Genomic DNA, 133,905 nt, shown 5'->3' with positions numbered 1-133,905 from the left:
AGAGATCCTCCGTTGCCCAGCACCTCTTCTTGGAAGAGCTTTTCATTGATGGCAATGCATCTTCCATGGTCACTCCACCAAATGGACTGAAACTGGTCGCTTTCCACCATTTTCCAAAGCTTCTCTGGAAAGCGAAGGGATGACAATTCATCGGCTTCACCCGCCCACTTGCTGGAAACAGGGGGCACTTGTTTGGTCTCGTGTCCATCGCTGGTGGGTTGGACATCCCGCTCCCCCTGTCTCGCCAGCCCAGCAGTGTCACAGGCTGCTCCTTCCCCCTGTCCTGGAGAGCCAGGAGAAGTCATCTCTGCCGACAGCCCCGGCCCATCCAGAGCAGAACGGGATGGTGTTTCTCCGGCAGACGGCTCCCATTCCATTTCTCTTGTTCCACCTGGACCGAAGTTTCCTTCACTGGCCACTGTCCTGGACAGCCAAGCCTTGTCCTGCCAGTCGGCAAGTGAAGGCCAACTGGTGCCGCCTGGCTGTGGGTACCAGTGGGACATTGTGACGTGTCACTGTGATGCCTGTGCCATAGAGCGGTGACATCATGGTGTGACATCATGGTGGTGTTTGAGAACAGTACCCTGGCAGCAGGGAGCAGCTAGAGGAGAACTTGCTGGAGAGCACTTGTTGCTTTTCACTCCCATGGCCACCGGTGGTGGGACCCCAGAGCCCAGAGGTCATTAAAGCCGTGTTGAAGGGCTGTAGGCAATGGGAGGACCATGCTGTGCCTGGTTGCATCCAGGAGTGGGTCCCCAGGGAGGAGCAGGGATGGATGTGGCTTTGGGCATCCCAGTGCCCAGTTTGGGAAGTTTTCCAGCTGGGCACCTCTGGTGCCAGCAGAAATGTCCTTATGCTCTTTGCTGAGCTGGTGGTTCTTGAGCTCTTGATTCACAGCCCTTGGCAGAGAGTGGGGAGTGTGCTGGTTTGAGTGGAATAGAGTTAATTTTCTTCATGCTGTTAGAAACTCTTCTTTTTCATAGCTAGCATGGTCGTCGTTTGGATTTAGTGTGTGAATAATAAGATAGCACCCTGGGAGAGAATTAGTGTTTTCTTCAAGCAGCTTTCCAGTGGTTTTTGAAGTGGTATGAAGAGAACGGAAGAATTTACTGGTATCTTAGCTGTTGTCTGAGAGCCCAAGGTCTTTCTGGGCTTTTTATCCGCAGGTGCAAGGCACCTGGGAAGGGGGCACAGGTTGGGCAGACCTTTGCTGACATCCAGGCTGATCAATGAGAATATTCCATACCATTAGTGTCGTACTTCATATGTAATGGGAGTCGGGTTTTCCGGCTTGTTTGACCCTTTCGGTTCAGCTCTGTTCTGGATGAACCCCGTTTGAGAATCTGTTAGTTCAGTCGGTTCCCTTAGTTTGGCCTTTGCCATTTTGCAGTTGGTTTATGGGCCTTTTTGCCTTTTGCTTTCTCCCTGGGACTGGCTGTTCGGGACCAGGGTGCTCAACATGGATGGATTTGTGAGGAATTGCATTGAGTATCACTTATTTTATATATTTAATATAGATTATTACTACAATATTAGTATTATTTTGTTATTTTATTAAACGCGTTCTGTCTCAATCCGTGAGTTTCTCACTTCCCTGTCAACTCTGTCCCCTCCTTGAGGGGCAGGGGGGCAGTGAGTGGCTGTCGTGGTCGTGGTTGCAGGCTGGGGTTAAAGCACGGCAGGGCGCCGCAGGGCTGGGGCTGCAGCTGCTGCGCACTGCTGTGTTTGCGGGCTCCCTCCCCATCCAGCCGCTGCTTCTCCTTCCCCACGTGTCACCCTGATCAGGTCCCCTGATCCCCCCTTTATTTCCCTCCGGGGAGCCCAGCGATGTGGGAAGTCTGTTTCATGAGCTGAAAGAAAGCAAGAAAATAGAAATCTCTTCCTGTTTGCTGCGGGTTTGTCCTGCAGCCAGGGCAGGGCTGTGTGGTTGCAGAGCACTGCTGCTGCCAGGGCAGGCACGGCGAGCTGCCATACCCCGTCCTGGCGGGAAAAAGGATACATGTGGCGGGAAAAAAGGATACATGCGGAGGGGAAAAGGAGAGACCATGTGCTGCAGGCTGTGGTGTCACAAGGAATCACACGAGGCACAGCCATAGTAACGTGTTTAATACATAGACTGGGCGGGGAAACTAACGAATATGTAACAGGTACCGGGGTGTCCGTAGTGGTATGTATGAAAGATTGTACCCTCTGAGTACCTCAGCCAATGGGGAAAAAGAGGAGAGATCTTGCAGCTGGGGAATAGGATAAATTGGGGGGAGGGGGCATGCCCCCCCCCATGTTTGGGGACCCCACAGGGACACTCCCTTTGTTCAAATAAAGTTTTCTTTTTTGTGTTGTACTCCTCTGTCTCATCTTTGAAAATTTACCTCTAGCAAAGCTAATTTCTGCACAACTAGGGGCTCATCCAGGATTTCTCAACCTCCTGGGGATAGCGGGCGGTACACAGAACTGATGGCACACCCCACCGAAAGTTTTTGGTAAACAGTTCCTTTCTACAGCTGCTGGCACCCTGGATGATTGACTGGTTTCCCGAGACTGTTTAGGAGACAGACAGGTGGGGGTTGGTGAGGAAATAAAGGGGGGTTAAGTTAAATAAAGCAATTGAAGTATAAAAGGTGGTGATTCTCACAAGTACACCCAGGAGCGGTGAAACAAACCAAAGAGCAGACCGTAGGAGTGGGGAAGGACTACAGGTCACCCACACGTCTAGCAAAGGGAGGGAAGATCTTGGTTAAAAGGAAAGACTGAAAATTGAAAGATCCCTTGGCTATAAAAAAAGGTTTTTACCAAAAGGTAAAGGGAAAAGGTAATAGAGTTATATGGGATTCTAATAACATAAGAGGGGATTCTAATACTGACTCAGAAGAATCCTCTCTTAGAGAAGATCTTGGTTAATCATAAAAAGATTGGTACCTTCTAGGAGAACAGCAGGTAAGAAGAATCTATGGTCACAAAGAAGATTGGTGAATCCCCTAGAAAATTGCCTGCCAGGGAGAATCTGCAGTAACCGGTAACAATTGAAGCATGACAGTAAAAGGGTAATGGTAACTTGGTACTTCTGTATATTTGCGTGTGTATGAGGGACTTGTAATACTGTTTCGGAATAAATCCCGCCTCTGTGTGTGTGAATTTTGCAAAGCCTTAGTGCCTGAGCTGCTCCAAGAGAAAGCGCTCTCAGCACTGTGACAAAGAGAGATCCCCGGTGCTTGATGGCTTTTATAACAAGGTTTTGATACTGTATCTCCCTAAAGAAATGTCGATTGACATTGAGCACAATTGGGCATCACTCAGAGGCTAAGCCCAGCTGCACCTAGCCCCCAGTAATGTACTGAGGTCAAGCTAGAATGCAAGGGGGTTTAGCTTCTGCCAAATTGTTCTTTTAATACTACAGTGCACATAACAAGTGAAAAGAGGGAAGGGAAACTGCTCCACAGGGACTTGTTTCTCCCCGCCTGGGGCAAGTGGCTCCTGGCTCCTCCCCGGGCCACTGCAGCGCAGCAGCATTAGGTGTGCAGGAGGAGACCTTGTACAGGTGACACACATGCTTCAGTTTTGGCAGCAAAGCCCTTTTACCATGGAAACATTTCCAAACATCCATTTTCAAAACACACACTCCAGGGCACAAATGTCTTTCAAAAAGCAGTTGCTGACACCCATGACCTTGCTAGAATAACTTGGGCTCATGAGTAACCCCAGCACTCTATGGACCCCGATGATAACTGGCGCTTGATTTCTGCCAGAGTTATTACAGCTGACGTGCTCATTTCTTTTCACTACATTGAATAAGGATATGAGAAGGTACTAATGGAAACATGATTAGATCTTCAGAGTCCCCAGTCACAGCTTTCAGAAACATGTACTGGGCTACTGCCAAACTCTGCCATGCTGGTGGCCCCTGAAAAAATAAGTCCTAATCGGATTTTGGCACGGAATGAATTGTTTAATCTAATTTTTATAAAGATATCTTGGTAAATGTTTGATGTAAATGTTGTAAACAATATTATCTTAGTATTTTTTGTATGTGGAACGTGATTTAAGTTAGAGAGTGCTCAAACATGCGTCTCCCAAGCTACAGAGAATCTGATATTTGCCACCTATTAAATGCTGAAATTGAAAGCAAAGTTCACCTTGCTATTCACACAAAGCAAGGGACTATGAATTTCAACTCCTCTTTATGCCTGGAAGGTATCACAGCTGCGCACGTGGAGCTTTTAGTCATTTAATATTCTTCAAGTGTCCATCTTCTGAATACCTGGCACATGGTTAGAGGCTGGTTTGAGGCTTCTGCTGGGCACAGAAGTTTATGTTTTCTAAATCCAGTAACTGAACTGAGCATGGAAATGGCCATCGGGAAAGAGATGCTTCCCCTGGAGTTGCAGAAGGGTCCAACGCTGTCAGAGGCTGCGTAAGCACCGCAGGAAACCTCGCCCTCGGGTGCTGGCTTGCAGCCTGTCCTAAATAAAAGCGAGGTGGGAAACCTGAACCAGTCCTGGTTTTTATTGTTGAAATTATACAAGCTTGGGCATGAACATAGTTTGTAACCTTCAAATACGAGTTTTAAATGTGTAAGAGGGTTTGTTTTATCCATCCTACTTACGGTAGCTATTCTGTCTTCATCTCTTACAGTGGATCTAAAGACCAAGACGCTGGATTTCAGGTGATTTAGCTTGTTTTACTCCAGACCCCAAGGAACAGAGACTAGAAAGACATGACACATTGTGCCAGCAGACAACTTAGGAGCATTGAGCATCTGCTGGGTTGTTTGGTTTGGTTGGGGGGGCTTGAAAACCCACACTACACTTTGTAAATGTGAAGTGCTCTGCAAGTCCATCTGTGTGGCCAGAGCAAGCCCAGGCTGGGCAGGACCTACTGGAGAGGAGCCAAAGCAGGAGGTGACAGCAGCCACCCCACAGCAGCCACCCCACAGCAGCCACCCTGTGCCCAGAGTTCACTCGTCCACGCAAAATTAATTTCTAGGCTTCTTTCACATGCTGCCGCAAGAAATAAGTGCAGTTTGTCACTTAAAACTGCCCTTATGTTGCCTAGCTTTTCATTTCAAGAACTCGGTATTTTTTGTCTAGGTAGTTTGAGCCACATGTTATCTCCAAATAATTTCTCAAAAGTAGTTACTGTGGTTAACTATCCCAGAGGAAATTGGGCTGCTGCTTGCTCTGAAATTACAAAGATCATTTTACAATTTAAAATGAAGATTATAATAGTGAGAAGCCTTTAAATGCTTCAATATGACTAGGACATAAAGTACTTTAACCGAAGGACAAGGTGTAGATTAAGGCTTGCATAAAACAGATGGAAGAAAGCCCTCCCAAAGAATCCACAGGCTTTTCAGGTACAAGTTGGAATTATAAGCCTGTTAATTAGCTAATAAGAAAAGTTCTCATCTGCCTTGTTCCCTGACAAAAAATGTCACAAATCAGTAAAAACAGAGAAACTTCCCACATTGCTAAAAGTCGGTTTATTCAGACACTAAAATACCATTTTCAATCTTGTCTTTGCGTTAGTAGCCCATGCCCATGGTTATATGGCCAAGAGGGTGGCCGTATTTTGAGACCTAAGGAGTTGTTTTAGGTCCCCATTAGTTATCATTTGCCATAAAGCTTTGGACAGAAGCCCTAAAACCCAAATCAGGAGAAGGGGAGGCAGGTTCTTGCAGACGGCTTCTGCTGCAGCTGCCTGCTGAGCTTCTCCTACCACCTTTGCACTCTGTGTACAGGGCAAAGCAATTCTGGAAGAAATAAATCTTTCCCAAAAGCAGGTCACAGAAACTGTATGGCTTGAAATTAAATAGATGGCATGTAGGTTCTACAAAATTTTATTCCTTTTATTCCATTGCAGTGGAGGCTTGTGGCACTTCAGTGTGATCACTAAGAGCTCAGATTGCTTCGTATGTGTGCAAGAAGTACTGACTTCAGCACAAGATTACCTGGCTCCCGGTTACCTAAAATGAAAGTGGCTATTCCTTATAGTCCCTTTGTATTTGGGTTTTGTGTTTACAACCCACGCACTTCTTACCTTTTCTCTTGCTCAGGTGTTTCTAGAAAAGATCTGAAAATATCTAAAAAAATATATAAACAAGATCTAAAATGGTCTTCAGGGGCCACAGACTCTGCTGTTGCCCTGGATTTGATGTACCTTGTTTCAGAGCACTAACAGGGATATCGGACGTCATTCCTCTGATTCACCAGATCGCAATTTCAGAAGTTACTTGGGGGGGCGGGAAGTAAACCCTGAAGCAGCGTTGGCAGGCTCTCAGCAAGCGTTCACGCATCCAGCACAAACAGCAGACCCTGCTTCAGGTTATAGAAACAAAAATGCCTCTGCATTTGGAAGCTTGTTCTACTTCGCTCCATAATGTTTTAAATCTCTCCGCCATGGGGCTGGGCACTAGAGCAGGACCGTCACCGCAAACACGCGGGTGCAGGAGCAGCTCCTTCCTTGCGAGTGTTTCCAGGCAGTGCTGGTAGGCGGGTTGCAAGGGCTTCCACATTTTCTGTTGGGGAAATGCGTGGTTTGTGCTTTTCACTGCAGTCAGAACCATCAGAGGCAGAACACCCCTGCTATTTGCAGCATCTTGGCTGCTCTGCTTTGGCAGTAACTCATCCCCTAGATATTTTGCACCCTGGGCTTTTAAAAACAGGCTAATCAGTGTTCTGTGCTGGCATTAGTGATTCAGCAGGAGTGTTATCAACAGCCGGAGTAAGGCCTTGTGAACTGACGCCAGTGAAGCTGTTTTCTTGTTCTATATAAAACACCTTGCAAACTAATTTTCCTCCACTGACATGTTAAGCATAAAACCACACAGTGCTCAAAACACTGCTCTGATCTGCTGATGCAGACTTAAAGCAAGCACTGAATATTATAGCAAAACAGTTTACATGAACATTGCATTTGAATGCAAGTGCATTTGAATGTAACTCTTCTCAGGAGGAAAAAATCTGATTTGACAGGCTACTGGTCATAATTTCCAATTGAGACATAAATAGCTGTAATCCTCTGTGCTGTTGGGAAGAGTTCAGGATTAGATTTGGCAAAAATAAGCCAAACTGGAATTGAATTGTGAGGGAAAAAAGCACCTTTGGGACATGTCCTGGTTTCAGCTAGGATAGAGTTAACTTTCTTCCAAGTAGCAGGTCAAGTGCCCTGTTTTGAATTCACTATGAGAAGAATGTTGATAACACACTGATGTTTCAGTTGTTGCTGAGGAGGCAAGGACTTTTCAGTTTCCCCTGCTGGGCTGCCAAGGAGCAGGTGGGGAGCACATAAAAGGTTGTGACGGGACACAGCTGGGACAGCTGACTCAGACTGGCTGAAGGGACATTCCATACCATATAACATCATGCTCAGTATATAAAGCTGAAGGAAGAAGGAAGAAAGTGAGGATGTTTGGAGTGATGGCATTTGTCTTCTCAAGTAACTGTCATGCGTGATGGAGCCCTGTGTTCCTGGGGATGGCTGAACACACGCCCGCCGATGGGAAGTGGTGAATTAATCCCTGGTTTTGCTTTGCTTGTGTGTGTTGCTTTCGCTTTGCCTATGAAACTGCCTTTATCTCAATGCAGGAGTTTTCTCACTTTTACTTTCCCAGGTCTCTTCTCTGTCCCACCAGGAGGAATGAGCGAGCAGCTGTGTGGGGCTTAGTTACCAGCTGGAGTTAAACCATGGCAAGACTGTACCTGTCCTCAATGCAAAGCATACATTCTTTAGCATCTTATTTGTTTTAATAAATACCAACTGATACTTGCACACAGCAGATACCAGCTGAGATAACAGGGAGTTCAATAGTTAAGGCCCAGCTTTTCTCAACGTGACAACAAATCTGTAGAGTAAGAGGACACAGATAGCTTGCAGCATCAAACATAGCAGGTTGTTGGAAGGCTGACTTTTGCCAGAATATATTAAATGCAGTCACAGTGCATGATGCACAACTACAGTGGCTATCTGAACATAAATATCCTAAATACTCAGGGAGTGTGTGTTGTGCAAAGCATCAGCAGAATATACACAGTGCGAGAGGTGCATTTTCTTCTTTGTCTTCAAGGCAGCTGGGAAAAGGGGGGGTCTGCATTTAATCTTAGTCTCCTTTTATAAAAGTAGTGAAGGTGATGACCTTTGAATATGGTCATCTGAAACCAACCTGCTCTCCCTGACTGCATAAACCAGCTCTTGGGGCACGAGCAACTCTTTACATTCACTGGCCTAGAACAGAAAAGCCTCCCTAAAACGAGCTACCCCTTCCCCCTCATTTCTGCTGCCCTATCAAATTAGTTAGATGGAGCAGATTTTCCTGTCAAAAATCTGTGCTGCATTTAATCCCATTGAAAAAATACCTATTCTGCTTTTTATTTCATGTACTAACACTTGTTCACTTTGCTTTGACAATCCGCTTATAGAATATTGAATCAGTAGTTACATTCAAATTGAATGAATTCATTTGAAAAGCTGCATTTCCCTGTCAATGTATAAAACCCGGTGAGCTCAAGAAGAACTACCACCAAAATCTGCCAGCAGCTTCAAGATATTGGTCAGAAGAGTCATGAAACCTTTTCTTCTTCAGTCATGGCTACAAGGCATATTATGCGTGCTAGTTATCTGTTAGCTATCGAAGTAAGCCTTACCTTTGTTTTGTAAGAAACTCTTTCTACATATGCATGTTTATATAGAAATACCTACCGATAACACAGAATAGAGGGATCTCATCTTCAGGATGCCTCAGTCTGGGTTCTTGGTAGATAAATCAATGTAAGAGTTAAAATAACAAGGCAGTTAATTGATGAATAATTCCCAAGTGCAAGAAAAGGACTATACACCAGAGTATTCATTTCTATCATGGACTGAGCATGTAATTTATTTCTACTACGCGGACACTAGTGGAAAGAAGTGCAACACCACTGCAAGCAGTTTGCCAAAAATGTGTTTAATATGATGTTTATATAGCCTCACGTGCTGCCTGTTGTGAAGGGAGGCTGTGAGGAAAGATTTTTTAATTATTTTTTTTATTTCTCGGTCAAAGGTTATGGAAAATCTCAGTTGTCTGGGATCGAGAAGCAGCACTTGACTACAGCTGCCCGTGCAGAGAACAAGCAGCACAAGAATAGCCCGACAAGCACTCCAGCAATGCACGTAACAAGATTCCCCCCTTGCAAAGAGCCTGAGAAAGGCCAGGCAAGCTCTTTGGTCTGACTGGACTTGAGATGAGAATTCCCGCTCACCAAGATAAGGCTTCCCAAACAGCTGAAGTCTCCAGTCCTGGGGTACCTTAACATGTTCCTATGCTTCCGGACGAGTCCACCTCATTTTTTTTAGGATCTTATAATCTGGGCGGGTAAAATAGCTCAGAGAAAGGAGAAATTAAGTCGTGTTGCCTGGCTCAACCAAATGCAACAGTCCTGCACTTGCACAGTTCCCAATAGATTTAACGAAGGACCCAACAGCTTAAACTTCCCAATGAGGGAAGTTCCTCCCAGCTGAGGAACTCAACCACAGCTCAGGTAAAATAGTTACAAAAATCTCATTGATTTCCACTTCTCTAAGTTATTGTCATCCAGGGATAAAAATTATTGGCTCACACTAAAACAAGAGATAATTAAGCTGTAAAAATGACAGTGAATGGCATCAGCATCCCCAGACAGTTGAGGCTTGTCACAGCAAAGTTGTTCTGACATGCCTGATCAGATGCTTTCCCTTGCCAAGCTGTATTTTTGTGGTCTTTCCTATAGTCTTGCTGTAGAAACACACACTGGGCAGTCAAACTTGGAAGACACAAAAGCACAGGCTGAAACATTTCCCAAGATATGTAACTGTGGAAATGTTTCCAATATAACTTTTTTTGAGGAGGGCACAGGACGATGTCAAACACTTTCTGAAGGGACGACCCTTCTGGCTCAGTCTGCCTGAGCACAAGCTGGGACCCAATATCCCAGGCAGAAACTTTGTGAGTACTTACCTTGAACTCTTCTCTCCTGCTGAGCCCTCCTACATGCAAATACATTATCAGATAATTTTTTTTCTGTGAATCTGTTCCTAGTTGCGCTTGCCTAATTAATTACACCTCCCTAGCTTGGACAAAAACCCAACCACTCGATCAATGGTTGGCTGCACAGATCTTGAGTGAAAAACAACATTTTTAGCAATTCTTGCTATTAATACTGGTACTGGTCTATCAGCAAATTAATGTGTTTTGCTTTTAAGAACACTTAAGTCTTCTGCAAACTTAGTATCCTGCAGCACAGCTTTTCTGGGAGCAGAGCAGGCAGCACAATGCCAAACCGCCTGGGACAAGAAGGGACAAGCCCAGTTGCAAGCAGACAACAGGAGCATCGTGGGAGCTGAGGGCAAAGGTTTGTCTTCCCACCTTGAAGAAAAGCTGTGGAGGTTAAACGTGGCGAAGCGGAAGACAAAAATCATGAAAAGAAAACACAAGAGTTGTGTTTGATCTGCAGTGAGGCTTCATCCATCAGCCCATGCTGGATTACAGGCTGCCCCCGCAACTAGAACTCAGGACCTTTTCCTCTCCCAAAAGGGGAATAAAAATTTCTGGCTGTTACTGAGCTACTTCTTAGCAGTTCGGTGGAGAGGGGCATCACTTTGAATCCTTTTACCAACATGAAGCAGTTAGGAATCCTTGCAGCTCTGTGTTTATATTGGTTTTTCTTCATCTTTAAGGCCAAGGACTGGAGGGTGACCTGCTGCAGTGCCCAGCCCCCCCAGCTCCATTTCTGGCCCTGCCTCTCTAACTGCTGCTCAAGCTGCTTCATGCCAGCTCCAAAATCCTCCTGATCTAAACCTTTTTGTTTTTTAATGTTAAGGAAACACAAGGATAGGTTTTCACTAAGTGCAGAAACTGTGACAGGTGGACATAATAGACAACTTCCTTCTCCATGGGGCCAAATATTCGGACTGCAGCACCTCAAGAACCTGTTCAGCTCTCCAGGGGATGCACAAGGAGCTGGATCTTACTTTGACGGTTCCACAAAAGAAGAAAAGGTCATTCCTCAACTTTATGGCAACCATTAAAGTTTTTTCTCCCCTACTTACCTGCTTTTCCTAAAAAATCAGATTTCCAGAGTTTGTTTTTTTTCATGGTTACTGCTTTATTTTGATACCGCCTAGGACTGGAGCAGGGTTGGGGGTTCAGTTGCTCAGCCGCAAGAGACTCAACCCTCGCTGAGTCACCATACACACACTTCAAGGAAGCGATACCAAGCACCATTCTGACCTCAGCCGCCGAGTTTCCTCAGTACAGGAGGCATCATCATCTGGAGATAAGTGTGCAATGCTCCATGTTTACAAAAAAGAAAAACCAACAAAACACCACCTTTCTTTCATGTGGTTTAAGAAAAATTGCATGTGAATTTCAACAAAAAAATTTTAAAAAAATCTTAATTCGGTTGCCTGTATCAACCATTTTCATCTTATGGGGAAATTATTCTGGTTTTTATCTACTAAGCCCTTATAAACTGATGCTCTCTTAAGTTTCCTACATTTTCTTTTTGGCCTCTCTTTCACTAGTAGTGGTGTTTCCCCTCCCAAACTTGTTTGCCTATCCCCACAGGCCAAATGCTCTGAAGAACAGATAACAGCTCTCTCCTGAGCACAATGCTGCCTCTCCAGCTCCTCACCCCAGTACAGGACATGCTTATAGGATGATAACGTAACTCCAAAGCTTTTATGCCTACCCATTTATTTCCTACCTACCTCAAATGGACAACCTAGTAAAAATACAAAGCAGTTCATCAGTCCCTTCTTGAACAAGGTAACATACACACTTAAATATCAACATGAAGACAGTACAAAGAGCTGGAGTATTGTTGTCACCAACCCTGAGCTGCCAAATTGTTTTCAAGGACATCAGCGGGGTGTGGTGCTGCCCGGACCCCGTCGGTCTGTGCTGGGGCCACCTGTGGCTCCTATCTGTCCGCTCCCTGCAGCAGCCGCACAGCTGCTCCTGTGTTTGGCTCAGTGCTTCTTGCTGATAAACACCCTTTTCTTGGGAGATTGTTGATCCCTGTCTTCTACCAGGTTGGTTGCGTTGATGTTTGGGTCTGCAAAACGGCAACAGTTGTCCCATTTCCCTGTAAAATTATTTGAGTTGTTTATTTGGCTTATTTTAACTCTTAAGCAGAAAGAACAGCTAAAGCGCCAGGAGCGAGCTGGCAGCGGCGGCACCGGGGGCAGGGCCCGCACGCTTCCCCCGGCGCTGGTGCCCGCGCTGCCCCGCGAGGGGGCCGAGCCGAGGGGCGCCCGTTCCGCACGGCCCCTGCCCGGGGCCGGGGCCGGGGCCGGGGCCGGGGCCGGGGCCGGCCGGGAGGGGGCGGCGCTGCCCGGCGGGGCGGGAGCTGCCCGGGGCCGGTCTCCGCCGCTCCGCTCCGCTCCGCCCCGCGCGGGGCGCGCACACCCGCGGGCAGCTCCGCGGGGCTCCGCGGCCAGGACCCGCCGCCTCCGCCGCGCCGAGCGGCTGCCGGCGGGCTCCCCGCGGCCGCGCAGCGCCGGGCCGGGCCGTCGTCTGCCGGAGCCGAGGGGCCGCCGCAGATGTGGGGCCGCCGCCGCCGCCGCGGCTGCCCGCAGGGCCGGCACTGCCGAGGTAGGAGCCCCGGCCGCCGGGGCCTCCCGCGGCCTCCCCGCCCGGAGCGGGGCTGCTCGGTTGGGGCTGCGCGCCCACCGCGGCCGTTCTTCCCTTCCCCCCGCTTGGCAGCCGGGGGTGCCCACGGGGCAGCCCCTGACCCCAGAGTTCTCACGCGTGTCGGGTGCGTCGGGGCAAGGCTGGAGGGGAAATGTCGTGGTTTTGGGGACACCCTGCTCTGTGTTTTTCCTCCTGGCGCTACCGAGGAGTGCGGGTGACTGGCATCCCAAAGCTGGGGAGCTGGGAGCAGCATCATGCAGAGGATGGTTTGGGAGATACGGTGTGGAAAGAGGGAATCAGAGTGTGCCAGCGGCTGTTTGCCTTCTGAGTTATTTTTGGAAATCGCTGCGAGGGACTTCTTTGGGTTTTTAACTGTCTGTGGGAAGGTGTATTTATGTTGTGCTTCTCCGATCATTGATGTTTTCCTTTGGCCAAGGAACGCTGTAAAAACAGCATTCTGGCAAATGCTGATCCAACCAGTTAGTTGTTTTTTCCTATTTCTAATGGCAACACCATAAAAACCACGTAATCTGTGTCTTTATCTTGCCTCGTGAGGTTTGGCTGCTGGCTGGTTGGAGCCGTTCCTCTGAAAGGGCTTGCTCTCCCTGAGGACTGGGGGGCCTGGCGTGTTCCTTGGGCACTTTGTGTAATGCAGGATGACAGCTCTGACGCAAGGGCACCAAAACTTTTAAAGACAGACTCAGTCTTGGTTACGTTTGAGTGTTTTTCTCCCTTTCGAGGAAAACTGCATTACACAGGCTGGGAGATAAAGCTGGCACGTTCCTGGGCTGTTGCACAGCAGGGTGAAGCAGAGATGGAGGCAGAAGCAGCGTGGTGCTGTATGCAGGCCTGTTAACGGGACCAGGGAGCCGTGGCCTGACACTTGGGGCTGCCTGGTGCTGTAGAAAATCAGGTGTCACTGGGTGCAAAGTGGCTGTGGCTCCAGCCCTGTGACTCAGAGGATTGCTCTTGTTTACAGCTATGGCTTTGCTTCTGCCGGCATTATAGTAGGGGCAGCTGCCTATTTTGTCTGTGCTCAACTTTGACCCAAGGCTTGGAAATGGATTTAAGTAAGTTTGACGGTTTACAAACCATCCGGACTAAGGGGGGGACCTTGATTCAGCTGTTGAAATGCAGTGATGTGCCACCACGTACCCGTGGCTGAGCTAAAACCCTTCATTGTTCCTGGCCTTATTCGTGTGATGCTTGTGCCGGCGCCTTCGATCAGCAGTGGTTTGCTGGCGGTGCCAGGGAGCTGCTGAGATGGACACTGCTCGCCCTCCGCCTTCCCAACACCTCCTGGCCTGGCTCCGTGTTGACTCGGTAGCAGGTCCCATTGTGTTTGTGTGGCTCTTCAGACTGTGGAGAGGGGAAGAAAAATGTTGAAGAGACTTTAAGATTTTTAGATCTTTAAAAACAATAATTCTGAATTAAACATATTGCTGAGTGTCAAAGAGAGGCTAGTTAACATGAGGCAAAACCACACTAAACCAAGTCCACCTCAGAGCGATCCGTGTAGGGGTGATTGATTTTGTAGTGCTCTGCGCAGAGCTGTAGATGGGACTGAATAAATACCAGTAGTGGGATTCCTGGTGCTTGTCCAATATGTTGCGGAGCAGTTTGCGAAGTTTCCAGTAAGTTTGCTTAATATGCGGCCTTACTCAGTTGCAAGGCACTCCCATAATTATGGCTGCAATTAAAAGCAATAACATCCATTTACAGAAGGTGCCAGTTCTTTTAAACCGTCGCATCATCTAATGAGAGCATTCGTGTAGGGATAGTTATGCAGGACAAGGGCCCAAAGCTGAGAACTTGTTTCAGAACTTTTTTGAGGTCATTTCAAGGAAGGATCTGCTTTGAAGTAGGACATTTTGTTAGCAGAAAGTACTAAGTTATAAATACAAGTCTTAGTAGGGTGTTCTTGAATTAATGGCTTTTAGCACTTTTTTTAAAAAAAATGTGTCATACATCTAATTTAAAAGCAAAAATTAAGTTTGGTTGCACCACTATTTTTCTCCATTTGATTGCGTCAATGTTCCTTCTGCTTTTATGAGTAAGAGATTTGGTAAATCCAGTTTGTGGATGATATCTAATTGCGGATGAAACACTACAGATGTGTACTAAATTGCTCACTGAAGTTGCATGTTGTCCTTGGGGCTTAACCTCTGCGTGTAATGTCCACAGATTTTTCTTTTAGATAAACATCAGACTTCAAATGCTAGAAAACATTGTGCATTTGGGGAATGTTTCAGCTTTCTTCTGAAGGAAGTGACCTGGTGGAGTACTCGCAGCTTCTCACTCTGTTTTTATTTGTTTTAATTTACCAAGTACAGTGCAAGCCTGTCCCCCCCCACGCTGGGTGGGGCAGGTCCTTGGGAAAGGTTCACAAGGTGAATGTAGTAGAAAGGGTGAAAATTCTCAAAATCCAACTGAGGAAGCACCAGCCAGGGGCTGAGAAGTGCTGGGCTCCTTAGATCAGCTCTGGGTTTCTCCAGAAGCCTTTTTACCCTATTTTAACTCAAATAATTAATCCATTAGCCTTTAGTCACAGACGTAGCACTTGACTTGTGGTCTCTGAGAGTGTAAGAGGTTAAATAGTGGAATTGTATAACGGAGTAAAAAAGAATATGAACTCCAAACTGACTAGTCTGTCTAGCGGGGCTCTCCCAACAGCTAAAATAAGCAACTTAAGTTGATTCCTGGTTTTACTCAGTTTTTACCGGGCACTCAAAGCAGGGATATGGGACAGAGTCCCACGCTGCTTCACACCGTTGGTTGTTTTCAGAGGTGGTGGGTTTATTTTGGGTGCTGTTTGGTTGTGCATAGGGGTTTGGGGGGAGCGCTGGCCTGGCTGACTCCGACAAGATACCATGCGGGGCCAGACTGGCTAATAACCAGGCTTGTTCTTGGGCGCCTGCCAAAACCTGGCCCTAAATATTGTAATCACATGCTAATTGTGAATGCTAATCTCCAGATGTACTTAACGTGTTACCAGGTGAAGTACTGAGCTTGTAGCAGCGGGGAGGTGCTGTGTGCAGTGTGGCTGTTTTACATAAAATCACTGTAATGTGGTGGGCCTGGGGATTTGTGGCCATGCAAAGAGAAGAAATACTTTTATTTTTACATAATATGTGTAAGTGCCTTCATGGTTGTGTTTTGATTATGTCAAACAAACTCACCTCTCATTTGAGGAGCTGGTGAATGGGTGTCTGTTGTCATCTGCAACATTTAAGGATCCAAAGCAATGCACTGGAATTAATCCTGAAGTCTTTAAGCGTATAGCTGCCGTGATAGGTCCCGAATGCAAATGATGAGCCTCCTAATTGCAACTGACTTTTATCCATGTGATAGATAAAAAGGGTATTTTGTAATGTTTTATTGATAAAATGGGATGGATTTGTCATGAGTGCCATTGGGGAGATAATGTGCCTGTTACAGCTTTCAATTTGCATGTGTTGGTATAATGTGAGCACAACTTGGATATCTGAAATGACTGTGTGGCATTAGTTTTCAGATGATTCAGTACGTTGCTATCTTGTTTACAGGCCCTGCACAAATAGGAAGAGGTAGGAAAGGGTAAATCAGGATGCGTTTTAAGTTATTACTCTTTTTCACTCTGAAGTTGAACACTTGACCTGTTCCTCCATAATTATTTTTCTGAATGTGAATTTTGTTTTCCTTCTGCATCGTGTCCAGCCCGTGCCATGGGTTGGGGGCTGGCTTCACGTGTGTTGTGCCGTGGCACGGGGGACGGCGGGGCTGTGGGCAGAGCTGTGCGCTCCAGGCTCCGGGGCAGCTGGTCTCTTCTCAGCTGGAGTTACATCAACCACTGATGAGCTGTGGGGTTGATCTGTAGCTGTTTAGCAATACCTAGAAGTGACTTAGATGAGCTGTTTCTGCCTTGCTTGGAAAAGCTACTTGTGGTGTTGCATCTTTTGAAGTGGATTCACATGTGAATGGTTTCTCCATCCACGGACAGCAATGGATTTTGTTGGGTTAGTCTGTGCTGAAGCTGCAGAGGCTTGACTTGATCCTGTCTATGTTTTAGGTCCATAGACAGGAAGGTTTCCTTAAGCAGTAAGAAATCCTCATGACTGGATTATATACAGTTTGCCAGTGGGTAGTTTAAATCAAAGGATGCAAGGGACAGTATATTTGTGGTGATTTGTTTATAGCTAAAAGCTTCCATGTGACTGCACACACCCCTTTTGACATAAACTCATCAAGGAGCACAGCAAACATGAGTTGTCTTAATGCATCTGAAACTGCTGCTGACAATTATCGCTGCCACAACAATATTTGGATTTAAGGTTAGCTTTTTCTTCTTTTTTTTTTTTTTTTTTTAATGATCATACGTCCCTAGAAATCTAATTAGTGTTGTCAGTTAATAATAAGAAACATTTATTGTTTGTGGGAACCCTATGGATATTCTTAAGCATGGAGTTCTGCAATATTTACCTTCTGCATTAAGGAGGGAAAAAAATAGGAAGAGCTTTGTAGTTTTTCTACTATCAATGTGAAACTGGTTTCCCCAAAACAATGGGGAGATTTCTGGGGTTCATGACCTCTTGCAATTAAAACATTTCAGCTGGCTTGTGAGAGACAGGCTGGTGGGGCGAAGGAGGAGGGGAAAGAAGCAGCAAGGCAGCCCATGCGTGGAGAACACGAGTGCTCCTGTGCAGCTGGACTCATGGCTCGTTGTTTGCAGGAGGCTGATCTAGCTGCTTTTCTTTCTTATTCTCGGAAATGCTTCGTTTGGGGATTAGAATACAGGAACTTATAATTCAAGCAGTTCTGGAAGAGATGTCTCCCATGGATTTAGGCCTTGGGGTTGCAATTGCTTTTTCTTCCCCAGGTTGGGTAGTCCAAGGACTGGGGCTCACCTGGTGTCCAAGTCGTGTCTGACGGGACATGTCAAAGCCCTTTGTGTGGTGGGAGCACTGGCAAGGCAGCTCTTCTCTCTTGGTAACTATTTTTCAGTAGTTTTTGAGACTCTGTCGTGCGTCAAACAGGGTTCAAATCAGTCAGTGACTTCAAGTGTCCTCGGTGATGGGCAAGACCCGAGGAGGACACAGACTGAGCCACCAAGCCTGGACAACTGGTGTTTCACTGGCGGTGGTCAGTGTATGAGGGCTGGTGTGCTTATTTGCTTCTGATTATTTTCAGTTTTCCATCTTTATATCCTGTATATATTTTTCTTTCAATTTATATTTAAACGTTTGAATGTGTATTTACACATTCTGGTGCCAAAGGCTCTCATGTGCTGTATGTTGTGGAGTATGGCCTTCTGTACACCTCAATCAACTTTAGCAATTTATTCTCTCTAGGAAACTTGTGCTGAAACACAATTATTTTAAGGAATATAAAGAGAATTCAGTAGTGTTGTGTTTTGTTTTTTTAATATAGAAGGTTTCCTTGATAATATTGTGCTGGCGACTCTCACTTGGTAAATATTACCGCTTGCAAGAGTTTTTATTTGTAGCATTTGTGTTATTTATCCTGTCTGCACTCCATAAATTAGATTATTTTGGCTGTTGTAATTTTATTATCCTTATTAAGCTTCCTCATCTACGTATTGATCCTGTTAGGAAGCTGATAAGCCATCTACCTCTACTTGCAAAATACACAGAAAATGAGAAATCTGCCCTGGGGCTATGAAGACTGAGATTCACCAGTGATTTGGATCTCTGTGTGTCTGGCCTCCCCCCCCCCCCCCCCCCCCATTTCACTGCTGGGTTTTAGACTACATGACAGCATTGCAGTTTGCCAAATTAAGATTAATTTTGCTGTTATTATAAATTCTGTAATCAATAGCTTCTGAGAAGCTTAGCTCTAGTTTGCTCGCATTTTTGTTTGGATGAATATGTTTCTTTTTCAAAAAGCTTAAGAGTATTTGCAGAGGCAGCTGGCATCACATATGCTGTGAGGTTTTTTCCTCCTTGTGTCAGTTTTCAGTGCTGGCTTTCCAGACGGATTTATTCTTTACTTTCAAAAACCTGCTTTCTTGCCTTCATTGCCTACGGGACGTGCATGAAACCAATATAACTGTAGGTGTGCACAGGGAGCTGTGGGGCCAGTAACTGCCCCATTAACTCGTTTGCTCTCGCTTTTGTTGCTGTGGGCTTTTTCCTTAATGACCTACTTATCCTATATAGTAGTATATGCTGGAGTGCTATACTCTGCCATACCTTTAACTTCTGTACTCAATTTTGTTTGTTCCAGCTCTCAGCCAAGTCTAGTCTCCCTTACATGAGGTTGTACAAACTCAGCCTCTCCTGCGCTTTGTCTGTTTTGGGTGCTTCTGTCTATTTACATGTTATTTATGTCACTGAAACGTTGGAAGATGCCTGTTTTCTTCTTGTTCTCCATGACCTCTCTGCCTCTAACATCTTGCTATTCTTTCGTTCATGATTATCTTCCCCCCATCCCCATCTGGTGTTTCCTACTCCTCCCACAATTTGACCTTGTCTTGCTTTTGTCTCCCCGTGCCGTATTTCAGGCGTTCACATGGCTTCAACTTCTATTATGTGCCGATGACTCAGAGATGCACTCTGCGCCCCTGATGGTTTGTCACCGGCCCAGCAGCAGCCGTCTTCCTCCTCGCCTTTTTCTCTTATGTTTCTCCATCAGGAGACATTCAGACCCCAAACCCTGGATGGTGCTTCCTAAGTTCTCTCTATCTCTGTCTTGTAAAATGCTGCCCGCCTGATGGGTAGCTTCATCCCAAAGCCGTCATGATTGTTTTTTAATTAATTTGGTTTACTTCATGCATTTGGATCACATGCAAATTCTACGTGCTCTTTATTGTTAGTATATTTCTCCTTTTCTAGCTCATCAGATGACTTTTCAAAGAGTGTAATAAGGTTTTTACAGATGTTTTTCTTTGAAGTGTCTGTCCTGAAAAACTCTACTTCTGAAGTCAGTTGACGGTGCATGATTTTAAAGCTAGCGTTCAGTGTTTTAGTTCCACTCCAAAAAGGCATCTGCCCTTGTTTTGCTTTTTTTTTTTTTTACATTTAGCAACCCAGATCTAGCTGTTAATAAACAAGTGGGACTCATGGCATCCTAGCTCAGTGAAAGGACAAAGGATACGTATACATCATAAATGTCAAAATATCTGATATAAAAATAGCTGCAAGTGAGCATAATTCAAAAGCCTTTCAGCCTGGAGAAGAGTTGACTGGTTTATTTAAAGTTGCTTGTGCTCCCTTTAACTGTGCTCTTACTCATGACAGTAAACTTGAACTCGGGATTGGGAAGGTCTTCCTAATACATTGGTGTGACTGGAAAGGAAGAGAGAGTTTTAAGGTGATAGAAACGCTTTCAGACTGCTTAGCAGAGATGGCTCTTTTGCAAGTTTGAAAGGCACAAACTTCCTGCTGGGTGCAAGTATGTTTTTGCTTTTCCTTCTCTTTCAAATGTATCACACCTTGTTTTTCCTGGGTATCGCTGCTGCATCACCGTGCCAAGGAAGAGGAGAGCGTGTGGGCTGTACCCGCCGCCTGTCCGGAGGGTAAGCAGGGCTGTACGTGCTGTCGCTGTAGTAACAACGTTTTGTACAACCATAACAGTGTGTAGGAGCGTCTGTCCTCGGTGGACTCACCATCTCAGAAACTCAGTAGGTTCGGTTACCCTCTAGACCCATGAATGTAAATAGGCAATTTGTGCAGACGCTGTGTTTTTAATGGCCTCTTTCTACACTTCTTGGAAGCATGTACCCTGTCACCTGAGGAGTTTGAAGTCCCTGGTATACAGTGAGCTACAAAGGGTTATTTAACACTGAGTTACGCTCAGAAAACATGAATAATGGATGCCATATTTCCTTTATGTTGCATCATAACAGGAAGATTTAAAATGTTGCTTAATGTTATGAGTATGGCAATAGTTTTAAGCAATACCTGAAAGCACTGCTTGAGAATCTGGCCTGTTTTTCAAGGAAATAATTTCAGTGTTTTCTTGGAGGTGGTGGAAGGTGCCTGCTTGGACCAGAGGTATAATGGATTTGTGACTTACCTGTCAAATTTAAAGAATACAGTTAATACAGACCAGGCTTAAATCTGTGCCTTGTGTTAGATTTAACACAGGGAACTTCCTTGCGTGACAACAATGGCATCTCATTGATAGGGTTTATGTCCAGACATTAGTTTAAAATAAAGCAATATTAAAATAAAGCAATTATTTCTTCTGAAATGGAGTAAACATCTAAACTAACACATTTATATATTTAGTAATAATAAAAGCACTCTGGCCACGCTTTCAAGAATGTTTCACATGATGAACAGTGACAGTGTAGCAAGGTGTGGTTTTTTTATGTAGTTGATAATACTGTGGATGTGAATCTCGGTGTGTTCTCTGGGATTCTCATGCAATCCGCATGTTGGTGAGATGACGTTCTGCTGATAACCTGTGTCTCCCCAGGTAATCTGAGATTGTCTGATAGGTTTTATATGCGTACAATACAATGTGCGGGTTCTGTAGAAAGTGATCCAAGGTTTTATTGGTACAATTCTTACAATAAAACCCCTCGTATAGCCAGTGTTTGCTTCCTGATCGTTAGGTCGTCATGGTTTTGATAACGCATTACTGTGCTGGAAGCAAGCTGCACGTAAACACTGGCTGTAAGGGACACATCATTGTTTTGCATGCACAATGAATAACTATCAAGATGTTTCAGTAGATGATGAAGAAAATACAATGAATGCTAATTAGTGTGAGAATTAGCCTTCTCTCCAGCCAAAGAAGCATGGTACAATGCTCCTGAGTGTGCGAATGCTGTCAGATCTTCCCTTGTATCAGATGTGTTGATGACTGTTAGAAGAGATGGGAGCTTGTTTTCTCACTGATGTACTTTATACCAGCACCTTCTGTTTGGGTGAATTATTTTCCTTATCTATGCTAAGGAATAGGATTTTGTTTCAGCTTAAGGAATCTCTGTAGTATCTCTATTTATACATCTTTATGGAGTCTTGAATGTTATTTAAATCTATTCCCTAAATAGCACTGAAAAGATTTCTTGTTCTTAGTAGCAGATTGTTTTTGTATTAAGTATGATTATGTATGTGGGGTTTTTTTTAATCTCTTAGATAGATTGATCTGTAGCCAGGAAGTCTAATAGTAAAATGAACTCTTATAAAATAACTTCTAAAAGTGCGTATTGCTGAGGGGAGATTATTTTTTAGTTTTGAATCCTTAATGGCTTTGCTTGTCTTTGAGGTAGCAGTCCACTTGAAGACAACTGGCATTTTTTCCCCTTAGGTGTGATAGGAAATACGATGCGGAGTGGATGGTGCCAGTAATAAACTTATTTGTTGCTCAGAAGACATAGAGTGAATGCTAGGGCCATGTATCACAAGTGCTGGTCCTTGTGACTTCAGCTGGTTTGGAATCAGGTCCTAAATGGAAGGACCTGTGGAGATGGTGTGGGGAACCTGCGGAACTTGTCATGTGGGATGCTTTAAATCTTTGGGGACTTAGTGGGCTATTTGTCACTTTTGGTGGGTTGATTCCTGGGATATTGGACTGTGGGAAAACAAAAAGGCTGGTACTTTTGGTTGAGGAGAAGACCATAGGCAATCCTGAGGAGATGAGAAGTCTTCATTTAAAAAGCTGATGTAACAAAAGTTCCTGGGAAACTGAACTGAGAAGGTATGAATCAATATATGTCATTTTGCTAATACAGTATTACGTCTCTCTTCCCTGATTGCTCATTGTGCTTACTAAGCTCTTCATGGGAAGGAACTAATTCTATTATCTATGGGAAGCTGTGTGAGAAGTTTTTAACTCCATGAAACATCTCTTCTGCAGGATGACTGTTCCCAACCAAGGCTTTGTCTTTGTCCAGGAACCCAGGAACAGCTTGGGGGGAAGAGCCACCTTTTTGGTTGCTAGTGCAGCTTCCTTTACCTCTAGGTTTCCTTGGCAGTTGAAGAACAAAGTTGAGTTAAGACTTGCCTTACAAAGGTGACAGCATACCTGGCAGACAGGCATTGTGTTTCAGGTTGCTTGCTGAAGATTCCTCTTCCACAGGGAGGAAAAACCTGCCAGGCTTGATCTGTACTTCAGGAATATGGGAATTACCTGGGGGAGGGAGCAGCCTGTCCCCTGCTGAGGTGCTGATGTTGTAAGAGATGTGATTGAATAGGCCAAGTGTCTCATCTGCTTTGCTGTAGTTTTGGTCACCATAGTGGAAACTCAGTGCAGTTACAAGTTTGGATGCTGTCATTACCCGTAAGCATAATCTTTTCACTGTGTAAGAGCACTGCACCGAATACTTGGTCAAAATAAAAAAAATCACTGCAGCCAAAATCCAGTGTTGAGATTTTGGAGTGTTGTTAGGGTGAAGCATAGTTGTGTGTTTGGTCACCATCTCTTCTCATTGGCTCGCAGTGTTGTAACTGCCGTGTATATTAGATAGCTGTCGCTGGCTGTCCTCGGGTGATGCTCCCAGCTGCACTGGTTTGGGCCAATGACGGACTGCCACAAGCCTGCTGAAGGTACACTTAATATCACTTTTTTCATTAAAAGAGAAAATCAATTATAAGTTAGATAGGAATTATCCCGTATGCTTTATACAGATATGATGGTACAGCATAGCACATTGCTGTAATAGCTGGTCAGAGCCATGTGGAAATGGGAAATGTTGTTTGGATGTTGAAGCTGGATACGCAAAATGTGTATGGATGAAGAGTGTACTGGTGCGTGTCTGTATTTCTTGAATAGTGTTCATACATAATGATCTTTTCAAATTCTGTATTCCTCTGTGCCTTCTTAAACCCTACGGAAACCAAGCTGGTGATGTGCTATGTAGCTCAAGTCTTGGAGTTGTTGTAGGCTGGGGGATGCAGCCCTAGGTACCTTCTTAAAGGGGAATGAGGACTTTGATCTTTCCTCTCACCACATAGAAAAATGTAGATACCTGTTTTAAGATGGCATCATTTAAACTTATCCTGCTTGTTACTTCAGAGCAGTAATCTGCCAGTCGCAGTACAGAACATCTGGATTGAGATTTTTGCCAGTTGTGTGTGCAGATCAGGTGCTATTGTTCTTTTTCAAAGTGGTAAAAAACTGATACTGCAGGGATAAAAAAAATTGCCTCATGGGTGTTGTGGAAAGAGAGTTGCTTTAGAGAAATTGAAGTATTAGGTCAATGATGGAATGACTTGGTGTTTAATATCTAGGAAGAAATAGAGATATTTAGTTTTGAGTGTGGACTTCCCCCTAACATTTTCTTTTTAATTTAGTTGAGAAAATAACTGGGGATGAATAGACAGACTTTGCTTCCATGTAGCTTTCTGTAACCTCTGACACTACCTTGGGTGCTTAGAAGCCGAGAGTTGGTGTATTTTAACACTAGCATTCTGCGAACACCGTGCCTCCTGGCAGTGTTTACAGCGCAACCCAGCCGTGTGTTTCTGCAGTACAGAAGTGAATTAATTACTTCATTTTTCCAGCGGCGCGGTCTGGGTACAGCCCGTCTGCTGCTGCAGCTCCGCCTGCGCAACCGCGCTTCCACCAGCCGCCCTCCCCGGGGCCCCGCGGGGACACGCTCCGGGGTGTCGTGTCCCCCCTCCCCGACTCCGGAGTGTCGTGTCCCCCCTCCCCGACTCCGGAGTGTCGTGTCCCCCCTTCCCGCTCCGGTGTCCCCCCGCAGCTGGGGCGGCGCGGGGCGCTGTGCCGAGGGCGGGTGCCTGCAGCCAGCCGCCAGGGGGCGCTTGCGGAGGGGCCCGGGCGGTGGCAGAGCGCCGCCTGGCGGGCGGGGGCCGGTAGCCTCGGTGTGCCGCTACCGGGCGGGTTTCCGCGCTCCCCGGGAGTAACCGCCGTAGCGCCGAGTGTCTATAGGGTTCATCCAAGCTGTGCACGCAAGGTGACAGCTCAGGACGCTTCCAAGCGTTGATCGTTCGCGGCACTCCCTTCGTTGGAAAGCACCGCTAACATCACAGATGGCTCTTTTTAAACATCAGCAATAAGAAGGGGAAAATGGGAAGATTGTCTTTTAGCAGCTTTTTATCTTGGAAGTTTTGCTTTGTATTTCAGGAACTTCCCAGAAAAAGCTACTTTGTGTTGTAGGAAACAATTACCTTGCAAATATAATAGGTCCAGGCAGCATATCAAAGCATATTTTAATAACAATTTTGCAAGATCGAGTGTTCTACCTAAAGGTAGGCACACGTAATCGGGCAAAAAGCCCTTGCTTATATCCCCTCAGATCCCGGCCACAATTTCCCTCCTCTGTTTCCCCCTGGCTGGGTACATGAGGGTTTACAGACTACCTGACACCTGCCTCAGTTTACATAGTCGTCTAATTCTAACAACCCTTTTACCCTTATCAGTCTTTTTAGAATATGAATTCCCAGCTCTTTGGCTAATCTTCCCCCTAGATGGAATTTTTTAAAATACAGATATCAGTTTGCATTCTGGGAGTAGTCCAAAGGGACTTTGTTTTTATATTAAGGATTCGTAGTCTGATGTCTCTCGGTCCTTCTCCTCTTTACAGTGTTTGTGACAAGAGGAGGGCCAGGACGCTGCTGTAGTCTGGTCAGGGTGTGTGGCATTGAAGCACCTCATGTGCGTGACCTCAGGCCCTGGCACAGTGTGGGGACTCCTTTGCAGCCATCCTGCGTACGTAAACCACACGTTGTGACCTCCGGCTGCCTGTGTATCCTTTAGTCATTTTACAAATCTCTTGAGTCTCTATGATGCAGAAGGGTTTGTGAGCTGCTGTTTTTTCTCATGAGCTGTGTCCGCTGAGCTTAGGTGGCGAGGGTGTGGGCACCTGGAGCTCTGAAAGCTGAGCTGGAGTGAGGGCGGATAGACAGGAGGCAGAAATATTGGATGGTTTATGGATGGTTTATACGCTGTCAGACTATGAAGTGATATCTTTACTAGGGAAATGAGATACCTGCCAGTCACTTTCATGTATTGTGGAACTTATACTATGTCATTACCATATGATACAGCTTATTTATGGATACAAAGTCAGATTTCTGTATGATCAAGCAGAAGCCTTGGTTCAATCTCTTCTTGTTTTTCCATGTCTCAGAAATAATTACCACTTGCTGTCTGTGTTAAACCATAAAAGTTTCTGCTCTTGTCAGCCAGTGATTTGAAAAGATTAAGTAGAACTCTGTTACTTGGATCAAGCTTGTTCTGTTTCTGTGCAGCAGTTAATTTTCCAAGACTGTCTTTGCCCTGGATGTTTTGCCTTTTCCAGGTTAGCTCTCAGCTGAGCGTGGCCCTGAGAGCAGAAGATTTGCATAAAAGCCTTCCAAGGACTAAAGGCTTATTTGTGGTTTCCCTATAGCAAACAAAGCAGAGTCCCCATCCCTTCACCTGCAGGAACCAGCTCTACTTCTCACGCTTTTGTATCAGGACAGTGGGTGATGACAACTTGATTGTCCAGAAGCTGATCTCTATCATATATTAGGAATCTAATGAGCAATGTTTATTTGTTCTGTCTTTTTCTAAGAATTGAATGCAGCACCCTTGAAAACCATGTTTGGAAACAAGGCCTCAGGAGTGGCACAAAATTTATGTATTCTTTCTCTGTGTCCTCAGTCAAATAGCTCATTACTGCACTGAGGTTATTAAAAACAAATCAAAACCAAAAATCAATAAAGAAGCAAACCACACACCAAAAAACCCCAAACAAAAAACCAAACCCACCAAACAAAAATGCAAACAAAAGCAAATAAATTTGTTATTATGCTGTTGATCAAACTTAAATAAGTTTACTATCAGTCAGGCTGAAATCCTTACCTCACAAAAATAAAGACTAGGAGATGTCCATCCACGCCTCTAATGCCATTACAAACACCTGGACAAACCCTTCTTTAAGTTTTGTGCAGGTACCACTGTTTTCAATCTGCCTGAACAAGAAGGGAATTTGCTGATGGTGTGCTTGCTGCTTGGGGGATAAGTCTTGGGAATGCAGTAATTCACCCTTGCAGACCTCTGAAAAATGTTCTCGTGTGAATGGCATGAGGTCAGTGTTTTTAACTGTGAGGTGGGGGTGTGAGCGGAGTTCTTGTGCATGTGTGGATTTGCAGAAAGGAGGAATGAACTTTTAGAGACTTTTTCTGATTTATATATATAAAACAAGCCTGAGAGGTGTCTTTTCGAAAGTTGATGTTCCTGTTGTTCTCTTGCTTCTGTTAATGTTACATCTCTTGTGAGCTGGAGGCACTGCAAAGACAGCTGGAGCATCCTGGTGTGGTCAGAGGGTGAGGTGGGTACCTCCCGATGCTGGACTCTGCCCTGGAGGCAGCTGTTGCAATGTTGTGTGCACAGGAGACGGGCTTCTGGGAATAACCAGGAACACAGATTAGACTCTTCCTGCTCACAACTCTCTTGGCAGCTGTTGGAAGTAAATACATACTTAGTAGGAGAAACCAAGAAGCTTTTAGGTGTTTAAAAACTCCCTCTCCCTGCTCCTAGTTTCTGACCCTTGTAATGTGACTCCTCTGACCTCTCAGCACCTCCCTGCCTTGGTATCAACTCAAAAGGAGGAAGAAAATGCTGGTGTAAAAATATAGTGCAGGCGCCTACAGTTGAAAACTGTAATCAGTCTTGAAGAGGAGGAAATCAGCTTTGAGGAGAGGGAAGGGAAGGGCCAGCAAACATGGTTTTGGAAAAATAGCGTTAACTCTCCCAGGGGTGTCTCACTAAATGACTCTGAGAAGTGATTTTTCTGTTGTTTAAAAACTTTTATTGTAGCTTGTAGTGGAATAGAAAAAACTAAAACCAATTCTTAGATGTTCAGTCTGGCTAGCATTAAAAAAAGAGTAGTACTGACCTTCATGTGTATTTAGGCCAGTGTCATAATGTCTGAGTGCCTGACAATGAATAATAATAAAAATATGTATTGCACTTCATTGCTATATTTTCAAGGTGTTGCATTTACCTTCTGTAAAACATATAGATGTATGTACTAGTGAAATATTCAGCTTTTTAATGACTCTGCTCAGCCCTCTTGGTGGACTTTTGGTTAAAAAGCCAGTGCGGGTGCAGTGGATGCAGCAGCTGGATGGTGCAGTGGATGCAGCAGCTGGATGGTGCAGTGGATGCAGCAGCTGGATGGTGCAGTGGATGCAGCAGCTGGATGGTGCATTCAGCTGCGCCACTGCTCCTGCTGCATAGGCTCTTCTCAGGGTACTTTGTCAATAGTGTTTCTTGGTAGCTAAATAAGACGTTAGAAATCTATTGTTTATGTATGGTTTCCTGAATTGGTATTAATTTAGCCTTCAGGCCACTACAGAGTTTAATTGGAAAAATACATCATTCAGTGCATGACTGCTTAAAACACATTGAATGTTCCCTGGACAGGCTATTTTTAGGGTTTTAAAGTGTGATGTTCTCTGCAGCTTCAGAAAATGGAATCACCGGCTTGTCAGTGCACAAACGGGCTGCCCCCCGGCCCTTCCTCCCGCTGCCCGCCCCGCTGCGGGCTGTGGGAAGGGAAGCGGGTGACGGCCCCCAGGCCGCTGCCCCTCAGGGCCCGGGGACCGGGGGCTGCGCGAAGCCGCTCCGGTGAGGGAGCAGCGGCACCGCCCGCCTCGGTCCTCCCGCCGCCAGGCAGACACCGAGGCAGCGAGTCCCGGGAAGCGCAGCTCCGGCCCGAGGGCCTCGACTGCCCGGGGCAGCCGCCGCAGCGCGGTCGTTCCCGCCGGGGGGCCGCGGGGCTGCCGCTTCCCGCGCCCGGCCTCGCCCCCGCCGGGCCGAGAGGCGGTGCCGCCCCGCCCGCCGCCCTTGCAGTGGGAGCCGGGAGGCGGGTGAGGATGGCGGCGGTGGCGTCGCCGGCGCGGGAGCTCACGCAGAACCCGCTGCAGAAGACGTGGGAGCCCTACGACAACGGGCTGCCGGCGGGGCACAGCGCCCAGCGCGGCGGTGAGCGGGGCGGCGGCGGGGGGAGCGGGCCGTGCCCGGGCCGCGCTGGGGGAGCCCCGGCGGGCGGCAGCTGTCAGCGGGACCCCCGCGCGGCCGCTCCTCCCTCGGCTCGGCGGGGCCGCGGCGGGTGAGCCGGGCTCCGCGGAGCCCCTCCCGGGGCGATGCGGCCTCGGCGGGGTCGGGTTGTGAGGGGACGGAACCGGGAGGGCCCCAGGCGCCGAGCCGTTTGCCGGGGCTGGAACGAGCCTGTGGTGCGAAGGGCTCGTTCAGTGGCTCGGCCGGCCCGGGGCCGGAGGGGCTGAGGGTGAGGCGGTCAGGATCGCCTGAAGCGCCGGGGAAGGCAGGAGATCCCGGAGCGGCTGGGGCTGCGCCCAACGGGTGGCGACCAAGCTTGACTGGGATGCTCTTCTAGTTGCTTTTGTTGGTGTGTTTCTTCTTTTTTTCTGACGTGCTGGTTCTAAGGAGCGTTTATATTCGGTATATTCTTCCTGAAGAAAGGCCTAAGAACGTCACTGTATTTTTTTTTCTTTTAAGGTCGGTGCTGTATCAGGCCATCTGTTGTATGAGTTAATGGCTTTCCTTATTTTGAGGTGCAGCCAACCGAGTCATCAGCCCCTAAAGACTTTGGCATTTGTAAACCAGAGTTTATTAACAAACTTTTCCTCACGAATTTGTGTTTTGTTTTGTTTTGTTTTTTCTCCCCCTTTTTTCCCCACTTACTTAAATAACTGAGATTCGGTACACGGCAGTTCTGCAGACAAAAGGGGCTTTGTCGTGTGGGATTGTTTTTATTTGTCATGCAAAGAGGCTGACAGAGCTGAGGGCTCTGCTGCGGTGGCAGCCGTCCATGGGCTGCTGCCCTGGGCTCTGCTCTTGCCTTGGTCCAACCCTTGATAAACAAAAAAACCCCAAACTTTCTTGGTTTCTGCTAGGTGCTAGGCAAGCAGGCATGTGCTTCCCTGTGAGCTCCAGCATCTGAAAAATAGTAGGTGTTGAAAGATGAATGCTGAAATAGAAGTGTCAGAAAGAGTGTATAATTGCTTTTGTACATACGCTGACGAAAATGCTTCATTTTGGCCTTAATGCAGCATCTCTTTTCCAAATAAAATTAGTTATAGCTTTGACACAGACACTGTTTTACAAAAAAAACCTCACAAGAACAAAATTGTATATAATCTGGTGAACATACATAGTCTTCTTGGCAGAATTATGTAACCTCTCTTGACTACAGCCTTAAAAAAGTTATTTTACTTTTTTTTCCCTTTTTGATAGAATTCTGTAATTTGTGATGCCCAAGACCCCAAGCAAACATTTTGCTAAAAAAAACAACCAAACAACAGATTTGGAATTTTTGTGGGTTTTTTTTAAATCCTTTTGCTTTTGCATGCACTTACTCTTGAATTGTGGCATAAGATGTCTGCAGTTATTTGTGACATATAAGAATTACAGGCACCCTTGAGAGGAGCAGAACTTACTCTTCCTTGCTAAAACCATCTCTCTTGTTTCAGCAAACAAAGAGCACGCTGTAACTTTTCCCATGCAAGAAGGTTGTAGAAACCTTTATCCTGTGATTTCCATGTATCCAGGTTGTCCCAGCTCTGATGAGCCATCCTGTGGCAGCTCAGGATGGGCTGCCCGGGTTGGGTCGTTTGGGGCAGTGCTGACTTGACCAGTTCCAGTGCTCTGGTTTTACAGGTAACTGTTGAATGTTAATGCTGAAAAAAATACTCAGATTGGAAGTGTGTTTCTTGTCTTCAAGATTAGCTTTCCAGTGAGAGCAGTGAACCTAGTCGCTCTGATGTTTCCTGAATATCTAGGCTAAGCAAGATGAGCTCTTTCAGCCTCCTTTGGTTTTATTTTATTTCCTTGTCCATGTTAATGACCTTTATCTTTGCTACATTTAGTCTGTCTTCATCTTTCTAGAAGGTGGGTGAGCAGAATTGTGCGTATTTCCAGTTGGGGACTCCGCAGATCCATCTTTAAAGGAACTTATCGCTGTTAGGGATTTTCTAAAAGTTGTAGCAACTGGATGTGGGGAAGAAGAAATCTGGTGAGCTGTGCCAGGGTTTGGCTGTCATGGGGCTTTGAAGAGCGAGTTCTTTTAGCCTGTGCCTCTTCAAGGAGTTCTGGCCGTGTGCAGCTTACTGAGCAGACTGAGCTTTTTACAGCTGGTGAGACTGGTAAAATTAACTGTTCTAAATGTCCTTTCAAACTAAGACTTACAGGCAGAAGAAATGCACATTTTTATTAATAGCTTGCACTTACCTTTTGTGAAAGATTTTTGTCTGTGTACAGGTTATAGCAAAGCTACTCTTGCCATTGGATGTCACATTGCTTCAAGCTCTGTGAATCAGGCAACCATGGACATAATAGCAAAGTTGTAATAGTGAAAGTTGTTTTGAAAGCCTAGCAGAGGTTGTTTATAGAGTGAAATAAATAGTGAACTTCCTGCAGTTAAACATTATTTTTCCCCCTACGACAGTTAACAGCTTTGTTTCCCTAAAGCTGCTGGAATTTGGTCATTCTAATAATTTTTATTTGCTGTTCGTACAGCGATATGAATGTATACCAGGTCCAAAAAAAAAGAAAAGTATCAAATGAAGATTATCTTTGCTCTAAAGAACTCTGCCTTCTGAGCTCACGCTGCTTATGTGTATTTGTACCCCCAACCTCAGAAACTGAAGATGGAGAAGGCGAGTGGGTAAGGACAATACCCGGCTGTAGCCTGAGCATGAGGATGTATGATGGGGCTGTCGCTGTCGGCATCAAAGCTGTGGGAAGCAAAGGGTAACCCTGTGAAAGTTGGATGGCAGAGCTGCCAGGAGCAGCAGATGTGAATTGTGAATCCCTTGTACCAAGGTGATGTTAGAAACTGGTGATTTGGACAAAAGGAGGAGAGGCAAATTGGAAGATAATGACTTCTTTAGTTATAGGAGCAGTATGGGGAGCTTGTCCTGCAGGAGATGCAGGAGGGTCACAGATTGTCACCGTTGATCAACAGGAAAAAATAGATTAACGATAGTGAAATTGGATAAGTGATGGGGGAAAGCGCGTAGGGCGAACCTTCTTTGGCAGGGTGGTTGTGTTGGCTTACATTATAGTTAAAGATATTTCTTTATGAGCCTGTAAATAGTACAGTGATTTTTGACAACAGGCCTTGAGTTGGAGGGCATAAAAGCAGCAAGAATCCTTCGTAAGCTTCAGCTGTCTGACCATAGCAACGTGATAAAGAAAGCATCTGACCTTAAAAAAAACTGACTTAAAAATTTAACACAGATCAGGAATAAGCAAAATCTCATTTTGGGTGAAAGGAAGGGACAGCTAATAATATATTAAATAGTAGATGAACTTGAAAAATACCAACTTTTGTGTCTGATTTCATATGATCATGTGAGTTTTGTGGGCTGATGAAATGCTGCACAGCTGATCCATGTTGTTCAGTGTCCCACTTTGGTTTCACAACCTTCTTCTCCATCTTGCTTTATTTCACAATAGAGTTTAAGAGGCAAGAAATGAGCATGCAGTTTCTTCTTTCTGTGACTGTTAGAGCTTAAACTTTAGAAGGGTAGGCAGTCATAATTTTACTCTGAGCTGCAACTTGCTGTGTTGTTCAGTAGTGGATAAGAAGTTTTTAACTAGGATAACTGCTGAAATTGCAGTACTTGATTTTAATGCGCTTCATCACGTGGCGATTTTCTTTCACTGATTGGTATTTTGGGCATGTTTTCTTGTGTGTTCCCACTAAGTGAGGGGATGCAACATTTATCTTTGATACTGCTGTTTATGAACATGCTATTTTACATGTGTATGTTATGAACATCTATTTTAAAGAAAAAAAAATCGTAAAGTCATACATAGAGCATCTTTAGAAGATGATGGCATATGGCCCTATTAGTTTTGTTTTTCTGTTCTGAATGTGTGTGGTCCTCTAGCCAAGTGTTGGTAGCACATCCACAGGTCAGACTATCTGAAATCCTTAGGAGTTACCTGTGTGAAGCAATGTTAAAAATTGAGTTTGTCTGCTCAAGACTAGATTGTGTTGAGAGTTTTCCGGAGGTAAACCAGACAATCCAGCTGTGATACAGCCGAGATACAGCTGTGCTAAGGAGTCTGCCTAGGCTCTGCAACTCGCACCCATATAACTACTTCTGTGTTGCAATTTTTTTCATATAAAATGAATGATGAGGTGCTGTGAAAAGGAGAATTGAGCATCATGTCACTGGGAAAATATTAAACTAAAGAGACTTTTTTATTCCAGGAGTTAACTTGTGGTATGTTTGGGTTTTTTATCAGTCCACTTCCTCATGTCAGAATTGCTCGCATTTCTGCAAAGGAAGCTGTAAGTCTTGAGATACTGACATTTTGAATACTGTCATTGGAATGCATGTTCCTGCCCACTTGCAGTGAGTGTTGGCAACGTTTTATTGAGAAAGCTGTGGTTCAGTCACATAAAGGGAAATATAATTAAATTGTTTTAAACTTTTGGGTATTTGATACATCCTCAGAATTTTGCATTTTGTTCTGGTCTTGGCTTCTTTACTGAGCTAATGAGCAAAACTAAGCCTTGTTAGTTACACAGGATCGTAAAGAAGAAACCAAAAACCTGTGTCTGCTGTTCTGAGTCTTATGTGTGTTGTTGAGAATGCTACACTGAGGTACCAAAGAAATAAAATAGTGGCTTTGTGTGTTTTTATTTTCAGCCCTGTCATTTAGCCGTTGCCATCTGCTATTTTGACGAGTGCCTTTGACTTCTACCTGGGAACACCCAGGCGTGCTTGTCACCGAGTGCCACCTGTGTCAGTGGTGTGAGACCACAGCCATCACTGGCCATCAAACCAGAACACCACACATGGTTTAGTGCCCCAAATTTTAGCTTGTGAGCTGGCACTCTCCTGTTGCAGCCCGTGGTGCTCTCAGACCAGCTCGGCACTGGTGGGTGGTGTTTGCCATCTCACTGTGTACTGGGTGCGACTGGGAGGTTCCCAGGACTGTGGTGTTGTGCAAAAGCAGAGCATTTGAGATCACTGGAATCGACGGGGTTCCTCCTCTGGCGTGCAGGGCATCTGTCTCACTGGTATCTCCCTTTATAGAGGAGAAGCACTCTTGGTCAGCTGGGCACCTAATCACAACAGGATTCCAACTTGTTTGATTTGGTTCAGCAGATAATTCCCCTGGTTTCTGCTGTGTGGTCGCACACTAAATAGTGGTGTGGAGAGTGGAATGCAAGTTAGGCCTGCATGTTAAACTATATATGCATAGCAGGGCTCTAATAAAAACAATTGTGCTAGGTTTTATACTCTCTTTGAGGAAATCTGCACAAAAATGCAAGTGATGCTAGACTTGCACACTGACTGCTTGGCAGTGGGAGGAAACGTCCCTCTGACATGTTGCTGTAGCGCTGCTGATCCATTTGCTGCTCAGTGAGAAGATCTGTTCTAAACCAATGACCAATGTCGATAGTAGGACTGAGCTTAGAGAGGGCACTTCTTGGTGTAATCTGTGAAGCAACCGTTGGAGCAGGCTGCTGATTTCTTCACAGTACCTTCCTATCCCTTAGTTTTGCAAAATGAAGTTTTGCTCCAGTATAGATTTGTTGTTACATTACCAAAAGACAAATGTTCTGTGAGAAGGCTAAATTTGTGTGGCTCACCCCAGGGAAAACAAACAAATAAACAAAACCAGAACCAAAAAAACCCCACAAATTAGATATAATGTTAGTTGATAAATTCTGTCCAGAATGGGTAGAGAAGCCTGTCGGCGCAGTTACTCATGGAGCGGGTGGACCTGAGGCAGTGTGCAAAGCCTTTCCATACAGATCATGCTTTATCTTTTAGAAGTCTTATTTCACTGCTTGCACCAGAAAATTAAAACTCAAGCTATATGTTTCAGGTGAAGAACCTTTCAAACTAGCTTTGAAGAACAACAGCTTCTCTCGATGTTTCTAGGGGCTCAGTGATTTCTCTCATCTCAATCTTTTATTGTACTTAAAACTAGAAGCAAAGCTGTTAAGCTTAGTGAGCACTGTACTCTTTGCACTTTGTAGGTTTTGCTTCCCCAAAGCCTTCCTTGCTCCTGGTGTTCACTGGCCTGAACTTGGGAAAAAGAGGAAAAGAGACACAAAAACCTTATTGCTCTTGTTTATAGGCTTCTGCTTAGAGGTGCTTACGCTGAGGACTGTTACCAGTGTCCCTCTGGAGACATGGACGTGTTTGGATGGATCTGTTTTGTTTGCATTCACTTCCCTGAAACTTGAATTGCATGGAGCAGTAGACTCTGTCTCATGGGTTCTGAGGTTAGGTGCAGCTTTTGCCTGCTCTAGCGTTAAAAGTTATGTGTTTTTAATGGGTTGGGGGTTTGGTTATTTCTTTTGGTTGGTTGTGTTTTGTTTTGTTTTGTTTTCCAAAGTGTGTTTTGAGAAAGCGCATCTCTCTTTGCTAATCTATTTGTTCTTTTTTGATGGGTTTACTGTGTGGAGTAGCTGTGCCAGATTTGTGCAAGCGACTTAGTGGGATGGGACTACTGTCAGTCTGAGATTTGGGAGTCTTGGGCAGTCACAGCACTTTGTGCAGCTGTTCAGTCGTGCTTTACAGTCTAACACTGAGGTTTAGTCTTTTGGAGTGGATTTACGACTCCTCTCTCAAGACACTGAGAAAATTGATGCACATGTGGATCATATGGAAATTAATTGCCTTTGAAATGAAGCAGGGAGGGAGCTGGTGATATCTTTGTGCCACTTTAATATCTTCTTTCTTTCTAGGCAGTTCCTTGTAGCTGTGATAGATTCATGTAAGGTATCCGTAGTTTCATGCCATTAAAATGTTCAAAAAACTTGTTATTTGAAAGGAATGCCTCAAGGTTTTCAGATTATACACGTAACTCCTCTAACTTCATACAGTGTTTTTTTTAATTAAACACACTGCCTTTGATTTAAGAGTATTTTTGCACATATATCTGTATATCCGATTATTGTACTTGATTGCATAGAATCCTTGTGCTTAATTCTAGTAACCATAGAAGAACAGTCAAAATAAGCTCTGTTTCAAGGGATTTTTGTGTTAATAATATTTAAAGGAGAAATAATAAATAGTGATTAACTCTGAGCTTGTTTCGCTCAAAAGCAAAAAAAGGTTGAGCACTGTTAAGATCTAAAAATTATCTAGATACTTTGTACACCTTGCAGTTTCCTTTCAATGCAAGCTCTGAACTGAGGTACATGGGGGATATAAGATGTCAGTGTCCTTTTTTTTTATGTCCTAAAATACGTATGCAAATCCATAGCCTTCTTTGTCTTCTGCCGGTGTACAATTCACGTGTCCAGCATTGCACTGCCACTGATGTGCCCTTCCAAAATTCAGCACAGCAATGAGAAGCTCGGTTAGGTCCCCCGTAGTCCTAAAGAACCCCCCTGAAGTAGTGAGACACGGTGCATGAGCTGCTTGAACGGTCACTTCCGCAGAGAGCACACGGATTGTCATTTTCCACCGCAACATAAGCCTTTGCTTTGTGGGAGTGTTCATGGTAAATCCTGATTTTCTGTTTTTCTGTTTCAGTATGTATGACTAATTGCCCCACTCTGATTGTCATGGTGGGGCTCCCAGCAAGAGGAAAAACCTACATCTCGAAGAAGCTGACGCGCTATTTAAATTGGATTGGAGTGCCTACAAAAGGTGATGGATTTACTTTTGTTGACATCAGAAGGACAGGGCAGATGTTAGGTGTTTTATAAACATAATTCTCTGTAATTTTTTTGCCAAGTTTGTCTACTTAAAATCCTTCTGCTCTATTAACTTATTTTTAAGCAATAGCATACACAAGCTTTCTGTTCCATTTAGATGTTCATTAATCAAATCTGGTGACTGTTCATTTACCTCCTTGCTCTGGCAGGTGCCTAAATCAACTTTTTACTCTGGTCCCTTAACACTTTGGTTCTTCAACTGTCCTTTTTTTTTTTTCCTCTTTATGTGGGTGAAAGGGAATCTTGTTTACAAGTGGAGGAGCAGTCAGCACTTCTGGGTTAAAGTTCTGACTTCTCCATCTTATTTTGTTTGTGAACTTTGTGCAACCTGTAATTCTATGTGTAATTCTCCGTTTAACTGCATTCGTGGAATGAGTTACAGCTCTTTGTCTGAATATTAAGAGCCCAAGGAACTGAAACAGCTGATGATTGTCACTCTTTTAAGGACTTGACTTGTGTGTTTTGAGTAGAAAGGATGGCTCAGATTGGCCGTGCCAAGGACCTGCCTGTCCTGCTTCATTTTGGAGCTCCTGGAGTGTCTTGTGGGCCCAGATTGACAAGTAAACAACACCTAAGTCCACTGAGCAGCCATCTCCCCAGCTTTTTTTTGCTCTCTGGAAGAAAAACACTGTTTTAGTGTTCTGTGGCTCTGCGTCTGGTGCAGTAATGGTAGCTTTATAGTTATGACTAGTTAATCATTTAAATAACATTCAACATATTAGATCATACTAAATTGTAGACTTTTGGCTGGTTATTCAGACATGTTACCTAGTAGCTCTAAATGAACATGAAGAGTTCTGGCCTATATTTAAACTGCCTTTTAGGGTATAGCTTTTTGAGTTGTTTTCTTAAGCTCTTAGAAACCTGTTGAATACACTTTATTTAGATAAGATGTTACGGAGGATACATTGTATTGAGTATGAAAGTTTACAGGATTTAAAGTTTTGACTGTTTTCACACAGGATCACCCCTCTGAGGAGCAGTATCTGATACTTAGGGACTTCAGTGTTATCCATTAGGCTGAGATGGAATAACAATCTAAGTAGGATAGCTGGTATTCAAGCTGATAAAATGTGTGTGATATAACTGCTGTTGTGTTAGATACATATCTAGCATACATGTGTGTAGATATGTACATATGTCATTGTTTTGAGTGTTTTACTATCTGAACTTCAAAAAGAGTAATCCACTATTAGGCAATAAACGAGATACTGTCCACATCTGGCTTATGCTTGGTTGAATATATCACAAATACGTTAAAATAGTTATAGGAAAAGTTCCATGGGCTGTTGAGAGCAGCACATCAGAAAATACATGTGCTTGTGCTTAATAAAAAATACTTAGAGCATTTCTGCCTAATTTTACAAAAATATACGACCTAGAGTTGCCATATGAGCTTCTGTTCTAGGTTGTTGGTTATGGTTTGTCTTTGCTAGAAAGGATGACTTGGGATTTTCCTGTAAAACTACAGACTCTTTCTGTTGTTCATATCATCAGTGATGATGCAAGTTCAGCACGTTTATTGAAGCCAAAGTCCATCTAAAATATCTCAAATAGATGACACATTGCCTAATGTGTCCAGTTGATTTGGACTGAATTTATATATGTTAAGTATCAAGTAACCCTGACATCTCTTACCCTTTGGCTCTTAATGTCTTAAAATTAGAGTGTGCTTAATGTAGTAAGTGTTCTTATTCTCTGAAACAGATGGTGGAATTTATGAAGTTATTTAGATAGAGGAAAGATAAATGCCATCTTATCACATACATGAAGCAAGCTGGAGAGTTCATGAACAGAAGGTGGATGTAAATAGCCCAGGGCTGATGGTAGTCGGATCATTTCAGCCATCAGTTCCGTGTTTTCCTTTGTTCCTTCCAAAATCCTCTGTCAACTGGAATGTGAAATGGTTAAAAATACAAAGGACTTTTGTCTGGGTTTTTTGAAGGAAATCAGGTCAGTTAGATGCCTGAATAGAATAGTGTTGCAATGTGATTTTTAGATACTAAACTTTGGGAAGCATTTTTGAATAGTGCTGGTTGTGTGGTGGTTGTGATATCAGTTAGCTTTGTGAAACTTTTCCACAGGGGTGGATGCTAACAATCAGGGCTAAAGATTGTCCCACTAGATAGTGCTTTTTCCATTGCTGTACATGACCCTCCTGCAGTAAGTATTCTTTCTTAATGGAGTCCATTATTTTTGATTTTTAAAGGGCTGTTTCCTGACAGCACTGGCCATCTGAACTTCTTGCATCATCTGGCCAGTGCTCATTAAACTGGATTGTGCTATAATCCGTGTCATACAGTTGACCACAAAAAAGTTACATCAACATTGTTGAATACAAACAAAACTTGACTTTGGGGGGTATAAACAATATTGATTTCTTTATCCTCTGCCCTTTCCCAACCCCCCCTCATTCCCAACGGCAATCTGTGTACAGCAGCTGATGGTTGAGCTCTTTTATCATAGGTCTTTTTTTCTGAATTACAACACAGCAATTGTGTCTATTACTTCTTTTCATCTTTCCATAGATGAAGTCTGACAAGTAGCTATACCTTGACAGCTTCTCAAACAGAATACTTCAGTTTGATCGAACGTTTAAAAAAAAGCTTTGCAGCTCAGCAGAGAAAATCTATAGGTCAGAAACAAGTTAAACATTAATTGCACTTTGGAGGCCTACTTCCAGCTGTCGAATGAAGTTAATTAGGGTACAGTGTCATTGTCTGCCACGTGGCAAAACAGAACTGCCTTGCCCTAATCCCATGTCCAATACTGTGACACGTATATGACCATAGACCTTATAGACCTTTGCTCGGATAAGGAATCGTTTTCTTTGAACACTGTTAAGAGATCGCAGTAAGATTACATTCAGTACTGATGCTGTGGGACGGTGTATGGGTAGTGTTGGTTTTGTTTTTTTGGTTTTTTTTTCAACATAAGCATTTTAAAATAAATGGAACAGAGGTTGTGAAATCGTATGTACTGATCCTTAAGGTGTATTAGAGCAGAGTTTGGAAAAAATGTTTCCACAACTTGAATTTCAAGTTTCATTTGTCAAAAGCAAGATTGGCTCTTCCTTGCTTAAATACGAGCTGGAAGTTTTGGGAGGTGCTGCCAGAATATTATTTCACTGCATGTATACCCAGAAGAAAAAGCTACATTATTAGTAGTGCTTTATAGACTATTGAAATAGACTTCTAGACACCTCTGCAGAAGAGGAAAAGAGTTTCTTTTTTCCAAGCAAACCTGCAGACAGAGGCCCAGCAATACAGTCAAGAGGCTCGCTTAAAGCTGCCTACAGCCATTTCCATGATTGTTGTTGTCTTTGTATTTAAAAACAAACCCACCCCCCAAAACACAAGAAGAAGTATGATATGTTGACTTAATACATGATAAATTATTTTGTCCTTGCAGGTAGTTTGGTTTCAAAGTTGTCATAACATTTGTCCTTTTTACATGAATACTGTTAGCTCCCACTAATACTGGTTTCTTCTTGGCAGAGTTTAATGTTGGTCAGTATCGTCGAGATTTGGTGAAGAAGTATAAATCTTTTGAATTCTTCCTGCCTGACAACGAAGAAGGCTTGAAAATCAGGAAGTAAGTTTGAAAGTGTTTGGCTGTGTAATGCTAATTGTATTAAAATGGTACCCTCTGTAATTTGCTCTTAGAGACTGCCTTAATTTGCATTTTTGTGTGCTCAAGACCCTTACAAGACAGCAGTATAAAATGACAAGGAGAAGAAATTCGAGAGGAGGTGAAAATTGGTTTGTTTAGATTGCTTAGAGTTTGCCGTATTTTTTTCTTAATTGCTTTATTTCAAGCATCAAAAATGCAGAGAAGGTAAATACTTGATTCCTTTTCACCTTTGAGTCGACTGTGAGTATTGTTACGGCTGCAGATATTTCAGGATATTTTTCACTCAGAGCAAAGCAGTTTTAAAAAATAGTTATTATTTTTCTTAACTTTTTGTAAGGTATCAGCTAATAGATGCGACTCTGCTCTCTGATTTCTAAAATGCCTTTTTAGAACTCCTGCATGAATAATAAAGAAGAAAAAACCCACATAACTCCTCGTCTTTTTGGTTTGCATACTGGAATTTTTCTCCTGGAGGGCTTTGGATGTATTTCTTGTTACCCATTCAAATGAGTGGGAATAAAACTCTATCATTTTCTCCCTGAAATTCTGTTTTTGGCCGCCATGCGGGTGTTTCACACAGTCAGTCAGTGCACTGCCTCGAAAATTGCCATGTTTTGCTAATGCTGTGCAAGGCAAGGTGAGCACCAGTGTGAACATCTGTGCCCAGATGGAGCACTGGAGACTCCCCTCTCGCCTGGAGGGAGGTTGTGCTTTCACGTGGAGGGAAGAACTTCAGAACAAAGAGAAGGTCAGAGCAAGAGGGAGCTGCCTGTCTTTCTTACAGATCAAACAGGAAGGTCTTCTGTCTTGACTATTCATTGTGTTTTTTTGTATGTTCAGGAGAATGCTTAAGGGACTGCAGTATGAAATGAGAAGAAACGAATTTTAGAGGAATGGAAATGCAATTTGTTGGGCTATTTAAAATACAGAGTGTTTTTTTGTTAATTGCTTCAGCTCAAGAATAAAGAATGTCTGGACTTTTCTACTGTCTGGACTGACTGTAGTGGCTCCCGCTGCTTGTCCTCTTTGTTCCCTTCCCCCTTCAGCAGCAGTTGGGTATTGTTAATGTCAGGGAAGAACAACTTGCTGAAGAACCTCCTAATCCTTTGTGACTGAAGCAGACACGAGGACATGAGGTGCATTAGCTTTGCAAGCCCCTACCATTTGCTTGGAGGTAGAGCCAAACCTTTAACACATTTCTGTGTCACCTGTTAGACTAAATGATGGGGAATACAACATGAAATGCGCTGTGTGAGCTAATCTGCCTATTTAGCAATGAGTAAAGAGGGTTTATATTTATTTAGTGAAGAGTTGACTGATGAATCTCAGTTCCTGACATCCATTAACTTGCTAATGTGGAAATACTGTCAGGAAAGCCTTCATTTTTCTTTTCAGATAAAGCTGTGCATGCAGAACATGGTAAATGTAAGAGAAGAGTTACACATTTTGGTCTGCAAGTCAAAATAGAGGAGTAATGTATAGAGAAGCTGTTGAAATGAACAGGGTTTTATGCCAGTACTGCAAAAAGGCTGTACTCACTGGAAATAAATGGGCCTCTGTTCTACTAATGAGTAAATCGTGCACAATGTTAATGTGCGATTTTTACACAATAGTTCAAAAGAGAAGAACATTACTGAAAAATAGTTGTCTGTCCACTTCAACTTAGGGCCACAAGATAAAAGCCTGAAGTTGATTGACTTTTTTCCCTCTTTGAGAATCAAATTAAGAAGCAAATATCTATGAATAGGTAATTGGGAAAAAGGTTGCAGGTATGATTCGGTGATGTTTATCCTGGTCAGCTGAGCTGATGGGGTGTTCTGGGGTGATGTGTGGTTGTATCAGTTGCACAGAGGATCACTGGGCTGGCCTGGCCTGTTTTGAGGCAGGTGGCCATGGCTCTGTTTCCTTTGTGTAGCTCAATTGACCTCTCAGGGTTTTTCCCATCTTTTGCGGGACGGGGGGAGCTGATTAAAAAATGCGTGTTTTTGAGAGAGATTGTCTAACAAGTGCACTAACAAAATGACTTGAACTGGCATTTGAGTTTTGTTCTCTTTCATTTTTAAGACAGTGTGCCTTAGCAGCGCTGAATGATGTCCGGCAGTACCTCAGTGAAGAAAACGGGCACGTGGCTGTAAGTTTCTTGTTGAAGATGTTTCCCTACAAAACAGTGTGTTACTGCTGGATAATACACAGCCCGAGTCATTCCAGTATCTCTTCAGTGAATCAGGTGTTTTTTTCTTTTGGAGTTGTTGTTAGGTCTGCCTGTTGCTGCACTGAAGCTCAGGGTGGTGATGCTATATTGAGCAACCACCTTTGTGGTTTGAGAGATTAGCTGAGGAGAGGGTAGCACTAAGAAAAATGCCCCCCTTCTCTCCACATTATATAATGTACTGTTAAACACTATTGATATTGTGTATTCACATTAGTAATACTTTGTGATAGCATTGCTTTTCTGGAGACTACTGACATGACTCTGGTATTTTAATTAACTGATTGGGGAGAACCATCAACTGTAAGTTCTGCTGGGGGCATGAGGTAAACTTTATACGTTGGCAACTTCATAATGGGTAAAACACTGGTGTATACAGAGCTAAATGTAAGTTTTTAGAAAAATGGCTGCATATATCTTGCAATTCATGGGCAGGATTTACAAGTCTTGCAAATCTTCCCTTTAGAAGTTTTACACTCACATTTTGAATAGCATATTTATTGCAACATCTTTTTTGTGTAGTATAAATGCACTAAAGAACTGTGCATTAGTATTTAATGCTGATATGGGCCAGGAGGAAGGTTCTGTCCTGTGTTACATGTTAGGCTCAAATTCTTGTTGCTTCTTCCAAATACAGTATTCTGTTAGTAGTGCTTTCAAAATATTACTCTATTTTAATATTTGGAAAATTGAGTGTAAAGTAGGAATATCTTTTGTTTTCCTGTTGGGCATGTTGGGGTAGCAGTTTAGAGGGAAGGGGAAGTGTTTTCATTGCTTTCCTTCACATTGAGGGACTTTGAACCCGTATTTTTGTTGTTACTAACACAGTGCTTCTCATGGCTATGATGCTTTTTAAATTCCTCTCTCTCTCATCTTCTCCTGTGATTATTCCTAGGTCTTTGATGCTACAAACACAACTCGAGAGCGTAGAGAAACTATTTACAAATTTGGTGAAGAAAATGGATATAAGGTAAATCAAAGGCAAAGGAGTTCTGAGTTAATACCTGGACAAGTAAGGCAGTGATAGTTTTGCCTGTATCTGAGTTAAGTGCAGTAGCATATGCCACATCCTTCCTAGATGTTCTTGGTACAGTTCATATTTTTGCTACAGAAACGCAGAGGGAATTCTGTGTTAGTTTTGTACCAACCAAAAACTTTCTGTGGCTTTCTGCCTTCTGTCCAGGACAATTTTGCAGTAGCTGTTCTCCAGTAATCTTTCATTTCCTCTAAACTTGTGTCTCCATAAACCTTTGATACAGCAAAACACAAACCTCTTTTTAAGTGAGGCTGCCCCATTAGCTGAAAGGCTTCTAAATTATTGTTTCAGAAGCATTAGTTGCTGTTTGTGTGGCTGAACTTGCATCCTCTCCATCCTCAGTTTTTATCACTGCAATTTTTTCTTACTTATAAGCATTGTTGGGGAAAAGAGTACAGAGCGTGATGCTTCAGGGAACAGTAAGCCAATGATTTGTGATGAGACTTTCTGCAGAAACCTGAGTAAATGAAGGGAAGTTAACTCGTGGCCCTGTTAAAATAGGGATTGGCATGGAAGTGGGCAACATAGTGCTGGTGTGTATTGGTTTCCAGAGGCTTTATAATGCATCTTCCTTCTTCCCTCCTTCGGTACCCGTGGCTTCCCGTTCGGACTGAAGACTTTTTTTGTTGAGTCTGTGTGCGTTGATCCAGAGGTGATTGCTGCAAACATTGTAGTGAGTATAGAAAAGTTTGCTTTAACTGTTTTTAGTCAAGAGGTTTAAAGGAGCTCAGTATTCCTCCTTACAGGAAATTCCAGAAGAAAAAACCATTAGCTCCCATTAATGGAACGCTTTTCACTTCTTTTCCTGTCCATGTGTATACGAACTCAGAAGTTTAATTATATAAAGAATAGCTCTTTTTGCTTTACATGTATTTTAATTAAGTTCCAGAAGTAAGGTTTTGTGTTCTGTTGTGCGCCTTCTTATTTTATTTAAATTCCATTAAAAATGGAAAGGAACTTATGTACTACTGCTGTTTTTATTTTAAACAGCAAGTGAAGCTGGGTAGTCCTGACTATGTTGATTGTAGTAATGATGAAGCGACAGAAGACTTCATGAAAAGAATAGAGTGCTACAAGAACTCATATGAGACGTTAGATGAAACTCTTGACAAGTAAGTGATGAAATAATACTGTGATCACAATTGTGATATTTTAAGATGTTTCCTTAGAGGATGGAGCATCCCTTGTTGAGGATCAGGGCTTTCTAGTCATGTTTGTTTAATGGCTTGAGCTCTCTCTCCTCTTGCAAATTAGACAGAGTTGAGTTTGGAGGTGTAGCTGGAAACTTGCCTGCTTGAGGAAAGTTGGCTATTGAGTCTACTCTGGAACAGTGTTCTTTTTGATTTACCCACTTGGAGAATGGTGTGGTTCTTCTGGAACAGCAGTTATTCCAGACTTGCTGTAGTGGTTGGTTGTTACTAGTTTTGGTTGGGTATTTTTTAGTATGTAGTGATTTGTAAGTATGAGTGATTTATAAGCGTAACTTCATTTGCTGATATGGCTAAGATGAATTTCTAACACATTGGTCTTTAAAATGTGACTTCTAAATTTATTTATTTGTACTTGCAAAGTATCCTGCAGACGGAGGGCTGTGAGAAGCTTTCATAGCTAGGTTATTTTCCCTCATGCCAAAGAACTTACCTGTTTCTCATTCACTTTCAACACTTGAAAGTAAAGTAGGGATGAACCATGCGAGGAGGAGCCCTGTTCTCTTGCTGCAGTCCAGGATTTCAGTGTGGGTTTTGGAGCTGTGCTCATACCAGCTGCTCCTGGTTTGTTTTGGGACCAGTGCTATAGAGAAGGCTGAGCTGCATTTTAATGTAATTGAGCGTAAGTGTGAAGCTGGTTCAGTCAGATCAGCTCATGCATGTAATTTCTGTCACAGGCCTAATGGTCGTGCTTGGATGCGATAGTAATGATTAACTCCAAAGAGATGGGGTGATGATGCTTGGTTTTTATTATAAGTTTGCTTCATTTATAGTGGTGTAATGTCTCAAACGCATTGCTGGGAACCAATAGTGCTTACTTTCAGCTCAACAGATTTTCTTCCTCCTTTAAGTTAGAGGCTACTTTGAAATTATAGCTCAGATGATAAAGGATAAGCAGTGAAAATTGAAACAATAACCTTTCTGATGCTAAGAGAAGGTAGTGATGGGGTAAATGATAGTGCTGTTAATAAATAGTTGTTGATAGAGTAGTTGAGAGAACGTCTTGCTCCAGGCTAGTCCTTGGTCCTTCTGATCTGCAGTTTTTCTGGAAGGGTTACCTGAGATGGGTAAATAGTGACCTGTGCCTTTTGGCTCCTGGTGTAATCAGACAAATACTTGCTGTGGGGAAAGTGTTTGTAACCCGGAGAAAAATACCTGGTGGCGTGAAGTACCTGGATATCTTATTGCAGCTGCCACAGTTGAATGACTCCACTGAACTTTCCTGTCAGTGGGAGGGCTGTATTTTTCCAAGAGTAGGATCCAGATTTGAGAGACAAAGTGCAAGTAAAGGGAACAGATTAAAAAGAGATGTGAGCAGCTTACATGTGAAAGGAATAGAGTTCATCCTGTACCTTTGGAGTATTGCATTATTTCTTAGGACTCATGCATATTCCACGGGAAACTGAGGATTTGTTTCTTACTTTTGCTTGTTGCCCCTTTGTTTTATAATGAGAGAGAGGGTGGGAAGGTTGTGGTATATGCTAATAGAAACTATGTGAAATCTTATAAATCTTTTTTGTTTGCTCGTGAAAGGGATCTTTCTTATATTAAAATTATGGATGTCGGAAGGAGTTACCTTGTGAACAGAGTAATGGATCACATCCAGAGCCGGATCGTCTACTACCTCATGAATATCCATGTGACTCCTCGGTCAATCTACCTCTGTCGGCATGGAGAAAGCGAACTCAACCTGAAAGGGAGAATAGGAGGAGATCCCGGACTGTCTGTCAGGGGGAAAGAAGTACGTGCCTTCTGAGCAAGTGTGACTGGGTTTTGTCTATGTCTGTGCATGTGTCATTACAGCTTCCTTCCTCTGCACCTTTTTCCTCTTAACATGTTTCAGAAGGATTTTTTTCCTAGTTGCGTATGTGGGTAGTGGAAACTGGATGTACTCACTTTGTGTGTTGTGATTTGGTACGCGCTCCTTACATCTCATTTCTATGGGCTGAAATTCCTTTTCATTGTACAGCACAAGGCAGTTGTCAGGCGAGCTTTATTTTTTAACTGTATTTTTGTAAGATCCTGGCTTGTTGGATAATTGGAAAGGTTCGTAAGTGAAAGCTGAAGGGAAAATTCCTGGAGGTAAAGATGGGAGCTGCAGAGAACTTGTGTCTTCCTTGTACTCCTTCCCTCCCCTCCCCTGTCCCTCTTGGCTTAACAGAGTGTGTTGTATTTTTAGCAAAAACTTCAACGGAGTCTTTTGGAGAAGTTCTAATGAGTTTACAGAGGCTAGAGCCTTTGTGTTCTAAACTGAACACAGTGTGTTGGCTCTGAGCCCTCATCCGGTGTCTAATGTTTTTTCTTGCAGTTTGCCAAAAGCTTGGCACAGTTTATTAATGAGCAAAATATCAAAGATCTGAAAGTTTGGACCAGCCAGATGAAAAGGACAATTCAGACTGCTGAAGCCTTGGGAGTGCCTTATGAGCAGTGGAAGGTTTTGAATGAGATAGATGCAGTAAGTTCTTTTCTAAACATCTGATAAATTGCTTTGTTTGCTAGAGAATGAAGTACTTAATTTTGTAATTATATGCCTTTTATGGGGTAGAAAGTAATTTAAGCTGGTTCTGGAGGCTGGAATGACTCTCATTAATTCCTGTTAACAAGGCTAAATGTTTTATTAACATTTGCTGTAATTAATTTGGGCTTGGTTTGTCTTTCCCAGTAAAACTTTCCCCTGTAGAAGCCTTGATGCTAATAAGTTTTTGGTAGGTGGGGGTTGTAAAGAAAAAAGCTTTGCTAGCTGGCACTTTCCAACTGCACTCGTAAGATATGTAAGCAGGGACAACAGATCAAATGTGGCCTTGGTCATTGCTTGCCCATGGATGTAACTTCACTTGTATAGGGATTTAAGGATTCCTTCTAACCACATCTGAGTCCAGCTGAGTGTCCTGCTCATCACTTGTGAGAATTTTAAGTGTCAGAATAACACAATACATTGTTAAAAGTTGGTTATATATGATTTTATTTAAGAGTGATATCTGCTTTTTGCACAGCTGGAAATCCATGTTTTAAAGTTATTTTTATTACCTATAGGGAGTGTGTGAAGAAATGACATATGAAGAAATACAGGAAAATTATCCACTTGAATTTGCACTGAGAGACCAAGACAAATACAGATACAGATACCCTAAAGGAGAGGTATGCTGATTTTTTCTCTCTTAAGGTGCAGGGCTTCCTTGTCGTCTTTAATAAATGCATGCTGTCTTTAGGAAGAAAAAAAAAAGAAAAGTAATAAAAAGGTTGTTCACTCTCCAGGGGGAGCACATAGGAGCTTGCAAGGATTCAACTCAGACCATTTAATTTAATTCAGGACTTGAAAAACGAAACAATGGATTTAGAAAGACGGTTGAGAGCTTTTATCTTTTGGGCTTGGGCATCGTTTCTGTGCTGGTCCTGCAGTGATAAAGCAGGAAGAGTGATTGCAAGGCTTCAAACTATTGCATATGCCAAGCACACTGCCAGGATTGCCTTTTTCTGTCTATCCGTGCTGGAGCGAAGGGCTGTTTTGCATGCGGCTCTGGCTGAAATGCTGCGGGAATCTGTAGCCACGTTGGTCTTTCACTTTAATAAACTCCTTGCCTCTGGGAAAATAACTTGCAGCAGCTTTTCCAAAGCAAAGCCATTGCAGCACAGCAATGACCAGATGATCACAGGCCCCTGTGGGTGCTGCAGGCTGGGAGTGGGGCAGCAGGGCTGGGGGGACATTGGACCAGCTGCTCGGTTTGTGTCCTGGGGAGCTGTTTGTGTCCTGAGAAGTGGAGCTCTGAGGCCTTTCCTCAGCAGTCAGGAGTAATCACTCTGCTAAGGGCGGCCTGTGATAAGAGCTGGGGTGTTGTGGCTGTGACCCTTGTCTTACTAACGAGGCAGTTACTAAGCTGCAAAGTTCTCCTAATCCATGTGAACAAGGAGTGTTTGTTTTTCGAACTGATGCCATCCTCCAGGATGGTGACAAACATTCCAAGCCACCCTTTGGGGTGACCAGTTGACCTCAGTGGTTTGTCCAAGGCAGTTTCTGTGTCACAGTAGCTGTCGCAGGGTTTGCAGAGCCAGGCTGGAGCGCACTGGGTCCCTCTTGCCAAGGTCTGGATCAGTTGTGCTCTCCCCAGCTGGGCAGCGCCCACGCCTGCACTGGCACCAGGTGAGGCCTTTCTGCTCTGGTCCTGCCTGCCCCGCTGCGTGACGGGCTGTGTGACCCTGTGTGCCAGGCAGGACACGTTCTGCAAGTCTTGTCTTTGCTGTGCATGTGAAAATTACCTTTAGCACACACACGTGGAAGTCTTGCTGGTGACCCACAGCAGCAGAGTCGCTGTGCATGCTGCATGGGCCAGGCTGCAGGAGGAATCGGGCTGCCTGGCATGGTGAAACTGGGTGGGATGGTGGCTGCCATCACCAGGCCAGCTCATCAGGCTGTTAGCTGGCTTTCAAAGGGCAGCCTGAACAAGTCAGGCTTTGTGAACGGTTTGCTTGCTGACTGTAGGCTGGGCTTCCTAGATTTTTGCTTGGGAGAGAGATGCTTTTGAAGATGAGGTATGGAAAATAATGTGCAAGACTTAACCTGTATGTTTGCAGGTGCTGTGAATTAAATTCTAGGGATTTTATGAAAATTCTTTATCATAGTGACTAATTTAATACAGCTTTTCCGTGAGGGAGCTGTGTTTTGTTAAATGGATGCTCTTTGGTAGTCTGGAAGACCTGGACTGTGTTCCTAATGTAAGGAAAATTATCACTACAGTATTTGTGCACTAATGTAACATGTAGAAGATGAGTAATATGGAAGTATGATCAACTTTATGTATGATTCAAAGAGTTTTCCCTTTTTAATGTGCTGTGTATTTCTGTTCCCCTCCCAGTCCTATGAAGATCTTGTTCAAAGACTGGAACCAGTAATTATGGAACTTGAAAGGCAGGAAAATGTGCTTGTCATATGTCACCAAGCTGTCATGCGCTGTTTGCTCGCATATTTTCTAGACAAGCCCGCAGGTGGGTCTTCCTTGATACATTCCAAATGATCTAATTTTTGACTAGTTGACTAGAGTTCCAAACAGTGAATTCTAATAATTTCTTTTATCATCAGAGGGTGGTTGTGCTTGCAAGTATGCAAATGTAATATTTTCCTATTTGACCTCCACACATAGATGGTTTTTATTGAGCTGTTTCTCACCTGTTAGGCTGTAATGTTTGTTTTTCTGCAGCTGTTTGAATAGCAGTGCTAGGGAAGAAAGCAGATACTCTGTCAGATAAAAAGAGACTTTTAAGTGGTTGACCTGTAACATAATAGAAGAGTTAGTGCTCTTGTAATCCGTATTTCATATGCAATTTGTTGTTCAATTTCTCAGAACAACTGCCTTACCTGAAGTGCCCGCTGCATACGGTCTTAAAGCTGACGCCGGTGGCTTATGGTGAGTGGTGTTAAGTGTTTATAATGTATAAGTAACTATACTGTTACTTATGTGTGTGTTACCAGTAGACTTTGTGAGGCATTTCAGTTAAAACACATTTTTAATTTATTTTGCTGTAAAAGAGAATTGAACTCTTAGTTTTGACATTCATGTATGTCTGTGCAGCTTTGTTAGAATCAGTGAATCCTTTGGTTTCCGTTTGCTTTGCGTTATGCCAGAAAAGAGGTGTGTATTAGTGAAGGCCTGAGACTCCCAGTGGCTGTAACTGTTAGTGGACAGTTTTCTTTTGTACTCAGTTCATACTGTCTCACCAATTCCTCTGGCAAGCCTGTGCCATTTACACATCTGGTACAGTAAGATCTCAGGTTTTATTATGTGTTGGAGGGTGTTGCTTTTTAGAAGACAGGCAAATTTAAGTTTCTGTAGGTTTAACATCTTACAAAGGGAGCTCCCTTTACCCTTAAATAAATTTGTTCTCTTTCCTGAAGATTTTGTTTGTGAACGTTCACACAACCACATGAATTTCCCCTGTTGGCAGCAGCTGTTACCAGGCCTGGCTCAGGGGCCTTAACTGAGATTTGCCTCCAGCTCATAGAGTGTGTGGTGTGGGTTGTAACGGGTTTTAGGCTGATAGCTAATTACGTTTTGCCCGTGTTTCAACCTCAGTGTAACGTGTGCCTGCCGGTAATGTTCTTTAAATGATGGCTTGATTATGTCTTCCTATATCTTATTACACTTTAGAAGATTATTTATAGACAGAATTATCTGCACAGCTTACCAGGAAGTGGATTGCCAAAAAATGCTAGTTGAGTTGTTCATCAGAAATGCAAGGTTGTCTTTGATTATCAACTTTGAAAAATAGTAGTCTAGACATGTTTTTTGTTAAGTTTCTAGTGAAGTTGTGCCCAAGTAAAAGCTGTTACACTGCAAAATCTGTCTGAAGGGATTTTTGTTGTTTAATTGCAGTGACGTCCTACAGTGAGTAATAACTGTCTGTGCTTTGGTGACCTCTGGTGTTCCCAGCCTTGCATGACAAGCTGGAGTTTTGAAAATAGAACACCTAAAACTTGGGTTTACACTTGTTTGTTTGTTTGTTTGTTTGTTTGTGTTTGGTTGGTTTTGGGTTGCTTGTTGTTGTTTTGTGTGTTTTGTTTTGGTTTTCTGGGGTTGTTTTGTTTGTTTAAAGTGGGAAGTTGGGTGACTGTTCATAAATCTGAAGGGGACCTGGATGTTTGCAGTATTTACTGACCCACTAAACGAGAAAGGAGAAGTGGTATGAAATACAGTCCTTGTCCTTTTGACTCCAGTGAAAGAAGCGCCATGGTTATTTTTTGAAGCATTTGATATGTCTGTCTGATGAGCACATTTCAGACGACCTGCTCTTTGGGACTTGGCCATCTGAAAACACAAGGACTATGTGAACCATTTATACGCTAGTATTGTGCAGCATTATTTCAAGCCGTGTCCCTTGGCCACAGTGAGCGTGTGGGGTCAAACACGGTGTGTTAATACATCCAGCTGATCCTGTTTTGGGGTGACACCTCCCCAGAGGACTCTTCCTGGCGCTGGAAGCGGGTGTCACTCCCACCCTGCACATCTGAGCTTTAGTAGGGGAGCATCTGTTCCAGCCTGAGAATTGGATTAGGATAAGCGGGACTCTGACCCCAGAATCCAGTGTAGCAGTGTCTGTGTGGGAACACAGGAAAGAGAAACTGCATCTTGCTCTGGTAGGAACTTGCACCTTGGTGATGAAAAACGAGTTGGGAATATGCACGTTGCAATTAACTGTGGAGTAACTCATGACCCTTTAGTTTATATTTAAAGCTTTCCATATGGTATTTTTTCCTGTGTTAAGCTCAGCCGACGGTAAGGACTGCGAGATCTGCTGTGTAACCCATCCTTAGGAGTGACCACCAGCCAAGGCCCAGAGCTTCTGCTCGCTGTGGGGTCACAGTGTATCTGTCAGCAGGATGACCAGGGACTCTTCGTGCTTTTGCCCCTTAAAATCTGTTTTCCTGTTGACTGTTTTGCGGAGTCCTGGCCCTCCTGCAGTGGTAGCTCACAGTGGTTGTGACAAATGGGGTTTCTCAGAATAGGTTTTCTTAAGGAAAGCCAAATATTTGCCTTATTAATTTATATTAGTTTGTTTGAAAGTGCAGTGTTTTTCTAAAGAAGGGCTAAAATTACCTTTTCCTGGAGTAATTTCCTGAAGTGGCATGCAGTAATTCTGGGGAGCGTGTTGCGACTTTAGAAAATAAGTGGGCAGAAAACTATGGACAAACATTGGTGATGGAAGACAGACCCTGTGGTATGTCAGAGGAGTTTGACCATTAATGAGGGCTGTGCAGGGTAATGCAACTCTGGAAAAGTTGTGTTCGTGTGAAGTAAGACAGAGTTTGGCAATTTGATGTTGCTTAAAATGATGTGGTATCAGTGTATTGAGTAACTAATTCTCCTAAGTGGGTCAGCTTATGCTGCCTACATAATAGTTGTCTCTTCTGTCTTTAATTTTTCTCACTTCTCTGGAGTTCTCCTGATTTTGGGTGGAGAGAAGTTCCTTTCCAGAAATCAACTTTAAACTTCTGTTTAGTTGGGGGTTAAAACTCTGTTTTGCACTCAGAGGAATGGGGTTGCTAATAACACACACTGTACCTTCTCATAATCATTTTCATGTTTTAAAAAATGAAAGCAGCATTTATCTTGTGCATTACAATGAAATTCTAAGAAGTTAAGGATGTTTAAAAACCAAAAAGCTACAAGTAAGAACTTTCTGGCTGAATGTTGTCCATGTACGTTTAACCATGGAATTTGTTTCAAAGACAATAGTGATAAGGCTAAGGTGAGAATAGGAGATGGATTATCTCATTTGGAATACGTTAATTGTGGTGGAATAGATTTGTTCTAACAGCTTTTAACTATTCAGAATTTGGGAGACTCTAGTATAAATCAGAAGGGGGAAATGATTAACTTTTACTAGCTCAAAACTGGGTTGCATCTTTACTATAAACACACTTTTAAAGCCAACCAATTCTAAAAATGTGTTTTCTATCAACAGGATGTAAAGTCGAATCTATATTCCTGAATGTCGAAGCTGTGAACACACACAGAGATAAACCCGAGGTAAGAATGGCTTTCAGATCAGGTAACTTCACATAATGTACTGTCTGAGCTGATTTCCATTGTCTTGTGGTTAGAAATGGCTTGATAACTCAGCTGAGTGTATTTAATTTTACAAATCAAGCTTTACTACTGCTGGTTTGCTGTTTGGGGGCTGGGGAGGAAATCCCGTTGATTAAGCAAATTTATATGTTACATATGAGCTCTGGCCAGTAAAACGGGTCATCGTCAAAAAATTCTGCTTCCCTCGCAGATCCTTGTGCTACCGCTGCGGGGTCTGGAGCTGCTTCCCCGCGGGGGCTGAGCCGTGTGCCCGCTGCTCAATTAAAAGTCAGTTTGATAACCTGAGAAAGAAGGGCTGTTTGTGCTGGTTTTCAGAACAGTGGTTTATGGTGAAAAGGAATAGAGCGATAAATGTGTTTTTATGTGTATTCGGTAAGGCACGCAACAGAAAATGTGTTCCGTATGTGAGGGTGCACGTTTGTGGCAGTTGTGCAGATTTCGTGCTGGAGGGTTCTGCAGGGAAGTTTTGTTTTCATGGCTTTGGGTGTTTGAGTTCTGCACACGCTGACTTTTGGTTGTTCATAGCCAAGATGTTTTCTGGTAGATAGTAATTTTGTGTATTTCCTGTCTTCTTCCCCTTTTTCCTTCTGCTTTACCACTTTTGTGTCTTAGTTCGGTATAGGAAATCCATTCTGTTTCCCCAGTGCCCAAAACGCGCTGGAGAAGCATGGTGAAAATAGAGAGCGTGTCTCAGAGCAGGTGGCAGGTTATCCGTGTGAAGTTATAGATCAACTGAACATCTTAATTTGGCTTATAAAATATTAGTGCTGAATTTACAGCTTGCTGAAGTATCTTGGGAATTGCTGTTGGAAATGCCACTTTTCTAACTGAAGATATTTATTTGGGGGTGGGGAAACTCCGCCTGAATTGCGAAGTGACTCCAGTTAACACGTTTAGTGACTGATGGAGCTGCACTGATGTTGGGTTTGAGTGGTTGTATTTCAGGTGCATGTAGAGGGTCATGCAGGAGTTGTAGTGGACACAAAGCTGTTTATTTAGAACAGAAATAAATCGTGTTGATGAATTTTGAAAAAGACAAAAAAGGAGCATTTTTACCAAAAGACCCCGAACACTGTTCTCCCTCCGTCCCCAGAGAAACCTGGAGCAGTGCTGTGGGGCAGTGTTAGCTTTCCATGCAGTGGGCTGAACAAAGGACTGAGTTGGTCCTGTTCTGTTTAAACGCTGCTCAAAAGGCTGTGAAAATTTCAGAGTCTTTCAGTGAGATCCCCTATGAAAATGTTAATTACTTCTGTACAATTTTCCAATAGTCTGTTGAAATCAAAGCATTTAATTAAATACAGTGTCACAGATACCAACATTGTCAGACAATGAAGCTGTGTGACGAAGTGTACTGTTCCGTGCCCCCACAAGTGGTTTGCAGCCGTGTTCCAGAGCAGCGCTCCCGGCTGCAGCTGAAAGCCTCTGTTTTCACATCGCAGGAATGCAGGGAAAGCACCAGACTTGTTATGGTATGTGTAGACTTCATTGTACCGTCAAGATTTGTCTGAAGTGGATTGAAGCCTCATGTTTGTCAGCATTGTAGTGACTTAAGTTCCTGACCTTTTCAAATGAAGGAGTCTGTAGTCCTTTAATTGAAAATAATTCTGGGGAGTTACTTTAGCTGTTGCTTGGGTTCCCTCTTTGGGCCGGAAGGCAAGCACTGGGGTGGGATGTGTGCTTTACATCTCTGTCTGAGTGAATGACGGGGAGATGGCTTGTCGCAAGAACTATAGATCTCCTTTTTGCTTTTGTGGATGGAAGGGGAGAGGGAGATGTTAGTGAAGCTGAGTTTGCTTACCAGGATGCAAAGCAAGTACCACTCACGAAACCAATCGGCATGAGCTTTCAGGAATTGGCAAGATAGAGATTGAGATCTTGGAATGAACTTCCCAACAGTTTATCAGTCTGCTTTCCTGGTTGAAGGGGAGTACTGGCTGCACATCTGTGGTACGGTGGCAGGTGTGGCTCCCGCGCCGGGTTCTGTGCGGCTGCGCTCACGGTTGTGCGTCCTAACGCGAGGGTTTGGCTGCGTTGCTGTTCTGCTTTTGCTTGGGTTTGAATAATTTGCTGCAATGGATGTAATTTTTTCTTCTACAGCCTCTGCAAAATGAGGTGAGGTCTGGTTGGTGTGATCAGTCTCGCACGGTCAGGGTGTCCGGGAAGAGCTTGTTCTGGTTTGTCAGGTGTAGTCCATTGCTTGTAATACAGGCAAACGTTGAGATCTCCCCTTGGGGAGGAAGCGTGTGGCACAGTTAACACAGCACTGGCAGTCGCTCGGTGGGTAGTGGTGTGCGTGCCGAATGACGTGTTTCAGTGATTCCTGCTTGGGCCTGTGCAGCGTTTCCTCCTGAGCTTTTGGCAGTACTGTCAGTGCGGGATCAGCGATTGCTGTCCCTGTTGTCCTGCTCTCTGGTTCTGGAACACCGACCAGCTGTCAGTCTGTTGCGTTCTCGGGGCATGGGGGGGCTAAAAGAAAATCTCTGCTTTGAAATAAACGCAGCTGTGTACTTGTAAAGGAATCTGATTGGTGTTTTTGTTGCTCTTACTGCTGCATGATAAATATTCTCCTCTGTATTTTTATTATTACACAGAATGTAGACATTTCCAGACCTCCTGAGGATGCTCTTGTAACAGTCCCTGCTCATCACTGAATCCCGTGTGCTGCTCAACTATCGAACTTGGGGTGCTGTTTTCATCCTACTACTTCAAAATAAACAGAAAAACTAATCATTCCAATCACTTTGAAATAAAAAGGCCCCAACCAAACCCAGCAACTCAAAACCCAAACCAAACGTTTGTACAGCGCATGACTTGAAAAAAAAATACCAAATCACAATAAAACTCTATTGCACTGGTTTATTTATTGTGGATGTTATCAAACACTGATCGGCTGTCACTGAATGCTGTTTGGGGAAATTGCTGTAAGTTAAGAATCCTGCAGCATTAAGTTTTATTGTAACAGCCAGCAATCCTCTACTGTTAGTTGCAGTGTGTTTATTTACAAAAGCCATGAAATACAACATCCTCTGTGAGATAAGAACAAGCTGAATTTTGATTTCTAGGCACCAGTATTATCTATTTCAGTGCCCTTGGGAGTGATTGGACTGCTACGTAGCATAAAATAACAACCCATAGTTACCGTAAAAGCTTAATCCTGCTGATGCGTAGCTCTCGTGCTCTAGATGTACTAATTACTGACGTGCTCTTTGAAGAGAGTAGCAAGGTTTCCGTTAGTTCCACAATCATTATTCGAGGTGGAGGAGTGTTTATAAATACTTCTAATATATGACTTTTCTTAACAGCTGTTCTGCATTAAGGAGGCTTTAGGGTTTCTGGGCTGGTGCAAGTGATTTAAATTTCCTCTTTTCCTGCTTCTTGTTCGGATGTGGGTGATGGAACATTTACAGCTCTGCTCCATGTATTTTATACCCAGATAGAACCAAATAACCTGTTGGCCACAGGACCTCCTGGCTGTGCCACGTGGTGTTTAGTTAAACCAGTGTCCAGGGTGGGCTGGGACTGGGGGGAACATGAATTATTTTATTCTCTCTGTCATGACTGTGACATGGGAGTGTTTGTCACTTTTCAGTGTTTAATTGCTCCAACCTCTTGGCATGAGCTTTGCCACAGGAGAGGAGATCTGAGCCTGCCCTACCTGCTCGTGCGTTAATTAGTGAGTCCAGTTGCTTTTACCTGATGGTTCAGGTGACATCCCTGGGAGGTCGCGGGGACACTGGTCATAATCAGGTGCTGCAAAACACACTGAGACAGGTCAAAATACTGTCACCTCCACGGGCCATGACTGAGGAAATACTGTGCAAATCTAAACTACACGCACTATGTTTTTGATAGAGCCAAATTCTGCGCAGGCATCGCTGTGGAAAAACTGGGTTTTGCTGCTTGAGAAGGGGGGATGTCTTGGGCTGTGGAGGGGACGGAGGGGGAAGATGAAAGGGCCAGAGCGTGACTGGGGAGGAACACTGGGCTCACTTACCTGCAGCTGGCAGAGGTGCAGGGAGGGACAGCGGCGGCTGGGACCCTCTGTCCCCCCTGGCTGCTGCCAGCCCCATGTCCTGGGGCTGTGCCTGTTCTCTTCACTGAGCATAACGCTCACTGTGCTGATGGGTGCAATGGAGTGAAGTGCATATTTAAAAGCAGTTTTGCGCTCTAAGGGGTCTCCTGTTACATTAGAGTTGCATAATAGTCCTATCTGGCTGATTTTCATAGTAAAATCAAGGCCTGATGTGAGCGGGAAGCAGCAGTGACTGTTGGTGGCACAGCTTACCAAGGGAGAGCAGCTGATAAGTACCAGCTTGTTGATACTGTGCTGTCTCTTTCTCCCTTTACGCCGGTGCAGGTTGTTCAGCTCTGCAGGCCCTTATTAACCGCATCTGCTCCGCTGTCTGCCCTTCAGAGCCCCCTTCCCAAGAGGAGCCTCCATGCAAAATCTCCCCATTTTGGTGTGAAGATCATATCAAAATAAAACTGAACTGGCAGATTCTGTTCTATTTGGAAACCCAAAGCTCGCTCTTTCTTTGGGAGGCTCTGTTCTGTAGGAAAAAAAAAAATGTATGAAGCAGGGAGGAGTATAACGAGGAGAGGAGGGACAGTGGTATAGAACTGTACCTGGTTAGTGCGTGTGTTTTGAGTGTTTGCAGAGAGGACTGGGTGCGATGGACCCTTGTGCCAGGCACGGACAGACTGGTCTGCTCCTGCCCCAGTGAGCCCTGAGCCCGGGGCTGCCCGCGTGCCTTGCTAGAAAGTGTGTTTAAAAAAGGTGCGTGTTGGTTTTATTCCCGCTCTGCATTCCCTGGGCTCTCCAGACCGTGTTGTGGCTGCTGCTCCCAGGGTTTTGTCCAGCGGTGCTGGGGCCCTGCCCAGCAGCTGCAGGGACCCCTTTTGGTCCCAGAGTCAGGCCACAGCCTCGGCTGTGTTTCTCAGCAGCAGCTCTGTTCTCGTCACACAACTGTTCCCTCTTGATGCTCGTGGCTGTTCTGGAAGCAGGTGCTATCCCAGCTGCCATAATCTGATGTGAATCCTGAAGTAGGAATCCATGTGCCATTAGTGAGGATATTAGTGCCTTTATAGGCCCCAGTTCACCTGGTTTTGCAGTTAGGTGTTCTGTTTGTCTAATTATGGTTTTTGCTATGCAGACTTTTCTTTGTGACGGTTCAGTGTTCACTTCTACAGCCTTTTCTCCTTCACATTTACTCAAATTGAAGCACTTTTTAGCTTTCAACTCTCTTGACTGCGTATTGATATTCCCTCTTGGGTCTGTTGCTAAGATGGTGCTTTCATCTGATGCCTCTCAATGATGTAAATAAACCGTATCTTCTGCCTTGTCCTGACCACCTTGTTTCCTTTCAGTTTCATGTTGGAGCTGTCTGGTTCTTGCTGCTTGTGGACTGATTCCCAGCACCTCTGGATTCCTGCGTATTGATGCTCTATTTCATGCTCCATTTAATTTTCTTTAAATCAACAGCAGATGCTCCACTTAAAACATTTTAGCCAATAATGCTGGAGTGCCTGTGGAGACACCTCCACGGTCCTAAGGACTTTCTGGCTATGTTGCTAAGACAAATACAAACAAAGGAAACAAATGCCAGCATGGTTTTTTTCCTCCATTATACTCAGGCCGTGTGTGACCTGTTTTGCTCAGCACTCATGTTTTTAGGCAGTTGCAGACACTGTGTCCTTTGCTGCAGAAGAGGTACCTGTAGGAGCTTCTTTGTGAAACAGGGCGGTTGTTTTCCATCAAAGAGAGGTCAGCGCGGGCCGGGCGGTGTGTGCTGGTGGCTGCACAGGTCTCCAGGACTTGGGCAACTCATTCCGGCAGCATCTGTGTGTGTGTGTGTGTGTGTGTGTGTGTGTGTGTGTTCTCGGAACCTTGGTGTAGTGTTGATAGTGGAAAACAGGGTGATTCACCCAGGGGCTTGAAGGCTGGTGAGAAAGGAACAGGCTGACACAAACACAGGAGAACTGGTGAGCGCAAAGTGGTGCAGGTGCACTTAACCCCCAAATCAAAGCTAGCGCTGCTTGTTTGTCTCTTGTTTTCCTAAGAAATGGCTGAGAATCCCAGAAGGTGGGGTTGGGCAGGGGAATGACTTGCTTTCCAGGTTTATTCGTTTTGGGTGTGCTGTGTCCACCCGGCAGGGTGCTGGTGGGGCTCTCCCTTCGGCTGCACTGAACAGATTTGTTCTGAAAGAAAACTTGGATAAATGGGGCTGTAAAACCATTGAAACATTATCTGGTATCAGTGTGACATCTGCCAGCATGCCCATGGATCCTCAAGTGCATTTAAACTTGAATGTTACCAGCTCTTTAGGGAGTTACCGAGAACCATTGCAGTGACTTGTCTGCTCACAGAAGGGATCAGAATTCTCTTTATAGTTGCTGGTGTTAAGGATTTATTCCCTGCAGTGCACTGGAAACAGGAGAGATGGGCTTTCCTCCCCTCCGGCTTTTATCAGCTCTTGTGTGGTTCACGACCTTTGCTGTGTGGGTTTGTTCTTTCTTAACACTCTATGCATAAAGACTAGGAGAGTGAGCGAATTAGAAAATTTGTTTGAAAACAGTGGTTAAGGGAAAAAAAAGTCTTAAAAACAGTAACATTGTGACCTGCGTATGGTGTACAGGGACTGGTTGTCCCAGCAGACCTGGTGTAACACGTCCTTGCGATGCTTTTCCCCTGGCAGCACAGACCCCTGTTCAGGTGTCTAAGGACTCGGGCTCTGCAAAGCGCGTTGCGGCTGGGCCGAGGTCTAAGCCCGGCTCTGACTTCTGCTCATGGGCCGGGGCCTTTCTTTGTGGCTTACAAGCCATTTTGAGGAAAGAAGCGTTAAAACTTGCTCATCTTTTGCCTTGTGTGATAGCCATGTGTTAAGCAAACTACGGCTGATCGTGAGGCTTGCTTTAAAGTCTTTTTTGTCTTTTAATTTGCAGAATGTAGGCGTGGATCGCTCACGAGAAGAAGCTTTGCGGACAGTCCCCAATCACCTATAGCTCCGGGTCGCAGCCCTTCCCAAGCGCCAGAGCGTCCAGGAGCAGCTCAGGTCCCGCAGAACGGAGCCAGCGTCACGTCAGACGTTTTGAATGTGATTTCAGCTTCTTTGGAGAAAACCCGCAGTTGTGGAACACTCCCAGTGCCGAAAGGTATCAGTAAAAAGATTTACTGGACACAGAGTAGAGTTGGTTTTAGATTTTTTTATATGTAAATTTGTGCAGTTTCAGTGATTTTTGTTGTTCATCTGTGGATACTGCAAGATGGTTAATCGCCCGTGTCAGTTTTACTGCCAGATTTTAACTAGACTTTACTTCCTTTTTTAAGTGTTTCTCTAAGTTCCTCCTACTTTTACTGTGAATGATTGCCCAGAGTTACATGGAGATGTTTTTTCCTGGCATATTTACCATATGTGAAATTCTACATTTTGAGCATTGGAGGCTTCATGTTGCAAAACTACTTTAGACAGGAAAGCCTGTCAGCTCTGATAGCGCCTGCGTTTTAAATTGAACTTCGGTTTGCCAATCACAACTTTGAATTTCTCTGAACTGAGGGAGACTTTGCCCTTGGAAAGTAGAACCATTAGAACTAGATCGGCTACCTGAAATATTCTGCTGTTTTAGCAGGGTTTTGGCATTTTGCAGGGGCCAGCTGTATTTTGGAGGCCACAGCAGTGAGCTGTGAGTGTAGCTTGAGCAGGTCATGCCTCCTGCAGTTACAGGAGGGGATGAGCAGCTTTTCTGAGACTGGAAGGGAGCGGAAAAGGATTTAGATTGTGAAGAGCTGGAGGAGCTGCTTGTCTTTAGTGCTGTGATTTATTTTTTAGGCAATTTTTGGAATGAATTTCAACATAAAGTATATGTTGTTTCTCTTTTATAGCCACATTTAAATACGTACATCAGGAAACAGTACAGAAAGGTTAGGTGGAGTTTAACCCTTCTAACAGCTCATGCCAGAAAAACACCAGGTAAATTCTGAAATTATTTTTAACATGGCACACGTGCCTTGGGGATTTTTTGTGTTGTTTTTTAAGCATCTTCCAACATCCCAGTTCTTCGCTGTTCTTTTATACCTTGTGAAACTCCAGTGCTAAAAATGGAATTTTCTATGACATAGGCCACGACCTTTTGACTGTACTAGATGGGTGCGTATTTTGTATCGGTGTTAGCGGATGGCAGAAGCGAGCGGCCAGTGCTGCTGCCGGCTTCGAGCTCTGAAATGAGACTGTTCTTTGGTAGCTGGACTGTGTGTTTCCTAAGGACTTCTGCTCTACTCATTGAGCTTCTATTACATATGTTGGTGGTTTTTCTGTTTGTTTGTTTTGTTGGGGTTTTTTGTTTTGTTTCTAATTCCTGTGTGAAATACTGGGCCCTTGTAATGTAGTTTTGCAGGCCAAGGCTAAATTGTCTTTTGTTTGTGCAGGGTTTATTAAATAACGTGCTGCTGTTGTGGTTTGTTTTAATAAGCTAATTTCAGCAATAGACTCAGCTCTGGAGGTAAGCCATACCGTATCGCTGGCTCCGATTCCAAGGAGGAACGCGTAGGGTACGGAAGGACCAGAACCCCCTCTCTTCAAGCGCTGCTGTCTAAAGCCTTGTGCGTGCGGTCCCCATGTTCGGTAACGCCCGTTTCAGATCTTTATTAACTCGGTCATGTCTGTAGTCATTGTGTGAGGAGAGACCACACAGTGCTGCTCAGAGAAGTTAATTAATTGATGTGTAGTTAACACGGCCACCTTTGTGGCAGAAATGTAGAAGTGATTTCCCGTCCGATTCGCCGTGTGCTCGGCGACCAGAGCCGGGCTGAGCTCCAGCAGCGCTCACTCCCCAGCCTTCCCCATCCAGCCGTGAGCAGCAGCAGTCAAACAGCTTTTAAATTAAGAAAGTCAGAGTTTATCTGTAGTTAGAGAGGGCAAACCCCGGGAGACTGTATTAGAAAAGCAGAGTTTTACCAGCATACTGTGGTACTTGTAGAGCTTGGACCCGGTTGGAGGAACGTGGCAGGGAAGGTTTCCGTACCGAGAGCTGAGCCCCAGGGCTGCTGCTCCTCACGGGGTGAGGCATCTCCCGCTCCTCCTTTCTTCCTTTTACCTCTCCCAACTTCCAGAGGTGCTGTACAATTCCTTGAGGCTCAATGTTTTATGTATAGTAGGTATTTTTATAGCCTGCTTTTGAATATACTGTGATAAGTGTTTTACCAAGTTGAGTGTTTAGTAAAAAGAATTGTATACAAGTGTAAATAAACTGTTATGCTGATACTTGAAGAGAAAAAAGAAGTTGTCTGTTCTGCTTTAGGAAGGTACTGAATCACTGATGGCATCGGCCCTTTCTAGCTGGCAAGAGCAAGTGCAGACAAGTGTAGATTTGAAGCGAGTGATGGGTTCTCCCTGGGGTGTAACCACCTTTCTGGAAAGAGACTGTCAAGAATTGCAGATTTTTGTCACTGTCCAAAAGCTGTATGTGTCCCCTACCCCCCCATGGAACCGTCACTGACAGGGGAGGTGACACCCTTGTCCTGACCTTGTATATTTGTACCCGTGTTTATTTTACTGCCTTCTGACTGTTAATACACTTGCTAGCTCGGATGCAGTCTATCAAATGGGATTAAACTGTCTTTTCTTAACATCGTTGGCCTTCGTCGTAATCTTTCAGACAAATGTAATCATTTGACCTTTAATCCAAGTAATAAAGATCAAATGTTGCTACATGTCCTGATGGGTGTTTCTTTCTCTGCCTGTTTGCAGCGGCTGAAGTGCCAGGTGAGTGTCCTGCGGGTTCCACAGCTCTTGGAAGCGCAGGAATTGTACCTTGGTTAAGAGAGTTTACACAATAGGCATAAGGATTAAGTTAAGTTACCCATTGGTTGCTTTACTCTCACAAATAACTAACTTAAGTAACTGAGGAAGATGTTGGAAGAAGCTATGGAATAAATACAAGTCAAGATTTGCACGCCAAGAGGAGAAAGGTAAGACTATTAATTTTACCTGTTCATTGATGTTTTAAGATCTGATTCACTCTCAAAGCTACACTGTTCTTATCTTGTCTTCCAAATGCTGCTTTTTAGAGAAAGCTGAAACCCAACAGCACAATGCAGGAAAACGCTGCCTTCTAGTACCAGTGTGCACCTATGGCGTAGGTAGCTGGCATGAAATTTGCAGGAGTACTTGTCATGCTGAAGGATAAGGACAAAATCAATCACTGCTTTGTGGTTCAGAATTGTCTACTGAAATGTTCATGTTTTGTTGATCACTGTATGCTCTTGGGTGGTAACCACTTGTACCTGCTGGGTGGAAGGAGTGTTTCATTTTTAACTCTATATTTTTGTTTGCATGTGAGGTAGTTTTTTTTTTTAATGTTTTAGAGCTTTTAAGCTGCTTTCTGGATGAAACTCTTTAACCCCTCCATCTCCCTGTAGCGTGAGGACGGCCCTTGTGTAACAGTGTTGGACAAACTCATCAGGACATTTTTCTTCCTGCCAGCTTGGTGGTTGAGCAAATGAAATGATTTGCAATATCAACATGGAGCAGTTTGTATTGCCACAGGCAGGACCTGGTGCGGCGCGTAGAAGGAGCCGCAGCTGCTGTATGAAAAACAAGCAAGTAAAACTGGAGGGAAGAATTTGCGCGGGGCAGTTCAGCAAGTGGAACAAATGCTCCACTGTCCTTACCTGACTATCTTCTAAATTTTGTTTAATTCTCCTAAAATATTAGTTTTATTTTTGTAAGTGATCAGGGCTTACAAAATGCTATTTTTTACTGTAGTTTAAAGACAACTGGAGTTTAATTGTGTATTTTTAGAAACAACTAACAGAACCATGAATGAAAGTTTAATGTAACTTTCTTTTAATTGAAGACAAATAAAAGACCCAAGGGCTCAAACACTTTTAAAAAGACATCTTCTGTTCCCTAGTGTCTTCTCTCGAGCAAAATATACAGCATATATATATAACATACCTACATTCAAGTACCAAACAGAATTTACATTTTCCCAAATAGAGAAAATAATGCACGATTCACATACCTTAAACCCAACCATGCATAAAAGAACATTGTCAATAAATCAGAAGTTTGACATAATTAATCTCTACTGTGTACTGTTCTGAAGTATTGACATCGTTGGAACACATAACAGTTCAGTTTAACATTTAACCTTGCTTTTAAGTCCGACTCTGTTCAGAGACTTACTTGTCCAAGATCTGTTCAAATTTAGGGTTAATAAAAGAAAATCCAGCAAATGCAGACTGATCCATGGACTCGATCAGGTTTTTGTCACTGTAGGACAATTTTGGCTTCTCACTCAGGAATTCTCTGTCAAAGTTGTTGTAGTCGCTTGCTGACTTCTGCATTGAACAGAGAGTGAAGATAGTTTGAGACAAACTTTGTCATTTCTTCCAGAACAAATCGCTTTAATGCACAAGGTTAGAAATTTCTTGAGCTCCCTCCCTCCTTCTCCCCTTTAGAGAAAAAAAACCACCTTTCTTGCCTATTTTAACAACATCATTATAAGATTATAACTGGGCAATTGCTTGAAAACAAATATTAGCACCAAGTGGCTTTGGAGAAGAACAACCACCTGGATTTGTGATAACATTTCATAGAATTACCCAAAGCTTCTCTATTGACAAAAACAATGTAGCACTTAGATTTAATCACATCATTTCCTTCCATTGACCAAAATTTTTCAATTCTTGAAAGCATTTTACAGCCTGTATTTGTTCAGAGAAACAAAACCGATGCCCTATAGCAGCTGCTTTGTGTCTGGTTCATAAAACCCCCCGTTACTAAAGCCCGTGGTTTACACTCTGCACCTCCAGAGGTTACTGTTCGTAGGATCCTTATGTTTGCAGAGTTTCCATTTCCAGGGGAACGTGCCCCATGAAGCTGCCTGTTCTGGAATGGGACAGGTCTCTACATTTTGGAGAGACTGCATTACCTCCAGATTACTTTGCTTGTACCAGTAACAGGGTGGAGGAAAACTAGCGTGGTTTTTTAACCAGATGAGATCAGCAGCAGCCGCCCACAGTGATACAGACTATGAGTAACACACAGGCTGTTCTTCACATGTAACATTACACACATGTGAGTAACACACATGTTCTTCACAGGTAACATTAAGTATGTGCATTACAAACACTTCTAAGTTCAGTAATACAGAAAATGCATATTTTTGCCCACTTGGAGACTCTCAGAGGAGTTTGAGGAGTATGTATTTAATACCTGCCCAGAACACCCTCAGGCAGTTACTGAGCGAGTACCCCCAAGTTCATGGTCCTTCTCCCACCCGACATCATTAACAGAAAACTGCAAGAAACTATCAACGTGTTCAAGATGGAGGCACATAAAACATAATTTTCCAATGATCTAAAGATTCAAGGAGAATGGGTATCAGAACTGCTAGTCGATTTTCATGAAGATTATATTAATAAAGAAGCTCCTTGAGCAAGTATAAGCAAACAGTCTTAATAGGAAGATTTCAGGGCAGTTGGAGGAATATAGTGCACCCTTTTTATAACTGACCCACCCAAGAACAATGGGATATGAGATACATATGAGATACATAACTCTCATTTATAAAATGTGAGGAGAAACAGTGAGCTAGTCTGAGCAAGTTAGAGACATCAATCCATTGCTCCTAGGCTGACATTTGCAATGCTGGTGCAGAACAAAGAATAACCTACATACCACTTTTGGCCTGAACGGAGGGTCCACCTCCCTCTTCTCCAGCGCCGTCCAGTTGATGGTTTTGAAGAACGGGTGGTCTCTGATACTCCCAGTGACCCCAAGTCGTCTGGTTGGGTCCCTTTCAAATAGCTGCAAGAGAAAACACCCGGTAAAGCCTCCTGTCTGCTCAAAAGGTAGGTGGCACTGGCAGAATGATGGGTGTACTGCTAAAAGAACAGAAGTTGCTAACAGTAAACAGACCATTAGTAATTAATCTTTCCCTTCGTAAAAGTAATTTGCTTTCTGATAAATAGTTCCTTTTAAAAGCCCAGATTTGTCCCCCCTCCCCGCAGTTCTGTGACCCACTCATTGATCATCGGTCTTACCTTCTCCAATATATCCTTGGATTCCTTGGTAATCCAGCGTGGGTAGTGAGGAGTGTCCACTCGGATTGACTCAAACAATTCATCTTCATCATCCCCATGGAAAGGGGACTGTCCAATAAGCATCTCGTACAGCAGGACCCCAAATGACCACCAGTCCACAGAGAACGTGTACCTCGAACCTTGCAGGATCTTAGTCCACAGAAGTGCAGAGGAACAAATACAAGTAATTAATAAAAGGAAGCAATACCATACCAAAACCAGAAGAGTGATTTTAAGGGAGACTATTAAACTAGGGTATTTTGGGGGTGCGAGGTGGAATCAGCAATCTGAGAGATTGTTGACACTGATGCACAGCTGGAGTTTTGTCCCTGGGTGGAAACGTGGCCAGCTCAACACACAGGTCTGTGCTCTCATTCAGAAATTTTCTCCATTTACGTTAAATAGCCGTACACTTGGAAAACATCTTTGGTAGTTTCTTTATAAGATGAAGGGAGAAGCAAGTACCAATGAGAATTAGTTTATTACCATACATACTCAGACATCATTTATAACTTTAAAACTCAACTACCTTACTTGGACTACTTTGCAAAGTGGATTAAAAACTTGCTATAACAGGGAATTTAACTTTGTGAGATTTCCCCTTAGAAGCTGCTTTCAGGTTTTTAGCTCCGTGTGTGTGTTAGCTGTCAAGGCTGAAGGGAAAACTATTTGTTCAAAACCTGAACATTTTAACATGTCAAAAGCACGTTTTGTTTTGTTTTTTAAACTTGCAGCTACAGAACAGTTAAAAATCTAAAGTACATTCTGCAGAGAACTCAGATTTTTTTCTTTTTTTTTTCCCTGTGCTGATTAGATTTCTACATTATTGAACTATTAGTTTACAAAGGGATGATTAATCACAAGGGCCATTCCAACATCGGTGTATTACGTCCATCCCTGCAAGACACGGCAGTGGATACTGACCTCAGGAGCAATGTAGTCCGGGGTCCCGCAGAACGTGCTTGCCTTGTTCTCACCAACAACATTTTCTTTGCACATTCCAAAATCAGCTATTTTGATGTGGCCTTCTTTATCAAGCATCACATTGTCCAGTTTTAGGTCCCTGCAAAAAGCATTAAAAAAAAATAAGTTAGATTTTATGGAAAAGTGAGTCGCTTTTGTATTCAGATCCAGTTTCTTCGCTGATGAACATCTACTCTACATCATACAAAGAGGCTTTTCAGGAAAATAATCATCAACAAAATATGTACCAAATGGTACTTTTGTACTTCGAAGGCGGTGCGGAGAGGGAAGAACTCTCTCATCAGGAGGCTGAGGTGTATATTTTGTGTCTGACCTTACAATGCCCTACACTTGCTCTCGGATCCAAAAGCACACCCAGGGCTTCTGTTCCCCTGGGAGGAGGTGCCAGTTAAGCCCCACAGCTGGCAGGGCCCCAGCCGCAGGGCTCCACCAGCCCATGGCACAGAGGGCTGTCGGATCCTTAGAGCCCCTGGCAGAGTCATGAGTGTTTGAAGCCTGCCCGGCTTTTAACACCACCTGTGACTTGTTACACCGTGTGTTGTGGCCGTGGTCTGTGAAGTGTCCTATTCATGTCTTTTTTTTCAGAATAACACTATTCAATCCAGGAAGAGCTTTTAAACAGCCGTTTCCAAAAGCTACATTCCCTCCCTTTGACTGGGGTGCATTTTTTGTCCATCTGGCTGCAAAAGCACATACCAAGGAGAGCAGGCTGGAGAGAAACTGAACAGCCCTTCTGCTTATCAAGAAAGTCTTGAATAGAGCACAGAATTTTACATGACAACAGGGCAGTCTTTTCTCCTTGGTAACTTAAGTTCCCAGTATTGGCTACTTAAACTGCTCAGATGATGAGCTGCAGCTCAGACAAAGAGTCCCTGATCTAATGCAAGGCACCATAAATCCTTCCAAGTTTGGACAATAGCTACTGTTCAGTAAATTGAATACATATGGAATACTGTTCAGTAAATGGAATATATTTGAGATGGGGAATACTGATGGTAACTTAGGGTACTGCACTTACCTAGCTACAGGTTCTAAAATCTTTTGTATGGATGTGCACTTACATGCAGTGCCTACCTAAACTGTTCTGTGATTACACTGGTAAATACCCTGTGTGGACAGGGGAAAAAAGAAGTACCTTTGGCTTTGCTGCAGTCTTGTTGGAAAATAGTAGTGTCTCAAAAATACCTCATATTCTGAAATCTCTGTCCAGGAACATTCTAATTGAATGTAGGGAAATTTAACAGCAAATCTAAAATGCTCTAGAAAATCTGAGATGAAAGGAATTTGTGCTATGACAACAGTCCTGGAGTTTGATCCTTTCCTGTATAAAAACCTGCAGGACGAGCGGGAATACAGTTGGGTACGTTAAGGACATTCCTGGGTTACAGCTGTCTCCTCTGAGAGCAGATAGGCTTGTAACAATCATCCTTTGTCACCAAGGAGGATTCCTGTAATGTTCATCCTCTTTACAAACACTTTTTCTGAAATACTAGTCTCTAATTTCAGAAAATTGCTTTAAAGGCTGGATGCTCCAACAGATGTTTCCTGTTTCTATAAAGGGAGATGGGCAATACAGCTGGTTTGGGGTACATTTACTTAAGTTACCTTGAGTAACTTGCTCTTAAGTGCACATACGTTGCCCTTCCTACCTGTTTGCCACAGCGGTAAGAGCTACCTGAGCAAGTAGTTACCAAACAGTGCTCTAGAGCTGTGAGTGGTGTAAAACGGCTGCAGAAAGGAAATTAAGAAAAAAATCTACATAAAAATAAACTTCCATCTCTTGTAGCATGGGTATTTACAGTAAGAAGTGGCTGATCAGGATCTGGCCTCTGATGTTTCAGCCTGATGATTGTCACCTCAGTGCTGTTCACAGGGCCGGCAGGAACCGAGAGCCTCAAGGACGCTCTCCCTTGCCACCAAGCTAAACGGACTCATGATTTGAAGGCAGCGCCTAAAATAACTGAAACAAAACCACTTTTGTGTAACATTCCATCCTTCTGGTTGCCAAGGAAAAGACGCACAGATACAGATTTGTTTCAGGCATGTTAATGCCTTTGGAATAACATCAGATCTGCCAGACAGTGTTTGCTTGTCACATCCATCAGTAATTCAAACATGCATGAAGTGCTAAGACAATCCATAGGTGCCACATTGGAGCTAGTTAGTACTCACCTATAAATAATGCCTTTGCTGTGAAGGAACTGTAGCCCACATAAAATTTCAGCTCCATAAAACCTGAAAAGACCAAAACATCTTTTAATCTATCTTGCTCAGTTAAAACAGTCAATGCATTTGGCCAAAAGAGCTGCCGTAAGCTTCTCTTCATGGCGTCAGAAGTGCTGTACGCTTCTTTAAACATGAATATATCTGTATTTGTATAGCTGAGTGGTATAATCTGTGTTAATCCATGCGTTAATCATCTGTAGTATCTAATGCCAAAGAGCAGAAGGAACACTACAGCAACTTGCCTTAATGCTCCATTCCACTTCCATGAGGGAACACTGGCCCATTTCTACTCTTTAGTAGTCTCTGTATGTTCTCGGTGATAGGCATCTGCCTTTTGAAAGGCAGCTACTGGAGAGACGCTCCCTGGGTTGCTTTAAGAGGGACCGGGCACTAACGGCTCAGTTAGAAACACCTCACCCTTCCTCCCACTGCACCTGCCCCGTACAGCAGAGTGAATAGCAGCATCACTTCAGGGGTGTTCTCAAAAAAAGGAGGTGATAAACCAGAGGACATGAAGGGAAATGATCCCACCCGGTCACTTTCCCTAGTACAGCACCCAGTAACAGAAGTAATTTTCCAGTCTGGCTATACAGCAGCACTGGTGTTTACAGGTAGGTTCACTTCCCTGCACTTCTCAGGTCTTGCATGCACCCATTCAATGACACAATTAAAACCCTCACGCTTTTGGGTGAGAAAGGTAGAAACTGACCTAAAACTAAAGAAAATTATTACAGGTAAAGTAACAATAATACAATATTATTGCAGCTTTTAAAGTCTACGGCACCAGTGATCTTTAAACCATACGTAACTGATGCAATCACACTTGCTAAACGAAGGGCTTAGTATCTTGTGGAACATGCAAGTTATCCTTCTGTACCATCGTGCCAACTTAGCAATACTAGTACGTAATATTGTAAGTGTTGAGGTTTTTTTCCCTCATGCTGTTTTCCAGTTTTTCCATCCAAATACTGTCCTGAGGGACAACGAAGCTGAACCTTGTGCTTTCATTGCTGGCTCACGTTGCAGTTTACTTGGCATCTCTAGGTACAAGCATCCCATAAAGTAAAACATCATCCTGCTACATACATTAAGAAAACTTAACTCCACACATCATTAAGTGAGCTTCTTCATTGTATTAAACCAGTGTCTAGAAATGCCTTTTCAATCACCAGCCACTGAAACTGGAGTGAAAGACTGCAGGTAAGTGGTGCAGAACTAGAAGCAGTAAAACCAGAGAGACTAAAGTCACTCAGAGGTGGGGACCGAAGGGTTGTGGACTTACGTTGCTCTGTAGAGATCAAAACGCCCCTTGTCTTGTATGTGGAACATCAGGTCTCCCCCATTCAGGAACTCCATAACAAAGAACAGGTGTTGCTGTTTCCAAATAACCAGAGAATGGAAAAATTACTGATGCTATTGCAACCCCATATAAAGTAGCGATGTGGCTACTGGGGACCAAGGAGCCGCTTTCCTCCTCTCCTGAAGTATTTCTCTATTTCATGCATGCCTAAGAGCATATGAGGCTCCTACAGATTTGAATAATCTGGCTGTGTATTATAAAGCTAAATAGCTGATGCTGTATTCTGTGGGTTTCTAAACATATATAAAATATATAAAAACATACAAAAATACACATTTACAAAGACTTACTGACCTCTGACAGTGATCTTTTTCCCCCTAACAGAGGATAAAGCTAAGATCAAGGATTTAAATTAAACTGTCTCTTATTTCAGATTGCATAGATGCTTTTTATGATCTTATTCTGTTCTCATCAACACATGTTGGGGTTCATACTCATATTTACTTACCATAAGCCCTGTGAACTACTACAAGGAGGACAAGAAAAGCAAATTTAATTCTTGCATCACAAAGCTACTTTTACTAGACAGCTGGTAACAGCGTCCATTAAAAGGCTCCATCTGTTGCATTGCTGTTGCCACTGGGTTTTCTTACCTTTGTCTGAAACGTGCAGTAAAGATGCGTGAGAAACGGATTTTCCCATGCAAGTGCAAGGACTCGCTTTTCCACCATGGTACATTCCACATCATCATCAATTAGCACCACATCTTTCTTCAGAGCTTTGATAGCAAAGAATTCGTTCTTCCCTTTCAGCTCAGCAAGCAGAACCTGCAAAAAATAAAAGACGAGATTATAGCACACATAGGAAAGATTGTTGCTGATAGTATCTGTAAAGTCAAAGGTGTTTATAGCAGGTGCGATGACAATTAAAAAAAAAACTTTTCACTGTGAAAGATGAGTGAGATTTGGGAAGGTGAAGTTGCTGGGCACAGAGATGAGATGGGGCACAAGGCAGTTTTTCTGTCTTGTGAGTGTTTAAGCAGAAGACATGTGAAGCCTGTTGCTTCATGAGAACTGTAGCTTCAGACAGAACCTGTGGGGGTCAGGCTGCTCTCCCACAGGAGCATTATGAGGCTGCTTCTATATGGAGTGTGTGAACATTAAGCATCCTTTTGCACTTCAGTGCATAAAGGGCAACTCCTCTGCCTTGATACTAAATAATTGAAAAACTGTTGTACATTATGAATCAATTTTGAGTTTAGACAAAATTCAGGCAATGAACTTCAAAGTGTCTTTGACAAAGATGGCTATTATTCAACTCTGATAAAAGACTATCTACCCAAGTGGCTGTAACAGCAAAACCTTTCTACTTAATGGAATAGCTCATCACATTGCAGAGATCAACAACGCAGACACCTTAAGCTCCATAAGTTTGTTACATACCTTTCCAAAACTTCCTTTCCCTAGTACTTTATGGAAGACAAAGCTTTCTATGTTGAATTTTCTCCTGGTTGCAATTCGTGGCGCTGTCTTGGCTGTGCTGCCCTCCCAGAGTTTATCGTACTCGCTGCTATCTGCTAATTGAAACAGGGAGTTTAAAGTTCAATATATGCAGAAATACTGCCTGACTCAGATGCTCCGCTAAAAAGTCAGTAGTGACATGACATTTCAATGCATCTGCTGCTGGAACACTTGGCAAATCTAAACGTAAGGGCCAACTCCTGTAGTTTATAACAAAGTTTAAATTACTGAAGTGTTGGACTTGAACTGAATCTGCCATTGTTTCTGATACTGGGTTTAAGCAACACTTAGACTGGCATTATAAAAATCAAAAGCCCTAACTCTCTCCTGTGACTAAGATACAGACCATAATTTGTAGAAAAAGATACTTTACAAGGACTGCTTGTGAACAAACTATTTCTGTTAGCAGAACAGGACAGTCCCTCAGCCTAAGCAGAGAGGCCATAAAACAATCCGATTTATGCCTGATGGTCACCAAGAAACACAACCATACAGGTTAATCCTGATTATATTCTACAATTAATAACTGTATTTTTGACCTTCACTGGGTCACTAAGACAACACTGATGTTAATCATGAGATGATAGTACGTACGTCCTGCAAGCTGCCCAGCATCTGTGATAACCCAGGGAAGAATCACAGCGGCTGCACCATGACTTAGTATTAAACCAGACCCACTTCGCAAGAATTGGTTGGGTTTTTTTTTTTTTTTCCAATCTGTTCTAGTAAACCAGAACAAGTATGATAAATAATATAAAAATATTTTTCTTACTGGGTATTTCAACAGCATCAGCTCAATGCATGGATGAATATATAAAATCCTATACCACTCCAAAACCACCCATTATCTCTTACTGAGCCTGGTGATTTCCATCTGGTAAAAAGTTACTTCTAGTGTTGCATATATTTTTGCATAAGTTATCATAGGCTAGCAGTTATGAAAGCTAAGCTTACAGAATGCTAGAACCCTTTAGTAATAGTAAAAAAATATACAAACCCTTATTCTGAGCCTGTAGAGACAGGATTCCAGGTACTGCTAAAACTATTTGAGCTGTTTCATCTCAAGCAGTGTTTTGGCTACTTATATTCTAAAATAGATAGTATTTGCCATTGGTTGCTAATGGTTTGTGAACAAATCATGACAGTTAACAATGTGCGTGACACCTCAGTTACAGGAGGGAGGGAAGGGGATTTATGTGCATATCTGGCTGGTGAGGCACCCTCCAGTTCATCACGGGGAACTGCGCTGCAGTGAGTAAACCAAGTGCTTTGCAGAAAGGTCAGTATGGTCATGGACTAGAAACTACGGGTATTTATCAAAAGTTATGTAAGCTTTTTGTGTGGCCAGGAAAAAGTTAAAAAAAATATATGCATATATATATTTTTAACAGTTCTTATTAAAAAATTGTCTAACATAAGGCAAGAACAAATAACTGAAGTTGTTCGTTTATGTAGCCTGGTAGGTAAAGTGATAAATAAAGACACTGTAGGTTTTCTTACCTGTTGTATCTCCTCCTGGACCTTTAGGTTTCTTATCAAAATCTTGATAAATACCAACATTTTCTACAGATCCAGAATCAGACTTGCGAGTAGATTTCTGAGGAGGGAACCATATGAAATTATATTTGCACTATTGCTTTAGAAATATTTATAACAATAGCTGTTAAATGTAACATGATGGCAGTATAAACGTCTCTTTTTTATTATTAATTCCTAGCACAGATCTTTTCTCAAGAAGTCTGGTTCATAGACTATTTAGCCACATTCTTTACAGCTTCAGATCAACCAATTACTTCACTTCCTTCACTGCAACAAAATAAGTAACTGAAATTCCTGAACAGTCTATGTTGTATTGTTCATTGCAGAATTATTAAAGGTATAATGGTTTGAATCTGTGGTGGAAGGAAAATGTCCCCTTGGACATATGTTCACTTGAAACAGGAATCACCGTCACACTGGACAAGCTGAAGTCAGATCTATGTGTGACATCCAGGGAAAACACAGGGAAAAACACAGGGAAACAAATTTTATGTGTGGAAGATCCCTGAGATCAATTTTTAACAATGAAAAGATGGAGCGGTTTTGTGTTGTGAAAGAGCTGGTGCAACAGCTCTCCCTTTTCAAAGCAAATATCCTGTGAAAGCCCAGGAACACTCAGCTCAGAGGAAATACTGTTGGCTTTTGTCATATATTTTCCTGTTTTACTTCAGAGCTTGTGTCTGAATCTTTATTTGCAAGTCAGAAGTCAACCACAAGACACAGCCATGCTGCAGCAGGAGATGGACAATGTCACTATGGGGCCAGTGTTAATTCCAGAGGAGTTTTCTGTGTGTATATATCAGATTAAGAAAAGTTGAAAATATCTGGTATATTTCTCCAGATTTATTTAACGTTCAGGTGGAATTCTAAAGTTGAAGCATGGAAAAACCAGATTTCAGTGTTATGATGCTGCTGTTTAAACAATTAAACAGAAAGGGAGAGAATAACCTTGGCACCACAGAAGAACGAAGCTGGATTTCATGAATCCACACACCTTTTAAAATATTATTTGTTAGGTGGGATTTCCCCCCCCATCCAATGTCACCTTTACACTATTGACATCCTTGTTTGTCTCTTTAGAGTTCAAATTAAAAAGAGAAAGCTGTTTTCCTCCATTCCAAACTCAGTTCCCCATAAAAGTGATACAGAAAAGATGAAGTAAAAACCTAAAAATGCTCTGCAAACAACTAATTACCTGAGAAATGGCAATAAAGCATACCTGGCTAACTTGATTTAATGCTTCAGCTAGCAACTTCTGGTTTATTCCACATAAGTTTGCCACCTTCGTCTGGCATTTATGATGCACGTTCATCCCACATTCTAAAAGAAATGTAAGGATGGTTATACAAGCATCACATAAACACTGTCTGACATTACAACAAAAAGGGCTGTTTTCTCTGTGTAGTTCAGAAACCTGGTCACTGGTAATAAAATTACACTTTAAATCTTTGACCCAGTGAAAGCTACAAAAATTGTTTGAAAGGAAAAAGCTCCAATCATCATTATTCTCAAAACCTGTTACAATAAAGATCATCTTGCCTTTTAGTGGGAGAATTTTAAAAGTGGTATTTCACAGTATCACAGTACCACAGTATGTCTGGGATTGGAAGGGACCCCAAAAGATCATCTAGTTCAATCCCCCTGCTGGAGCAGGAACGCCTAGGTGAGGTCGCACAGGAACATGTCCAGGTGGGTTTTGAATGTCTGCAGAGTAGGAGACTCCACAACCTCCCTGGGCAGCCTGTTCCAGTGTCTGTCACCCTCACTGAGAAGAAGTCTTTTCTCAAATTTAAGTGGAACCTCTTGTGTTCCAGCTTGATCCCATTACCCCTTGTCCTGTCACTGTTTGCCACTGAGAAGAGCCTGGCTCCATCCTCGTGGCACTCACCCTTTATATATTTATAAACATTAATAAGGTCACCCCTCAGTCTCCTCTTCTCCAAACTAAAGAGACCCAGCTCCCTCAGCCTTTCTTCATAAGGGAGATGCTCCACTCCCTTAATCATCTTTGTTGCCCTACGCTGGGCCCTCTCCAGCAGTTCCCTGTCCTGCTGGAACTGAGGGGCCCAGAACTGGACACAATATTCCAGATGTGGTCTCACCAGGGCAGAATAGAGGGGAAGGAGAACCTCTCTCGATCTACTAACCACCCCCCTTCTAATACACCCCAGGATGCCACTGGCCTTCCTGGCCACAAGGGCACAGTGCTGGCTCATGCTCATCCTGTTGTCCACCAGGACCCCCAGGTCCCTTTCCCCTACACTGCTCTCTAATATGTAATTTCCCAACCTATACTGGAACCTGGGGTTGTTCCTGCCCAGATGCAGGACTCTACACTTTCCCTTGTTAAATTTCATTAGGTTATTCCCCGCCCAACTCTCCAGCCTGTCCAGGTCCCGCTGGATGGCAGCACAGCCTTCTGGCGTGTCAGCCACTCCTCCCAGCTTCGTGTCATCAGCAAACTTGCTGATAGTACACTCTATTCCCTCGTCTAAATCGTTAATGAATATATTGAATAATATTGGCCCCACTACTGACCCCTGAGGCACTGCACTAGATAGTGGCCTCCAACTAGACTCCGCACCACTGACTACCACTCTCTGGCTTCTCTCCTTAAGCCAGTTTGCAACCCACCTCACTACTCTATTGTCTAGATCAGACCTCCTCAACTTAGCTGTGAGGATGCTGTGGGAGACTGTGTCAAAGGCTTTACTGAAGTCAAGGTAGACCACATCCACCGCTCTGCCATCATCCATCCACCTTGTTACATTCTCATAAAAGGCTACGAGGTTGGTCAAGCGTGACTTACCCTTGGTAAAGCCATGCTGACTGCCTCTAATAATCCTCTTATCCTTGATATGCCTTGAGATGGCACCAAGGATAAGCTGTTCCATTATTTTCCCAGGGACAGAGGTGAGGCTGACCAGTCTATAATTACCCGGGTCCTCCTTCTTGCCCTTTTTGAAGACTGGAGTGACATTTGCTTTCCTCCAATCCTCGGGCACCTCTCCCGTTTCCCAAGACTTGGCAAAGATGATGGAGAGTGGTCCAGCAATGACTTCAGCCAGCTCCCTCAGCAACCGCGGATGCATCCCATCTGGACCCATGGATTTATGGATGTACAGACTATTTAATTGCTCCCTAACCCAGTCCTCATTGAATTACAGTAAACTCTTTCAGTACAGTAATACCTTAAGTCAGACTCGCCAAATTTCAGGCATTCCCAAAGCAGTAATTCTGATTATACTCAAGATCACACCTCCACAGCATGTTTTCTGACTGCATTAGAAGCTCAACTTGGCTGAGCCGTCACATGAGCCAAGTGCCTCTTTGTCTCTCTCTAGTACAAAAACTTTTTCAGCCACGCATAGATGACATGAATCCTATTCTATGTAACATACATACACAAACGCAGTGTGTAGCAATAGCAAATCTCTAGTCGGGGGCAGAGCCGGGGAGAATACATTGGAAAAGCCCAGAGTGGTTGTAGCTGCCCTCCCTCCTCCTCCTCACCTTCACACTTGAGCCCCTGTCTGACCAGCCCCCAGAGCAGGCTGCCGCAGTGGTCGCAGAAGTTCGGGCTCATATAATTGTAAACTTTGAAGCGATGAGGCATGTCGATTTTGAAACGTTCCTTTTGAAACTGAGGACAGACAGGGAAAGGGAATGAGGCGCTTTACCCAAAACAGGATCTTCTTACAGAAAGCAGGGTACTACAGAGCTGTAACAGTTTTATCTTGGATACCCCAGTTTTAACAGCTCTCATCTAGCAGGGAAAGAATCTGCCCATCAAATACTACCCACCCCCTTTTAACTATACTTCTTGCTTGAAACTTTCATCCACTACAAGTTTCATGCAATCTTCAGAGAAGACACTAACTTGGTTGTATGGTCAAGCAGTTCCCGAATGGACTTGGCCATTTCTATACAAGATTTTTTTTAGTTCAAGAGCATTTAACTACATAGTTACACTCTAAATGTGCTGTTCCAGCTCTTACCATTGTGTCCCTGCTGTTGGCTGCGGTACCAGTACACCTCCCAATGATTTTATCAATACATTTCTTATGAATAGCAGCATTGCATTCTTCAAGACATGCGCAAGAAAAAAAAGAAAGATTCCTTCAGATAATAAATACACAGGATGAGGTGTTCACATTTCATAGCATGATGTGAAAAGCACTCCTTCCCATCATACTGTATACACCAAAACCTTTATTTTCTATCAAGATGAGGATCTTTTTAAAACAGCTTCTCCCCATTTTATTTTTACATAACCTCTACTTCTAAACTAAATCTGCCTCCATTAGGAAATGCCAACATTTGATAACAGAAGGCCAATACTATGCTTTGAGTTTTACCCTTTGATACCTCCCCACTGTTTGAAGCAATGCATAGAGATCTATGCTAAGTCAAATGTGCTTTTCAATTCAGCTGTAAAATCCATCGATAATTGTAATTAATTTTAGAAAAAGTTTCATAAAAATTGCTCTTAAAAATGACTGCAACTTTTCAAATGCGTTACACTCTTACGAGAAGAATAGCTAAGTCTAAATCTTGATACTAAAAACTTGGATAGGAATCATAATTAGACAGCCTTAGGTTATCATGCGAAACTGATGTTTAATATCTACTACTACCATCTGAAGTGATGATGCACTGTGCCATGCACATTTTCAGAAGATTTTTCAATAGTAACTATTAAATCTACAGGTTAACGTGGAAAATGTGGAAAGCAGTAGAAGAAAAATATGTAAAATTAACTTACGCCTACATTTGTATCCCTGCTTGTTGAGTCCCCTGAAAAACAAATGATAAAGAAGGAAATCATAAAAGCACTTTGGTGGTGGTGGTGGTGGTTGGTGTTTTGTTTGTTTTACCATGTCAAACAATCAACCCTTTGTCTATGAGAATATTTGCTCTAATTCAAGAACTGGTCTAACTTCTGCTATTCTGAATCTTCTCTCATGAATGTAAGGTTTAGAAAATAAGGTAGTGTGATTTGCTAGACCAGCAAAATGGAGGGAAACGCAGAAAGAAAAGGTTTCAATCATACAAGAAAACCTCCTGATCTGACTTACTACAAAAAAGGCCTTACTATGAAAGAGATCCAGCTTCTTGCTCATGATGGGTATTTACTCTGCTACTAGCCACTGCATATTTTAATGTTTGAGCACCACTTTCTCAGATCCACCCATCTCACTCTCTTGTAAAAGAACACTGTGCATTACTGGCCAGATCTCACTTTTGATGCTGATGGAATTTTTGCCAATCATTTCAGTTGCAAAAATGTTGAATTTCCAGTTTTTAATGTGAAAGAGACAACTTTAGTTCTTATGTATAACAACACTCTTAGTAAATATATTATTTCAATTTCCAAACACTTGTGAATTTACATGTCATGTTTTGTGTCAATATACCTGAAGCATATTTTGCAGTTATTTAGCCTTTGGGGATGGGAGAAGCTTAGCATTTCCTTCTTACCATACAAAGTCCTTGCAGACAGAGCAAAAAGTAGGTTGTCCAAAGAAGGTAGCAATAAATTCATGATTTTTGATGTACTGGATTTTGGCTTGCTTGATAGCTCCTCTCCTGTTCATAGTTACTGTTGCCCCTTCTTCCCTCAGTGACTGTTTGCAATCTAGGGGGGAGACAAGAAGACATACTTTTAGCACATAAAGATATTACAAAGATTAATATTTGCTTCTCCAAAAAGTTTGGTTTTCTGTTTCAGACTTGTGTTTCTATTTCTTTTTACACCTGCATTCTGCAGGTCGTCAGCCCCACAAGGGTGGGATACATGCAGGTACCGCTTCCTAAGACATCTCCACATCCTTGTTTGCGAGCGCTTCCCTCTCCTGCTCTTTCAGAAGCAGCTTTCAGCAAATGAGCTGAAAGGAAGCAGCAGGAATGGAGTGCAGTCTTGCTAGAGAAATGACAACCCCAATTGTTTCTTGAAAAAAATATAAGCTCTTATACATTATGCGGTTTATGTGCAAGAGAAATAAATGTTTTACTGGAAGCAGGAGGGTCTTCTCCTTCAGCAGAAGCCTTCTCATGCTTCACATGCCCTCCTGAAGCAGGATCATGGCAGAAACACACACAAAGTGCCACAGGACCTCCCGTCCCACCGGGCTGTACCACTGTGACATGGGTTCTGCCAGCCTCCAGGATCATAACCAGTGAGGACAAATGGCATTTGCAATTAGACATTTCCATTACGCTATCTCAGAAAAGCTTTGATTCTATGGCTGCCAACATGTCCCAGTCTCATGCCTCTCCCCTCATAGCCCTCATGGGGTTACAGTATATAGCACTATATAAGATGAACTATTATTGCTGTAGTATTATAGTATATGCTGTATCATAAAAGACCATATACATAGTAATTACATGTAGCTTTAGCCAAGAAATAAAACAACAAAAAAATTCTAAGGCTCCGAGTCCAGCTGGCTCACATAGGTCCTTCATTACAGGTTATAGTTATTTCCACACATTTCCAAGGAAACTGCTCAGTTTCTCTTACAAAAAATGAGTCTCTTATGGTACAGTCTTTCAGCCACAACTCAGACTATATAGTCTTACTTATACATTTTGAAAATATTAGGAGTTTGTAACAGAGGTAACCCCATGAAGGTGTATCAAAGAGATTGGGTAACCAGCAATTTAACCCTAGGACATGTTTCTTGTTTATAGGGAGGAGCTGTTGAGGGACAATCCCATCCAGCAGGAAAAGGTAACATCTTGAATCAGCAATGGGGAGCTGATCAACTGCTCATGGCATCAGCAGCTTGTGGGTTTTAATCTACAAGAAATGTGGACATGGCTCACCGGTTGAAAATGCTGCAAAGTTCAGGGTAACTGGAGATTGCCATTGGCAGGGTAGGACCTTCCACAACAATCGAGTAAGGAAAAAGCCAGAAGAGCATTTTTTCCCATTGTCAATACAACTGGTTTTTATTTGCTCCATTGTATTTCTGCCTTTTATCAACATCAGTGGGAGCTCTTCCTTTCATATTGATAGGAGATTTGTCCCCTTTGCCAAACTGCAGCAGTTGCAATGCCTAAGCTTACTTCAAAGTCACCTAATAGCCCTGTTTTTCTTGTTCACTGCGCTCAGTTTTGGTCATTTTATTAGCTGGCTGCCACCATTTTTATTTCAGACCACTGAACTTGGAATACAATCTATCATTTGATACCATTTTGAGTCTCCTGAACTAATTTATCAGTCACAGCCAACAGCAGCCAGACTGCAGCAGCATGTCCTGCCTTAGAAAAAGACAATGTCAGTGCAGAGATTAAGGAAACATATTCATATTGGTGAAAAGAAACATCAAAAAAGGTCCCCGGGTTTTGCCACTAGGTACTAATGCACTTTTCTGAGAAACCGGCCTTCTGGTTCAGAGAAAAACCCATTCTGTCTCCCCCCCAAAAAAACTCACACATGCACTGACACCCTGGTGCTAGGTACGCCACGGAGTTACCTCTGCCCCTCCAGGAAGAGGATTAATTTCTGCTGTTCAAACAGGCTACTGAGTTCACCCAACAAAAACTCACATCAGCTCCTGCACTTGAGCTTGTCCAAGTCTGCAAACAGTCCTATCTCTGTTTAATCCTGCTGAGCAAATACACAGACCTCACCCACTGCGCTTCAAACGCTTCAGGGAAACCACACACCAAAGTGTGTGTGCAAGGAAAACGACATTCTCGAGAACCAGTCATACTTCATATTGTTTGCTGCATTAAAAGGATGTCTTCATAAGGGTGATTTAATTAGTAACAGCAACGAAACAGAGAAAGGTGTGTTGCTTTATAGCATGTATTCTGAGAAGAAAACCCGTGATGGAGCAAATTATGGGACAAAAGCCCTCCTAAAGTCTGTGACACAAGCAAACCAAGTCAAGTGTACCTGAAGCTGAGATGGCTCCAAAATAACAGCGTACTCATTTCAATTTACTATGGGTGTGCTTGGCAAGTGATCTGTAATGTATAAATTACTTTTAATCTGTATTGTTCCAACAAAGTTTTAAGATGTTCAGCCAACCATGGACTTAACTGGGGAACAGAGGCTTTATTTCAAAGATGCATGAAGAATTAACAATTGCAAGGAAGTAAATTTCCCAACAACTGTACAGATGCAGGGTGGAGATTGGAGGGAGGAAGAAACACAAAGGGAAATGCCTTTGCTTCCTCCTCCCAAGGGGAAGGATTTCACCAGATTAAATGCTTGTCCTGGGCCAGCACATGGTCAGAAACAGTCATGTATAAACCAGCTGAATCAGCAACTAGAATCCAGGTGACCTCTGCAGCCTGGACCTGAAATTAATTATTTTGGAACCAGCACACACCATTAAACGTAATCTATTTCCTCTATTGAAAACTGTAGTTAATATTTATCACTAACACATTGTTCATGTATTTCACGGTCCCTTCTCAAAACTTGCAGCTGATCTGACAAAAGGACCCAGAGCTCCTCTGTGCTGTATATTCATTAAGAAACCATTAAGCACTCTTCTGAATTGACAGTGCAGTTCTCCAGACGCACTGTAAACACACCACTGTTTAATTGCGGTGCCAGTCCTGAATATTTCACAGTCCTTCCAGCCGCTAACATAACGTGCAATCCATAGTCTGGAAAACATTTGCTAAAACAACATTGCCAGGACTCTGCTGAACTGTAATAAACCTCGAGGTGAGATGTCAAATTGTCTGAACTGAACCTGAAAAATTCAAGGACAAAAGAAAACAACCTCCAGAATAACCCTACTAGATTTTTTTAAAAGAAAGAATAGAAAAAATATTTACCATCTTCAGAGTTAATTTTTCATTTTAACTTGCTCATTTTGCAGGTCTGTTTGTGAAGAGAGGAAAGATAATAGTTCTGCTCTCAGAAACTGAGAACTGGGACTTCAGACAGGGACAGGGAAAACATTTTCTGAGCTACCTGCCTGCTTGAGTTGAGATTTGCCTGAAACTTTATAACAACTTACAAAACCTACTAACATTCCTGTTCAGCGTCCCCTTCTGCTGTTCTGCTGCCTTGCGCTTGGCTTTATTTGAAAGTTAAGCGTGCCTTCAGGTCAAGAAAAATATTAATCCCACAGAGCAATCATTAAAACGGAAAGCTTGTTCCTCACAAAGGAGACTTCGCTGGCGTGAGCTGTCACAGAGGAAAACTGCTCTTTAACCTGGCCCTGGAGAGGATTGCTTTACAGGTCATTTGGACGAAAAACTACATCTGCAAAACAAACAAACAAACTCCACGATTTACAGAAATACAAGTTTCCCGAAAATGTAAATGAACGCATGAAGTCCTGCCTTGGCCACCACTGACCAGCACCGACCCTTTGCAGACACGGAGCTGGGCGGCTCTGCCGCTCCCTGGCACGTGTCTCTACTCAACTGGTCTTTCCTAAGCATTAACGAAGTCAATGGTCTTTCAGAAAAGTGCTAAAACAAAACACCAGAGTTTTAACTGATAAGAGGAAGAAAGTTGTCTAGAAACCACACTAGGCCTAATGGAACAGACACTTACTAGAGGAACAATAGCTACACAGAGGCTGGACATGAGGCAAATGTCCTTGGTTTTCAAGATGGGCAAGTGGGATGTTCCACTAGGTTAAAGAAAGAGCTACGTGGCTTCTGCTGTGTGGTAGCACAGAACAACAAAATGCACACTCAAGAACCATGTCAGGACCAGACAATTGTAACCCAAGGGGCACCAGGCTGTGAAGAGCACCAGGGGCCACCAGAGACCCCAGAACACCAAAAAAGGACTCCTGACCAAGGGTGGGGTTACGTAAATAACCTACATTTAAGGCATGAACTAAGGTAGAAACTAATGAATATGCAATTGGTATGTGTAATAAATACGAGTCACACCAGTGCTTGATTAGAGGAGTGATCCTCCCTGTGCCCAGCATGCTGAATCAAGGGCCTGCTTTTTGACACTTCCAAAACAGTGTTAAGGAGTTTTTGATGACTTTTCAGTATCATGACAAGCTCTGCCTTTTGAACCAGGAGAAAAAAATCCCATGTTCACACTACAGCCTTTGGAACGCTCACAGCATCTGCAGACCTGCTGTGCTAACACAGCCTTGGCTGTACAGAGTACTTTTTATTTAAATTTCAGTAAGTGTGTTGGTTAACACTCCTGCACAGACACCCGATATCCCATTTGTTGTGGTAAAACAGGGAATAAACTGGAAAAGGGGTTCTCATTTTTCTTTTTTAAATACAAAGGTAGAGTAAAACCAACCTTAAAAAATACAGCATCTAAGCCAAATTTCTTGTGAACATATAAACTATATAAAGTTTTCCTGTGCTCTACACAACACGTTAAATACCTTACCAGACAAATACACTGCCAACTTTATGTTTATGAAATTACTACATCAGCAAATGTTTGATTTTCTTAAAGAAAATTAACCTGGAAAATGTTTTTACTGAGGTCATGCAATCACACTTCTAGATGCAGATTAAAGCAGATGTTCAGTGCCACTAAATAACTATCACATCTGCCCAATTTCTAGAAATGGTATTTTCTCAGTTAAATGGTTAAAACGCACCAACTTGCCAATTAAAATTATAAGACCCAGTTCTGACTTTTCAGCCTGCTTTATTATTTACTAATAATGTGATGATCCTTCCCCAACACACCTCATCCATAGAGAAACTTTCTTCAAATCTTAATCTAGACCTAGACAATAGGCAAACTGTGACAGCAAATCTGTGATTTAGTCTTATTTTTCACGGATGCCTCAGGAAAAAATCTAAAATCTCATGCTTCCCCAGCGCTCATCTCAACACACACACATAAAAACATATTCAAAATATATGCAGCTCTCTGGCTCATGCTGCTCTTCCAGAAGTCAGATACTTAAGATATTGAAAGTTGACAGGGCAATTACTCACCTTCTGATACATCTAATAGCATTTTAAGGAAATAATTCACTAACCCTTTCTCCAGGAAGCTGAAGGCAGCAAAACAGCAATTCAGAATTCAAAACCAAGACGCAAACATAATTCCAAAGCCTCCAAAGCGGCTCATACTGTGCAAGACACTCAGCAGCACAGCAAACCACCTCTGTGGTCCTGGGTTTTCTTACTCAATAAGGTCATTAACTATATCCGAATAAACAAAGATCAAGCAAAGCATTAAACGTATTGCAACTCCCACCTATTAAAACGAAAGCTGCTTTACAGAATTATAACCTAGTTTCAATACTGGTAGGAGAGGAGGAGGAGCAGAAAGAAAACAATATTCTGAAATGAAAATGGAGGTCAACACCCTGTTCTCATGTTTCACACATCAGAAGGAAAACTTCCACATTTCCAGCACAAACTTATTTTCAAGTCACAAGACAGAAGACAAAAACGTTCTTTGACAGCTCTAAGTCAGGGCTCTGCGGTCCCTGTTTTACGAGGTCTAGAAAGAAAAAAAACCCTCTAAGACTGGGAAGCCTTTTCATCTATAGCCCTAAGTGAAATGCCCAGGTCCCAATCTGCAAAAAGAATATACAAGTGAAGAGTCTCAGTGTAGTTGACCATGGATTTTAATACCAGTTTATCCCATTAATACCATTATTTCTGTAATAATAAATCTGATAAAGGAGCAATAATACGCTTACTTCTCAATACTGCTGTGTTCTCTAGAGATGGCAGAATGTTTGCTACTTAGAAGGAAGGTTTGAAAAACAACAGCTTTAATTTGCAAAACAAGCCAAAGAAAGAATTAATACTTTAGCAGAGTGCCTGGAGATTTTAAAACAAAAGGCAGCACCTATAACTCAAAGATCCTAATGGCAGTGATACCTTCAAATAAACAAGGGAACAACTGAAATACCAGTTTCAGAACAGGCCTTTTTTAGTATTTTAGAAACACAGCTACCGTACAGTTCTGCACAGAAAGGCGTGTCAGAGAGAAAACAAAATACTATGTGCATAGGAAGGAATGTGAACTGTCTCTGAGCTTTCAACTATTAACTCAGGGTTTTGGCAAAGTGAAGAATGGAAGTTAATACAAACACACTGTAACGCACTAACAAACTTTTCTGCTTTTACACTGGTAACTGTTAATTTAGCTTGAGAAAACATTTAAAGCAGTGCAATGATGAGCCAAAAATCACTCCATGTCTGCCTATTTAGCAGTACACAGATAGTGACGGGAGGGAGGTCTGTAATTCTGAGGAGGATTAGTATGTTAAAATGTATTGATATTTGATGTCAGATTGAGTGACTCTGCTTCACAAAATGTAGACGTGTAAATGTCTTGAAAGGGAGTTTCCACTGCTTCTGTGGTTTGGTTACCAAAAACGTATTGGTGACTAATTTCCATAAATCAGAAGGTAAATAGGAAGTTGTTGCAAAGTAGAAGGCCTAACAAGTGCATTATCACACAAATATCAACTGGCCAATTAAAGTACGATTGCATGGCTTAAATGATCTGTTTGGTATTTAGGTTTCCTCCACGACTATCTGCAATCCCTAATAAAGGCAATGAGAAGAATTGCGAGAACATTGTATCTATTTTTAAATTATTTCAATCAATAATGAAGTACAATTATTTTAGTACTTACACTGCACAAGTACATTACCTTCCTACTAACAGCTAATAATGGCAAATTATGGAAGGTTTTCACCTATGGCATCTCTACCGTTCCTCACGTCTGTGTGGAGAGGAGAAAATACGCTTCATCCCCATCAAATAAGCAACTGAGAATGCTGAAGCTGGTTTTGTAGAGTTTTGGCTGAGAAACTTTTACTTTTCCTGGACAAACGGATTTCTGTATGCCTCATTAAAGCATAGATTCTCATCATACCGCTGCTCCATGGAACCGCCTTGCACAGGAAAGCCGTGACAAAGACAAGACAAAGGTTTTCTAACATAATGGCTCACAACAGCCTGAATGCAAACCAGAATATTACTGGTACATAAACACAGGCCTTTCGATCTTTAGAGAAACGCTCTTACAGGCTCTTCAGCATCACACAGTTGTAAAAAATCTTCCTTTCAAGTGTTAACTTTTCATAAAGGAGACCAAAATAATAAGCGTATAAGCTGCTTTTTGCCATCACGAAGATAAAATATCAACTCTGAAATGTCACCTACTATATATCACATTCTGCCTTTAGTAGCTTTCCTAGTAACTGCTACACAGATTGCACATTTGGTACAACAATGTATGGTACCTTCACAATCCACTTGTTATGTGAGAGCAGAACTGTCTTCCCTGTATATCTCTCTGAGGGAAAAAAAGCCACCAATGCTGTAAATTACTGCTTACTCTTCACACTTACTATTTACAAAGACACAGTATTAACCATGCAAGACTGACAGGCTAATATGGCAGACTAGTGCAATTCCCAAGAAATAATAGTTTCATGACTTCTAGTATGGGAAAGTTTTAACCACTAAGCAAGTTGTGAGGTTTACATCATTTCTATTAAGAAAGAATTTCACAGATACAAAAATCCCTGCCAAAATATTTGGCTTTATTACTGTACTTAAAGCTTCCCCTCTAGTAATTAAGTGTCTTCTCTTACCTCCTAGTATCTTCTCCAAATAGCGTGTGTAGATTTCTGACATAGACAGGTTGTTCACTTTTTAAATGGATAAGGTAGACTAGACTTAACCATTCACTCTTGCCACAATCCATTTCCATGATTAGTGACTATGACATATGAATCCCAGGAAACTCAGACCCAGTTCCTCAATCCACCAAAAAAGTTCCCCACATAAGCTAGAACAAGAGATTTAACTTCCTTGCACCTAAAAAGGAACTGATAATATCTTTTGTATCACACAAAAACATTAGGCACATTGAAAACCAAAAAGTGGCTAAATGCAACAGCAATACAGAGCACAAAGGCATTTAGAAATTAACAGATGCAACCATGACGCCACATAACAAAAAAAACCCCTACAAAACAAATTAATAAAACCAGAAAATTCTACTCAGTATATACTGGCGATTATTTCTGTAAGCAACGTCCCATGTTCTACAAAAGGAATGTGAAAAAAAGTTTCATATTTACACAACTGACTGAAAACGCACAGCTGACATTACCTGTATCTTCTAAAAAATACTGCACAGCCATCAGCACCTTCCCCTGAGGTTGTAGGTCAAGCTGTGGAAAGAAAGATACCAACAGTGAAGTATGTGGTTGACTGAAACTCTCAGGAATTTAAACAGCTCTTTCTAGGGAATCGAAGTATAATATTCAGTAACTATTGGACTACAACCTTCTTCCATATCTCACTGCTGCAGCTGAACCACTGGCTTTTACTCTATTGCTTTTACTAGTGTGTTGCATTGCTTTGACATCTACCCAAAAGTTCAGTGCAGTCAAGGTTCCCATTGCTTTTGCATGTCCCTTTCCTGTTTCTGCAAACAAGTTTTTTGGCTTCTTTTTTACTAAGCTCAGTTTGCACTGGAACCCAGTTTTATTAGAAAACATCCATACAATTTTTTATATGCTTACTGAGAGTACAAACCACAGAGATATCAAATACTGTTGCCTGCTCATCTTGCTTTGCCTTTCTCTCTGGGTGAATTATGATGATCAGATCCAATTTAAATGTCTGCTATTTGCTATAAAAACTGCTAGGCTTTATAAATAGGCACTGAATGCAATGTATGCCATTATTTCAAACACTAATGCCATGGATTTAATTGTCAATTTCTTGAACTTCAATTGCACGTTATCTGCTTCAAAAATGCTGCTAAAATAATTGTCTTACAAGCCCTGCCACACATGCCTAAGGGATCAAACACACTAAAAGGAATAAGGCATCTGTCCAGGTTGAAAGAAACATAACCAGGTCAGCAAGTCTAAGGAATTAATCTTCTTCCTTACCCAGAATTCTGCTTTGCCGTTGCCTTTCTTGCACCGCTCTGCCAGGACCGACACACCTACAGTCACTTCAGATAATGGTTCTTCTGCTGCTTTCATGAGAACAATCTGAATCACTCGTCCTTCGTAAATGTGGGCATCGAAAGTTGATTTCCATTCTGGATACATGGTAGGTTTCTTCTGAACTAGAGTTTTTCCTCTCTCTGAAAGCCACAAAAAAGGACAGAAAGTGTAAAAAGGAAATAATGTAGGTCTAGTGTCTAAACTCAACAAAATAAATCAAAAGATAGAATCCTTGTACCGAAACATAAAGCAGACTTAGTACTTCTTGTACTGCAATTGGGACAAAGTTTAAATATTCGGTTCAGACATTCATGACGTGGAAGGCAGAGCTCACCCTGACAAACAGGTCACACGGGCAGTGAAGGTGTTAACCTGCAGCCAGGGAGACCAGGAGGGACAAATCCCACTCTAGAATTCAGAAACTGGTTTAGTCAGTTGCAATTTGACAGGTAACTGTGCATGGCTGCTTTCTGATAGCCATCTCCATGACGTGTCGTCTGATCATAGCGAATACGCACTGCTATAAGATAAATTAAGGTATGTCTGATGCTGACCTAGTTTAAACTGAAACCAGTGGCTGAGAGATGAAAAGCTCCACATTTCATTAATCTGCTTCCAAGTTATCCCAACATTTCACTTCTATTCACTTCTATTCACAAGTCACTCTCCTTGTCATTGTACTCTTGGCCACGACCGCTGCTTTTTAAAGGATGTTACGAGGCCTCTCTCGCACATGCAGAACTTGTGTAGTTAAAGGATAAGGAAAAGGCTGAAAGAACCTCAAAAAAACCCCAAAATCTTATTTTTGTGGTAACATTTACCCAGCCTCTCATAAAAGCATCTCCGCAGCTGCCTTCCTTGGGAGTTTTACAGAGCCTGACTATTCTTAACAGATTGATTTGTTCCCAAATACACAGCTTCAGCCTCTCTTGCTCTCCTGCTACCAGTTAAGCTAATTTTTTCCTGTCCTTACCTCAGGCATAGAAAACAGCTGGTGATTGCACGATCTATAACAAGCTTTAGCATATTTCTAGATCTGAGTCTCTTGGTAGTCCCGTCAACACATCCAACATAATGCTGCCTCCTACACAACCACAGCCAGCCCTTCACTGCGACTCTGGCACGCGATGCCACCTCCCCTGTTTTTCTCTGTGATTTGCTGCCAAGCCAATTATTCCCCGTTTGTGCTCAGGTAACACAACATAGTTTTGTACATTTTGCACAATTTCCACTATGTATCAAGATCATCTGCTGCAATAAAAGTGTTTTCTAAGTGTCTCAGCTTTGAAATGATCCATTTTCCCCCCGAGTGTGTAATCTGTTCTGATGACATCAAGACAGTAGCCAAGCAGATTAAATAGCTTCCCCAAGAAGCTGCAGTGTGGTCTGTCTCCTAAAATTAGCAATAAAATTTACATTCACTTCAATGAAGGATGAATCAGACACTTATTTTAAAATCTTTCTGGAAATTCAAGGCAAAGTTTGTGTTCATTCTTTAATAACTTGCTCAATGCACTCCACTCCATTGAACTGAGTTATCCAAACAAGAGCAGCCAATAGTGTCCTTGTGCTTCTTTATTAGGGAATGCCTGCCAGCAACGGCATTACAAATTACAGCTTTGCCAAGGAGACCTGAGCCTGCATTCGGAAATGCTCAGGAACAGCCACCTGAGCACCTTCTCCATTTCAATACAAACTTGAATATTCCTCCTCTACTCAGTCAAAAGCTTTTATCTTGAATGTGGGGAACTCTACAGAAAGAAAACCTCAAACTCGTAGCAGTGCAAACCTGCTTCCAGAACCATGTACTTTGTATTCTTAACTATGGAAGAATTTGGAAGTACAGGGTGTTTCAAAAAGATGGACCCGCTGCCTCAATGTTGGATAGGTCGCACGGGACCCCAAGACATGGTGCTACACTCTGGCCCCCAAGATCCCAGACATTACACCGGGTGACCTTTTCTTGTGGGGATATGTCAAATACAGTGGTTTTGTGCCACCATTAGTGACTAATCTGGATGACCTCAAAATATATTGCTGTGAAATTGTGTCCATCTTTTTGAAACACCCTGTATTATGGTGAAAATATATGGGGAAAGCTCAAAAAAGACACAATTGAGCAATTACTAGGATGGACAATAAAGGCGAGGGGGAATTAAAAGCAGGCTCTCTTGACAATAAGGCTTTTACACTAATCCATTTTTTGGCTTGCTAAAGGCAGACCTGCTCATCAAAAGAGGCACGATTCAGGAGGGACCCTTGGGAATATGAGAAAGTGCACACATTTGCAGAACCTTTCACAATAATTTAGGGTTTGCAGAAGCAGCAGCAGTTTACAGAATAGTTGGTAATACTCTTAGTAGGATTGTTAGAAGGGGAGAGAACTATTTCAGTCCGTTCACTCTCCCCATTCCCATGTGCCAATTAATATCTGCTTTGATCAGTTACTATATACATTTTTACCCTATGTGAAACTGAAAGAAGTAATATGAATTACTGGTAACAACCTCCAGCCTAGCTATGATGCTTTTGTAATTAAAACCATACTGATACTAGATTTGTCATGTCTGCCTGCCTGCAAATGAACATTTAAGCATCAGCAAAGAACAGCCTTGAAGAAGAATGCTCTTCTTACCCCTCCTGTATTCAGGTTTCTTTGTTTCTCTATTAACACTGCTTACTGGCTTCAAAACATTTTATGTTTGCAAACTGGCTTAATGCCTAATCATTAGGCAAATGATTTTCTTCTTCCTATTTAAAAAGTTTTTCCTTGATCATGTTTCAGCATGCAAATTCAACAGAAGTTATTCCTGATGTTGTTAAACTGATAAGGGGAACATCAGTTTCTCCTCCTGATTACCCCAATCAGTCACTGCTCCAAGGTTCACTGCACTCTATTCCCCCATTTTTAGTACTTCAAAGACACATGAAAGTGGAGAAATGTTGGGCCAATTCTATTTTTCAAAAGGAGATAGCTAAAAAAAAAAAAGTAGATTTATTTAGACCACATCCACCTCTCCCCACATTCAGGTACTGCACTGTTTTCAACACCATTTCTTCAGAGGTCCTCCCAACACACTAGGAAAACACTTCTCTGGAGCTTAACACGTTTGCTTGATAACAATATTTTCTGGAAGATGTGTTGCACCTTGTGTTTGAAGTCTAAAGGCAACTCTTCCCTCAGCAATAAGGGGAAAGCCCAAGTGTGTTGTGAGGAAGAAGAAAACTTACCCTTTCCTGCATTCTTTGATGCTTTGTGAAGGCCTAGAGCCACAGTGTAGGATTAGACGGCTGGAGTCTAACTTAGTACAGCAATTCTCTCTCATCTAGTTTGGCTGCAGTGATGTATTCTAGCTAAACGTCACAAAATAGAAACCTTTGGATGAGCACTCTGGCTGCAGGACAAGAAAGCACTAATAAAGAAGTCTTGTTTTAAGGTGGAGGTAGAGACAAAAGCCATTGTTATTTCTCCCATTCTAAAAGAAAAACTCACATTGAACTGCTTGGCATGACTGGAAGAGCAGGACTCACTACCATTCATAGACTAAGAGGGACTGCAGTATTTCTCAAAAAGTTATTCAGAAAAGTATCATAATTTATAACTTCACCTGTAGTCAATGCTTCCTTCATCTTGATAGCACAGAAAGGCTGCGGTTGTTCCCCTTGATTCTGCGCAGGCCCCAGCTCAAATGAGTTGAAAGATATCCGTAAGAAGGGGGCCATTGTTCACAATGATACACAACCTAAATGGAAAGATGGAAATAAAAATCACAGAATAAAAGACCTGGTTGGAGACTTGTAAGAAACATTACACATTTCTCAGCAGCCATCACAGCTGATAGAACTCATCCTCTACAGTTTCCAAGTCTTTAATGTGGCTTTAAGACCGTGAGCCTGAAATAAAACTGGCATGTACTGAAACAAAAAACTTAACATTTACAATCAAAGACTGAATTAAAGACACCCTTTTAACCATATCCTTTTAAAAAAGTAGCAATTATGCCTTTTACTACTCATCAACACACAAATATACAAGCATTCTTATCAAATAAATAGTTCACAAACAAATAGGCAGATTGTTTGGGTTTTTTAAAAACTTTTTTTTTCTTCACACTTGGAATGAAGGGTGAGTTTGGTTAGAAGTGGGAGGAAGAGTGTTGTCTGCTCCACATTCTCCTTTCCCAGTATTTTTCACAGTGCAAGGAGGGAGAACTAGAAGCAAAATTAATCATCTAAAGCTCACGTTAGTTTGTTGCTTTTTAGTTACATATTTTCTTTTTTGATTGCTACATAGCCTCAAAAATTCCCAGCTAGAATTATAGGCACCTCAGTGGGCAATTGAATGATAAAAGGAACACCTTTGGTTAATTTTATTTTTAAAGATTAACTGAGAAACTACTGAACCTACATACAATTTCTGGACAATGCAGCAAAAACCACTACCAGATGTACAATAAAAGTAACATAAGCTTTAGCATGATCAAGTAATTGCACTGCATATGAGCACTTGATCAACAACCAGAGTAACTTGTCTATAACGCATGAGTTCACAACTACTTTCTCACTTAGATAAATTCAAAGTTACAGCAATTTCTGAAACATAGAGATTTCACTGGATAAGTGCACATTTAATTTTTCATCCTTAATATGGAAAATAATATATATTACAGATACCACCAAACTGAAACAAGTATAACATCACATTGCTTTCAGGTGGCAGCGTTACTAGTCCTAGGAAGCATCCCAGAGGCAGTGACTCAATCCGTGAGCCTCCACACCTGCACGTACCCCGCAACGGGAAGAGGGAGATATATAAAATGCTCCAGCACTACTGTGTCAACTGGTTTAAACTGTCAGGAATATCAAGAATCCAAACCACCTGTAATTTCTAAGTCAGCAAACTGGTGCTTCACTACAGTCTTCCCTCATTCTTAACTGCTCCTGAACGTAGAGCAGGTTTCAGTTTACAATTCACAGCACCCTCAACAATGGAGTTACCCTGTAGCTTGCATATCAATATTGCTTTGTGAAGAAAAAGGGTAAGAGAAAGGAATACTAGTGTGATCAGAGAATGAGGGATGTAGAGCAGGAGGGATCGGGGATAAAGAGTTAACAAGGTAACAGGAAGAGATCATGAAAAAATTTGAAGCTGGGCTCAGCTGGCCTTTTGACTGTGAACTGTTAGCCAGCTCAGTCAAGCAGCACTAGGAAGAACATTTCAAGCAATCCTGCACATGCTTGCGTTTTTTAATGTAAAGACATTGACCTGAGAAGCAATTAACATTCCTCTTATATCTCTTAAGGCCCAGAACAGTCATTGAGATAGAAGACTGTGAAATTAGAGTCTTTGGAGCAAGAAGGCATGTAGCTCCTCACACTATTGTTTGCACATCACGCAATCTCCCTATGCAGAGACCATTTGCAATAAACGGAAAAATTTTATGACTCCCTAACATTCATTAAACTAGTTTTTATTAACTGCTTTCCTGCTTTCTTTTCTGTAGAGTAAGACAAAGCTAGAAAGCAGGTTTAGGATTATTTGGCCCCATTGCTTATCCCACTGAATTGCCGAGAGCCACCACTATAATTCACGTTTACGCAGACGGTCATATAGACTCGCAGTGAAATAACAACCCTTCCCCACGAATGCACTGGTTATTGCAGCTTGGAGCACCATGTGATGAGACTGGAGATTGCAATGACCTCACAAAGAAAGAAAAATAGACAGCTTTTGTTTAAGTTAACAAACACCATCTGATGCCTCATTTTCAAATGCAATGTAAACACAATGCTCATCAAGAGTTTTAACGAGGAACATATTTTAGCTGCTCAAGAGACCTTGTGCTCACAATATTTGGAACTACCCTTAAGTGACTAGCGACATGACTTGCTAACACCATGTCACATAGAGTTATTACTCAATAAGGACGTCAAAGAAACGAGATTTCATCATTGTTCACCTCTGGGGCAACAGCTTTAAGACCCAGTTAGCCCATAGGTAGAAACAGGCTGGGTAGGTCAGCATGTAGCTCTCACTGGAAAATTTATTTGACAGAATCACAGGATTGCAGAGTAATTCTGTCTGGAAGGGACAGCCCAGCTAGAAGTCACTATTTCCAGTAAGTCTGGGACTACACTAACAGAAAATTGGAAAGCGCTGATGAAGCTAAACCAACAATTGCACTGATTTCACTCAGACCATCGGACTCACGCCAGTGTTAGTTCTGAAACAAAATACAAGGCTTTGACGTCTATTTCTTTAACTCTGAACTAACAGATACAACAGAAACAGGTACAATGAATGTGCATTTTGAACAACCCCACACTTCTGATGGCCAAATCTTTTGAAGGCCACATTTTCTGCTCTCCTTCTTAGTTCTAAATATGGTTATTTTTATTAGTTTCATTGTATGTGGCTTCATTGCAATCGCAAATGCTCACTCTGAAATGCTACACACAAGCAATTCAGTTAGGAGAAAACATCAATATCCCAGAATTTCTGATGATGGTCAAATGCCTGACATCACTGTGAAAACTAAGTGATGACGTTTTGCTTTCCCATTTAACAATAACTTAAAAAAAACCCCAAACAAACAAAAATAATTCAACAACTTACTTCCCATAACAAACTACCCATTCCTGCCAAATTTCTCTACCCTTACACATTATGCTTTTTTCACAAAAGTAGAGATTTTAAGGAGCTTCATGCAAAATCTCACTATACATGATAGACTATACTGTGATGTGGGGAGGTTAAGAGAGAAAGGAGAGTTTGGATTTGCTCCTCGGATTGGAAAATTCCAGTCCTTGTCTATGCTAAGATATTGCATTGAGATAGCTGACAAGTATCAGCTGTATTGCTGTAAACAAAAACATACCCCACTAAAACTGTTTTTGGCAGTGAAATCCAATGAAAGATTCATTTTAATTCAACAGTTTCTCAAAATCCCTGCGGAATACACTCATCCAAAGTTTTGTCACACTTGAAAAGCAAAACATTGAAAGTAATACACACATTTTGCTTGTTGCATTTTAGACAAGAATCCCTCTCAAGTCTCTGTGACTATTTCAAAAGTGACAGAACAAGAGCTGACTCTGGTTTTAAGAGCTGCATCTGTCAAGAACTAAAGCTGCTATAAAACACCACCTATGAAGTGAGGGAGATTTTACAATCTACTCATACAATCTGTATTGTTGCTATGAAGTATTAAAGCCAAACTGTTTTCCCTAAAGGGTGTGATTTTATCCAAACCGAATGGTGGAAAAACTGAGAAGTGATCTCCAAAAATACCGCAAGTCTAAATTACTGGTTCAATATCTCAAACAGTTTCAAAGTCGTGTGCAATCTGGAAAAAAAAAAAGCTAGGAGAAAAATCTTCTAGTAATGTTATTGTACATAAAGTACATGGTGATGGCCCCACTAATTCAGCATAGACCATCGGACATTGTTCAGCATATTCATTTTGCCAAGGATCCCTGATCTGCCCTCTTGCAGACTAAAATCACATTGTACACTGACTGCCACAGAATCTGCAAAATCCACAGTAATTTCCATGAAGCTTTAAAATTGAGAGTTTTCAGCTATTTAATATAGAAAGAAAATCAACTGCATTACTATCAACTATAAAACACATGGAGCAAGAGGGGGAAAAAGCTGAAACAACTTCACATCATCAATGCCAATACCTGCTGGATGAACAGATATTCAGTTTTCACGTGGCTGTATTTGTAATATGGAGTTTTAAAGAAATCTTCAAATGACAATTTTCACAGGATTCGCTAGCACAAAATTCACATTAGATTACAAATCTTCTCCATGGAGACATGAGGGACAAAAGGCAAATTCTGTGGCTTCTGTCCTCCCAACAGCACACAGCAGCTACCAGGGACTGGTCAGAGTTCCTTTGTTGCTGTAATTCTGTCTTGTTATAAACAGCAAGGGCAGGCCACTTCTAACACAACCCAGAAACAAAGATGCGGTTGTGACTTTTGCACAAAGCGGGAAGTAACATCAAAGCAGTGGATCATCTGGAGGAAACGCTGACACTGGCCAACAGCAGAGCATTGAAGAAATGAAAAAACTAAGGGGCACAAACAGAGCACAAACAGTTTCATCACTGATACGGGACTATATATCTAAGAGAAATACAAATGAGAAAATTCTGCTGATTTGAACCTCTGATTTCCCTGTAGTAGTCTGTAAAACATTTTGCGAACAGACATAAAGCTGCACACGTGGGTCATGGCTTTTCCGTGCTGTTTCACAGAATGCTCTGGATGGCACACAGTCCCTGCCCTCTGGCTTCTGGCTGAGGCTGCTCCCGAGGCCACGCAAATGCTTTGTTGGAGGACACCAAACAAACACCAACACTGGCAGCCAGCACCATGCACAGCTGACTGTGGGTGTTCTTCCCTGAAAAGATGAGGCAGTAACTTTTGATTTTTTAAGATGCAAAAATATATATTATTTCCAACTTGTAGGTAACTTTTTTTACATAAGGGTTTCCTGTCCTCTGTTCTGGTAATGGACAAGGTGTTCAAGAAAGATAGCAACAAACTATTGCCCAACATATTGCTCACACAGTACTTTCAGAAGCATGAGCAGGACCTCCTTCCTCTTTGTGTATGGCCTTCAAAGGTGATTATGCTACTTTCATGGTGATCACACAAGAAAGCCTGCAAGCAGAGATGCTGGGAGTGTGATAAGCATCCTTCATCTGTGCACACTGCTAATGTGCGCACTGTGTTTTTATTGTTCCTATGTATGCTGCCTCATGCTTACATTACAGAAAAACTCACAGGAAGCAGACAGGTTGGCTGTGGTTCTTGAAGAACTCCCTTTACAGGTATTCTCTCAGCTGATGATCAAAATAATCCCATCTGTAAGAGAGAAGCAGCAATACCTATACTGTAGGACATTTAACGGAACCAGAGTAATGATGATGGTAACCACTTCCTACATTGCACACCTACAATTATTCTACAGAGAATTCTAGCGTGTTCTGTTGCAAGTCCTGGCCTCTGTTTGATGCTCTGTCTAAAAATGAAGTCAGTTAAAAGAAGCTTACTGTATTTGCTGTTATTCTTGTAAAGAAGATATACTGCAGTAGTCTTTATCAGTCGGACTTCCCTACACTCTACCAGCTATTGCACTACTGCTACCCAACTAAAGCCTGAAAAACATACTTAGAACCAACACCAAATCACTACACATCATGGTGCTGAATGCTCATGGCTGCCAGAGATGGCAAAAAACATTACCTGCAGGTGCTGCTTTGAAAGTTTAAAATCCACAGGGGGTTTGAAAAGTGTTCTCCAAAAACCAGGGCTAAACTCACACGCATGTGGGTCCCTGTGGGAGAAGGAGAGTTCTCCAGAAGTACTGCCCTTGTATCAACATCACTCCTGCTTTTATTTAGGTTTAGCCATTAAGGTGCAACTATCTCCTATGAATGGTTTGATTTACTCGTTATTAATTTGATTCATCTGTCTATGGAATTCAGGAATGGTAAACAGAAACATGCAGCTTCTCAGCAACTATCTTTTAAAATTATCTTATGGAAAAGATTTTACAAATAAAATAACAATTAAAAAAATCAGAACTGCAGGACTATACACTTATGAAAGCAAAATATACTCATTAGGCAATATTTAACAAAATGCAGTTATTGTTAGGAAGTCAAGCATGAAAAGAGCATCTTTAAAACAGCCCAACAGCCCAATCACCTACAATGTCTGGAACAATGTATCTTCTTAAAATGTTTTAGAATAACTACACGACTATGAAAAGTGAGAAAAGATGATAAGAAATTTAACACCACAATTCAATTTACTTGCTGTTAAATTTATTGCCAAATGAATTTTTTACTGGTTCATAATTTCAAAGTGACAATTCTATACACTAAATTCTGGTGTAAATTATGTATGTTTTGGGGTTTGCTTTGTCTTCTTTTAAATAGTGCATGTAGAGTTGTTCACAGAGCCCTGCAAAAACTTAGCTTGGAAAAAATGTAGTTATCATTTCCTTCTTTCCCCTCCCAGTATTTTCTTTCTGATACTTCTGCTTTTGTTGGGTCAGGACAAGACTAGAAACAGAAAGAATTACATAATAAAATCTGTCACTGTGTTGCAATAGTCTGGAGAAAAGCCATCTAGATAAGCCATGTAGCAAGAGATGTTCCTTGGTCCCATCCCACTTGGCCAGAAGCACAGAGAATTCTGAGTTTCCGTGCTTTTTTCTATGCTCAGCAGTCCCAAAACTGCCTCAATTTACAGCTGCTGTATATATTGTTCATATTTTCCCAACACTCTCAAGGCCAAAAAAAATTACCAGTGCTTTCCCTATCATTCTGATAAGAAACTTTCCAAAATATGAGCACCAGAAACTTTCTTTCTGAACAGGCTAACTCTTTCAAATCTTGGCAGTGCAAGCTCCTGAGAAGCTTGTGGGGAATGCAAACAGTAGGCAGGCATGCAGCCCAATATATCTGAACATATGATAACATATGATCAGCTGAGGAACAACAGTTGACTGTTCTTAAAGAGGTTTCAAGTCAGTCAAGTAAGGCAGCTCTGGGTTTTACACTAAAAGATCAGTAAGTTGATGAAATTTTGGACTCAAACAGACAGCAGGACAGGCTGTTACACAGCATATGCTGCAGAACAGAAATGGCATTTTACACTGAATGTCCTTTTTTCAGAAAGGGAAAAAGAACATTGGGAGCAACAAAGCTGGCTTTTTTGATATTCCGGAACTACTACTTGGGGAGGAGAGGGGGGAAGTACTGTCAGCTGCTTTTTTTTAGAAGTGCATAAGAAATAGCCAGTTAAATTCCCTTAAAAACAACAATGACAACAACTCCCAAGTTCTCCTTCCTCTTTGAACGGACTGAACAGCAGAGGAAAGCACTGTAGACACACTGTTTTTCACCATTGTCAAACTCAAGTTTGAAACAAAAGTGCAAATGAATCCTCTTCATTAACTTCAAACCCAAACACTGGACATTAAAAACACGCAAGAGAATGAACACTGCCTGAAGACCAAAGACTGTGCTCGTAATTTCTGAGAGTACAAGCTGATATCATTTGGTAAGGAGCAACTGCAGCAACATGGAAGGATTAATACGAGAGCTAGCCAGATCCTTGTGAAGCTCTAGGTGAGTGAACAATTCATTAATACCAAATCACATCACAGAATGGGAGCACATCCAAAGGAGGCAAATAATGAATAAGTTTTTTCTCTATGCGTGCATGATTTAAGACTAATTAGGAAGCTTTTTTTTTTTTTTAACCTGTTTTTGACATGGGGAGTAAGTGGAGGCGTTTTTCTCTGCAATTAAATAGCACAATCCCTTCTGTGTCAGAGGAAAAAAAACAATTAGGTGAAAGGGATGCTGTACATCCCTTCCTGCCGACAGTAACACAGGCTGGAACTAATCATAGAATGTCTTGAGTTGGAAGGGACCAACAAGGATCATCGAGTCCAACTCCTGTCTCTGCACAGAACCCCATAGTTCACACCATGTCTGAGTGCCTTGTCCAGTCTCCTCTTGAACACTGTCAGGCTTGGGGCTGTGACACCTTCCCGGGGAGCCTGTTTCAGTGTCCAGCACCCTCTGGGTGAAGAACCTTTTCCTCATGTCCAACGTGAACCTGCCTTGGCACATCTTCCTGCCATTCCCTTGGGTTCTGTCACTGGTCATTAAAGAGACTAGTTTGGGACTGCTCCTCACACGATTTCCTCTCCAAACCCTTCACCAGCTTCGTAGCTCTAAGCTATACACCAGTTCTGGCTCTGTGGCACTAAACAGAGCCCTGGGTGCCTTCTGCAAATCTGAGCTCCGAATAGCTCCGGGCTCCCACTTCCTCAACAATGTTCAAGGAATTTGCCAGTATTTAGTCAGCATGACTAAATTGCAAAACTGTGCATCAAGTTTACCATGTGGCTCTGAGTTCTCCAAAGGAAGTATACCATCCTGCAAGAGGGTTCATGGACTCTTTCGTAATAATCAGTCAACTGGTAAAGCTGAGCTACTCAAACAGCCTTCAGAAGTGCCAAAGCAAAGGAAAATAGGCAAAGAAAATCCAGCATTTTGTACAGTATCACCATTATGAAGTGGGCAGGAATCCATATCCCGGCATAGCCCATTAGCATCCTTTAGTGGAGGAGTTACACAGCAAGCCCATCCTACGATACTGTCCTCACTCTTGCTGAGTATTTTCATCTAGGATTCAGTATAATATTTGAGATTTTCTTTCTGATATATAATTACACACACAAAGCTGCTTATTTTCTGAGCGATTATAAGCTTCCTGGAAATTGAGATATATTTCCCAGAAAGAATAACATTAAATGCCAACAGCATATTTTCAAACCAAACAGAAAACAATATGACAACACTTCAGCTAAACTTTTACTACTCAATATAAATATACATTACCTTTTTCTTCCAAACACTGGAGGTTTGTTTCCTCCTCCCCCCCACTTTCCACTGAACAGGAAAACCTTTTTCCCCTTAACAGTGAAACAACCAAACACCATAAAGACAGTATGGCAATTATAGTTTAAGAAAAAAAGGAAACTGGACATTTGTCTTATTTCCAGTATACTGGGTTAATATCTCTACACAAACAATGAAGAAGCAAAAACTGGAAATATAGAAACTGGGTGTTCAACAGAAGTACAAAAATGCCTTCTAAAACATTCCAACTAGAGAATAACTTTTGAAACACTTTTGGAAACATCAGCAGGTTATGCAGTCGAAGTGCCTCTCAGAACACAAGGCTCCAAGCCAGAAATTTATCCTGTCCCCAGCACTATGACCTAATTCTCCAAGTATCTGGAAAGCCAGAATATTCATTAGCCGAGAGAACTGTATCATCATTCATACACACTGGAAATCTGCAGCTCAGATGACCTTGTCAGAAGAAACACAATTCAGTTTGTGGATGCATGATCTTGATCAAGGCTTTTAAAGTAAAAGGCCACAAGATTTGTGAACCAATAATTTTGCTCATTAACTGTGTACTGAGTTGTAGGAATAGATCCAGTCTTCCCTCCTGATTTCACCTGGCATTACTGGGGTGGTTGTGTTTGCTTTTTCGAGAAGCCATTATTGCCCTGACGGTCACAAACACACTCAGTCACTTCAGACAGACATTAGACAGCAAGACGGGCCAAATCTGCCTTGGTGAGCATGACGCTTCTCCTCCTCGCTATGTCCAGGTACAGACAGGCTGCTCAGAGTAGGCAGGAAGCATCCTGTTGGGTTTTTTGTTAATTACGTAGAGTGTGAAGGCCAAACACCACAAAATAAATATAAATAACCAATAGAAGTCAACCTAATCAAGACTTTTCCTATGGTTTAATAATTGAAAATACGCAGTGAAGCCATACATGGTTACATGCATCACTACCTGTGAAAGCACCTCTTGCTTTCGCAATGAAGAGAGAAAGAAGCATTGCTGAGTGACATGGAGTGATGTATACAATGATGCTAAATGATGAATGGCCACAGGGATCAATAATGAGAAACTGGAAAGAAGGAAACGTAACTGAAATTAATTTGTAATTAAAAGCATTTTCTCCTGCTGTAACTTCCAATTTCAGGCTAAGACTTCCAAAATCAGAGAAGAAAATGGAACCACAAGTGATTTTTAACTGTGCCCCTAAGAATCACTTTCTAGAGGAAATGAACATTTAAAGCTCTACAGTTGACCCAGCATTCTCAAAAACATAGAAGAAACAGACACAACTCATTAACAAGTTAAATTAAAGCATGAAGGGATCTTAAGAGCGATGTGGGTTATTTAAAGGTAGCACAGAGATTACAGTACACATTGTAATGCAAACTCAGGGTGATACACGCTATTTCATACCATTTTTAATTCCTTCCTTTTTAATCTTCCAGCTAAGTTAACAGTAAACAATTTTTTTTTTTACTTTTTACTGAATTTTGTGGTTTAAACATATAAACTTAACATTCTGTGATGACACAGATGCTGTCTTTATCTAAACACTATGATGTGTGTCTGCTAATAGCCACATTAAGTGATTTTTCCACTAAATGAATAAAAACATATCATTTTAGTAGCCTTATTAGGGAAGGAAACCTTTAAGCATTTGTATGTCTGGGACACAACACAGTAAACAAGAAAGAAAAAGCTAAACAGAAATCCCTGGAGCTTCAGATGAGCCAGAATCTTGTTTGCAAAGATAACCACAAGAGGACATGCTCAACTATTTTCGGTTTTGAGAGAGTAACAAGTCCTGTGGACTGGGTGCTGTCAATAACACCCTCTGGCCACCTTCCAGAAATGCTGGTCCTACTACCTGAAAGACCCAGGTTTCTGGAGGATGAGAGCAGATCCAATTATTAGATGTGCATTGTCTGTTGTGGCTTTTTCCAGCTTCCACCCAATGCTCATCCTACTGAAAACTGGAGAATAATTTAAAAATGAGTTGTTTGGTTTGTACATGCAAAACACTATACACATAGAGAAGCATAAAACGTATTCAAGAACATCACTTAACAACATGGCAAGTCAGCATCTGTGCTGTTATTTTATTGACTCACTGCACTAATGAACTTACTGATACACAACACACCAACTTCAGTAGCTATCTAAAATTAAAAACTTTCGGGAAGAAAAGACATACGCAACTGACTTGCAATGGTACCCTTAGATTACCTACAAAAGTAAGTGAACACAAACTCTTTTCATAGCAGTTGTGCTCTCATGTCCCAGTGAGCCCACAGAAGCGATGGAGTATTCAATCCTTTTCCTACAGACAAGCTCTCCTGGCTCATTAGGGCCTATCATTTCCTCCATCAGTAAACAGATAAATGAGTTAAAATCTCGGTTATTTTCCCTCACCTTCCAATTATTTCTGACTTTTTGCTGTACAAGTTCTTTTGCCATAAAAGTGCTTCTTTATATATATTTTATAGAAAACTTTGGACAGAAAATCACAAACTGCTATCACAAATAGCACCTCCTGTATAATACCATGGTTGGGAAGCATACCATTAGGCCATGCTATTTCTATTAGATCATTAAGTTAAAAAGGATGGTGTGTGGCTGCTACTGGCACAGAAAAACTCATGAGGAAAACGAAACAGCTGCGAACCACAATGTTCCTAAAGCAATAGCATAGACCATGTGTACAATGCTCTTCCCAACCTCCACAGGGCAATCCTGCTTTTAACAGGGACAGGCACATATCGGACTGCAAGTGCCACAGTGAAGCACACAGGAACCAAAACGCTCCTAGTGGTTCCAAATGCAAATGGAACTGGCAATTAGAGAAGATCCCTTTCTCAACTCTCAGCATGGAAAGACAGCAGCGGAGTGGGAAATTCTCTTTCCACATGGTGTCATTTGTTTGAGTAGATCTACCCTTAATGGTCTGCCCGGTTCTGCCTCCAAATCTTTCCTCTGTGTATCAGCGCTACCCACACTGCCTTGATTCTTTTCCTGCTTGAATGCCAAGCAGCTCTTTTATACTATTTACTATGCAGCTTGCTTAATCACAGCTTACTTAATTGCCCCTGCGTTTTGTATATATCTGAAATACCTATCACTTCCCTGCAGAGGCTGTATCTTCGTCTCACACATGGAGACGGCTGAGCCCAGCGAGCAGTGGGTGCTGGCAAGGAGCTCATCTGGACTTTACAACAAGCCACATCTTCAGCCCCAAAGACTCCTTTCCACATTAGGGTTTGCAGCGCGCAGCTGGCCGCAGGATGCTGGCTTCTCCCCACAGGACTGGATGTTTACTTCCACTACAGCACTTTAAGTACATAAATCCTCTACTAATAGTGTGTGTTCCATGTTAGCAATTACTGCAAACCCACAGACATGGGATGTGACCAGGACTGAGAGGCAATTCACACAACTGAAAGGAGGTTAAGTAGATGCCCGTAACCCACTTCTTACAAAGTTATTCCACATCATGGGTAATTTGAGAGTCCCCTGTACTGAATAAACAAAAGCTAAATCAACATTTGCCCAATGAATTTCAACTCTGTGGGAAAGAGCTGCAGACAGCTGCATTTCCAGCCTTTAATATAAAACCCCATTCTGCCCCTGGGGGACCATGAAAAAAAATAAATTACTCAGACCTGAAACACAGCTATATTGAAAATCTGTTTGCTTGTACTGTGAAAAGCCTTCATTAAATATAGTTTTGTAAATATAATTTTTATGCTCCTGTAATGTATCTCCTTCTCCAAAATCTCATTTTCCAATTAGAGCATTAGGGTTTTCTTAACTGTTCTACAACTAAGTCCATCTCTAAAAGTACAGCTCTGAAACTTATTTCTGGCAGAAAAATGTCAGAATTATAAAAACCAGCACTTAAAATTCATCTCAGGAAATGTGAAGGAAGAACCTCATATGATTCTCTTGTAGCTGTTGGTACCCTCTGCTCATCTAAGATGTGTACTGAGAAACACTGGTTATTGGTGAGAAGTGCACATATATCATATGCGCAAAGATCAGACATCCTGAGGAAGAAGAATCATTTTCATAATTATCTCCCCACAGTAACATTTTGTACCTCTGAAGGTCTAGGGTTTTTCCAGTTGTAAAAAGTTATGAGAAAAATATTAACATAAAACAATCATGATATTCAACATATATTCATGGACTATATTAAAAATTTGATGTAATCTTGACTACCAAACACATACTAACGATTTTATAGCTGTTTTATAGAACTATTTGCCTTGTTTTGTTAATATTATACCATGGATTACAGCAGGATATAAAAAAATCGCATGTAGTGACAACTTACACATCTCAAGCAAATGATACAGACTGTTCAAGCTGATTTAATTTCCTTTTCCAGAGGAACACTGAGAAAAGAAAATGGAGAATGAATGCCATGTTGCTGACTTCAGACATTACTCACAGAAACTATGCAGAAACATCTAGAACAAAGCCTGCATCTGCCCTACCATTCTTTATAGGACAAAAGAATACTTAGAAAATAAAGCAAGTTCTTCTTCAGGAAGAAACTAGAGGAAAAAAAAAAGGCGAACAGATTCTTTCCTGTCATAGCAAATCTTAACACATTTTTCTAGCAACAGCATTCATTTACAGTGGAAGATGGACAGACATCCAACTAGCATGAGCAAATTAAGAGAAACTGAAAATAATTCCTTTAACAAAAATGGTGCTTATCATCTTTTATCAACCCACATTAATGCATTTTATTAATCAAACAGCAAACTGGATTTGCATATTGACCTTTCTCAAAATGTTTAACATTAATTGAAAGTTTGAGTGCAGTACAGATGAGCATTGGTAGACTTGTATACATTGGGGCATTAGGAGTTGCAAGAGTTTAAATCCTTAGTTATTCCAGATTTTGTTAAAGTTTCCCAAGGTTGTCACCTCTGAAAGACTCATACAACAAGTAACAAATACTCCAAGTATTTAGTACTGTTCTGGGGCAATGATGCATAATTCAGGTACTGCCCAAGAAAAAGACTCTTCACCAACTCTGAAAGTAGATTTGAGCAGTTCTAAAGTTTTACTTTGAGTCTTGGAACAAAATATTAAAGTAGAAGCATTTTACACATTAATCTCGTACTGTTGCAGAATAAAAAAGCAGTTTAGGAGACTTGAACAGTACTAGGGTAGAGTTGTTTCCACAGTCACTGTTTGTAACTTCCAACACCACCTTGAACTTTAGGATGAGCAAGTACAATAAAATTCTGGCTACCGAAGAAAAAACACCATCTAGTTTGTGTTTTTTTCTTGACAGGAAATATTTTTGGGCTCTTGGTTAATTCAAATAAACCTTCAGTATACTACACAATGGAAACATTAATTTCTGGACTCCAAACAGAAAATGGTAAGATTCTCCAAGCAATTTGCAGCAGCTAGTTTAAAAGATACAGTTAAAACTCTTCTAGCATCATCTGGTGATGTAACACAAAGAAATGGTTACTCCAGAGGCCCATGCAGACCCAGAGCTCAGTGGAACACAGATTAGATTTATGATCTTTGCATGGGATATTCGTAGACAAGGTTCAGGCTTGTGATCCACTTACGGCTGACCTCCACACCTCCACTTCTGTTTCCTATCACCATCCACCTACCAGAAAATTAAGGTGACCAAATGGATGAAGGCTTGTCTAGCAGCAGCAAGATGTCATTGTATCTAAGGATTATACTCTGAAGTCTTAAAAGTCTTACTTAAAAGTTTTATTATTTTTTCCAAACACAATCAACAGGAAGAGTCAGTATTGTACAGGGTGCTTCCAAAAGATGGACCAAATTTGTTATTGTAGTGCTTTGAAACTGCGTCCATCATTGTGAAACACCATGTACTTTAAGCAAGGTGTCAGGACAAACAGTTACAGGTTCCTAACAGCAATTCCACCTGCTTTTGAGGCAATGTGTTACTGAATTTTTCACCCTGACTCTTACAGGAAGGCTAATCTACAGTCTTTCCATAATTTTGGGAAGATGTATTACACATACAGGTTAATTAATTTTCTTCCATGATTCAACAGGGGAGAACAGTATTAGGATTCCTCCTTGATCTGAGTCATTCTTGTGGAAACTCCAAACTTCCTCACTTACTCATAAACCAGGGAGCAAGAGTGCTGAGTAAGTATATAGCTCAGAATTGCAGAGACAGGTAATCTGCCATTACAAATACTTATTAAAAATTCCAAAGTCCTCTTTCAAAGCCCTTTTTCAGATCTGAAACAAAATTAGCAAGCTTAATTTCCAAGAGGCACTTCAAGCAATTTATAGACTGCCTACACAACTTTGAGATATGTATTTATAAAATTATAAGCAAAAATAATAGACACTTCTTTTTTCTCCCCAAATATGTTCCTTGCAAGGGTCCTGCAACAAATTTGTTCCAAATAGCCTGAAAACCAAAGATGATTTTACGATTATGGTAAAAGTAAAAAAATCTTCCAACCAACTAAAGAGCTATTTAAGCTATTTGAAGCTCATGAGGTCAATTCCATACTGTAAGGATTATTTAAAACTCTACAGCAGCAAGCAAAACATAGCAAGAATTAATATAATATTATTTTTAAGATGATATTATACAAAGTGTACATACTGTGTCCACTTTAATTTCTTTCATAGACTTTCAATGTGAATCCTTGAAAAGCACTTTGTAACAATTTTGCTGGGAATTACTGTTGCTCCAAATGTTTCCTAAGAAAGATCATGATCAATGTCCAGTGGAGCGTGGAGCGACAGTAAGAGCTGTACAGGGTCTGGGTGGGTGGGTGGGTGGGTGTTGGAACCATCGAAAAGGACAATCTGTAGAAGAGCTGAAGAGCAGATGAATGTAACTGCGTGTTAGTTTTGGATGCCAAGACTACATGCCAGGCTTGATGTAGCTGTTAACAGCACCTTAACTGACAAGTTCTCAGTTATGTATCTTACACAGTGTTCAGTAAAACCTATTTATCCTACAAAACTGCTACTCTGCAAAGCTCCAAGCTTCCCCTAACAGTACCTTCACAATAAATAAGTAAGACTAGCTAAATATAAAGACTGATGGAGTGCGGAAATACCCAGAGAAGTGACAAAAACAAACAAAAAAAACCAACAAAAAAACCCAACCAACCAACCAAACAAAAAAATTAAAATATAAAGATAACTTATTTTATGATATTATCTTCCTGATGTATTAACCAGTGTCAGCAAAGTCCATTTTAGGAAGAGTTCCTTATGTTCTCTACTCAACTACCTGGCTAGAAGGCATCTGAAGACAGTTGTAATTCAGAACAGGTGGGTGGCAAGACCAGGCTTAAAACATGATCATTCTTTTATCTGTTATCTTACACACAAGGGAGGGATTATTTTGATACAAGTTTCACAACACCTCATCCAAACCCTTTACCTTGAGGAACACTACAGCCAAAGATCTTTGGTTTTCATCCTGGCACAAATGCCCAGCTTGCCTTCATTTCTGCAGGCATCTCCCAAATAGGAAACAAGGAAAAGCAGCATTCTTTCAGGTTCTGACATTCGTTGGACTCACTAAAACAATGACTGAAACCTCATTTTCACATCAAAAAATAAACAAGAACAGGGAGAGATTATATTAGACAGCAGCAATCAGTGACTCCTGCTACTACAGGGAGGGGTGTGAGTATCCATAAAAGGAGACAAGGTCCCAAGTTGAACTGTACTGTTTTCCTTTGAGTTTGACCTTGAATGAACCACAACCTTGACAAATGCTTTAGCTTTTCTGGTCCTTAGTTTGATCTAATAAAACAAGAGATATGTACTTGCCAAAGTGCTTTAGTTATGAAGGCTTGCAACACAAACTGTAATATTGACAACAGAATTTGTTAACATCAACTCTCAGCCCAGCTTTGAACAAAGAGCTAAATTTATGGCTCACATTTAGCAATGAAATTTCTAAATTCTAGACGAAAATTACTTATGTTGAGCCAATCCCCCAAAGAAGACTAACATGGAAGAGCCTATACTTTAAAATCCAAATTGTCAATCACAGCCATATCTACAAAACAACTTATCACAAGTCATCTAACCAGCGGAGGAATCACGTCTACAGAGTTGTAGCCACTGGAGGCTTTGTGGCATTAACCAGCTGTCAAAACACAGTTCAGCTCTATGGGAACGCACCAAACATTCCCAGACACTCTGCCTGTAAGTTTACAAACACTCCATAAATAATGTTTAAGCATCTAACAGGAGAGATATGCTGCAACATTACATGCAGGGCCAATAGTGTTTGACTTAAGATCACCTAACAGAGATAAAAGACATACTAATAACCAGAGATCCTTAAGAATTCAAGATTGTTTCGTCATTGGTATCTAGTAGGTGAAATAAACATTTTGGACCACATGATGTGCAGAGAGAAGTCAGCAACGGTCAGTCCACAGAGCAAAGAGGAGCAATGTAGATACATAACAAATGACTCGAACATGTTCAAAAGCTATTAACAGAAGTGTTAGGACAGCTTAGAAAACTGCATGAGAACTGACTGCATCTGGTGCGGGGAGGGGGAAGCAACATGTGGGAGAGAAAGGTGAAGATAAACTTTAAAATTATTACTTTCACTGCTAGCTTTCACCTCTTTCAAGACAATATGTCTGAATCATCCATGGGACAGACTTGGATGGCCTGGATTTGAGGACACAGACAGCACCTTTAAGATTTTTCCATTTCCAACAAACTACTAGAGAGCAGGACAGCAAGTTCTGGATTATCAGAGATTTTAGTCTGCTTATCTTTTTCAAGTGACAAGCCCTAATTAATTATATTTAGAAGAATTGTTTTCCTCTCATCACACCTGAGTTAGGCCCCATCACTTCTAGGTTTAAGCACTCCTTTTGGCATAGCTTACAGGCATAAATACTCCTGCGCAAGCAAGCTATGGGAGTGCATGGGAACAGGCATTTCTTGAAAACACATAGTCAACAACACCATGAGTGGACTGATATGATACTAAACATTTTAACCTGGTAATTCCTAATTCCAAGACCTAGGAATTAAGGGAGGTTGAGGAGGATGGGGTAGGGAAGTTATGGTACGACTTGGGAAGCAAGCACTCCATGATTTAAGGGAATAAACAGTTCATGTGCAAGTATTTTGACCTCCAGATACCGCCAACTTCATTTCCTGTGCTCCTTCCAGGTGGCAGCATCTCTGTCAGAATGCGTTCCTGGGACCACGACTCATCGCTTCAGTTTGGCTTCTAAATACGTACATTTCTTAGGAAGCAACGTATGCCAAAACACATGCCAGAACAGATATGATGGACACAATATCCCTGACTAGAATCCCAGCTCCTCAGCAGGTTCAGCAAAACCAAACTGTATCTATCATCTTTAAGCTTAGAGACTGTTGTGATGGGGCACTCCTGCTGCCCTAAGGGAGCAGAAGGACAGGAGTGGTCCTGGGCTCCCAAGAGCTGAGGCTGTAGCCAGCAGTAGAACCCTTCTGGTGGCAGCGAGGCTAATTCTACTGTGCTCTGACACATGCACAGCAGGCACCAAACCACACCTGTATTATTAATGATAACCTATCTGCTGCTGCTCCAGGCATCGACCAACTTCACGAAGGACAACCAGGCAGCCTGTCTGCAGCCTTTGAGCCCTACACAAATCCCAACCCCAGCAGCTGCAGAAACTGAGGAGGTGCTTTGTTTTTGTTTTCTTCTTCATCTTTGTTCAAAGCAATGAGTGGAGAAGTTGATCTTTACCCTTCATCACTCATCTTCCTGGCTGCAAAACTCCCTGTTCAGCCTTGCTGTCTGGGTTCCTTCCCAAGCTCCAAAACCTACAGCTGTGGCTTCTAGAAGCATTTCTAAGTAGAGGAAAACAGACAAAGATTTTAAAAGTTAAACAGAAATAATAATAAAGTATCATCAAACCAGCAGATCACTTTTGCTGTGGCCCAAGGAGTTCTACAAAGACTTGACACTTCTGGAACTTGAAGCTGATTTAAGTAACTTAGTTGATCCTGTCTTTATGCTGCACACATTTCATATGCAACACATAGGACTAGATTTTTAAAAGAAAAGCTTAATTTCAAAGGCACATAGTACTCCCATGGAGGAATGTGCCATTTCCTGAGGCAAGGGCAAGTTTGGAGAGCTCTGCAATTTGATGTTTCACAACACTATGCCAACAACAACACATTTCTGGGGGGGAAATGGTTAGAATAAAACTCAATAACATTGAGATTTTTTTTGAGGATGTTAGGAGTATCATGAACAGAGCTGCAGTCATTTTCATTGCATTTGAAGTCTGTTGCTCATGCAAGAATTCTGCATGGACAAACTAACTTCAGCAGCAGGTCTTTCACCTGATCTTTTTATTCCATAAATGCTCCATTTCAAGACATTAGTCAAGGCCTTTTTTTTTTTTCTTTCCTTTATCTTTTTGTGAGGGCAGCTGGGCGCTTTTTGTTTCAGAAGGAACAAAACATTAAAAGCAGCAAGCCAGATCTTTACAGTATTTCAAAATCTTCCACTGGGTGCTGATCGTTATTTGAGCTATGGAATTTCATTAGATGGATCACTGACTCATTTCCAAACGTGGTTCCCCTTTTGCCAGGAAGCTGAGACACGGTGCCTTCTAAGAAAACACTGAGCAACTTTTCTGGGAGGTGACTGACACTCTATGTTTATTCCACATGTGTTGTTTGAATATCATATAACTATTTCAGTGTGGCATGGAGAAGATAAAGATCCATCTAAATACACGCAGTTTAGCCTACATAAGCACATACTTCTTTCAGATTGCTCCTCTTCCTCTGAAACTACATTTTTGAATAATGAGACAGTAAAAAGATATTATAATGCAGAAGTAGTTAACAGGTATTGCCTGTGTACTGTGTACTTATGCATACAATTACAAATAAAGTTATGACCTCTATTACCCAAATGGTTCATTCAAAACAGCAATAACAGCCTCTGACACGAATTACAGGCATGACTGCTAGCAAACTCCACTGAAATTGCTCAACATCTCTGATTGGTATACATGTTTTCAGTTACTTAAAACTGTGTCTAATTTTATTCACCACATCGAAGCTCCACAGACTTGGCAGGTTTTCTGCCTCGAAGAGACAGAGGAGTTCCTAAAGTTTCACCTAAAACCTTCCAGCTCTTTATTAGGACATGGCAAGAAATCACCTGGAATGTACTTCGGAGACAAAGATATAGTTAAAAACAAAGCATGAGATTAGCATCTTGAATAGATGAGAATGTTCTGCTTTTCCTATAACAATTTCCTTCCTTTAAAATGAGCATAATTCCATCTCTCAATGACACTGTGAAAATTCTCTGAAAATGCTTGCATTACTCTAATAACAAAATAAAAAGGACAAGAAAATTACTGACACTATCTTCAGAGTAGTATAAGGAAGCACACAAAAAATAAAAAATAATATATAATTCCCACAGAATTAAAGGACAAGAACAACAAAACCCCCACCTTCCTCCAGCCTTCACATAATTTAAGGAAGCTACCACATAACTACAGACTGGCCCAGTTGAAGTTTGCATATTAGTCTTCATTTGGGCATTTTCCAACATTTCATAAACCCATTTTTTCTGTTGGGCAATGGGGGACGTGATATACACCCAGTGTGTGGAATTGGCATGATTTCAGCCCAGTGGGTCCTTCCAGCGTGTCATAAAATACAAGGACACCTGTTCTACCAAAGGACAGGACTCAATTTCTATCCCACTGTTTTCCTTGTTCCCAGTGACCTCGTCAGGTAATTATCTCCCTTTATGAATGGAAATCTGGAAGCTTGCCACTTCAAACAGCTGCATAAGAAATGAAATTGTCTGCCAAGAATACTCACCTGTCATACCTGTCTTTCATACTTGGCAAGGATTTCGTTCTGTCTTCTAAAACTCTTGGATAGAGACTGCATCTACGCTTAGGCAAGATAGACAAAGTCACGTCACCGGAAGAGTATTTGGGATTTTTCCTTGAATACACAAGGTAGTAGATGAACAATGTGCTAACCTAGCAAGTCAGCATGTTTGTCTTTCTCAGGAAGCACAACAGAACCATCTTCCTTCCTACCTGTTTCTAGCACAGCCTACCCACAAAATTTTAACTCAATAAAGATAAACCCTATTAACTCAAAGAACAAAAGAAATATCTTGTTGACTCACTGTTTACCTCTTTTTCTGATTTTTCTTTGGTAGTATCTTCCCAGACTGTTTTGTTTGTTTGTTTTAGACAGTCTACAACTTTAAAGACATAGGCTATTGCAAATCTAAGTCCCAGTGACTGAGTCCTTCAGGGAGCAGGCGCAGTGCTTGAACCCACCAGGAAATAATAGCTGACAACTAAGCAGAATCCATCTAAATGAGCCATGTAGCTTGAAACTTTTTCCTGCTTTTCCAGATAAACTGTGCAGAGCCACAGGAGACAAGCTTTGCACATCGTAAATGGAGCAGCAATCAAACTGCACCACATGATTCTCATTCTCATGAGCACTCACAGAGAAGTCAAGAACAATTATTTGAAACAGTACATGTGTCTCTTGAGAAAGAAGCACAAGCTTCTTGCAACTACTATAGCTTTATCACACCTAAATATCCCAAACTTGGACAATAACTAGAATATGAATGACAGAAAATAAGCTGGAGGGCAGACAAGAGGGGAACACTTTTGTTTCATACAAAGCAACGCCATGTATCTTTTCCTTTTTCATAGACAGAGCCAGCTTGGAGGCAGAACGCTAAATTATTAAAGCTGTGTCTTCATAGAGTAGAATTAGGATTTAGCAATACATATAACTTTGCAAAATGAAGCATGTATATGCTTGCACTAATCTAACAGAGACCTTTTTCAATTCAATTCCATAAAAAGTTATATTAGCCCCTGAGAATAATCAGGACATTGAATGTTTCCACAGGCACTGGGGAAAAAAAAACTAAAACAAAACAAAAAAAAGTAGATTAAAGTGTATAGTAAAGTTTCAGCCATCAAACTCTGGAGCCATAACAAAGGCTTTATAATCTAAAAAAGATTAAATGGTTGCCATTTTAGAGTATTTCTGTGAGTTAGAGATAAATGAGAACATGGTAAAGGTCCAAAATATACCAGCTGAATAAAACCCAATCTGTTACATTTTCCAAGACAACACTCTGCTCTATGAACTTTATGAGAAAAAGCTGGTGAGTCTAGCCAACTTTTCCCTGAACAGGAAAACCCCAGCCCTGTATATCCATGGCAAGAGGAGCCAAAGAGCTTAACAAAGACCCTTTCAAACATGGGAAAATCTAACTAAGAGGGACAAAACAGCTACTGTGAAAGAACCAACACTTTCATACCCTAATACATTTCAAAAGGTGGGGTTTTATAGGAATACATGACTTTATTTGCATGCCCTTACATCTCACGCTAACGTCCTATCAGTTCTTTTAAAGTATTTCACTAAGTAAAACAAGTGTAAACTGTGACAGACTAAATGAAGAACCATACACACTTGCAGAATTGTTTGATCGCAGCACAGTTGCTTTGAATTTTACACTGAGTATCCACAGCTCTGTTGACTTCACAAAGCATTTTGAAAGGGAAAAACCACCAACCATAAGCAACTTCAGAATGTCAGCTCCCTGTACTACCTCCTGTATGGCCACCTACTGAACAAACACCCATTGGGAGGGTTAATACAAAATATCAGCAATTAAAGGAAAAATCTTTTAAGTTGCTCCTTTGAAGAGCTTCAGGCAAGCAAATTAATTGTGACAGATCCTGGAAATATCTGATTGCAAACTGCAGAGGACTTAACAATACACAATGGATTTTGGTCAGCAGGAAAAAAAAAATGGGAAAAAAACCTCAAACACCCCCATTCCTTTAGGATGACTAAGAGACTTAATTTTGTGCAAAATACATGTTACCACATCTCATTTTTTTTTTCTCTGGAGTTCGATCATTCATTTCTGAATAAACTAAAGTTGCACATATTCTCAGAGAGCACAAAGCTTTTTGGAGTTCCGTGATTTGAAAGATTTCACTGCAGACCTTCTTCGTATAAAATGTCTTTTAAAGACAAAAGTACTGAACTGCAGACTGCTTTTCAGCAAAGCACAGAAATAAAAGGCATAGGATAAGTGAGGGGAGCACAGGAATACAAAGTGAAAAAGCTAAAGATGAGTTTGAAACAATTCTGTGAAATATGTTCTATTAAGACTGATGTCTCCAGAATATGTCATGTGAAAATTTGTTTTAAAGTTCAGAATTTGAGGGTTCAAGTTAATTTCTGTCTTGCTTAAAACAACATCAAAATAACGTTTTGCCATTTTCAGACTTCAACAACAAAGGTTTGTTGTTGTTTGTTTGTTTGGGTTTTGGTATTTTTTGGGCACACACATCCCTTAACAGGTGCCAATAGCACTGGTTAAAACAAGGGTAGCAGAGAGAAAAAATATTGCCTTCATTAACATTTAAATCATATGGGCTGTCTGGCTAAAGTCAGGGAAATTTAGTTCTTGAAACTCAAGTTTGCAGCACGAAGTACAAATGTGAGAGTTTTCTTAATTCTATATCAGTGATGGTGTTACTATGCCACCTAAACTATGTCTGTATTTAGATTTTTGCAAGCACATCTACAGCAACAGAAAAACTGGTTTAACTGTTTTCGATCTGTTTTTACTCATATATTGCTCAAAGTCTGGTGAGCCCAAGTATCTCAAGTCACTATCTAATTCCTTCCTGATATGCTGGGCTGTACAGTATCCAAGTACGTGGAGGCAAACCAAAGTCTAACAGCAACAGATAAACGTGGTTGTCTTTGCAACAGGAAAAGGCTCCAGGCAGAGCCAGGTACAGAGGTTTCTGGCTTTTGGTTGGGCTGTGGAGTAAAACAGTACTCTGCTTTCCCTGCTGGGTTAATTCTAGCACTGTTAGCACTGGCTGTAAGTAACAGGATGAGGTTTATCTGCAATCCTGTCTCAGGCCCCTTGACATCTCTGCTGGGTGCAGCTGCAAGGCCCCTATGCTGCTGAGAGATCCCTTAAGTAACATGCTGGCCACATCACGGCTACCAGTTCGGCACTTTCTGCTGACTGATAAAGAATGCAATTTTTTGATTTGCTCAGTTGGAACACCCAACCAAACATCTTAAAAATGATTTCAAAGTCAAAGCTTAATTAGAAAAAAAAAAAAATCTTTTTTTAGTATAGTTAGCAGTATCTGAAGACACAGAGCCTGCCCAGAGCACAAGTGTTGTGCTACAAAAAGCCAGTTCAGAACTTAGACAACTTCAACACACAAATGAACTGAAGTTGTTGCATTCCATGTAAAGCCTCAGAGGCTGAGAGGACAGGCTTACATCTAATTCAATCTACAACGTGTGGCTGCACCAAACATGCAACAGGGGCTATCTGTAGCTTCCACCCTCCCCATTACGGTGTTCCTTCTCCAAAGGGAAAGGCTTCTGCTCACCGGTAACTAGAATACCCCCTTCTTGCAGCTTATGAGCTCAAGCACTCAGAAGATTCAAAAAGCAAAATTCTGTGTAGCTGACTGGGAAGATCTGCAAGCTCAGCCAACCCTAATCTCAGGTAAACATGAGGATGATCCAATGTTGCTATTCTGGTTTTATGCAATTGCTCCCAGATAGTCAGCATCAGAACACGGCTCTAAGCAATACTAAGTGAGAGTCTAACTCGAATCTGTGGAAAGATTAAATGACCCAAAAAAGCTTTTCCAGCTTATTTTCTGAGATAACAAAACCCTCTCTCAGTTACTCTGCTCATTTTCTCCCCATCTTATTAACAACCTGCAGGGGGACAAAATATGTGAATTCTTAATGTAAAATCTAACTTCAAGGGAAAAAAAAAAAACAACTCAGAAACTTTATGATACATCATTAAACTCTAAAGAATGCACACGAAAACCCACAAAGTCTCCAGACTATTTGCTTTCCCCCAGGATGCTGGCAGAAACATTTACCTCATCTTTGTTCCAGCCCTGATGCAGCATTGTACACTGTCAGTTACAGGGGAATCTCTCCAGTTTCCAGCAGAGAAGGGCTCAGGCCGCCCAAGGCTGGGAGTGGGTGTCGCTTTGCAGCACACACGGCTGAGCTCAGTGTGGTCAGTCCTACAATGCTAGATTTGAGCAAAGGGAAGGAACCTGGATGGCTCAGCGCTTGCCCTGCATGAGATGGGGCTGGCAGTGACGCGTGGAAGGTGACAGCCCCCAGCAGAGTCCCCCAGCCAGGCACTCACGCTCAAGCTATTGCAACAGGGAAAACAAGCAAACAACTAAAGAAAACATAATGCATTACCCATGTTCTTCTGGGCAAGGAACAAGCAAGCAATTTACTCAAGCTACATCACACATTATGGGGTCAAGCAGTGACAGAACAATTCTGCTACCCAGTACACAAGTACCCTTGCTGTCACATCTCTTCAGAGTCCCACATCCAGCTCCAATCATTTTCCCCTGCTTCCCTCCATTGCTTCATGCATTGAGCACAGATGGTAGATAGAGCCTTGCTGTGGTATTTATACACAGGCTTTAAAAGACTCAAGAAGTATAAAAACTGATGTACTGCAAAGTATATACTTTTTGTAGCTTTGCAAATTTCCTAATAAGTTACTTTGGAAGTAAGCAATTCAGTAGAGGTATTATGTGTACTTCCAAAAGTAAGAACCTGATCAGAAGATCATAAATACGCTCTTCTTCATTTACTGGCTCTGCAACCTCATCCACTAGAACTCCAAGTAAGAGCTAAAGAATCACAGGAATAATACCAAAAGCACAGAGACACAAATGGGCATGGTTTTAAGTTGCCTTTAACTCTTATTAGGCAGCAGGGTGCTCTTAGTAACTAAAGCAAAACTAAATGCAGCAGAACAAGGATACATTCTTCCACGTGAGTCTGACTGGGACACCTTGCCAACAGCAAACGTTTTCAGTTACATAAATCTGGCATCCTTTTTTGTGCTTTTAAGAAGATAAAATGCTAGATATGGCTGTCTTTTCCTTTGAAGTATTTGAATGCTCGTAGTACTGTCTCACCACAGTGTCTGAGAAGTGTTAAGTGAACAGCCGAGCTTGGAGAGCTGTTAATTCAAACCAGAGCTGTGGAACTCTCATGGTCTGTGCAAAGCAAACAAAGAAAACATCCCTCTGTTGAGAGACTCCCTCAAAAATCTTCTTAGTATTAGGATCAGCTTACTCACTGGAAAGCAGCACCAAGTGCTAAAAAGAAAAAGACCCAAACCATAGTACAAGTAGATAGTATTTTTATCTAGAATAGAAATGATGCAAAAATCTTTCCATAACCCCCCAAATAAGATCTGTTTGTCAGTAGGATAAATCTTCAGTAAAGCAAAAAATCCTCAAGAATTCAAGTGTACCGTCACTATGTGTGTGTGTATCAAAAGGGTTTAAAATAATTTAGAGCCTTCTCCTTACTGTCTGTAGAGGTGTACAGCAATTTGTTTCCAGCAAACGACAATCCAGTAATTGATAGTTAAATTTAAGGAACGGAAAAAAATCTTTTTTTCTAACTGACTTATATCACAGTCACCGCTGAAGTTATTATCAAGTTTTGTAACAAAAACAGAAAAAAAAAAGAAAAAAAAAAGATACATTTTCTATTTGACTGTGTCCCTTTGACAAAAGCGAATGCATGCTATGGCATGACTTTCAGATTATTTTTAGGTTATAAAAAGATCTCCATTTTAGGTCATTGCAACCAAAGAGCACTGCTGATAAGTAAAATCAGTTTTGTTATCCACCAGATGAAGCTCAGCTCCTTGCTGCTCTGATAATTAATTTCTCATCATCTATTTCATATGGACAGAAGGGACAGACAGGTTTCTTCCTGGGTATATTTCCCTTTAGAGTCCTAAATAATTTTACAACTTCCACCTATCAATCAAGTTGAACTTTGCTCTGAAAGCAGCAGCAGAACTTGTATCCATACAAGTGACAAATCAGTTTAAAAGCGTTTAGAACGATTGCATTTGCATAAATGTTTGTATTTAACTGCATCAGTGTAAGAACTGACAAGGCTTAGCTATGATAAGTTGACTCAATTTGAACATGGCAAAGCTGCTGAAATGCATTTATTATAATGTTATCCAATTTAACTAAATATATTTTGGCCTAGCTACATTAAATACCTACATAAGACCTGATTTTCTTCAGGAAGCAATGGGGATTAATTGGCAAGTTAGTTATAATCACATATTCTAGAAGATGAACTGCTAGTTCATCCTTATAAAAAAAAAATAATTGAAGACTTCTCCAGCTTTTTATGCAGCATTAAGCATTTACTCACAATGTGAAGCACTGGGAAATGCAGGAAAAGCCCTGTCAGTGTTTCAGCAGCTTAGAAAGAAAAAAACAACACAACATTTTGTTGTTCTTAAAGTATGGCAAATTATGCTCCAAGATCCAGGAAGAATTCTCAACCTGACTTTTGGTTTCAGCACTGATACACATACTTCTTACAATTAAAAAAAATAGATTTAGCCTATTTAGAAATACATCTTTTTATGTATAAATGACTGCATCTGTATTCCCATAAATATGTACTTCATTTATGTTTTATTTATAATTATATACGCACTAAATGCACAAATGTGCAAATATATGCACTAAATGCACATATTGCCGCAAGAAATTAGCAGGTCCCTGCTTCAAGGTTTTGAAATTAGGCTTACAGAATGCAAAGCTCTAGTGACAGAAAGATTGGGGTCACAGTTATTAACCAGTAAGAGAATAAGGAAACAAGGAACAGAACACCACACAAAAAGTAGAGGAGATTGAAACTAAAAGCGGATTTTGGTCACAAGAGGTCTTTTGATTTGTACTTTTCTCCAGATAGGACACACAATAAGAAAAAAACTCAGCATAATGAGAGACAATAAAAGGCTGGCCTGTTTTGGCTTCTCTTCCCATTCCTTAAATACATATCTATATACACTTCCAAGCAAATAAATATTTCTCTTTGCTTCAACTGCCACCCACTGGAAAATGAAAGCAACATTAATTCCAAAGTGCAGTGTCCTAAACGGGTCAGAAAACCAATCTGACAGATACTGGTACAGATTTCATTAAAGCTCTGGGATTGCCTTGAAAATCTTTGTGGCACTACTAGAAGCACATAAGCTTTCAAGTTAAACTGAAACAGAGGACAGAACACAGCAACAAGCCAGAGCTCCACTTCTCCCTGCCCCAGCGCTGGCCTGTGGATGTTTGCATTTTATTGCCAAAGTTTTGGAGAGGAGTCAGAGTCCACGAGCATGAAGTGAGAGTAATGGGGCTGGCAGCTGCCCTCTGACAAATGTGGTGCAACAAGCACGAGCAGCATCGCGTAGCCCGGCAGTTCTCATCGCTGCTCCTGCTGCTCTCCCGCTCTGTGTCTGTGCTCACACTGCTGCTCTCCTCCACTTGCTCTTGCCTTAAAACAGCAATGCACCAACGTCCTGGCCAAAACAGCAGCTTGGGCATTCCAGCTGTCCCTCATCAGCAACCCCCCTGTTCCCTTCAGTGGACACATGGGGTGTCTGTGGTGCAGATTCAGTAACTTACATCTTTTCAGTAATAGAGCAATGTGGAAATGCTTGCTGAAAAAAACAGTACAGGCTGCAACTGAGCATTATCATCCACTTAGATGAAGATTGCTCTAACTTTAGACAAAATAAACATATACTTTCACCAAGAGTATCTAGGATAGCATCTAGGATGGGACCAGACTGCTATCAGTGGTGTCCAATGACAGAATGAGGGGCAACAGGCACAGACTGAAGCATAGGAAGTTCCATCTAAACATGAGGAGAAACTTCTTTTCTTTGAGGGTGCCAGAGCCCTAGAATAGGCTGCCCAGAGAGGTTGTGGAGTCTCCCCTGGATACATTCAAAACCCACCTGGATGCATTCCTGTGCAATCTACTCTAGGTGAACCTGCTTTAGCAGGTGGGTTGGACTGGCTGATCTCCAGAGGTCAATTCCAACGCCAACCATTCCGTGATTCTGTAATATGAGGTATTTGGACACAAAAGCATGCATATCACATGCCATGACAGCAGTATAACAGCAGGTTGCACAAATGCAACAAGACTCACCCTTATCTGGAACAGACTGTCCCCCAGACATGCAATTCTGGTGAACCTGCACTGAGGCTGCAATGGCTCAGCCAGGGAAGTCAGCAATCACAGCCCAGACCATTGGGCAAGCAAACCTGAACGATACAGATCCACCCTGACTTCCCGGAGAAAAAAACTACCTCTATCAAAATGAGACCAAATAAATGGGGAGAATTAAATTTCAGAGAACCTTCCGTATTCAAGATATTCTCAAGTGCATATGCGATGGAGCAAGTTTTGCCAACAGAATAGCTACTCTGCAATTATGGATGAGCCGAGGGATATAAGTTGATTGCAGATTCCCTCACTTTAAGTGTCTAAGGAAACCACAGGAAGGCAAAAAAGCCCTAAGAAGCTAATACAAGCTCTGTGGGGATTAACAGACCTGTAAATCCTTTGGTCCAAATCACACTTTTCTTCAAAAATATCTGTAGAAAAAAACAAAAACAAAAAACAAAATCCCACCAGGAAAAAAACCTGGCAATACTCCACCACGACATTTCTCTTCTGCTGTTGTAAAGGTAGGGAGTCCCACAGTGGAAGAACTTCAGTCACACAAGAGATGCTGCTTTCAACAGGGCCAAGTCGGGGCCAGGATACCTGCCAAAATTGCAATACTGCTTTGAGCTGTATCTTCCTGCTCTCTGGTATCCCAACAGGATTTTTTTCTAGGCAGGACACAAGTGCTGTCTACTGACCCCCAATTTTATCTGTCCTCCCCTAGCCCTTGATCTAGGTTTGAAGGAACAAGGTAACTGCAGATGCTGAAGTCTCCTTTTTAGCTGAGAGAATGCAAGAAAATGTGTTCAAGAGCCGATGGCTCACTACATTCAGATCAAAGCAAAACTGAACACATTTTAGCTCTTACGTTACCTGGAAGAGTTTAGGTCCATATTAAGAAGCTCTTGCCCATGGGATCCTGCTGCTTAGACAAACTTGTCAAAACAGAAATCATTCAGCTCCTGTTAGTTATTGAAGAACAGAAGCAAATACAATGCGAGAGAGCTTGCACGATTTCCTGACAGACAAATCTGCTCTGGTATTTGGCAATCATCATCCTCAAGTCATTAGTAAGAATATTTGAGGTTCAGTGAAGGCCATAGTCATCGGCCAACAGACACATAAGGAAACAGCTACACTCCTGTTGACCAGGAGTTCAGAATTCACAGCTCAGCACAAACGCAGCAGTAACGGAGCAGCACACTGGGTGGGAAGAAATACAATCATCATTGCTCAGGGAGTGCAAGAACTGGTCTATCCAAAAAAACCACGTTTCTTTCAAAAAATCCCTATTACCAATAATGTTGCAATACTGATATCCATCAATAGCATCTATAATCAAATTTATTCCTTCACATGCAGACATACTTGTATGACTGATAGTTTCCAAACTTATTTTTTAATTTAATCTGTAAAAAGAAGAGAGTTCGTTATCAAAACAAAAGATCCCAGCAGCACCTACTTGATGAAAGGAGCCATCTATGCTCTTACAGGAATAAACATGAAAAAGAAAATTTTATATATATATATATATATTTTTTTTTAAATAAGCAAGAATAAATCTTACTTTCCCAAGTATTTTCCAGTAAAATTTTCTGATACACAACTGTGTTCTTCAGCAACTGAAGTATTTTCCCCAGCTCAACAGTAACTAATAAAATCAGTAAGGTAAAAACACACTCGTTTTGGTTACAGTCATGCCAGCAAAATGCATCCACCCATAGGCATTACAAAACATACCATAAAAATCTTGAGATAAAACATACAGGTCAGTCAGTGTCATATTTCAGACATGACAGTCTTTCAAAGTTATTGCACTATGTCTATTTACCTTAATTTTCCTTTAAGAGCATATAATGGGCCCTACTTGCAACTGGCTAGACCAATTCTAAATTCCTACCAATTTTTTACACAGAGGGCTTTTTGAAAAGAAGGGACTGTTTCTTTTATGACAGAAATACAAGATTCCTCTTTTGTTCAAACAAGAATCAAATATAGTCTCCTCTTAGAAAAGCACTGTTCAGCCATCAAAGTGTCAGCAACAGCTACATACACTACACTTGTACTCACTGGGGAATTTCCCAGGAAAATCAGTCTGCAGAAGCCAAGCTTAACCTTGAGTTTGGCTGCTACACATCTTTTCAAGTATCTATCTACATGTTTAATCTAAACATCTGGCTCCAAGTTAAAAAAAAAGCTTTACTATCACAAAGACAAGCCTGGTATCACAACCAAAAATCCTTCTTCCCTTTAGCTGTGCCTAATATTGAATATTGATACATTCAATGCACTGATGTAAATTAGATATAATTGGTATGACAAGGAAACAAAGCAGTACTGACTAAACACTCAGATTTCATGAGTTCCTTAGGCAGAAAAAAACTTAAGCTTATACTGCACTTTCTCAAGAAAACAGAGAATATTATAAAGAATGAAATGTACAAACAAGGATTTTATTACATCTCTAATAAATAGGTGTTGATGGGGAAAAAAAAGAATTTGAAACACCCAGAAAGTAACTTGACACTTGAACGCTAAAAAAGCACGCAATTTTCTCTCTGACATCTCATCATTATAAGGTTGTCAGACAACAAACAACTAGGCTGAACCAACACAGGTCTAGGCTTTCAGCTCCAAATCAATAGCACGCATAACTTCATAGCTCAAGGGTGGGGAAAAAATCTGGGCCTGAAGTTTTGATTTACTGCGTATGTTTCAAGATAGGCTGTATTTATAGCGGGTAGCCAGGATTAAACCGAGTCTATAAATACTTAAATAATTTATGAGGCTGCAAAAGACTAAACATAATGCAAATCAAAACCACTCATGCACAAATGTACATCCATTTTAGAGGTTTTCAGACATCCAGGGGATGAGAAATAGGATACTAAACTGACAACTCGTCTGAGCCCAGTGAGGTGGAAAGGCCCTTGGCCCCCATGCACCTCTTCAGAGAAAACGGGCAGCTTGACTAAGCTGCTGGGAAGAGCTGGTTTTAGCAGGGTCTCCTTGCCATAGACACATCTAATACCCACTGCAATGACCCCTTGACCAGTATCCGCTCTCCCAGGAGCAATCCCGGTCCCGCTCTCACCACCAATGGGTGAAAGTGAAACCGTTTGGTTACACTACAACCAGACAAGACCTGGCTGATGAAACTCTCCTCCCTTAGCCATCAGGCAAGTATCATACAAGGGTTAAATTCTTAATGTGCATCAGTTCCATGAAGTTATCTGTGATGGTCACTCCCAGACTTTACAGATGATGTTTATTATTATATGAATACCACTGTGCTTAAATATCCTTAAGTAAACTTTTCCAGATAAAGCATTACACTCAATAAAGAAATTACCAGGAAGCACGTTAATTTCAGTAAGAGGATACCATAAAAAGTATTCTGCAGTTCTATGCGCTTTCTTAGCTTGAGAAATATTTTTAAAGAATTGATAGCTGCCTCTTTGACTTGCAGCTATTGATACACATCTGTGCTGCATGACTCCCATCTGCAGGAACTGTCAAATCGATCATCAATCAGAAAAGAGCAACAGCTAATTTAATAGGTCCAAAACATAGCTTCAGGGATGTCTGGCCACCTTTCTGTCACTGAAAGGTAGACATAATGTTCCACTTGCATAAATTTTCATTAGAAAATGAGAAAACTTGCACCACTCTCACCAAGGACAGTTTGCGATGCCCCCAGCTTTCTTGTGCCAGATCTCTCATTTCTCACCTTTCCTGGTGTCTGTGGTGACAGGAGCAGTTCCAAGCCACAAAGGCAGCAGAGGCAGCCCACTGCTTCCTACAGAGCAGACTTTGCAAAATTACTCAAATGTCATAAAAAGCTAATGGAGTAGCTCTGGCTTAGTGAGGTAATGCCTTCTTAAGAAAAAACTCTCTTAAATGTAGAAGTAACTGCCTTTTAAATGAAAACGTAACACAAACCATTTCAGCGTTATTTTACCAAGGCTGTAAAGAGCTCTCCCAGCCTCATCTCTGTTAATTGCATCTTTGCAAAGCACAGCCAAGAGGATGGGGAATGATTATATTTAATGTGCTACCCAAATAGCTCTGAATGGGCACAAGCAGTTATCCTCCTTTCCCTATTCCTGCTCATCCTTTGGCTCCACAAAAAGCTCTGTAGAACCAAATTCTGCACTCAGATTATGCAGGTAAAGGAAGATTCAAATAAAGATGACAAGTTTTGTCACGGAGCAAGGAAAAAAATTTAAAACTACTGAAACACAAACTGTTTTGGTGGTTTTTACACAACTTTTGGACAGAACCCGATAAACAGGATGGAGAAGCTGCATTAATGCAAAGATAATTCCTGAGTAAAAATCACATTACCTTTCTCATCAGCAGATGATTAATAGAGGAATTTGGTTCCTAATGTCCTAATGAAGCCAGCCAGCCCCCAGACTCCACTGGTATATCCCTTCCTGTCATCTTTCACATTCATCTCTGACTCACCTGCAACAAATATTTCAATCCCTAGCCTATCCATTTTTTCCTCCATCCTTTTTAAGTAAGTTTATACTTCATAAATGTAATTTGTGGGATGGTGGACTATGGATACACAACATATTTGTACTGCAGCACAAAAAGACATGCCTGAGTTACCTTTAGTGAATTTCAATACCTGTGTCAATGAACCCAATACAGGCGCATACCTCAGTGCTGGACAACATCTGTGAAGTATTTATACTGTACAGTCCACACTGAGGCTTGTGCCACCGCAGCTTCACCGTGGATTAGCTGGACCAAAGCAAATTTTGATACATGCACAGGTGCTACAGTCCCACCTCCAGCCCTGGTGCAGCTGTGGAGCCAGAGGTGGTGACAGGGTTCCACTTTTTGGGAGCAGTAGCCGGAGCTGAGCCCCAGCTACAGATGGAAAACACATTCCCAGGGTGCAGGATTTGCTCCTCTGCACAGACAGAGTGACAGGGACGTCTTTTGAACAGACACCAGTAAGAACGGTTAATTTAAACTATCAGGCCCTGAAGTATTCAATTTGACATGAACTTTTAATTGTAATAACTGTGGGTTTTAGACAACCAAATAAACTCAGACAACTGAAAGCTTCTATACTTGTCCCAGGACATCAGTTATTTTAATAAAAGATGTCCGCTTTCCAGGCTTTATGGTTATTTCCGTGATCTATATAGCACCAAACAGCCAAGTTTCCTTTGAAAGAGTCTTCTAAAGATTTCTATTTAACAAAATTAGCTACAAAATTTCACAAGTTTTCTGGTTTAGAAATAGTTTCTAAATTAAAAATAATTCCTTTACAGAGTATCTTTTCAACTATGCCCCGTGGTAAAAAAAAAAGTCAAATTTATTATATAACACTTTTTCATCATTTCATTCAATAAGACAATTTAGACTCTACTGTATAATGATGCCTAATAAAAAGACAGGTTATAAGGAATGAAATACAAAATGGAAGAAGTTTGAGAATGAGCTCATCTCTGGTCATAACAGTATGAGCATCTTCCTGATCAATTATCTCACACACATACACTGAAATGAATTACTTTACATACTCATAAACCATACATACATCATAGCTGTGTAACAGTATCATTTTCTATACTTTTGCATCAGCCACTGAGTGGCAGCAATTCCTTCGTAGCATGAAAATTTCAAAGTACTGCTAACTCTTAATTCTTATATGCTATCTCTAGATTTTCTTATGTTTAGCATTTCACACAACCATACAAATAATGCCTAGAGAAATACTTTGTTATATATTTCACTGTTTAAATTATCAAAGCTTCAACAGTTATGTACTTCATTCTGATAATCATACTTCCTTATAAGTTTGCTATATTAAATTTTACAAAGAGAGAACTTTCAATAAAACTATGTGGATCAAGGAAATGGGAAATACCAGCATTTAATAATTTCTTTAACTAAAGCACAGACCTGCAATTTACTGTGAAACCCAAGGTGAGGGTGAGAAATTTTAAAAACAAATGATCTAAATCTCTGTTTTGCAGCCTTGTTTCCTTTTTTCCTCAGTATTTGCAGGTTCCCATAGCAGTGTCTTGTGGTGACTGAAATGTATCAGTCCAAAGACAGATATCTAATTTCTTATGACAGCGATTTTCAGGAACTAAAATGAACAGGAAATACTGCATATACACTTTTTTGAAACGACGTTTATGAGTTATTGCTTAACCACTTAAGAAGCACTTCATAGTCTCTTATTCAGAAAGCTGCATTGGTTATATTTGGTTACAGCTTCCTACTTGATCGGTACAATGCCGCATGACTATTTGATAGATAGAAAACCAACGAGGTTGTTTGCTGGCTTATTACGCTGATACTAGACTCATGACGGTATGAGGCCAAGGACAATAAAAGCTTTAAAAGAAACTAAACACACAAGTGTATCCAGGACTTTGACAAAGACTATTTGTAGGGATGTTAAATGTTGTAACTCAGGCTTTAAACAAGTCTCTAGAACTAGGAAAAGATCTAGCACGAGAACCGACTGTCCCACACCTGTCTTGTCTGCAAATTCAGTTCTGTCCTCGGAAACACAACTGTCAAGAGATGGGACATGGGGCAACATTGTTGCACTCAAACCTCCTGCAAGAGCTCCAAGATCCAGATAAACACTCTGCTCTGCACTACTTAAATAATCTAGAAGTGAAGTGGTGCAATAGTCAGAGCCCACGAATAAACAGATGTCAGATGTAACCACGGAATGCCATAATTCAATTATTTTAATACTTCATACCCTAATGCAAACAAGGAATTTTATAGCGATGAACTGAAAACTGTTTTTTAAGAGATGCACGCCTGGCATGTTCACAGAAGCAACAGGCATTCCTGCTCCTTCATGTCTCATTGTTTCTCGTCATTCAGCTGGAAACTCGACCGTTCAAAACACCGTGCATTTTATCTGCTACAAACTCTATCATGATGGAGACAGAAACAGAGGATCAAAGCGGCTGGGTAAAAACAAAAGTTAGTTTCATCAAACTTGGTATTTCTGCTACGAGGAAGCTCCGTGTCTCTGTCAAGCACCACACGGATCTCGTTCCCTCCTCACGTGGGGCACAACCCTCTACCCCCGCCAACGCTCCCGCGGTGCCTGCCCGGCCCTCCGGCCGGGGCTCACACACCTTCTCTGCTCAAGGTCGCGCTTCTCCGCGGACCGACCGAGCCGGCCCCATCCCGAGCAGCCCCGCGCTCCCCGACGGGAGGTTTCGGCAGACAAACCCCGCGGCCGGGCCGGCCCCCGCCGCAGCCCCCGGCCCGGGGCGCGGAGCCCAACATGGAGGCGCGGCTGAGGAGGAAGCCCCGCGGCAGCCGGCGCCCCGGGCCCGGAGGCAGCCCCGCCGGGAGGCGCTGCCTGGCCCGCTCGCCCTCCCCTCACATCCGATACGCCGGGACAAACTCCGGAGCGGCGGGCTGAGCCCGCTGGCGGTCGAACCGGGCGCCCGTGTCCCCGCCGGGAGCCCCACGGAAGCCGGCCGGGCCAGAGGGAGCCGGAGCCCGTCTCGCTTCCTCATTCACCCCGGGCCAGGCGGGGCAGGAACTGCCGAGCGGAGGGAGCCTCTGCAGCAGGGGCAGGTACCGGCACTCACCCGCGTCCAGGGAGCCGTCGGGGACCGCGGCCACCACCGAGTTTCGGGCGCTGTCCCGAGAAAGCGACTGAGTAAGCGACTGAGGGAGGGAGCGACGGGGTCCCCTCCGCCGCCACGGCCCGGCCCGGCCTCCCCGCGCTCGCTCCGCCCACGGGGCGCAGCTGCGGGCCGCGCGCTCACCTGCTGCCCCGCCCCGGAGGTGCTGAGGAGACGCTGATGGAGGTGGCGGCGCTGCCTCCTCACCCGGGGGGAGGCGGTGGTTGGTGCTGCTCCGTCACTTCGCCGCCCGGCGCGGTCCGTTCTCCTCCCTTTTTTTGGCGTCCTCTCTCACGTTCGAGGCCGCTGCGTGTGGAAACGCCTCAGCCTTCGCCTCCGCGGTAGCCGCGGAGCCCTGGGCTGGCCGGGCGCCAGCGCCGCGTACCTTGGCGGGCGGTTTGGCCGGAGGGCCCCGCCGCTCCTTGGCGCGACGCCGAGGTGGGGAGGCCGCGGCTGCAGCGGTGTTGGTGCGGCAAGCTCCGGGCCGCGTTTGAGACGAGGAAGTTACTTACTTAAGGTTTTTTGGTTTGGTTTGGTTTTCGGTTTTTGTTTTGGTTTGATGTGAGTTGTTTTTTTTTTTTTTGAGTGTGTGTGTTTTGGTTTCTTTTTTGGTGTACTTGTTGTCGAGACATGAAGAGCTTCTGGGTCTGAGGAGCTGGAGCTCAGTTGTTGAGTGCTGAGAGTGTGTCCCTGCTCAGTGGGCAGCAGCACCCGAGTTTCATCACCTGTCTGCCATGCTTTCTCTTATAGGCTTTTGTTTCATGTGTTCTGTGGTGGCTTAGAAGCCATAGATGTTGTTTGAATAGTGGGGCCAAAGCTGGGCAGGCTGTAGCTCTGGGAGCGCTGCTGTTATCTCAGCCACCCCAGAAGTGGATGAAGTTAGAAGCCTTCGCAGGGCCCTCAGGGTCCTGGCCAGGGCTTTCCCCCAGTTTGTGCTCTGCTCTGACTAAAGGAATTTTGTTTTTCCTTGAAGCCCTCAGTGCTGCAATTGTCAGTGTTAAAATGAGATGGTTTAGGGATGGGTTGCAGCACAGGAACAAATGAAGTCTAAGAACCAGAGAAAACGCTGCCATACTACTGTAGGAAATTCAAAGCAGACCTTTGTCATAATTTTTTAACTCTTACAGGTCAAGTGTAGTTACTCTCATGTTTTCATCTTAAATGCTCTCATTCTGTCCTAGCTGAAAACAGTGATGAAGTGCCCAGTGGTTATTTGTGCCTCTGTGGTGACTGTGGGTGTTTCTCCAGGCAGGTGCCAGCCTATGGTGTAAAGCTGAAGCTGTTGGAGCAATGCTGGGGACTGTGACCTGGCTGTTAGATGGCTGCAGAGCGGTCTGTATAAAGCCATATTCCAGCTGGTTGGTGTCCAGCTTCTTTCCAAAGTATTTCACTAGATATTTGTAAAGTAACGTTTAAATTTCTCAGCTGACATCAAAACTGAAAGGCTCTAATGTGCATATAAATCAGTCTTGTCAGTAGTTTCTTTATGCATGGGGAGTTTAATTTGAAGTAACTTTATTTAAAACAAAATTACCATCAGTTGAGAGCTCTAGTTGATCTAATCAATGGAGCAGAGTCATCTTGGCTCATTTCCTTTTTACATCTGCTGCAAATTAAACCATGTAGTATTTTGCACAAATATATGTTCTTATGCATATTTAAATGTATCATAGGTTGTTTTGTTTTTTTTTTTTTCCAAATTGGAAAGTATAAATAATATTTTCCCCTTTGGGGCAGGATATCATCTGGCTAACTGTAATGCCATCATAAACTGCATGAGGACCCTCCTTTAAAATTATATAGATTGTTGTTAATGGTGAAATCTGAGGAACTTTATATGCATGAGCAATTCATGAGTGGTTTGTTATAAAAGCAAAACTAAAACTAGTTTGAATGAGGGGGGAAAAAGCAGAAGCTAACTGTGGCAAAGCAGTTTTCCCCATTTCAATACTTCCAGTGAAGTTTGGCAAAACAGAAAGTGCTTTAAAATGCATTTCATTTAATTTCATGTTCTTTGGGTATTTAATGGAATGTAAGTGGCTAGAGAGAGTCCATTTTGGTTTGTGACCTTACCATATAATGTTGCAGCAAGCCATTTGTTAACTACTGTTGCATTTCAATTATTTAGAGCATCACTTTAGTCCAAGTCTTTCTGAAACAAATAGTCTTTCCCCATTTGGACTGTGCAGATTTTGCAAAGCCTAAGGAGGTTTGTGTCTTATGTCTTTGTTCAGTCAGTCAATGGGTTCAAGTTGAATTAGGACTGAGTAAACGCATAAACATTTGATCCACAGGAAATAAAATGGAGAATCGTCTCAACAGAAATGTGGCTTTAGAAATTTGAGGTGTTTCCTGGTACTGAGACTTTCTTGCTGACTATTTTCTGTAATTTTGCTTTTAAAACACAGCACTGCAAAATGCGTGGTAATGCTCTTACATTTGGAGATTGTCTTTCATCAAAATAGATTCTAATGCAGCTCAGGAGAATTTATTAACACATTTTTAGAGGCAGTAGAGTTGAGCAGGAGATGAAAATCTGTTCTTACTGAACAGCTTTTAGCAGTGCTCTGTTTCAGCTTCTAGGTAAATGGTAAGGCATTCTGGATTTAATTAAGAGTACAGTGTAACTATTGGAAAACAAAAGATAATCACATAAACAGGGATGTGGAGAGGGAAGGGTACAGAGATGTGGGCTTTACAGTCTGTGATCCGTTTTTCTGAAATATGTGTGTAGATATTTTGTTTTAAACCAACTTGGGGCTGTTTTCTTTTTACGTTTAATCTCTTGGGTAGCTGGATGGACAGCCCAATACCTGCTAAATCTTTAGTAAGGCACTGCTTGTTACAGGAAAACTTTTGGAAGAAGGTGAACTACCAGTGCCTCTTGCCGCTGCATTTTCTCTTGTGTTTTCCCATCCAAAAAAAGTGCTTTGCCTGGAGCTACTTGATGTTTGACATATGACGTGAAGATGGTATGGGGTGAAGTGACTTTAAGCCCTTTCATGTGCATATATGTTAAAAAAAAAAAAAAGAGAATTCTGTAAAGTGTAAGTGAAAATTTATTTCATAGTGAAAGTTAAGACCTTCTTCCCTGAAGATTTCAGAGCTAGACTGGTACTACCAGATTTTTCAGAAATTTGTGACCACCTTTTGTGGACTCAGCCGCTATATCTACAGTACTTGTAACCCTGAGCAAACAAACCTGACTTGAATTCTTATGGCAGATACCTGATTTGTGCAAAGATGGTTACTTATGCAGAAGTGTCATTTCAGAACAGAAAACAATCATGGCAGTTATTGCCAAGTTCTTTTTCGCAGCCCTGCTTTGTAACAGGACTTCGTTGGTCTCTCCCAAGCTCAACCGCCAAATGCTTACTCTCGTTTCCTCTTTTCTGGTAGTGGTGGGGGTGTGAAAAGTCTGGTGGTGATGGGAGTTTCCACTCATTACCTTCTACACAGGTCTGTGATCTACTGTGTAGATTAACTTTTTGAAGTGTTTTGAACATAACGGATTGTCATTTATTCAACTTTTTCTTAAGGTTAAGGTCAAAGGCTTGTGTTCTCTATAATGCTTTTCTTCCAGTTCTTCATACTTTTCTCCTTGAAGGACAGGAGCTCTTTATGGATTAGCAATGACTTAGATACTGAATTTGGTCATATGAAGGTCTGGCTGCCACATACATTTGGACTGATGTCCAAGTGAAACAGAAACTTACCTGCCTTTTCTGAAGTCTTGCAACTTCAGAGATCCTTTTGATAATGACATTAATTTCTACTGCTTATCTTTGTAGTTTTTGTATTGACTAAGGAAAGATTTCTTCTTTGTATTAGTTAGCATGACATTTATGGTGACCTGCAGCTGAGTTGGTCTTCCATGATTTTTGAGGGTTTGCTTCTGTGCATGTTGCATGTGAACAAGCTGTGCCTGTGCAGAGCTGTAATTTGCTCAGGAAGCCCATCTGCAGGTGAGACTGGTTAGGGGAAGCTATCATCTCTTCATTTAAACTTATTGTGATTTAGAACTTGCAGTTGCATAATGTTCTGTGCTTAGCAGACTTTAAATAAAATGATGGATTGCTTTTGTTTTACCTGAAGGATGAGATGTGTAAGTTAGTGAACAGTTCTGCAGAAGATTCTCATGTCAGATGCAAGCATGCAAATTTCTACATATTTGTACAAGCAGCTTATTGCAGAGTGGTTTTTGTTATCAGATGTGAGTCTGAAGAATTTGAGATTAAAACTGAGATATGCTTTATGTCTCAACCATTCTGCAGTTTTACTTATTTGAATGAACTTTTATATATGATTCATTTACAAACCAGGCAAGAAAATAGTTTCCTTACAGTTTTGCTGAGGTGCCTGCCTAGAGCACTGCCAATTCTTGTAATGTTTGATGTTTTTAAAGCCCTACTTCCCTGAGAAAGCAATTACATTAAAATCTTGGGAGCTTTTTCCTCTTTCTTAAATAAATTCTCTTTTGCATGTTTATATAGAAGATTTGCAAATGTAATCTAGGAGTTCCCAGAAGATTGAAAGTCTGGGCTGCATATAAAAGGAACCCCAAAATATGTCAAGGTCTGCTTTCTTTTGTTGAGGGTAGGAGACTGATTCCCATATTTGAGACTGTAGTGGTAGAATTAGTTCGATCTGTATTTTTCAGAAGAATTTAAACTGAAAATATTATTTTATGGTATGTACTGCACACACCCCCTTACACTGGATTTCAACATGTCAGCTGCCAGTGCTGATTTGAGCAATGTAAGTGTTCTACTTCCCCTTAAAATAGCTTTGCAAAGTTATGATGGTAGAACAAGAAAGTCTATGTATTGATGTAATTTTTCTCACTCCCCACAGTCCTATTTGTAGTTGGGTTTACACTTCTGTGAGTATTGAAGAAAGAGTTATGCTGCAAAAAGAACAGAAACATAATTTTCTGATCTATTGGTTTGTTTTTAAGTTCTCTCTTGAAACAGCTCCATTTGATTTTTGGTATTCATATAAGCCTCAGGAGATGAAGATCCTGCTTGTGTACAGAACAGAGGCACCATAGAGAGAGACAATTCATACTTCTGTGCACTGGCTTGGGCAAAGGAAAGTGATGGTTCATTTTTTTTCTCCAAATCCCCTTTGATTTGCAGCTGAACTTGTCTTATCAGTCAATCAATGAGAA

The 133,905-nt window shown here is 42.0% G+C and overlaps 2 protein-coding genes across 5 annotated transcripts; one reads left to right on the top strand and one right to left on the bottom strand.

The window, feature by feature from the left end:
• Positions 1 to 12,419: 12,419 nt before the first annotated feature.
• Positions 12,420 to 62,595, top strand: LOC308044130 (6-phosphofructo-2-kinase/fructose-2,6-bisphosphatase 4). Of its 4 annotated transcripts, none has more exons than XM_080350612.1 (14): positions 12,420 to 12,601; positions 36,073 to 36,189; positions 39,755 to 39,851; positions 41,955 to 42,021; positions 42,995 to 43,069; positions 43,752 to 43,808; positions 44,126 to 44,247; positions 45,877 to 46,084; positions 46,652 to 46,798; positions 47,377 to 47,481; positions 49,194 to 49,323; positions 49,680 to 49,742; positions 52,798 to 52,862; positions 55,514 to 55,722. In XM_080350612.1, the coding sequence occupies exons 1-14, from the start codon at positions 12,550 to 12,552 to the stop codon at positions 55,571 to 55,573; spliced, it is 1,365 nt and encodes a 454-aa protein (XP_080206738.1). In that variant the 5' UTR covers positions 12,420 to 12,549; the 3' UTR covers positions 55,574 to 55,722. The 4 variants fall into 4 exon arrangements, with proteins under 4 accessions (XP_080206738.1, XP_080206739.1, XP_080206737.1 ...); XM_080350613.1 differs by lacking the exon at positions 12,420 to 12,601 and adding an exon at positions 20,119 to 20,153; XM_080350611.1 differs by lacking the exons at positions 12,420 to 12,601; positions 55,514 to 55,722 and adding exons at positions 28,404 to 28,522; positions 59,865 to 62,595.
• A 1,506-nt stretch (positions 62,596 to 64,101) lies between these two features.
• PRKCD (protein kinase C delta) lies at positions 64,102 to 107,627 on the bottom strand (the record flags this gene model as incomplete). The annotated part of the gene is made up of 19 exons (XM_080350218.1): positions 107,588 to 107,627; positions 105,290 to 105,350; positions 92,100 to 92,234; positions 88,432 to 88,631; positions 87,642 to 87,702; positions 79,057 to 79,213; positions 78,341 to 78,372; positions 77,574 to 77,659; positions 77,089 to 77,218; positions 74,795 to 74,895; positions 73,537 to 73,633; positions 71,959 to 72,092; positions 71,170 to 71,343; positions 70,499 to 70,590; positions 69,163 to 69,225; positions 66,931 to 67,069; positions 65,968 to 66,156; positions 65,603 to 65,731; positions 64,102 to 64,260 (listed from the first exon to the last, which is right to left on the bottom strand). The coding sequence occupies exons 3-19, from the start codon at positions 92,212 to 92,214 to the stop codon at positions 64,102 to 64,104; spliced, it is 2,058 nt and encodes a 685-aa protein (XP_080206344.1). The 5' UTR covers positions 92,215 to 92,234; positions 105,290 to 105,350; positions 107,588 to 107,627.
• Positions 107,628 to 133,905: the final 26,278 nt, after the last annotated feature.

Source organism: Nesoenas mayeri (genome assembly GCF_963082525.1).
Source record: "Nesoenas mayeri genome assembly, chromosome: 10".
Lineage (NCBI taxonomy): Eukaryota > Metazoa > Chordata > Aves > Columbiformes > Columbidae > Nesoenas > Nesoenas mayeri.
Note: the sequence above shows the minus strand (reverse complement) of the source record. Positions and strands in the feature narration are given on the sequence as shown.

Excerpts from the sequence above, each read along its gene's own strand:
- LOC308044130 (XM_080350611.1), top strand. The coding sequence starts at position 28,414 with ATGGCGGCGGTGGCGTCGCCGGCGCGGGAGCTCACGCAGAACCCGCTG. Across the intron at positions 39,852-41,954 it reads GAAGGCTTGAAAATCAGGAA|ACAGTGTGCCTTAGCAGCGC; the intron begins GTAAGTTTGAAA and ends TTCATTTTTAAG. Across the intron at positions 44,248-45,876 it reads TTAGATGAAACTCTTGACAA|GGATCTTTCTTATATTAAAA; the intron begins GTAAGTGATGAA and ends TGCTCGTGAAAG.